General features: G+C 43.7%; 4 protein-coding genes across 11 annotated transcripts; 1 reads left to right on the forward strand and 3 right to left on the reverse strand.

The window, feature by feature from the left end:
- Positions 1-1,060: 1,060 nt before the first annotated feature.
- Positions 1,061-9,543, reverse strand: LOC106600845 (BEN domain-containing protein 6). 2 transcript variants are annotated; one of them, XM_014192556.3, is made up of 7 exons: positions 9,138-9,543; positions 8,912-9,010; positions 8,178-8,240; positions 7,977-8,082; positions 7,497-7,768; positions 6,259-6,445; positions 1,061-1,867 (listed from the first exon to the last, which is right to left on the reverse strand). In XM_014192556.3, exons 1-7 carry the CDS (start codon positions 9,252-9,254, stop codon positions 1,701-1,703), a joined length of 1,011 nt encoding a protein of 336 aa, XP_014048031.3. In that variant the 5' UTR covers positions 9,255-9,543; the 3' UTR covers positions 1,061-1,700. The 2 variants fall into 2 exon arrangements, with proteins under 2 accessions (XP_014048031.3, XP_014048032.3); XM_014192557.3 differs by having other exon boundaries at positions 8,178-8,237; positions 9,138-9,542.
- Positions 9,544-30,747: 21,204 nt separating this feature from the next.
- LOC106600844 (coatomer subunit zeta-1) lies at positions 30,748-40,408 on the reverse strand. Of its 5 annotated transcripts, none has more exons than XM_014192551.3 (10): positions 40,254-40,408; positions 38,623-38,691; positions 38,376-38,460; positions 37,451-37,545; positions 35,513-35,568; positions 34,714-34,791; positions 34,348-34,399; positions 33,378-33,416; positions 32,535-32,567; positions 30,748-31,592 (listed from the first exon to the last, which is right to left on the reverse strand). In XM_014192551.3, exons 1-10 carry the CDS (start codon positions 40,311-40,313, stop codon positions 31,545-31,547), a joined length of 615 nt encoding a protein of 204 aa, XP_014048026.1. In that variant the 5' UTR covers positions 40,314-40,408; the 3' UTR covers positions 30,748-31,544. The 5 variants fall into 5 exon arrangements, with proteins under 5 accessions (XP_014048026.1, XP_014048027.1, XP_014048028.1 ...); XM_014192552.3 differs by having other exon boundaries at positions 37,451-37,542; positions 40,254-40,381; XM_014192553.3 differs by lacking the exon at positions 32,535-32,567.
- A 205-nt stretch (positions 40,409-40,613) lies between these two features.
- LOC106600841 (endoplasmic reticulum membrane sensor NFE2L1) lies at positions 40,614-53,651 on the forward strand. Its single transcript, XM_014192547.3, has 6 exons — positions 40,614-41,118; positions 42,646-43,439; positions 49,113-49,274; positions 49,957-50,046; positions 50,149-50,304; positions 50,451-53,651. The coding sequence occupies exons 2-6, from the start codon at positions 42,894-42,896 to the stop codon at positions 51,759-51,761; spliced, it is 2,265 nt and encodes a 754-aa protein (XP_014048022.1). The 5' UTR covers positions 40,614-41,118; positions 42,646-42,893; the 3' UTR covers positions 51,762-53,651.
- A 99-nt stretch (positions 53,652-53,750) lies between these two features.
- LOC106600842 (chromobox protein homolog 1) lies at positions 53,751-76,697 on the reverse strand. 3 transcript variants are annotated; one of them, XM_014192550.3, is made up of 6 exons: positions 76,414-76,697; positions 74,148-74,306; positions 61,766-61,940; positions 58,162-58,345; positions 57,943-58,037; positions 53,751-57,833 (listed from the first exon to the last, which is right to left on the reverse strand). In XM_014192550.3, the coding sequence occupies exons 2-6, from the start codon at positions 74,254-74,256 to the stop codon at positions 57,689-57,691; spliced, it is 708 nt and encodes a 235-aa protein (XP_014048025.1). In that variant the 5' UTR covers positions 74,257-74,306; positions 76,414-76,697; the 3' UTR covers positions 53,751-57,688. The 3 variants fall into 3 exon arrangements, with proteins under 3 accessions (XP_014048025.1, XP_014048023.1, XP_082829756.1); XM_014192548.3 differs by having other exon boundaries at positions 76,513-76,681; XM_082973630.1 differs by lacking the exon at positions 76,414-76,697 and adding an exon at positions 76,088-76,386.
- Between the last annotated feature and the right edge of the window lie 67,482 nt (positions 76,698-144,179).

Here is a 144,179-nt window from a genome sequence, read left to right on the forward strand (position 1 = left end):
CAGTTTCATACTCTTCCTAAACGCTGCTGCTACTCTGCTTATCTCTCCTGATTGCCTAGACACTTTTACCCCTACCTACATGTCATATTACCTTAATTACCTCAACTACCTCCTACCCCCTGCACACTGAGTCAGTACCATGCTCCTCGTATATAGCCCCGTTATTGTTATTTTATTGTATTACCAATTCATTTTTTGCTAATAAAAATTCTAGAAATGTAACTGCATTGTTGGGAAAGGGCTTGTAAGTAAGCATTACCCGGTAAAGTCTACACCTGTTGTATTCGGTGCACGTGACAAATACAATTCGATTTGATGGCTGAGATAACTGATTGTCTAAAAAGACACACTCCCTTGTCCAACCCAGGTCTAAATAAACCCTGGTCCTACACAAACCATTGTCACACACTTATCTGCAGTGATATTGACACCTAAACGGATTAGCTTCATGCAGCACAGATAATGATGGAGCAGATTTGTGTTGCATACATACGTCTGTCAGAGTGTGTGTGGGTGTGGGATAAGAGAGATAAGACAGGGGTGTATTGATTATGGAGCATATGTGGTTCCCACGCCATCCTTTGTTCCCGGTGGGAGCCTCTCCGTTGTGGGTCTTTTGTGAGGAGCACAGCTGGTGAGTGAGGACCAGGCTGGGTTCCTCTGAGGACCCGGGGAAAACTCTTGTTCATCCTGGGGCTTCAGGAAGAACACAGGTCCTTTTGAAAGACAGCTGAATCTTATGGCCAATATCTGGTCAAGTTATTGGTCTCCAGTTGCATTGGCATAATTGTTAGGTAATAATTAGGGGTTCATTTTGATGCAGCATACAACGTAAAGAGTAATCATTAGAAAAGGGTCGGTTAGATCTCTTCATTTTAAAATCATTTCAATGTTATGTTTTATAAGATACCACAGATGTAAAAACTAAGACATTTCTAAAATGGCTTGAGGGTATTACTGCTATGATAACATGACGTGTAAGTATCAGTTCTAGTTTCGGTTAGTTCTGACAGAATAATGTTTAAAAAATGTTTTTAAAAAAGCCCAATGATGCTTTGGAGAAAGAAAATGTAATTTTTTATTCAGCAACATTGTAATTAATTCAATACTAAGGCTAGGTTCATTTCATGAGGTCAATGACAATACTGTAAATCAAACTGAAGTGACACAGAGTGCAGCGCAGCTTCGCTGACGGCTATGTTGTTCGGGGCTTCTGTTACGACTTCTCTACAGAGCACCGACTGACTGCTACCTCCTTCAAAGAAACAAGAGTACTAAACTTGGAAACAAATCACTTGCCATCTACTAGGCCTACTACTGCTGGCTGGCTGGCTGAGGCTTGAGAACGATGCCAGAGGACAGAGGAAGAATAAGCTACAGTATCATCTAACTTCACCTGAGCAGTAACTAGTCTCGATCAGACTGGAGTCAATAACACTTCCCCTGGAATGATCACGCTGTCAGACAAATAGACTCCTCCCTCACTAGCCTATTTCTCTCCCAGACCAGAGACATGGCTGGGAATGGACAGACAAACAGATAGACTAGACTGGTGTTGATAAGGCTGCTCCATTTTGGTTCCCTCTCACAGCAGTTATTATGTGAGACTCCCTCCCATAATTGCACTTTAGCCTGGAAAGGGGCGGGGCACTTCACTCCCTGGGTGGAACAGAGGGTGGGGCTCGGTGGGGCCACACCCCTTAGATGTAGAAAGTACACTCCGCCCCCTCCGAACCGGCCTCTGGCTCCACCTTCACGGCCAGATGAGGCTTCTTGCGGAGCCGCTTGGCTTCGTTCTGCAGCTTCTGGCGAATGTAGCCCTTGATCTCCGAGTCCGTCTTCCCTGGGAAGTAGTGCTGCACCGCCCCTGTGGGTGAGAGGTCAAAGATCAGAAACCTATAGAGATGGAAAGTTATCATTACTTGGAAATAACCAGTTTTTGCAAGGACATTGCCATTAAGGGGTTCCACCATTTTAAAGTAGTCAACTGCGTGGGGATTCCTATGGGTTGGGGGCGATCCGCCAATAATCAGAGCATTGTCAAATCAAATTAAATTGTATTTGTCACATGCGCCGAATACAACCGGTGTAGACATTACTGTGAAATGCTTACTTACAAGTCCTTAATCAACAATGCAGTTCAAGAAATAGAGTTAAGAAAATATTTACTAAATAAACTAGTAACACAAGAAAATGACATAACAATAACGAGGCTATATACAGGGGGTACCGGTACCGAGTAAATGCGCGGGGATATAGGTTAGTCAAGGTAATCTGTAAAGTGACTATGCATAGATAATAAACAACAAGTGGCAGCAGTGTAAAAACAGAGGTGGGATAGAAGCAGTTAAGGAGCCTTTTGGTCCTGCTCCGGTGCCGCTCGCCATGCGGTAGCAGAGAGAAAGGTCTATGACTTGGGTGACTGGAGTCTTTGCCAATTTTTTGGGGCCTTCCTCTGACACCGCCTAGTATATAGGTCCTGGATGGCAGGATGCTTGGCCCCAGTGATGTACTGGACCGTATGCACTACCCTCTACCAAGCAGTTGCCAGGCAGTGATGCAACCGGTCAGGATGCTCTCGATGGTGCAGCTGTAAAACTTTTTGTGGCTCTGGAGACCCATGCCAAATCCCATGCCAAATCTCCTGAGGGGGAAAGGTGTTGTCGTGCCCTCTTCACAACTGTTTTGGTGTGTTTGGACCACGATAGTTCGTTGGTGATGTGGACACCAAGAAACTTGAAACTCTCGACCCGCTCCACTTCAGCCCCGTCAATGTTTACGTATAGTCCACGATCAGCTCCTTTGTCTTGCTCACATTGAGGGAGAGGCTGTTGTCCTGGCACCACACTGCCAGGTCTCTGACCCCCTCCCTATAGGCTGTCTCATTGTTGTCGGTGATCAGGCCTACCACTGTTGTGTCGTCAGCAAACTTAATGATGGTGTTGGAGTTGTGCTTGGCCACGCAGTCATGGGTGAACAGGGAGTACAGGAGGGGACTGAGCACGCACCGCTGAGGGGCCCCAGTGTTGAGGAGCAGCGTGGCAGATGTGTTGTTGCCTACTCTCACCACCTGGGGGCGGCTCATCAGGAAGTCCAGGATCCAGTTACAGAGGGAGGTGTTTAGTCCCAGGGTCCTTAGCTTAGTGATGAGCTTTGTGGACAGATTGGTGTCTTCTTCTGCAAATTGTTTTGTCGAGCTTGTAAATGGCTTTAAGCTATATCACCGCCATCTAGTGGGCACAATAAATGAATGACAAGATTTGGTTCAAGACTCCAGAACCGCAGGTGTGGGTAAATCACCAATATTAGCTTTACGCTTTTCATCAAACATCAAACTCATCAAAATCTTTCAAATGGTGATAGCCTCAATGACGCTGCCCATGTTGTCAGATGCCATAATAGTACAGATACAAAGGTGAGCTCTCTATACATCTCTAAGCCTGTACCTAGAATACCGTGGTCTATAAACGGCAGTTCGGGTCCCAGACAATGGCAGATCTGAAGTCAAACGGAAATAACAACACTGTTACAGAAGTCATTAAGCAGACACTCTTGTCCAGATTGACTTACAGTCCCTGCATTCAACTAACTTTAATAGGAAAGTATGAAGTTGATGTGAAAAGTATTTCCATTGTAGTATGAGGTAAGTGCGGGAAGTGTGACATGTTCAACTGCCGTATGGGGATGTGACTAGCTGTGTTATGAGGGGATGTGTTTAGCTGTTATGAGGGGATGTGTTTAGCTGTTATGAGGGGGTGTGACTAGCTGTTATGAGGGGATGTGTTTAGCTGTTATGAGGGGATGTGTTTAGCTGTTATGATGGGATGTGACTAGCTGTTATGACGGGATGTGTTTAGCTGTTATGACGGGATGTGTTTAGCTGTTATGATGGGATGTGTTTAGCTGTTATGATGGGATGTGAGTAGCTGTTATGATGGGATGTGACTAGCTGTTATGAGGGGGTGTGACTAGCTGTTATGAGGGGATGTGTTTAGCTGTTATGAGGGGATGTGTTTAGCTGTTATGATGGGATGTGACTAGCTGTTATGAGGGGATGTGTTTAGCTGTTATGATGGGATGTGACTAGCTGTTATGATGGGATGTGACTAGCTGTTATGAGGGGATGTGTTTAGCTGTTATGATGGGATGTGACTAGCTGTTATGATGGGATGTGACTAGCTGTTATGATGGGATGTGACTAGCTGTTATGAGGGGATGTGTTTAGCTGTTATGAGGGGATGTGTTTAGCTGTTATGAGGGGATGTGACTAGCTGTTATGAGGGGATGTGTTTAGCTGTTATGAGGGGGTGTGACTAGCTGTTATGAGGGGATGTGACTAGCTGTTATGAGGGGATGTGTTTAGCTGTTATGAGGGGATGTGACTAGCTGTTATGAGGGATGTGTTTAGCTGTTATGATGGGATGTGACTAGCTGTTATGAGGGGATGTGTTTAGCTGTTATGAGGGGATGTGTTTAGCTGTTATGATGGGATGTGACTAGCTGTTATGATGGGATGTGACTAGCTGTTATGAGGGGATGTGTTTAGCTGTTATGATGGGATGTGAGTAGCTGTTATGATGGGATGTGACTAGCTGTTATGAGGGGATGTGTTTAGCTGTTATGATGGGATGTGACTAGCTGTTATGATGGGATGTGACTAGCTGTTATGAGGGGATGTGTTTAGCTGTTATGATGGGATGTGACTAGCTGTTATGATGGGATGTGACTAGCTGTTATGATGGGATGTGACTAGCTGTTATGAGGGGATGTGTTTAGCTGTTATGAGGGCATGTGACTAGCTGTTATGAGGGGATGTGTTTAGCTGTTATGAGGGGGTGTGACTAGCTGTTATGAGGGGATGTGACTAGCTGTTATGAGGGGATGTGTTTAGCTGTTATGAGGGGATGTGACTAGCTGTTATGAGGGATGTGTTTAGCTGTTATGATGGGATGTGACTAGCTGTTATGAGGGGATGTGTTTAGCTGTTATGATGGGATGTGACTAGCTGTTATGAGGGGATGTGTTTAGCTGTTATGAGGGGGTGTGTTTAGCAGTTATGAGGGGATGTGTTTAGCTGTTATGATGGGATGTGACTAGCTGTTATGAGGGGATGTGTTTAGCTGTTATGAGGGGATGTGACTAGCTGTTATGATGGGATGTGACTAGCTGTTATGAGGGGGTGTGACTAGCTGTTATGAGGGGATGTGTTTAGCTGTTATGATGGGATGTGACTAGCTGTTATGAGGGGATGTGACTAGCTGTTATGAGGGGATGTGTTTAGCTGTTATGAGGGGATGTGTTTAGCTGTTATGAGGGGATGTGTTTAGCTGTTATGAGGGGATGTGTTTAGCTGTTATGAGGGGATGTGACTAGCTGTTATGAGGGGATGTGTTTAGCTGTTATGAGGGGATGTGACTAGCTGTTATGAGGGGATGTGTTTAGCTGTTATGAGGGGATGTGTTTAGCTGTTATGAGGGGATGTGTTTAGCTGATATGAGGGGATGTGACTAGCTGTTATGAGGGGATGTGACTAGCTGTTATGAGGGGATGTGTTTAGCTGTTATGAGGGGATGTGTTTAGCTGTTATGAGGGGATGTGTTTAGCTGATATGAGGGGATGTGACTAGCTGTTATGAGGGGATGTGTTTAGCTGTTATGAGGGGATGTGTTTAGCTGTTATGAGGGGATGTGTTTAGCTGATATGAGGGGATGTGACTAGCTGTTATGAGGGGATGTGACTAGCTGTTATGAGGGGATGTGACTAGCTGTTATGAGGGGATGTGTTTAGCTGTTATGAGGGGATGTGACTAGCTGTTTTGAGGGGATGTGTTTAGCTGTTATGAGGGGATGTGTTTAGCTGTTATGAGGGGATGTGACTAGCTGTTATGAGGGGATGTGTTTAGCTGTTATGAGGGGATGTGTTTAGCTGTTATGAGGGGGTGTGACTAGCTGTTATGAGGGGATGTGTTTAGCTGTTATGAGGGGATGTGACCTGCTGTTATGAGGGGGTGTGACTAGCTGTTATGAGGGGATGTGTTTAGCTGTTATGAGGGGATGTGTTTAGTTGTTATGAGGGGATTTGTTTAGCTGTTATGAGGGGATGTGACTAGCTGTTATGAGGGGATGTGACTAGCTGTTATGAGGGGATGTGACTAGCTGTTATGAGGGGATGTGACTAGCTGTTATGAGGGGATGTGACTAGCTGTTATGGGGGGGATGTGACTAGCTGTTTCAGGCTGCAGTACAGACGAAACCTTACTCAGTATTGCCTGGATCTCGTCTGCAGGCAGGGCAGGCTTGGGTTGGCCCCTCTTGTTGTTGACGATGCCGGAGATGGAGTGAGAGGCCAGGCAGTCCCTCTCATAGAGGCCCCGGAGCAGGTCATTGGTCAGCTTCTGGGCAGTGGTCCCTGTGTTACAGCGGTCAAGCAGCTCCACAGTGATGAACTGGAGGGTGTAAGACATTAGGTTGGATCTTTGAAATTGTAGTGGCCCATCCCATTTTAGAGATACAGTGGGGTCCGTAATTATTACATTCTTGATAAAGATGAGCAAAAAAGACTGTAAAAAATATATATATATATACAAATACTGAGCTATATTGTATGCTAAACATTTTTGGCAATTATATTATTTTGTACTAATACAATTGCTCAGAGAAAGAGATAGGGGTCAAAATGATTTTGCTTCCACTGTTCCTGGGGCCCTTGTTATGGTCAACGGCATCATGAACTTTACCCAGTACCAGGACATTTTAGCCAAAAAACCTGGTTGACTCTACCAGAAGGCTGACACCTGGCCTTAAGTGGATCTTCCAGCAAGACAATAACCCCAAGCACTAATCAAAATCCACAAAGAAATGGTTAATTGACTACAAAATCAACATTTCGCAATGGCCATCTCAGTCTCTGGACTTGAACCTCATTGAAAACTTGTGGTTTTAACCGAAGAGGGCAGTCCATAAGCACAGACGAAGGACATCAAGGACCTGGAAAGATTCTGTATGGAGGAATGGTCTAAGATCCCTCCCAACGTGTTCTCCAACTCATAAAAACATTTTAGAAAAAGGCTCATTGTCGTTATCCTCACAAGGGGAGGGTGCTAGAGTATTGAAAACAGGGGTGGCAATAATTTTGACCCTTATATTTTATTTCATCACTTGTTAAACAAAATCTCTTTCTCTGAGCAATTGTATTAGTATAAAATAATTACATTTCCCAATTTTTTGGCATACAATATAGCTCAGTGTTTGTATTATTTATTTTATACAGTCTATTTGGCTCATCTTTATCAAGGGTGCCAATCATTATGGACCCGACTGTATATTGGCATTCTGCTATAAGACCAAGACCAAAGGCCAATTCAGTCAACTTCAAAGAATAGATATAATCTTGCATATTGCATGACATCAAAAAGGACTTCTAGTACAGTTTTTAACCTCTCCTGAAGACTTATGCTATATATTTTTGACGTCAAAGACATTTAAAGGGTTCATCACCTCCTGATAGAGGGGTGGTCCGTTGATCTGGGAACCCCCCTCATGAGACCCCGGAGGGTATCCATTCTGGTGGGGGTGGGGGGGCTCTAGTTTGGCCGCCCAGCACCCGTTCAGCACCCCTGGAGAGGCCAGCAGTGCCGACGTTGTCATGGCACCACTCCTCACCAGGATCTCAGGCATGCTGGGAGATGTAGTTCTCCGGTCCGTGCTGCTCGACCACACCTCCGTCCTCTCGATCAGGGCCTCCAGGTTACGTGCCAACTTTCCACATGCTAGCATACGATAGTATGGCAGTCATTAGTATGAATCCCACAAAAATCCAAGAGATTAAAGCATCTTGGGTTGTTCTTAGGCACAGATCTAGGAACAGCATTCCCTCCCTGACTCCTGACCTTAATCATTAGCAGGGAAAATAAAAAAAAATGAACTCAGATCAGTGTCTAGGGGCAACTTCCTCCTACTTCTCCTGCTGGCCCTCACCTGTGAGGCATCTGATTTGCTCCCTCAGGTTGTCCATCTCTCGCTGCATGCTCAGCACCATGGCAACCAGGTCAGCCTTTGAGCGTGACTGTAGGCCTCCAAGACCCTTGAGAGAAATTAAGAAGTCAAAAAGTCATACATAGAAAGTCTAAACCACACGCAAGCACTCACACACATGCACACTGCCGTCATCCAGTGTACCTCTGCCATGAAGTCGCCATCCTCGATGCGTTCGACACTGGGGTTGTCTGACACTAGTACCTGCTTGGAGATAAGAAATTAATCATACATGTTGTCTCACTTATATGTAATTGTGGGTCAGTCAGTGTTTTTACATTTGATGTATTATATGACATATTGTCAGCTATGGTCCGCTATGGTCAAAATCATAGCTAGATTGAAACATCAGAAAATCCCTGTGATGATGATAAAATATTATTCTTCATAAATTCTTATGTCTTGCCAAAAAATAAATAAAGTTTCATTGTAAAGCTATGATTCAGTATCCTTCCTTTATTTGGGAGTAGCAGCAACATGTTACTTGTTGCTGTTTTGGCTTGTCGTTCTTTTCACCGCCTCCCCTTGCCAAAGGTTTGTGCTCTCTCCTCTCCTCTCCTCTCCTCTCCATCATTGAGATCAATGGCTGCCCCCACCATGCCTCTCTCTCACATTAGCGCCATTATGACAAAACACCGCTGAGAGGTGAATGCTCTCTGTGTCACTACTACTACAGTCTTGTGGCTTCCAAGTTGTAAACCCTCAAGCGAGGAAGTGAGGTGCTATATTACTAACGTACAAATAGGATTTATTTATGTCGGTCGGTCGGTCAAGATGCGCATATGATGCCACCATAATGAGCAGACGCGTGTCAACCCCGACAGATAATAGAGAAAACTTTGTCCCAAAAATATTATATGATAATAGTCGAGCCAAACCCTCGTTTTCAACTTCTGGAGAGCGGTGTTGCATGGTGGATTCTCTTCTACGTTCTCTTTCACCGGGTGTGTGTGCTTTCTTCTCTTCTGAGCTCTGTGCTGTAATAGACAGTCCGGGTAGGGTAATTAGCGACATAAATCGTGAGCGACAAATACTCGCTCCTCACCGAATGGGCAGTTACTGTATAAAGACCAGACTACAAATAACCGTTAAACGTTTACGTACACATGGAGGCTGGCTGTGCGATGTCGTGATGTCAAAGTCTTCATATTTAGGTTCTTCCTCCTCCTCTTCTTCATATTCGAGGTCGAAAATGCGCTTTGCTATTGTTTTCCTTCTCATCTTTCTCCCATTATCCTTTTCCCCCGCTGAAACACTGGCTGCTTCTTGAACATGCTGGTCAATACACTGTGCTCGGCTCCCCGACTTTCGCGTCAATGCTGGGTAGGCACCCGCAGCAACCGTGGCGCGGGGAACAATATTTGTTACGGTTGTACTTATTGTACTTATTGCAGCTCATTTAGTAGAACTGTGTTCCACACACTTGATTTAAGCTATTTTTCGGTTAAATGTACCGTGGCATGACATGGCAAGACTGGACAAAGCCTGCTCAAGACGAAAGCAGCAGTTATAGCTTTGGGCATGATCATGACTTTCAAGTACATTTATTGTTTAATTATTTGAATGGGAGGGTTTATTCGAAGGGATAACTTACACTATGTGAATTTCAATTGCATCACTATGCTATAGGGTACTAGGGGGTAACTAGCCCTCCATAAGAACAATGTCTAATTCCCTAAAAACAATGTCTAATTGCTGACACAAAAAAAGCAAAGTTTGTGAAATGAAATGGTTTGTGGATGAATGCTTAGGCGCATAAACTATAAAGGGAAATAAATGGCAACAGTTTACACTTTTTTTGTTATTTCATTAAATTTTGTTTTTAGAAAAGGAGCTTTTTTTTAAGTACCGGGGTAACTCCTAGCAGCTTATGCTAACTAGATACCTGGCTAGCATTTACTGCTAGTGAAGTTGCTAGCATAAACTAGCCCTTACCGGGCTAGTCATTGTCAAAATGACAGGTAGAAACACATTAATAACCATAAAGGGGTACCTAGCCCCCAGGGGGCAGTTACCCCCTAGTAGAGGGAGGGGGGGTGGATCGAGTTGCCCACAACACACTCATCCAACATATTACTACTTTACTCAAAAAATATCTACATTTTTCTATCTAAACAAGTGGAATATTTATCTTAAGGCTTTCCTTCTTGTATATTTTAAAAATAGCCACCCTTAATGCATTGATGACAGCTTTGCACACTTGGCATTCTCTCAACCAGCTTCATGAGGTAGTCACCTGGAATGCATTTCAATTAACAGGTGTGCCTTGTTAAAAGTTAATTTGTGGATTTTCTTTCCTTCTTAATGCGTTTGAGCCAATAAGTTGTGTTGTGACAAGGTAGGGGTGGTATACAGAAGATAGCACTATTTGGTAAAATACCAAGTCCATATTATGGCAAGAACAGCTCAAATAAGCAAAGAGAAATGGCAGTCTGTCATTATTTTAAGACATGAAGGTCAGTCAATCCGGGAAAATCTCAAGAACTTTGAAGATTTCTTAAAGTGCAGTCGCAAAAACCTTCAAGCGCTATGATGAAACTGGCTCTCATGAGAACCGCCACAGGAAAGGAAGACCCAGAGTTACCTCTGCTGCTGAAGATAAGTTAATTAGAGATACCAGCCTCAGAAATTGCAGCCAAAATAAATGTTTTACAGAGTTCAAGTAACAGACATCTCAACTTCAACTGTTCAGAGGAGACTGCGTGAATGAGGCTTTCATGGTTGAATTGCTACAAAGAAACCACTACTAAAGGACACCAATAAGAAGAAGAGACTTACTTGGTCCAAGAAACACGAGCAATGGACATAAGACCGGTGGAAATCTGTCCTTTAAGATTTTTGGTGTCTTTGTGAGACGCAGAGTAGGTGAACAGATGATCTCTGCATGTGTGGTTCCCACCATGAAGCATGGAGGAGGAGGTGTGATGGTGTGGGGGGTGTTTTGCTGGTCAAATCAAATTGAATTTGTCACATGCGCCAAATACAACAGGTGTAGACCTTACTCCAGGATCCAGTTACAGAGGGAGGTGTTTAGTCCCAGGGTCCTTAGCTTAGTGATGAGCTTTGAGGGCACTATGGTGTTGAACGCTGAGCTGTAGTCAATTAATAGCATTCTCACATAGGTGTTCCTTTTGTCCAGGTGGGAAAGGGCAGTGTGGAGTGCAATGGAGATTGTGTCATATGTGGATCTGTTAGGACAGTATGCAAATGGAGGTTGGTCTAGGGTTTCTGGGATAATGGTGTTGATGTGAGCCATGACCAGCCTTTCAAAGCACTTCATGGCTACAGACGTTAGTGCTACGGGTCAGTAGTCATTTAGGCAGGTCACCTTAGTGTTGTTGGGCACAGGCACCATGGTGGTCTGCTTGAAACATGTTGGTATTACAGACTCAGACAGGGAGAGGTTGAAAATGTTAGTGAAGACACTTGCCAGTTGGTCAGAGCATGCTCGGAGTATGCCTCAAATTACCCTGCCTCCAAAATCACCGGACCTCAAACCAATTGAGATGGTTTGGGATAAGTTCGACCGCAGAGTGAAGTAAAAGCAGCCAACAAGTGCTCAGCATATGTGAGAACTTCTTCAAGACTGTTGGAGAAGCATTCCTCATGAAGCTGGTTGAGAGAATACCATAGGGGGCAAAGCTGGCATCAAGGGTGGCTACTTTGAAGAATCTAAAATCTAAAATACATTTTTCTTTGTTTAACACTTTTTTGGTTACTACATGATTCCACATGTGTTAATTCATAGTTTTGATGTCTTCACTTGTATTCTAAAATGTAGAAAATAGTAAAAATAAAGAAACACCCTTGAATGATTAGGTGTGTCCAAACTTTTGACTTGTACTGTATATAGATCTAACTTCATAGGAATATATATATATTTTTTTTTTTAAGAAATAAAAAAATGTTAGCAATTTACCACAAAATCGTTTTGTTGAAATATCTCCAAAAGTTGTGATGACACAGAGGAAATGTTCTGTTGAGCAGAGGCAGTGTCAGCCAGTGAGTGTTGGAAAAATTATTTGTTTGACATCTTTGACATAATTTGACATCTTGTGTTGTTATTGTGAATTACGGGGGGGGGGGGCTAGTTACCCTAGAGTTTAGGCTAGGCTACTGTCCCTTACAAAAAAACACATGATTTTGATGTGATCTTATGTGAAGTGATAACATGTAAAAGCAACATGTGATAACATGAAACTATACATGTGAAAACATGATTTCGTCAAATAAATTTGACAGCATGGGGATGCAAAATGTCAACATATGATAGCTTGAAACTACACGTGACAACATTTGAACATTTTTCATGTGAAAATGCAATTCCACATGTAAGAGTTCGATTTTCATGTGACATTTTTCCACATTTGAAAGTGAAAATTCCACATGTGAAAGCGCAACTGAAAATGTCACGTTTTTTAATCAATGAGAATATGATTACATTTGACATGATCACTTAGCGCTGACTATTCAATATGACCCCACCTAGGATTTAAACACATAACCTTTGGATTTGGGGTACGCTGATCTTTCTGCTGCGCTACAAAGTCTATATCATTTTCTGAAGTCCCCTACACATTCATTATCTATAATCTCTGCACTTGGCAAAAGTGTCATCTGCACTGCTGTTTTAGTTATCAGTTAATCTGGCTATTCTCTATTCATTGATTTCATTGAGTTATCTTAGCAATTCAAGGGTTTTCTGTATAGTTGTCTAGGGGCGTATTACTCCTGAATCACTATGATAAATATAATAGTTTTTCTTGAGAGTATTATCCAAAGCTGAGAATTACTTTGAAGTCTAAAGTGTAGGAATACAGGTGAAATCAGTCATTGACACAGACATGGTGGCAAAGCAGGAAGACTGGAATGCTGTGAACCAAGAGTATGTGAGTTCAAATCCCAGGTGAGGACATGTTGAATAATAATGCTTGTATAAATAAAGATACACAATATGTGTCAAGTAAGTGGGAAACACTGTGCTATTTTGTAATGTTCCAGGGACATCCTAACGACTAGTATTTGTTTGCAGGGCATCATGTGAAGATTTTAATCCACATGTGAAACTTCATGTGAAACATCATCACATGTAAAGTGTTCCAAAACGACATGGGTCATATGAGTAGTATTCTTCTCCTCTAATATTGCCGTTATAAAGGCCTAGTTCACTAATTTAGTTGGATTTTTAAAAATATATTTGTTTATCAGCGGGTGCTGTAGCATCCTCAGCACTACTTCTCGTGGCTATGTCCACCTGTATTGCAATTGTGTATTATATTTTACAGCATTTTATTGTATTTCTGTATTGTGGTGGTCCTGTACGGGGCTCAGCTCATAAGAGCATGGCACTAGCAACACCAGATTTGTGGGTTTGATTCTCACTGGGGTCACATACCAAGATGTGTGGACTGTTATCATTTGGTATGAAAGTGTCTGCTACGTAAATGGCAAGTATTACAGTACTGTGTTGGCCAATGCAATTTTAGGAGAAAAAAAAAAAAACGGCATCGACATCATTTTGGATACATGATTACTGAATAGGGGACGCATTTCTTTCTTATTCTGGACTTTCTGTTTTCATTAGTGTGGCTTGCGTAAGCAATTTGCGTATTGGTATTGTATTGTGTTGATATTGTATTACTGCACTGTAGGAGCTAGAAACACAAGCATTTCGCTATAGCTGCTGTAACATCTGCTAATCTGTGTGTGCGCCAAAGAAACTTTGATTTGATTTGTTACATACAATACATCTCTGGTCTTGTCAATATGTGATTTTTGTTTACTTACTGTGGAGTAAAATCATAATAGCCATCATCATAGTGGTACATTCAGTATATATCATACTTTATATGCATCTACTTCACAGAAATACATTTTCATTATGTACTGTACTGTAGTTCTCAAAATCTATAGTGGACATGTAAAATCTGTAGGTTACCAAACTATTAAGTGATCATCAATTAAGAGCCGTCGGATTAAGTAATAGTGAAATGTATTTTAACAAAAGAGAAGAGAATCATATTAAAAGTAATGTGACCGTCGCATTGTGAAAGGCAATTACTTTGTATGAACATGTATTGCAATGTGAAACATGGATTTCTAGATGAAAGTTTGGTGAAAAAGTGACTGGATGTGGAAACAGATTCAGGGATCCGAGAGGAGTGAGTGAGTGCGTGCGTGCGTTTGGCCCCATAATGTAGGTTCGCATATGAACTCTGTCCAGGTGTTTTAGGTACCTCTGATCTGATGCTTGCTATACAAATAGAAACTTTCTGGGATAAATTTGAAATGAAAAACAGATCACTACCAGTGACAAAAAGTAATCAACGTAAGAATTTGGTCTTTTTTTCACCCAACTTTTAACCTAAATCCAAAGGCATGGTGAATTATTTGTTGTTGATTTCAACATTTAATTCATGTTAGTTGACAACTCAACCAAATGTAAATCCAAACTAGACATTGAAATAACGTTTGTGCCCAGTGGGTAGTGACTCATAATAACCACTGAAGTAAACAATATGTCCCACAACTTGTCTCCTGATGTGCAATAGGAATCAATAGCCTTTTCATTAATGTACAGTTCATTCCTGATATCCTGATAGTTCCCCTTGTGCTCTTGTAATAAAATGTTTGCAGAACTTAATCTCATTGTGACCTAAAATGTCAGAACTTATATAAAGTGTGGCATTGAACTATGACATGGATATTGAATAAGTCTATCTAAGAAGTGTATAGTTTCACTCTAGCTCGACACAAAGGAGCTACATAAATGTAACAGTCCTTTTCCCAGGCAATTGTGTCACAGAGAGCACAGGGCAGCACCCCCTAGGAATAACCTATTGATTCATCCACTGCGTATTTTTCACACTTAAGTGGGTCTGACACTGAAAAAGGAGGAATATTGATAACGCATCGACGTCTATTGTTCTCTCCGAGGAGCATTCGCCTGCAGAGCACCAGCAAGCAATCTACTCGATACTCTGCCTCCTGTCTTTGATGGAGAACAAAAATAGAGAGAGCGAGAGAGAGAGAGAAAGAGAGCGAGAGCGAGAGAGCGAGAGCACACAAAACACACAAACCCAACCCCAGCTATAGCTTGTTGCTTCACCCCCCCTTCCTTCCCAAGCAATCATACTTCTTTTTAGAAGCCTATCTCTGCCAAGCCAGGTGACTGGCCCCTGCTCAGAGCTCTGACTGCCCCACTCAGGGGTGTCCCTATTGACAGCTGAGGAGCCAAACACAGATTATAGCAATATTAGAGGGGCCAGGGGTTCAAAGGAAAAAGTCATGTTTATCAGGCGGCGATAAGGTTACACACGGAACCTATCCTCCAGAGTGAAATTGAAACTGTGGCCCCATGCCCCTGGAGATAATTGAAAAACGAAGGTTCCATCCAACAGAAGCAGGACTTTTTCCCTCCCTCCCCGGCCTGGCCCCCCATTACAGATGGATAGAATGAATGGGGCTATAAAAAGAGAGGCTGGACTTTGGCATTGAGTGGGTTTTGATTGACCAGACGGGGGCATCAGGTTTGAACTTTAACCCCTTCCCCCAGCAGCCCTGTAGGGCTGTAAATGATTTCTGTGCTGATGAACAGAGCCAGTGGGGGCCGAGGTGGACACACACAAGCACTCTCATACAAACTGTCATCCACTCTCATACAAACACACACATATACAAACACACATTCACATGGGATCAGTGACCACTGCTGAGGCCTAGACACTCACACATGACACACACAAATAGAAACACACACACACACACACAATAACACATACGTTATACATGAATGAAAGAAGTCATGCTTATAGACATAACACAACCCAATATAGATGTATCTAATAATTTCCAACTCTCTTCCTGTATTTCTATCTAGCGTGTGATTGTGAATCAATGAAATGTGAGTCTGTTTGTTTCATTGTGCTGGGCATATGTGTCTGTGATCGTAGCTTATCTGTGTGGGCCTGGCTGCCTGTGCTTCTCTGAGTGTAGCATGAGTGAGTCTATGGCTACCTGCTGTGCTTCAAGTCCACAGGCCTACCGTTGATGGACAGGTTGAAGGCTAATGTTTAGAGAACGTTTCACGCTCTGTCTTTCAGATCTGGCCCCCGCCGCGCCGATTTTTCCTCTCCGCTGACACCGTTTTGTTCGCCCCTCATGAATATGCAGCGGCTGATTTCTGGGGAAAATGATGTTTTCTGGGAGAAGCATGCTCTGGCCATAACTAAGACTGACACATGGTGTTATGGGACAATGCTCTGGCATTCTGTGTCGCAGGCATGGCCAGGCTGTGAACAGTGAATGTCTCTTCCTGAGATACAAGTAGAGGGAAAGGCCTCCGACATGAGGAACCATTTGGAGAGCAGAAGCTCCAGCAGCTCAGCAACCCTTACCAAGATAGTGTTTTCTATTTCTCCAATGGGACTAATGGTTAAATGGTTGAAAATATATGGAGGTATTTTGGTTGAAAATCTACGGAGGTGGTTTGGTAGAAAATGTATGGAGGTAGTTTGGTTGAAAATATAGGGATGTGGTTTGGTTGGCCAAGGTGCATTATTGTGATAGTTGTGAGCACAGTCATGTACAAATACAATATGGCAATGTATGGCCTTGGTATAAATCTGAAGAGAATTTAAATTCATCTGCTGAATTGATTGATATTGAGACTGGATTGACCTCAAACGTGCAAGATACAGTACATTACTACAAATGTCTTAGAGAAGTTAGCCATTGTGTCTTCAAGTGTCTGACTAGTAGTATAGTTTTGGGTGCTTTAGTTGTCCAGATGCCATTCACCCAGCCAAAACCCTGTCAGCCAGCCTGTCACGTTTTATTTTAGCCATCTTAGCCTCTGTGTCAGCCATTTTAGCCTCTGTGTAAGCATCTTAGAGTCCTTTTTTTCCTCTCTCCTCAGTGATGTCACCGATGGGAGTTTCACCCGTTATATCATTTGGCGCAGGTCACCACAGAGTCTGGACAGCGGGCTTTTTGCATGTGCTATAATTCACAGTGTTACTTTGATGATAATAGCACTAATAGTGGTGTGACAGTGACGGATGGGGCAGAGCGGCTTTAGAGGCCTACAGACTGACCCCTGGTCCAATCAGAGCACTTCCAGGTTAAAAGGCTTCTACAGCCCACCAAAGGCCTTCCGCACTGTGAATGAATGAATGAGAGAGAGGGGGGGGGGGGGGGGGGGGGGGGGGGGGGATGCTGGGAGGTTCAATCAAGAACCCTTAGTCAGGACTATAGACAATAGACACACACACACCAATACCTTCAAACACCATCCATCCAAACATAAATGATTTTCCTATTCATTGGAAACCACCCCACCACCATTGCTAACCAAAACGCAAAGGCCAAAAAAATATCCCTAGGCCCGAACCAAACCACACGTCAAAATCCCTGAGAAAATCCTGTTTTGTTTACCGCTTGCCAAAGCGGTGGTCTACGACGCCTGGCTTTCGGTTGGTTCCACTCTTGATCAGAGAGGGCGTCTCTTCTGGAGCTCTGGTGGGAAAGTTGCGCCGGCCGACCGGGACCATGTGTTTGACATTAAGCCCAATCAGGCTGGGTCTCGTTTCTGGTGAGTGCCGAGAGATTGAGAGGAAGGCAGATCCAGCGGGTGATAGATGGCTGGGCCTACTTTCCAGTGGGCGGATGGAAATCAAACATCACGACAGAACCATGGAGGCTGTTTGCTTTATTTGCAAGGCCCGTCACGACCCTGAGATTTATTGTAAGCGCACGCGGGGTCCTGATTAGGAGAAACACGGCTCTGCGTCGAGTGAGAAGAAAGACCCACGGTGGGATGTGTGACCTGTGTCAGTCGTAGAGGTGTATTTTTATTCCGGTATGACGTAAACGAGCGTTCCAACCCATGGAGGTTGGATCCTTTACAGTGCGTAATTGTTTCATACGTGGAGAGCTGACGTGGGGGTAAGAGAAGACTAGAGACAGCTCCAGCCTCACACTGCTGGGTGCAATTAGCATCATTCCCATCATAAATCTCTCTCAGCCCTCCGCCAGTATGGCCTCACACACTGATACTAATGCCTGCTTGTACTTAGAAATAGGCACTACACTCTCGGAGGTCCATTGACTTGAGATGTGCCAGTAAGTTCAATCAAATCTTCCACTGACATCAGCATAGGCTACATATTATGCATCGATGCCAATAGAAGATTCACTTGACAGTTCGGGCTACTCCGTGACAATCAAGTCAGTCGCTTCCTTACGTGCGTTTACTATTACGAGCACGTCTGACATAAGTCAGGATTTTGCTCCTCCTTCGGGCGGGAATACGTCCTTGACTCTCACTCAGCCTCACACACTCCTTCATGTAACTGCCTGCCTGTGCTTTCCCCCATGGTTCTCCTCAGAGGTCTCAATACGTCAGCCTGCGCTCCAGGGCCTCCTGTCCCATCCCGTCCTGCTCATTGATCCTCGTCCCTCTACCCCGTAACGTCTTGCACATTAAATCCATTCTAATATCATAACAGGAGCCTGCCCTGCAATTAGTTCAATTAGAATCCTCCACCCCCACCCCCCCCCCCCCAACGGCCATTAAACACTGGACCGTCCTCTGCTCCTCTGCCACTCCCGACGCTCTTCCATTGATCCCCGTCCATCCTTCGGTCAGCCTTAATCACAGACCACGGTTCCCTCAACCATAAACACCATGCTAGACCGTGCCTTGTCAAAACCCTAGGAGGTGGCGAAATTGATCGGATCCTTAAAGGTAGGAGTTTGCACAGGGGAAGGAGAGGAAGCCAGCGGAGTGGACAACATGGCGGACACCTATGCGGGCTGCCTAGCGTGTTATAATTCAGCACCTAAGAGCCAGAGGCCCTGGGATGAAGTGTGGTTGGCGGATTGATTTAGTGTCACGGCAGGTCTCGCCCCCTTCATATGATTATGTGCCTTACTAAGTGATCCATTGAGCGTGACAGATTGAGGTTATTGAGGAGCACCCACTCACTCGCCCGTCTTTTTTTTTATCCACCATTGTATTGGCATTACCTTCCTTCTACCTTCAGTCACATCTGAGGTCTTCCTCTTTCTTTTCAGGGAGCAACATTGGTTAGTCGTTGTTCCATTTTGTGGCGGCCATTTTGGTCTCCAGCTTTCCAGTGTTAGCATGGCCTCAAGGGGACTTGGGAGGCAGGCTGCGTCAGGTCACATCACACCTGGAGGGTTTATTTTGCTGAGCTTGTACCTCTATATATAACACAAAAAGGGTCTTTGTTCCCCATTGGTGCAGCATGTGAGCCAATTGAAATCTTTAGTACTTAATCTCTTGTTCTTCAAGTGATTTTCAGATCCTTATGCTACCATATCAAGCGGTCTTTCTTTTTTTTACATTTCATTGAACAGTTTAGATGCAGTTAGTTAGAAGAAAAGGGAGACAAAGAAAGAAAAACTCGAACTCGAAGAAATACTCATCAAAGCCTCAGAGCGGGGAGAACTTTACTCTCTGTGGTGGATAATTCCTGGTACCCGCTAGCCACTCATGGCATCTGATTTCCTAGAAGAAGAGAGCAGTTCCATCCAGAGCGAGTCAGCTGAATCACCAGTTAGCAGAAACAGACAAAGCAAACAGTTTAAAGTATGTCATCCATTTTTTACATTGAGCATTACCGCACACCTCCAGGCAAAGCTGAGGTATCTTACGTGCTTTAGCGAAACATGTTCTTTGATGTTGTCTATATCTGGTACTGTTGTCCACGGAATGCAAAGAAATATCTAAGAATCTCTGAGTGTCTGAATTAGTGTGATGTCCTGTAATAGCCACAGTGTCTGCTGTGAACTCTTCTCAAACACTTACAGACAGACCATTGTCTTTACAATTTGCAGAACTAATAAAACATTTGATAACAGTGTCATGCTGTATATGTATGCTTCTCCAGACCGGTGGTTAATCTTACTCCAAGTTCACTATACTCCCAAGGGGGATCATGGGTCTCTATGTGGCCCTGCAACAATCTCCAAAAGTAGGTAACAGCTTGAACTACTGTACCCTCTGAATGAGGACATCTTCATTCAGCAGGTGTGTAACCTGGACGCTGTGTAAAACCTTTCTCTCTATCACTTTTGCTTTCCCTCTCAAGACTTTTTCTCTGTCGCTAACATCCCCCCCCCCCCACCCTTTCTCTTGCTAAGGCCTGCCACCAATTACATGTGTGTGTGATAGTCACTCCCATCGTCAGACATCACAACACTCCGACAGCCCTCCACCAATTTCTCCGGCCTATTTACCAAAGGAGAGAGCGAGAGAGACACAGACAGACAGACAGACAGACAGACAGACAGACAGACAGACAGACAGACAGACAGACAGACAGACAGACAGACAGACAGACAGACAGACAGACAGACAGACAGACAGACAGACAGACAGACAGACAGACAGACAGACAGACAGACAGACAGACAGACAAAGACAGAGAAATGTGTTTGTTTGTGCCTGTGTGAGCATTCTGACAAGCCTTTGTTGACTCTGTCGGCCTTTGTAAATCTGTCCAGTGACGGGGTACTGAGGCTACATCAGTCTCCCACACAACCAGCCTAACTGCCATGCTCTGTCAATCACAGCCAGCCACAGCCAAGCGAGAAGCCTTCACTTCCCAGTCACCGCCACTATTTGGTCCAGCTAAATAACTGCAGTTGAAGGCATGTGATGGCCATTGAAAGCGTTTGACGGCGGCAGCGTTTGAACGTTTGAATAAGCTTTGGTCCCCATCTGACCCGATCAGACTAGACCCATGGGTGTCAAACCCCAAAGTAACGTCATGGCAACATTTTAAGAACGCTGCATTCCACATATGCCTTCCTATTGACTTTATCATGTACAGGATGGGGGTGAGAGTGCTTGTTTACAAAACTCACACCATGACATTTTCATAAAACTCTGGCAATGGTTTGATATGCATTGTAAACCAATGGTTTGTAATTGTACTGGAAAGAACACATAAATACACAACATCTCTGTAAACTTCTACCATGTATGTTTACTTTGTATGTTTATCTTGTGTTTCCCACACTGTGTAGCTGTTTATGTTTTAATCCTCCTCCTTTGTCTTCAAACTGTCTCACGTTTGAAGTAAATATCTTTGTTTTGGGAAGATTCTTCTGGAATGACAGTGACCACATTTGCTATTGAAGACAGGTTTGATATGTCTGTGTTCATACTTTGAACTGAATGTAAGCCAATGTATGTAAGAAAGAAGCTCTAAATATGCATTCTCAGTCAAGGTGGATACCATCATTATATCTCATGATAAAGATATGAGCCCACGTTGGTTCCTTTTAGTGTCGTTTTTATGTAACACACGTCACCAGTTTCATTTTACGTTCAGATTGAGCGAGAGATGTGCGCTTGGCTTTTCTAAAGACCATTGTACTCTTCTGCCATCTACTGGTCAAAAGGAGGTACCACTTGTATGCCCATCATGTTTACGTAGCCTATCTATACACTGAGTATACAAATATTAGGAACATCTAAATATTGAGTGTCCTGTCATGGAAAGAGCAGGTGTTCTTAATGTTTGGTATGCTCAGTGTATAGGGAAAACAGCTCTTGTTTCTATGAGATACTACAAATTATTATTGTTCCCCAAAATCGAAAAATTATGAATAAGCCTATAAATATGTAAGTTTAATACATATTACTAATTGATTAAGGGTTACTTAGTTATAAACAAACAAATCATAGCGTACCAAACACTTAATTCATCTTTGTCAAACATGTGCGTTAGAGTGTATGCATTGAAGGAATAAAAACTCCATAATTAGCCCTCAATATTTTGCATGAGATGGACGTTGATGTGAGCTATTAAAAACATATAAGAATTTGGTAGGCAAAACAATTACAATGTCCAGATTTGGGGAAATATAGGCCCTTTTTCATTTCAATAGATTATCAAATGTAACTAATGCCTACATTTTTATTTTTCCATATACATTACCATATACATTACATAATTTGCATTACATAATTTGAATTAATTTGAAACGGAATTCAAAGTTTATGTGTAGGGTATAGCCCTAAAGCAGGGCTATATGCTATGTTATATATATAAGTTATATATATATATATATTATATATATATGTTATATATATATATATATATATATATATATATATATATATATATATATATATATATATGAAGCACATCAAATTATTGTGATATAGCCTAAATATAGAGGCTTATTGGACGCTCTGGGCCTTTTAGTGACAGCATGTGGCGTTTTGGAGACAGAGTGGCCAGGTCCAATATTGGAGAAATAGCCTACAAGCTTCGGCCTTATATGGGATTGAGCATCCCATTTTCATAACAAGGTAGTCTAGGTTAGCCTACTTTAGCCTTTAATTTCCAACATAAGTCTCGAATTTACTTTTGCTTGATTGACTTCCTGTTTATTATATTTTCTGTGAAACCTCTCAGCCCCGCCTGTCACCTCATATTTTCAGAAACCTGTCGCCTTGTTTACCTTTCAAGACGACAAATCGTTTTCTTTATTTCCTAATTCGGCTCCATTTTACGAAGATTGTGTGCGTCCGCGGTCTGAGATTGTGTGCGAGTTTATTTGTTTAAGAATGGGCCATCATTTATATCCCGCGCACTCTGTTTGGGCAGATGGCTGGCTTTGGTGCGCCAAACAGGGCTGTTTATTTGAAATGGAGCATGTGGCACGCTAGGGTAAAAAAAACGGCCCCAATGAGCATGTGGTCCTCCCGTCGCTGATTGAGAGACGAGAGTTTGGCAGCCTGGCTCGACTTTTGACAAGATGCAGGAGACAGGACTGGTGTTCTGTTGAAACAGACCCGACTGTTTCCACCGGGCAGGGCGCGCGGGGCACAGAGAAGGACTGGCCTCGAATACGGGCTGTTGGCTAGCCGTATTCTTTATTGCGTCGTTCGCAACCCGGTGTGGATGTGATAATTAATTTTATATGTCCAGCTGGAACTTCATATAAATGTAATTACATTTCAAGATGACATTAATTATGCCATTTCACAGACTAAAGCATTTGGCAATGGAAAAATATTGGAGAGTAAAAAATGTGCACATTTTAGGACATATTGTGCTTCCATAGCGCAGGTGAGAATATGAAATTAAACTTTCATATTCAACGAATTCAATCTTTGCAAGATAATTAGATTGGGAAGGGGGTTATTGATTGTTCAATTAAAACCAATGCACTCATTAAAACATAATAGATATATCAGTCAAATTATAGTTGCAAAAATGATTATGGTCTATACTCCACAGACCGTCAACAATAGACCCACAGGGTGGAAGGGCTCACATTAAAGTGTACAACAATAAGGCAGAGTCATTTGACAGTTATAGCCTAGAAAATACAGTGTAGTTCATGAAACTGTTACGATCTTATTTAAATTGTAATTGCAAAAAATATTTTAATTATCATAGGCTAGTTTATCAGTAAAGCACTTTCCATTTTAAATCTTTATTAACAAGATGTTAGCCTACAGATACAACCTATATGTAATCCCACAGTCTTATTTAAAGAAAACAAAAAATAGCATGTCTTTGACCACAGTTGATGATTGACAGTGTACCCCCTATTCCACCCCACCCTTCCCTGTCTCCATCCAGCTCAGCCCACTTTTACATCATCACTGGAATATCCAATCAGCTGGAGACCAATTTGTCAATGTCAGGTCACACACCAATCAGCAAAAGATATGGTAATACATTCCAGCCAATAAGAGTCAGCCTTTGCGCTTCATGGCATATATATATATATATATATACTGGACCTGGGCTGCATCTGTCACATAGACAGTTGGGAGCCAGCTGGATCATCTTATAGAACTAAATGAAACTGAGCAGAACAAACCTTGAGGCTGATGTTATAGGCGTATTGATGGAGACCAGGCATGGTTGATCTAACTAGATTACTTTTGTATTGGGATGTCGGCCTATTTTAGGGGAACAGAAAGGCAGAAAGAAAGGATATCCACACCTATTTATGTGGGTGTCCATTCTGCATTAGATTTTGTCAACACCAACTACTTAAGTAGCCTACATTAAGAACATTAAAAACGTTAATAACACATTAGTAACATTACACAACACAACAGACGGAAAACACTTTGAGAGTGGACAAGGGCAGGATTTATAGAATGACATAACCACATTCTATGTCTGTCTGTAACATTGTCCAGTGTTGTCTTAGCTAAGTGCTCCCTAGATAATCCTATGACCCAGCTTTGGGAGAATCTGACCCAACGGCCCAACTGCGATCCACGTATCTTAGGAATCCCAGCCCCAAATCCCCATTCCACTCCTGGACACCCCTCCTGAACCCCTCCCATTACCCATCATGGCCATGCACTGCCTCTGCCTGGCTTGTACAAATCACCCCCTGTCACTCTGTCAGATCTGTGTAACATAATTCACCCTATTTGACTTGGCTCTCTCACAAAGGGGGCTGAATGTGTGTAAGTGTGCGCTTCCCACCTCTACGTCCCACCTCTACGTCACACCTGCTTTGATGGAGGCCAGACCCCGTGGCTGCAGAGCCAGTGTGTGTGTGTGTGTGTGTGTGTGTGTGTGTGTGTGTGTGTGTGTGTGTGTGTGTGTGTGCATGTCTATTGTCCATGGTCTCTCTGTCTCCCATCACTGCTTTCCTCTCTCACTCCCTCTCAATTTCACTCCCTGTGTATTTTCGCTCTCACTCATTCCATTTCTCTCTATTTTTCTTCCTCACTCACTCTCTCTCTCATATTGTAGCCTATCCCTGTGTGAAACCCCCTTGTCAAACTCCCACTCCCACTTAGGCTTTGTCAGTGGGAGTCACTGGGATGGGGGCTAGGGAGGTTGTGTTGCCAGAGAGCCCTCCTCACTCTCTCCATCTTCCCCCCACCAGTCACTGGCAGCTTTTTGAGGGCACATTTTGACTGATGATATGGCCACTTCTCTGAACTCAAGCTGCTTAAAGATCATACAACCTAAATAAGCTGTTGTCTTTTTTAGGTATGTATGGCAAAGGGTGGCGTTGTGGATTTGTGGTTCTCAAATAAAGTTGGCCGTGAAAGGCATTTGTATTTTTTTTAATCTCTCTCTTTCTCTCTCTCTATATATATACACACTGTATATATATATATACACTTTTTTTAATTATTATTATTTTACTTTTTTTCTGATTAGCTCTGTGGCTGAAACCAATATGAATTCATGATTTTACTTGGTAAGCCTATATGCTAGGCCAAGGCCTATCGGTCTATCAAGCCATAAAAAAAACTATTAATATCTGATGTGTACTAAAGTGTCTGTTTTAATTTAATTATGGGGCTATTGTTAGCCTACAGTTGTTATTTTATTCTTCCTCTCGTGAAGTTGAACTATCGCTGACCTTTCAGCATTCTCTTCTGCCTCCGTCCAATATGAGATGACAGAACCACGTGTTTGTGTGTTTTATTGCCCATACAGTTCAGACAGTGGCGGGACGTGAACGCATTTGACAAAACGTCCGGAAAACAGATGTTATTTGGCTTTAAAAATTGATCTCATAAAAAGGCCAGCTGGGTTGCTTTTGAGTTCGCCGTGACAGATGGAGATGTATCGGATATCTATTAACACTCACGCCTCGCTTCTAAAAGGCCATAATGGATGTTGCGAGTTTCCTGAGGATGTGGCGCACGTGCGTCGCGGGCTCACAGTCAACTGGTGCGTTGATGACGATGGCTTGTGGTGAGTGCAGCGAAGGAAGAAGAGATATAGAGGATGTTTTGACTGACCCTTTCGCTCAGGAAATGTATCATCCCATGTAATTAACTCATTAATGCCATGTAATGCCACAGACTGGAATATATTCCGGGATTCCTCTGATAACATTGAGGAGGTTACCACATCAGTCACCGGCTCAATCAGTGCATCGACAACGTGACCATACAAAAATACCCCAACCAGAAGCTATGGATTACAGGTAACATACACACTGAGCTAAAGGATAGAGGTGCCGCTTTCAAGGAGAGGGACAGGCAAAGCGTCAATACAGGGTTAAGATCGAATCCTACTATGCCTGCTCTGACGCTCAACGAATGTGGTAGGGCTTTCAAACTATCCCGGATTACAAAGGGATACCCAGCCGCAAGCTTCCTAGCAAGGCCGCAGGGCTAGACAGAATACCAGGACGTGTACTTGCATGCGCTGACCAGCTGGCAAGTGTCTTCATTGACATTTTCAATCTATCCCTGACCTGGTCTATAATATCAACTTGTTTCAAGCAGACCACCATAGTCCCCATGCCCAAGAATGCCAAGCTAACCTGCCTAAATGACTACCGCCCAGTAGCACTCACATTTATAGCCATTCAATTCTTTGAAGGCTAGTCATGGCTCACATCACCCTGGACCCACTCCATTCGCATACCACCCCCACAGGTGACCAGCCTTTCAAAGCATTTCATGGCTATAAATGTGAGTGCTACAGGACGATAGTCATTTAGGCAGGTTAGTCCCCTTAAAGGTCATCACCAAGCTCAGGACTCTGGGACTGAACACCTCCCGCTACAACAGGATCGTGAACTTCCTGACGGGTCGCCCCCAAGCGGTGAGGGTAGGCAACAACACATCCGCCACGCTGACCATCAACACGAGGCCCCTCAGGGGTGAGCGCTGCTTAGTCCCCTCCTGTACTACCTGTTCAGCCATGACTCCATGGCCGAGCGCGACTCCAACACCATCATCAAGTTCCTCGGTGTCCACATCACTAAGGAATTAATATGCTCCACAAAACACCCACACAGTTGTGAAGAGTGCACGACAGCGCCTCTTCCCCCTCTGAAAAGATTTAGCATGGGCCCTCAGATCCTCATAAAGTTCTACAGCTGCACCATTGAGAGAGTTTTGACTGTCTGCATCACCGCTTGCTACGGCAACTGCAAAGCACCCAACCGCAAGGCGCTTACAAAGGATGGTGAGTTCGGATCAGTACATCACTGTGGCCGAGCTCCCTGCCATCCAGGACCTCTATACCAGTTGGTGTCGAAGACTCCAGCCACCCAAGCCATAGACTGTTCTCTCTGCTACCGCATAGTAAGCTGTACCAGTGCACCAAGTCTGGAACCAACAGGACCCTGAACAGCTTTTACCGTCAAGCCATAAGACTGCTAAACAAAATCCTAAATATCTAACGAAACAACTACCTGCATTGACCCTTTTTTGCACTAACTCTCTTGCACTGACTCCATGCACACACACTCACACATACTTAAACTGACACCGCAACACACACACACACACACACATATAAAATGCGCACACATGCATACTGATGACACACACGCTGCTGCTATCTGTCTATTATCTATCCTGTTGCCTAGTCACTTTACTCCTATCTATACATACATACACTGGCAAGAAAAAGTATGTAAACCCTTTGGAATTACCTGGATTTCTGCATAGATTGGTCATAAACTTTGATCTGATCTAAGTCACAACAATAGACAAACACAGTCTGCTTAAACTAATAACACACAAACCATTATATGTTTTCATGTCTTTATTGAACACACCGTGTAAATATTCACAGTGCAGGGTGGGAAAAGTATGTGAACCCTTGGATTTAATAACAGGTTGACCCTCCTTTGGCAGGAATAACCTCAACCAAATGTTTTCTGTAGTTGCAGATCAGACCTGCACAACGGTCAGGAGGAATTTTGGACCTTTCCTCTTTACAAACAGTTTCAGTTCAGCAATATTCTTGTTATGTCTGGTGTGATCTGGTCTCTTGAGGTCAGGCCACAGCATCTCAATCGGGTTGAGGTCAGGACTCTGACTGGGCCACTCCAGAAGGCGTATTATCTTCTGTTGAAGCCATTCTGTTGTTGATTTACTTCTGTGTTTTGGGTCGTTCTCCGATTGCATCACCAAACTTCTGTTGAGCTTAAATTGGCGGACAGCCTTACATTCTCCTGCAAAATGTCTTGATAAACTTAGAAATTCATTTTTCCGTTGATGATAGCAAGCTGTCCAGGCCCTGAGGCAGCAAAGCAGCCCCAATCCATGACGCTCCCTCCACCATACTTTACAGTTGGGATGAGGTTTTGATGTTGGTGTGCTGTGCCTTTTTTTCTCCACACATAGTGTTATGTGTTCTTACCAAACAACTCAACTGTAGTATCAGCTGTCCACAGAGCTACTGGAACATCCAGGTGCACTTTTGCGAACTTCAGACATGCAGCAATGTTTTTTTTGGACAGCAGTGGCTTCTTCCGTGGTGTCCTCCCATGAACACCATTGTTGTTTAGTGTTTTACGTATCGTAGACTCGTCAACAGAGATGTTAGCATGTTCCAGAGGTTTCTGTAAGTCTTTAGCTGACACTCTAGGTTCCCTCTTAACCTCATGGAGCATTCTGCACTGTGCTCTTGCAGTCATCTTTGCAGGACGGCCACTCCTAGGGAGAGTAGCAACAGTGCTGAACTTTCTCCATTTATAGAAAATGAACATTGATGAACATCAAGGCTTTTATAGATACTTTTGTAACCCTTTCCAGCTTTATGCAAGTCAGCAATTCTTAATCTTAGGTTTTCTGAGATCTCTTTTGTTCGAGGCATGGTTCACATCAGGCAATGCTTCTTGTGAATAGCAAACTCTCATTTTGTGAGTGTTTATTATAGGGCAGGGAAGCTCTAACCAATATATCCAATTGATTGGACTCTGGGTTAGGTGACTCCTGACTCCAATTAGCTTTTGAAGGAGTCATTATCCTAGGGGTTCACATACGTTTTCCAACCTACACTGTGAATGTTTAAATTATGTATTCAATATAGACAAGAAAAATACCATCGTTTGTGTGTTATTAATTTAAGCACACTATGTTTGTCTATTGTTGTGACTTAAATGAAGATCAGATCAAATTTTATGACCAATTTATGCAGAAATCCAGGTAATTCTAAAGGGTTCACATACTTTTTCTTGCCACTGTAGCTACTTCAATTACCTCGTACCCCCGCACATCGGCTCAGTACCGGTACTCCCTGTAAATAGCCATTTGATTTTGACTCTTTATTGTTATTTGTTATTCCCTGTGTCACTATTTCGATTTGATCTTTAAATTGTTTTGAAAAGGGACCTGTAGGTAAGCATTTCACTGTTAGTCTACATCTGTTGTTTACAAAGCATGTGACAAATAATATTTGATTTGAAATAAAAGCTTTGGCTATGGTACAGAGGATATGTGAACAATGCTATAAAAATGTTTCAATCTCTGTAGATAAATACAGACTACAATAGGCCTATTATTGAATTATAAAAGGTTTGGAAATAACCTAGGCCTATATGGTTTTTCAATTATTATTAGCCTATAAGCCTAATGGTAATGAAAAAAACATGATAGGCTATAAGCATAGGCCTACCGTATTACAAGGCACTAGTACTAGGCGATCCATGATGAGATGGAAATATTCTGGTAATATTCCCAACTATTTGATTGGGCTTGGTTATGAGATTGATTGTCATGGTAATTTGTCAATTCCGATACTATGTCAACGATATCCCTATCAGTGACTTTTCATTGGGGAGAGATGAAATTACTCCACATGAGATGCTGCAAGGCGGTGATAGGCCACTAGATGGCAGCAATGCCATGTTTGGGGAAACTAATCCTTGATGGGCAGAGTGTAGGCAGACAGGTTTTATCATCGGGACGATTATAATTATGAGCAGGCAATTTCATGCGTTCAATAAAAGATTAATTCGTTTTTGTTGTCGTTAAAACTAATGAATGGACCACTGTCGCCTAACACAATGTATAGCTTACATACCCTGTGTAGTGAACATGTTGCCTTTGTCTTCCCTATTACACATTTATTTCCATATAGGAACATTTAAAAACGCCAAATTGACTAGCGTGTGTAGCCTATAATAAAATATTTTATTTATAATGCAATTGTAATGCAATTCAAACGAAAATAGGCTAAACACGAATGGCAGTAAAATTGCATATAACATCGTAAACTAAAGATTTAGAGTTAAGATTTTTTTGAGGTGCAGGCTAAATAAAGAATTTCATCCGTTTCCGTTTATTCAAACCTTATATATGAACGTAGCAGGTGCTCCTTGTACATGTTGAACAATTATTCATTTTAAGAGACCTACATGCCCTCTTGCCATCAAATTCGTTCAACATTATCATTTCAAAATCGAAATAATTCTTAAACCTATAATGTTCTCCAATTATATAATATCGTACCAGTTCTACCAATTCCTAAATCTAAAGCATCGCAATGTAATCTAAAATCGGCCTACAAGCAACTTTTGTATGCTATTCAATTTCTTTACATATACTTTAACATTTACCACAGACCCATCTTCATTGTCTATGCTTAATTTCACCTAATTATGGCCTATACTGAACAATTAAAACGATATTTAGCAGAGTGATATGGAATATAGAAAGCTCCACCCTGCACCAGACACGTCCAATCACATTTTGAGATTTAACATTTGAAACGGTTCATTGGCTCTTGATATGAAGGCGGGGGATGTTGACGTAAGACCCTGACGTCCAATCAAAACAGACACCACACCCCATCTCTCATGACTATTAACAACTGAGATTACCATTGAAAATATTCATTTCAAAAGACACTGCACACAGGAACCCTTTTCGAAGAAACAAGAAAAAAACAGTGTCAAATTAGGTATGATATATATGGAACAAGAGCCATTTTGACAACAAAATATACATTTTAATTAGCTTGACAACAGGCAGACTAAATTTGAAAAAAAGCTGGCAATAGAAAAATCTTCTTCGTTGGCGTTAAAAATCGAAATATTAAAAGTATATTTGTCTAGTAACAAAATGTTATTCTTATAGTCCTAATGGTGTTCTCAGTGCTTTAGAAAAAAAAAAAAAAAAAAAAAAAAATAGGCCTACCTACCTATGCCAACTTCGTTTTAGTATGACCACAAAATAATTCTAAAATATAAATTAACATGGGGTAACCTGACTTTCAACTAGAAACAGGACTACTGTAACACTACACAGGCTATTGCCCTTTTCTGTTAAACTTACAAAGCTTTAAAAAAAATGTAGTATAACATAACTTCATATTTAAAGTTCTCTGTAACATAACTTCATAATTATTGATGCCTAAGCAACAGTTTCCCTAGTTGTGTAGGCCTGCACACATTACAACAAAATGCAGTTTTCTTGGTTTGGTTAAAACATTTCTTTACGGAGTATTTTGGTGGGTTAAGGGAAATTAACAAAATCATATGCTATAATCTAGCATAATATCTTCCGACTTATTGCAAATTAAATACATTAAATAGATTATTTCCAATATAATACATACAAATGTCAGCTTGCCTTCATATGAAAAATACCCATATTTGCCACTAATTACCATAAATATAGCCCATTTAAGCATAAAAGGCTAAATACACCCTTTAATATTTACACATAAATTCATACTGTCCATTCCACTGTAAGACAGTTGACCTTTGGACAGGCAGTGCAGATCATTTGAGTATTGACCACTTTATTTGTTCTTTGGCAGATTGCATTATCTGGAGAGAAAAAAAACAGAAATAACACTTTTTCAGATTGAGTGTGGAAAAACAACAGTATCACAGATCATATAGTAGTAGCCTATTATAGTATGCAGTGTGTTGTATTTATTGTTCATTGTGACACACTACAACCAGTAGGTGTCACTATTGTATTAATGTGAATGGAACTGCTCACACGTTCATCATTTACATGAAATATGAGCACCTTAAACTTGGCAAGTGTAACATCAAACGGTGTAAGTGTATTTTGTGTAGTAGACACAAAAAAGTGACAGTCAGCTTCTCTGAGCAGACTTAAATGTATTTTCATCTTGCTTGGAAACACAATTTAATTATATTCAACATCGGCAATGACCTGATGCAAGTGTGCCTCAGTGATTTATAAAATGTCACTCTTCCTGCTAAAATGAAATTCCACCAGAGAAACAAACTGCATTTCTGGGGCTGTTGAAACAGAGATGCATAGCATAAAACTACACACCAGGGGGCGCAAGGAACCCAGATAAAATTATGAACTTGTGTCTAGTGTTTACTGTCTACGTCTGGTCGTTTACGGTTTCGTTTAGTGCTAGAGTTTATTGTTTTAGGTTAATTGTCTAGGTCTAGTGTTTTTATGTAGGCACCATGACAATTCCATATATATTAGAGGGTCGAAAGGTATTGTCATTGACGTTTGGTTCCAACAAGGGAGAGAAACTGCCACAAGACAAATAGTTAATAGCTTTGGATATGAACCCTTCCTTGCAAGCAGGGTCTGACTCAGGATTACAGGGCAGTCTGAAAGTCACACATAGAGATGACCAGTATAGAACAGTCATGATGTGTCCATTCTATACGCTTCATATCTATCTGCAACATTCTGGACATTCTGGTCTTCTGAACAAGCCCCAAGAGACTCAAAATGTCCCATGTTGGAGGGTGAGGAATGAGAGGACTTACATTGGAGGTCATAGCCAATTTGTCCGTAATGTGCTGTGAGGGTTAAAGTAGAGGGTTAGGAGAAGCAGGAAAGAGGAAGTAACAGGCAGAACATTGCATGAAGGTAAGAGCAGCCATGTTGATCATGCAATGTGGCCCATTCCATAATTGACTATGCAGGTGTGAGCATGGCATCAAATCCAGATGCAGGTTAGTACATGCTGGCAAAGCTGGCAAATCTCCTAAATGATATTGAAACCATTCTGTATGAATGCAGTGCATTTGGCACGCAAAGAATACATGATTCAAATGGATGAATCTATGTCTGAATGCAGTGACTTTAGTCAAATGGAAACCCTATTGTAGTATGATGACATGTCATATAACTGGACCCTATCCTTTAATCAACCTTCAAACAATCAGGTACTATGAGTAGCAATATTTGATCATTTTCAAATTGAACAATACTGGGAGACAATTATCCATATATTGTGTAGTGTGGCTTTATTCTACAGAACATTTAGTATAGAAATGATGAAAATGGGTAACTGGAAAGACACAAATCAGGGTTGGGGTCAAACCCATTCCAATCAATTCAGGAAGTACACCAAATTCCAATTCCAAAGCATTGAAGATAATTGGAATTTTGGTGTACTTCCTGAATTGACTAAAATTAAAAATGGAACTGACCCCAACCATGATAAGAATCATGTTCTAGTTCATATGCAATTAATGTACTGTGTATGAGAGTAGAATAAGGTTATGTTGAAATTAATGGCTAAAGCTGTATCAATGGAAAAGATAATCATAGTCTATACCCGCAGTGACATTATTTTGTGTGTGTGTGCGTGTGTATGACCTCACCTGAGCCACGCTCTGCTCTGACAGTGGGTTCTCATCCGCCTGGAATAGATACAGTAAAAGAGAGGACATGACGTCATAGCAATCACACACACACACCATTAGGGGCTGTGTGTGTAAAGAGTCAAGCACATAAAGCAAGCAACAACTAAGATAAAATAATACCTTTACAACAGTCATTTGATGCCTTGCGTTGCTAATGTAAATGCACTCTGACACTGGTGAATATGTCAATGTCCACCGCAATCCAATCAAAATGGCTGCCTCACACAAGGCATGCATTGTGCAAGGGAGTACTACAAAGGACCCTGCTGCTCTTAAAGTGTACCAACACCTATGGTATTTCCTGGAACCCCATACGGACTCCTTGAAACACTCGGGGTAACTTCAGTCTAACCACTGACAAACCCAAGCAAGACAGACTTAGTGGACGGTTGTTCCAACGTTGTGAACCTAAAGTGGCATGCTCTCTCACCATGCAGTTACCTGCACTGGATCTCCCCCCCCCCCCCCCTCCCTCACTCGCCCTCTCTGGTTGTAGGGGCAGTCTGTTGCTATGCACACTGGCTTCTGTCCGTCTGTCCATCAATGTTACCAACGATGTAATCAAAGAGGTCGAAGCCGTAGGCTTGCTCTGAACCATCCAGCTGACAGTGTGAGGAGATGGGTGGGGTCGGGGGAGAGAGAGGACACATGTAAGAGGAAGATGGACATGGGTGTTGAGGGGATGGTGGGGATGGGGGGGGCTAAAGACTAGCATTTGATGTTGTGATATCAAATAAGTTAATTCATTTTCCTAAAACATACAAGTTATCAGATTCCACAACAATCCACTAAACACAATCCCTACCTCAGTCGGTCCGAAAATATCATAATTTCCTATAGTCATCTGTGTCTTCGAGTATTGTACCCATATCAGAATCTATGTATTCATCCATACAGTAGACACAGTCAGTGATTGTAGATGTCTTACCCTGTAATTGACCTTCTGGATGACCTGCTGGGGGTCGCTTTCCAAGATCACCCTGGTAACACAATGATAGGGTCAGTAACTCAGAGAACACAACAAGATATTGTACCAGTAACTCCCAAAGCCCACCTCCGTCCCCTGAATGATACCTCAAATCAAAGTTTATTGGTGGTGTACACAGTTTAGCAGATGTTATAGCAGGTGCAGTTAAATTATTATGTTAATAACTCCTAACAAGGCAGTAAAATGTTAAAGGACACAAATAATCCAAATTTTTTTCAAAACAAGAAATCAAGAAATGTGGGAAAGAATCCAATTATCAACACAAATAGAAATGTAACAGTAATCCAAATGCAATCTATACGCTACCCCCCGTCGATAATTTCGTCCACTACTAAGAAGACTCCGTCCATGTTGTCCAATAGACACCTTCTCTCCACATTTTTCCTGTAAGTAAGAAAACTTGATTGACTGACTTGAATTGTAGTTAGTACGTGGAGCCCAATATGTGATTGGGTCTCATATTATTGTCCTTGTGACCAGAAATGTAGGGAACACTACTGCTCATATCACCTTAGGCTATTCTGTACATTTCAAACACTGACTTAAATTAACTTCCTGTGGTGCCAGTTGTCAAGGTTTGAAATGATACTAAACAGTTGGCATGGAGAAAAACTGCATGAAATGAGTAGAGAGAGCAAATAGATGAATTCACTCTCTCCCTCCCTGCATTGCTACTGCATTGGTTTCTATGGTAACGGCTCCAGCCCCTGTCAAGCTGTTCCACTACACTGAGGGCTCCGGGTGTGTCACTGTCATCCTATCATAATTTAACCCAAAATAAACAATCACTAACTTACTGTTAGTTAGCATCAACTGTTTCGGTTCCCCATATTTTGAACGCATGAAGGAAACAATTACACCAGAGTTACTCAAATCAGAAATGAACTTTTCGAATTTTGTTGACCTGTCCCCATATTTACAAGAGTGAGGTTTTCACTAATTATTTACCAAAAAAAATGGAATAATCGTTTCTTGCGTTGCTGTTGACTTTGTGGCGTTTTTTTCACCTCAATGTTTCTACAATCGTTAGCCTCTAAAGGTTGACTGACCTCCTCACATTTTAAAAGTGAGGCTACTTCAACATAGACAACACTTGTACGCTTACCTTAGGATTTGACCGAGGGACTCAAACAGACAGTTCAGTACAGCCATGAGCATGAGCTACAGGAAGAGAGAGCAGTGCAGTGGAGGAGGGGAGGATGAAAGGAAAACAAGAGAATTGAGAGGTATAGATGGAAGCCAGGAGAAATAAACAGAGAAAGGGTGTGAGAAAGAGAGAGAACAAAAAGTCAGGTGTGGTTGAGTCACACTGCTTGTTGTATATAAATGCTGATATGCCATAAAGGGACTGGTCTTTCGCTAGCAATGTACATAGCAACAAGAAGTGCTAAAGAAAATCTAATTATCGGCCATTTATTCTCATGGGCATTTGCTATATATAGGGTCTACATTGATGACGTCATGCCGACAAATGACCAGTGGCGTGTATTCATGGATGCCAAGGGAAGTCAGGCTTCCCCCAAAAATGTACCAATATATACACAGTATATATTTTAAAATCTTTTGTCTCTCTGAGTTTCATCATTTTCATTCAATTTTCAAAAGAGGCTGAATGTATCTCACCGGAGAAAGCATCCGAGCGAGCGAAACAGCAGTCCTCTGTCTCTCTACATATAGGCCATCTATCTGATGCTGTCTGGTCCAAACTAGTATGACATTGTTGCCACCTGTAGCACTGAATGCAAAGGAAGTCAGTGAGCATTTGGCCTCCCTTGATTTAAAAAGTCTTTTTTTTAAATTGCCAATCAACGATGAGCTAAACTGAGCTCAACTGTGAATAGTCCTGGCGCACCAACAAAAAAAATGAAAAAAAGAAAAGGGAAGCCAGTGTGGATTTTCGCATCACTCCTATCAAATCACATTGTGAGCATACGTCATTGACAGAAACAACTTCAATTGTTGCATCTCATTGTATTGTCGTCCTCCGGTGCCTAGCTAGCTAGCTCAAATTGGCACTTTCCTAAATTAGCCATGGATGGAGATAGGGATTCGGACTTGTGGTTGTAATTAATTATCTGTACTGGCCAATGATTAAAAATGGAGATTCTGATCCAACCATTAATGAATACATTGTGCCCCTGGCCTGAGAGGATGGAAGTTCAATATGTAGCTAGGTGTAGTAGGCTAATGTTAACTAGCTAACGTTGCCTATGAAAGGAAGTTAGGCTAGCTAGCAAGCATTTTAGGTAGTCTTGGACAACAACAAAAAATAAGTGTGCACTGTATAACAGAGTGATAGACCGTTTTGTCAACATGAAAGAGAGGATGGCATTGGCGTTTCTCTACAAGTAGGATGAGTCAACATGTTTTCCTACTCGCACGAATGCGCACGCACACTCACACAGAAATCCGAACCATGGACAGCCACATCATATATAGCTTACGTTGATTGGACTAAATTGTTTTTGGTATCTTTTAGTTGTCACTGTATTAGACTAATCAGGGGTGACTTGATGACGTTGAAGTTGAAATGGTGCTGGAATAGTGGAGGCAGCGCTTTGTGGATTTCACCAGACAGAGGTCGCTCTCCGGTTGTGTGATAAAACAAAGGTGTGGTTGAATTTATTCTGCCACTGAGTCTTCTTATTGTCTCGGCTTTCAGGCATGTACACACACACACACACACACACACACACACACACACACACATCTATACACACATCTATATCACGGTCGCAAGACATTAATTAGCAGGTTAAAGATAAAACAAAGCAATTATCACAACACAGGTTGTAATGGGGACGGGGCTTCCCCAGTGATTTTTACCCATGCACCGCTACCGCAAATGACATGTTGCTTTCTGAGATCCGAATTCTAAATTGATATTCGAGGGCTTAACTCAGACTTTGTGTGAATTATGTGTTGAAGTCAATGCAAGATTAGTGCAAAAACTTCAGTTGCATGCTGGATCCAGGCCATAATGTAGTCTTTGAAGCACCAGTCTAGCCTTGTACTCCTTCTGCATCTGAAGCACATTACCTACCTCATTCTCCTGTGCACTGCCCACCACGTAGAAGAACAGGTCAATGCTGCACTTATACACGATCGTCATCCCCTCCACAAAGGCAATCTCATCTGCTTAGAGAGAATGAGAGAGCGAGAGAGATAGAGAGCGAGAGAGAGAGCGAGAGAGAGAGCAAGTCGCTGAGATTTCAAGCCACCAAGTGATCTTTATTGCAACGTTAAAGCACATCCACATCTTATTCACATATACAGACATACCCAAGTGAGAGGTTTCATAGATGTCGCCAATAATGGAGGCTTCCAATTTAAATGAGTGTTGTCATATAAAATGCTAATCTCCTATGTGTGTGGGGAAGAAGGGATGGAGAGGAAGGAGGGATATCGAGATAGAGAGTGGGCATCCTCCTTAGGGGCAGGTGGACCCGGGGTGTCAGATGACTGCTGTGAATTTCATTGGAACAAAAGAGCGCGAGAGCTGTCTGTCGCTGAACTGGTTCCCTCCCCTTTTGTTCACTGTAACGTGAGCTTGGGACTGAAGGACCCAGAGGAACCAATACTGTTTCTCAACTTTTAGACAAACTAACCAATGAGGGTTGAGCCACAGGCTAATACTATACAGCTAACACTGCCTCATGGTCTCCTATGGTGGAGGATACACAGAAGGTGTGTGTACAACGGGTCGTGACCTAATAATGCTTTACACACAGTTTCCTATTGACGAGAAGGCAAAGACGACTGGTACACAGATGCAATGATTTACATTATGATCCTGTTGATACTGATTTCACTGCCAGTGCACATCTTCTCAACTCTCACCACATTGCTAGAAGCTATTTATTTTTATTTTTTTAAAGCTTAGTGGTTCATTAAAACTATAATATGGAACAGAATATCAGGCCTCAAGCTCCACTATCCACTTCAATAGTCTCCTGGGTAAAACTTACTGTCAGCTTTGTGTGTCTTGTTGAAAACGTTCTTTTCAAAGTTCTTCTGCTCCTTCATGGAGGGGTAGAGCTCTTTGTCGTAGTACTAAAACACGAACAAAGACAGACATTCGAGTCATTAGTTATGATTAATACACCATCTACAACAAGTGCTCATTTGGGGCAGTTATTTGGGGCAGTTCTCACAATGTCGACTCCACAACAATAACCAATGCGGGTCGCTATTGGACAACTGTTATTAGCATACCTTTGATAGAAGTCTGTTGCCATCGTTATCCAAAATGAAGACCGCTTTCACTGTGTACAGTGAGGGTTCCTGAAAGACAGTATGACCACATGTTGACCAGAATCAAGGACAATTTGCATTTCCATAGGACCTAGGCATACTGAACACATTCCTAACAGTTATTACTAGAGCACTGATGATAATGAAGATGATATTGGGGATGATAATACAGTCAAGTTATTCAAAAACATGAGGAATATGACAATATCAGGAAGAGATGCGAGTGTAGATGACGATGGTCCCAGTTCCTTCAGTTATTTCCATCCCATGGTGTTTTGGTTGAACCGGGCCAAAGTTCTGTTATGCACTGACTACCACAGACTCAGAGCCTAAGTGTATCACAGAACTTGGGCCAGGAACGTCACATTCAGGACTTTAGAGTTGAACTGGAGGAAAAGTCCAAACCAGTCATCCAGATGTCTACGGCAATTAGAAACAGTCAATAGTGGAACTAATTCCTTGAACAGTTCAATGAGGTGCAGGTTTCAGGTAACCAGTCCTATGGTCCTCTGTGCAACATTACTTTATGCATTAAGAACAGTGAATATCAATATCAAGAGTGCATTACTTATTGAAGTCCACATCCAGTACTGTGCAGCCATGACGGCCAACTAACAGAAAACACTGCAATTTACGTAGAGCAATACATCGGTTAAACTGATATCAGTAAAAAAAAAAGTGTGTATATATACGAGAGAGAGAGATCTTTTGAGGCTGAGGAGGGTCAAGTACTGTACAACAGGTGTTAATCAACGAAAAGTAATTGCGGCCTTGTCCAGCGCTACTTGTATTATTCAAAGTTTAAATTAGTTTTTTTTTTTTTTAATACTTGTAAAGTCGAAACGTAAACTTAAATGTATCTTAGTACAATGATAATCTGTCTAGAGTTTAACTCAAAAGTGTAAAACGATTCTATACATATTCTGTTGAAAAAAACCCACCTGTGGATTCAAGTGTTTGGTAAGAGTAAAATGCTGCGCAACGCACCTCCTCGGGTTGAAACCAAATATCGTAGACGTGGCACACAATATAGTCAGTGTTCACCCTTCAATGTTTGGGCAGGGTGATGTCACAGTTATAGTAAAAGTATAACCGACACCTCATGCCATTCATTTAAGTGTAAATCAGAACAAATGTAGTTATAATATCAGATATGTGACATGGGGTAGCTTTTCACACAGTATGCCCCTCTCTCTGGGATAATTTGGCAACTGTTCGAGTTTGTACAACAGCAACTGCCCATTGACGAGGAAAAAGTGCAACACATGTTGCTACTGATTGTGGAATTTCAGTACGCTACACTCAAATAGCGCATAGACTACATTCAGATTACAACGATAGTCGTGCAGAATACAGTACCTCCTAATGTCTGCTATCGTACCTGAAAAGATTACATCCAGCCAGTCAGAGACCTCAAACAATCACTTCTTAGGCTGGCCATACTGCAAAAATACTGAATACAACATCTTACGCAGCAAAGGGCTATAATGAATGCTATTCAAGCAATGGCCGACGAGGCCTAATCATGAGTTTGCAAGGTAATGCTCGTTTAGAAATGTGTTTAAAGCGCCATATCCCTACCGATTGCTTACCAGAGACGCGATCTCCATAGTGGTTCTCTGGTGTTGACGTGGACAGGTTTGAGCTGTCATTCTACTATACCTCGCAAAATCCTCTGACTCATGGGTGGGCGGATCTTCCGCAGGCCTGAAGGAGGCTCCGCGAAACCAAGCCCTTCATTCGGCCATGTTGGCTCCCTGTAGTTCGTGAATGATGTTTGGTCCTTGTTCTCTAGGAACCACAATGGTGTCAGTTTCTTATAGCGGTGCTTTTTACGCGTTACTCCAAAATTACCACCGATTAGGTTTTTGGTGAGTTCACCTACTTCATATGACCAAGCAGTGCATTATGGGACATTATGCATATACATCCTATCAGTAGTATATTTAATCGCATGTGTTTAGTACATGTCATACATGAACTACTCTTGTTCCAAGTGATAGCCTACTTTATTCTAAAATATGTGATTCAATCCATGTTGCGAGGCTTGTCTGGATTACCCAGCGCGGATGTCATTATTTTCTAGTTCATTCTAGCACGGCAGATGGCAGCAATGCACATAGGGATGGATTGACAGACAGCACAGACAGTATGATATTCTACTTTGGAGCCTGCGCACGGCGTGGCTGTGTTTAGCCATTGATTTGGCAGGGTTGGGCGGTATAGTCTATAGAGGGGCATGGTTTTTGACGCCGCAGAGTTATAGAAAAAAGAAAAGTGAAACGGTAGGCTTTACGTCATGTAGGGAGGGACAGCGAACTGCGTGGTGAACTGAGCAGGGGTTAAAAGTCTTCACTCTCCGATTTAGAGTCAGAATAGAAAATCTTCCAAAAGGATTGGGTTTGCTGCTTTTCCACTGATGTGCCTATTGTTGACAACTTTTGTATCCATAGTCCGGTAAGAGAATCAAAACAAGACACTGACATTACCTACACTCGTTTGTATTATTTGGCGTTTATGTAGGCCTAATGTTGGTGTTATTAATGTAAATAAACATGTAAACGAGTTATACACATTGTAGACTTTAAATTGAGATGAAGTGGAGTTTATGGCACAGTTAATAAGAACAGTTTTACATGGGATATTCAGTTGCTGGACCCTATTTGCCAATCAAAGTGGGACATTTCTGAAGAATGGGGGGAAAAAATATTGTCAATAGTTTTTATATCCTTGACGTTCATACATCATTCCAGATATTTTGAAATGAACCTCTAATGATTTCGCGGGGTCGTTCAGTGCCCTTTGATGAAGTAGCCTACACGTTAAATTCTCAAGTTCATCCTGTCAGGCAGATTCATGTTCAGTCATTTAAACCATCTTTTGTTGAACTGTCTCATATGACATGATGTTTCATGCAGGGGTAACTGCAATAGACTTGCCTATTGAAAACATATAGCAGAATACCATTGGTCACTAGTTTATTTACATGGCATAATACATAACAAACAGTCTACAGTTGCCGAAGTAATGCTGAGGAAATGTCTTGTCAAGTTATTCATTGACCCATTGATTGGCAGAATATGCTTGTTATTTCCCGGGTAACAGTGTGATTACATCATGTGGTGTAACCTTCACCACTGTCTGTCTAGTATCCGCCCTGGCGCTATCTACCAAACAACTTCTAGAACGAATAGAAGGAAGTAGGTCGAAGTGAAGTCACTGGTATCTGTTGATAACAAGAACACTTCCCTGTTTGTCATCTTTAGGGAGAATGTTTCAAAATTCCCAATGTGTCATACTATTAAGTGTACAATAATCTTATATAGGGCAGAACTAAGCCTTTTGGGTGCCCAAAGAGAGATTTTGTTGGGGGGGCCCCCCACCTCGCTCAAAACATTTTAGTGGCCCCCCTTTTGACAGCGGAGAGAGAAATTAAAGTTTTAAAGTTTATTTCCTGCAACTCTACACATTTTGCCATGGGGCAGAGAAAAAAACATCTGTTTTACAGCAAATGTCCTGCAATTCTACACATTTTGCTATGAGGTGGAGAAATGTCTGCTGTTTTAAAGCACATTCATGCAATTCTACACATTTTGTAATGACTTATGCCATATAAATATAGAATCTGAGTGAGAATTACTAACAAAATCATTGGGGGCCCCATGGAGGTCAGGGCCCACGTGCCCAGTCGGTATTCGGCCATGATTACTAACTACTAACTACTAATCTAAAAATATTTTATTTTTGGGTTGTGGGCCCCCTAGCGTCCGGAGGCCCTAAGCGACCCTGATCTATGCCTGGAAGCGGCCCTGATATTATAGCATGGTGTTGAATTCAGCAGCCTCTGCTATTACATAAATTACGTTGGATTCACTACTTTTTATTTTATGAATGATCTTTTCAATGTGATATTCTTTTGAAATAACTCGTCAATTAATTGTATTATCTAACGTTATTTTTTTCATGTTGTGTTTGTCTGTATAGGATTTAACGATATTTGGAAGAGTGAAGAGGAGAGGATACACAACTTTTTATTTCACCATAATGTCTATTTTGGTGTATCCTAAATAGCCTTATTTTCCCTCTTTATTACATTGACTAGAAGCTATAGATAACCCATCATCAGACAATAAGTCTTCGGAGGCTTACACTTGGCATTTTGCCACCCACCACGTCTTCATTCCCTTTCCCCTCATTTCTTGCACTCACCCTGTAAACTCCGAAGACAAGACATGGTGTGTCTAAAGAAATATTTCACAGAGGGCTTGATCCAGGTAGCCATCCTGCTCAGTCTGGTTGGCGTCAGAGTAGATGTAGGCCCTTACCTGAACCCCTGGAACGAGATGATCCTGGGCCCCACCTCAGCCCTCACCCAGACTCAGTTCCACAACCTCCACAACCAGCTGGATGGCCAGGACCTCCACCCCAAGAGTGTAGACCTGGACGGCTTCTTCACAGCCCGGAGACTCCTGGGCTGGGTCCGCTCCCTGGACCGCCTCCGGGTGCCTAGCTCGGAGCTAGAAACCTGGCTGGTACGGCGCGAGCCTGATGTCCTGGTGGTGGGGGCTCCTGGTCAGCCAGCCCCCCTGGAGGGAGGGGCAGGTGGGTTGGAGGATCATGCGGGTGACCAGGTGGAGTCGGTCATGAGGTCAAGCGTGGTGGCAGGGTCGCAGGAGTCGGGTTACGGGCCAATCAGAGAGGACAGTCTGGACACCACGGCGCCACTTGTAAGAAGAAGCCATGAGGAGGAGGATGAGGATGAAGATCTCTATGAAGAGGTAAACTATGGTGAACTCTTCTACACTCTGTCAGTAAGACCAGTGGCAGCATAGAGTGGTGTTCAAGATAATTGGCTGTCAGAGCTTATTCAATGTTCAAATACAATGCAGTGCCTTAAACAAATGAATTCCATCCTTAGATATACAATAGTGAACTACATTACTGCAAACAAGTCCAAGACTCTGCCACTGGAGAAGTATGTTCAATTAGGCAACTATCAAACTGTTGATTTACAGAAGGCAAGTGATACATACGCCTGTCAAATATCATTAGGGATCAAGGGCAGGATTTACTGGAGGCTGAGATCACTCTATAAAAGGAGGCTTAACTGGGAGAGAAGAACACCCTTGTATGAAAACAGCCTTACAGTAAACAGAGTGGGGGTTCCCACCCTCCTTGGATTCAAGCAAGTGAAAGCTTCCTGGTTGTATTTGCTGTATCATGCTGTTAATTTCAAACCTGCATAACTAAGAGATTGCAAGATATTTACAAATCCCTTAATTTACAGCATTAGGGAATGCATCTAAGATTGCAAGTCAAGAATGAAGTGTAGGTTACTTTTCAGAATAAGTGACTGATAACTAATCCTAAAGGCCCATTCAGACTGTACGATTTTAGCCGTCTTACACCACAATTTCCACGTTGTGCGCAAATTCTTAGGTTGTAAACGATTGTCAGACGTCTTGGCTTATTCAGTGTGACTAGCAAATCAAATCAAACATAACTTAGCAGGTGTAAAAGACATGCCTGAAATTAGATCCCCTACCTACTGGTCTTGACGAGAAGGGAAAAAAATGTTGGGGGAGGTTCCATTCTGCACCGTTCAACCAATCTAGTAAATGTAGAGGACGAGTTAAGATGGAGTGTAGCCTTGTTAACATCCAAAAGAGGAAGTCGCGTCACAGGCTCTTTCCATTTCCCCTGAAAACCGGAACATCCGGTTGCTGTGTGACAGGGTCTAGGTCTGCCGATTTTAAGTACCACTATGTGTGGTCGTAGCCTCCGACAAAGTGTTGAGCCTTTATCGTGTAGTGTGGCTGGTGTTACAAGCCAATCCCAGTGACTGACCAATAGGAACACAGCCGGCACTGAGTATGCACACAATAATATGATTGAATAGTCAGATTAGTATTATAGTTTGATTTAAACGTTTACATGCTTTGCAAGAAGAACGATTTCTCTAATAATCGTTACATGACATCAGAAATCAGGCTACCTAATGGGATTTTGATAAATGCACAAAATCGCAAATCAAAATAAACGTTTTACCACAGTGACCATGTTATTTTTGGGAAGCATGTTTGATTCTGACGTATAAAGGTTGTATGTGAAAACAATTAATATACATAATTTCAGTGTTTCTGAACTCACTTCACTAGTGCATAAGCGTAGGAGGCTGGCACATGCGCTGATCAAATACACCGCTGCAGTTGGTCTAGCTTACGTCAGCTGACGTAACCTCCCAAGCCAATCGCAGAATGTGATGACAAAACTGAAGCAAATCATACAATCTGACCAGGTTGATAAAGATTTTGATTTGGTAACATCTAATAATCGTAAAAGACTGAATCCGACGTAAAGTGTGGGAAGGCCTGAAAGTGAAATATTTTTCATGTTATAACGTTTGTTTTATTCTAGTAAAAAAGTTCAGGGGATTGTATATTAGGCATGGTGTTTGGTGGGCTGACCTCTTCAGATTTCAATAGCAGAAGTATAATATCCAATATGACGAGGCAAATGATTTAGGTCATTAGTCAATGTTTATTCTCTGAAGACTTGCTGAACTTAAACAAGACAAATCTTTTTTATCCAGTTGTATCCAGTCTATTTTTGATAAGTGTGGATATCCAACAGTATTGCAACAGTTACATTTGTTTAATTGTCAGAAATGACAATTAACCCAAGTCACAACCCCATCATTATGTTTTAGCATTTGCTCACTTTTGTTCGAGCCTGTGTTTTGGCACCCAAAACACTCATTGAGCAACGGTTTTGGGCATTGAATGACAGAATCACGGGGAGTTAACGCAGCAGCATGCTAAAAGCTTGGCTGGACTTCCCCTTGTTTTTCAACAGATGAGGGAGAGCTGCTTGTTGATATGTTCCATTAACTGTGAGGGGTGCGCTGGCTGGGCCCAGGCTGCTGTGTGTCAGGGGAAAGTAGACCAGAGAGGGGTGTGTGACTGGAAACATGTCCCACTTTAGCCACTGGCTGTTCAGATTTGCCCCATACATACAGCTTTCCACGCCCATCGCAGCCCAGCTGATTTGGTGTAGGAATAAACTGGCTGGCATAGTCATCATAAGTACACATTCTGTGTAGGCTAATTGTATTTGTACACCAATCATGTTTAGAAGTGCAATCACAATAATACTTGAATTTCTTATGGAAATAAAAGTATCAGAAGATACCTAAAATATTACAGTTAAAACATGTATTTATTTATTGAATATTGCAAACACGGGGGACAGGTTTTTTTCTGCTCTAACTTAGACTTTGAAGGGGAATTCCCAAATCACTTTAATTTAGCACTGAGGTACGCTATTAGTCACTTTGGGAGTGTATGGAGTTTTCAGTCACTGTAGGGTCTAAATATATATCTGCTTGGCAACATGCCTGAGTTTGCACCCTACACTGGACTCATCAACACTCCATAATGAGCTTGTTTTGGATTTGGGAAAAGTATGGGGGTTGATTTTGTTTTAGTCCTCTGCGTGTCATTGCTATCTCCTGGCTTCTGGTCTTTTGGGCCATTTGACTGCGTACCCAGTCTCAGCCACAATGACTGCAGACATCCACAGACACCGGAGGCTTTAGTTTTAGCCTCCCAAATCAGCTGCCACTCTCAGGGCAGAGAAAGTGGTGGTATTCGGCCTGGCCAATGTCACAGTTGACCAAGTATGCAGTTCAGACTGGACGTGTAGCCCTTTTGGCTATTTCTGGACAGGTGGGCATGTTTTTTTGGCATTGCTAACTGGTACTCAGTTCAAAATGTACATGCCTCATGTTTTCCCACCAACCCCCCATGGATGTATTCCTGCTGAAAAATATTTTCTTTTGGAACATTAGTTATGCTCTTCCTTCCATCGACGGTTATGCTTTCTGGGTCAACCAAGATCCCAGTAACTGACATTGAACTGACCATCTGAGGCCAAGTTATGGGCTGCAATCGTGATGTAACAATTCAGACATACTGGTAATCTTAGTTCCCTCCAAGGAACGAAGCGTCCCTGATAATGACCTTCACCCAGACTAACTCATCCAGGAAGCAGCAACTGCACAGAGACAGCTGGGCTGTATTTTTTTTTTAAACTCCAGCTGCATCATATTATGGCAGCAATTTGTGGTACTGTCTGGGGCATGCCACCACATCTCCCCCCCCCTTATAGATGTTGTTATTGCTACAGGGCTAGACTGGACATGTCTAAAGTGCCAGACATCACCAGTCCTACAGTATTATGTTTGAGGAGAAAGGTCAACAAAGCTTCCTCTGCTCTGTGTGCATTCGTACAAAGAAGGGTCAAGGACCTCTCCTCAGGCCATGAGCTATAATTAAGCAATAAGGCTGGAGGGGGTGTGGTATATGGCTAATATACCACGGCTAAGGGCCAATATACCAAGGCTAAGGGCTGTTCTTAGGCCACAGCCCTTAGCCGTGGTATATTGGCCATCAGTGGGGCGGCATGTAGCCTAGTGGTTAGAGCGTTCGGCCAGTAACCGAAAGGTTGCTAGATCGAATCCCGGAGCTAGGTAAAAATCTGTCGTTCTGCCCCTGAACAAGGCAGTTCACCCACTGTTCCTAGGCCGTCATTGTAAATAAGAATTTGTTCTTAACTGACTTGCATAGTTAAAGGTTAAATAATAATATCACAAACCCCCAAGGTGTGTTATTGCTATTAAACTGGTTACCAACGTAATTAGAGCAGTAAAAATAAATGTTTAGTCATACCCGTGGTATACGGTCTGATATACCACAGCTTTCAGCCAATCAGCATTCAGGGCTCGAACCACTCAGTTTATAATTTGTCTTAACTTCCTGGACTTATTATTCAGTTCTATTACAACTAATCTCTGCTCTATTACCTTGACTTGCTTAATGAAACACTGAAGTGCTGCCAGGCTCATTTGTCTGAGCCTCTCAGGGCAGTAACATTGTGACATGTCAATATTGTGGAAGGTGGCAAACTGACAACGTCAGTGTTGACTCACCAGCTCGGCTGTAACTACAGATGTTTGTCATGGAAACTTGGACTCAGAGTGCTTTGTAGGTATCTTTCACTCAGAACATTGCCCCTGTGACCACAGCTTGTTTGCTATGTAACACGAGGTGGCATCATTCTAGCACACATTCATACCTTTGATTTCACAATGCTTGTTTACTAGCTGAGGCTAGTAGTATATCACCTCTTCAGACAGGCACATGTATATGTATAGCCCTATACCCAGAGCCCTCTGGACCCCATCCAATGCCCAAATCTGTCCAGAGCTGCCTTCTTTGGCCTCACCCCCACTTACCTAATAATTCTCATGTTGTGCTTATGCCTAAGGAAAACATGCTGTGCAATCCCTTCCAGTCATATTCAGGTACACATTGACCCAAACCCATAAGAGTGATTGCAGAGTAGCAGGACCACAGGCCTCAGGGAATGGTCAGAGGCAGAGGTTGGAACCGGTTCAGGGAACAGAACAGAAAAGCAGACAAAACAATTTTGAGGAAGGGAAACAGAACCAGGAACAAAAGTGATCTATATTCTTCCGGAACAGAACTGTTATTTTCTAACCTTGAGAGCCGGTTAAATGTTATTTTCCGTTACCAAAATATTCCTAATGTGTAGTATATAATTTTGGTTCCAACCCCTGGTCAGACCTCAAACATGTTGTCAAATACTGTTCAAGGGGTCACAAGATCAAACAGTCAGTGTAAACAGCCAAAGAGAGGCCAAAGACAGTCAGTTAGTTCGTTTCACTCAGGTCGCTGTACTGTAAGGTTAGAATCGGGGCATCACAAATGGCAACATCCCAAACTCCAATAGTCCCTTTCGGTGGAGGGCGAGAGGATCAGCTGCAAATTTAGAACTGGTTTAGGGACATGACTGGAACAGTTGGTATCACTAAGCTCCAACTTAAGGAAAAGGTTAAGTCTATTCATAGCCATCTCACTGTTTGTATGCTATGTCTACTAATGTATGGGCCTGTATGGAAAAAATAAACAGTAGATTAAATGCAAGGTGGCTGCAATCCCCTTTCTCTTTTTGTTCCTGGCCAGTGTCCTATCTAACAATACTGCCCTACCGAGCAAAAAGGAAGTAATTGCTCATAGTGTGGAACTAAGGAAAAAATGGCTTTTACTTACCTTGGTTTCACAGTAACCTTATGCAGTTACTGCTAATATGACCCCCATTTTCTCCAAAACACAAGAGGCAGGATACTTGTCCACATGATTAAGCATGTATTTAATGTAGCAAAAATGACTAACTCATTTTGGACCAAATGAGCAGTTACTGCCTTTTTGCTTGGTAGGGCAAAATAGTACAGCGAGAACTTAAATAAAACATACAAGGATACATAGGGCATTGTATGGATGATTGATTTTCATAGTTAATATGCTTAATAAGGAGGTGTAGATAACATCGCTACACCTAACATTTCAATTATTATCATGTGTTCACAGGATACAGATATGCTTTGGCGGGATCACTCTGATCTTGGACACCATCAGAGGCCTGAGGAGGAGGAGGAGCTGGTGGGGGACACCTGGAGAGAAATCTGGAGTGATGGTGGACGCTCTTACGACCATGCAAATGGAGAACTTGCACAGGATTTATCTGATCAGGTGGGACTCAGTCCTGAGGCTTATAAAATGTCCATATGTCATACATACCTGTACCCTTGGACTTGTTCTTAGACATCCTGGTTCAATTATGTTATAAAACACACATGTTGAAATGTAAGACATGGTGCACTTTGGGAAAGAGTAATGCTCCGGTTGCTTGAAACCAAATATGGGTTTTCTATCCTGGCTGTGCGTCGTGAAGCGGGATGGAGTGTTTGGGGTAGATGAGGTGGAGATAGGAAGCAGTCTTCCCACGTGTGTAAAATAAGAACATAACCCAGAAACCTGCAGTTTCTAACCCCAATCTCTTGCACTCCTATGGGTTAGAAGAGACCTGAAACTCTTGCTAATCCACTATACCTAATTTTGGGAACAGGGGCGGCCACATATCATTAAAAGGCATTTGCACTCCTCAGTGGTGTATAGCTAGAGCATGAGTTTCCTTGACCTAAGGATAAATACAGTATAGTGAAATGAAATTAACATTTGATACCACACTACAAAATGTTTCAGATAAAAGCCACGCTGTTCCAACTGTTTAGTTTTACCCTCTTGCCATAACATGTTCTGTAAAAGCCTAATAATTTCCACCGTCTGTGTCAGTTCAGCTCAGAAGAAAGGAACCATTGTCTTCATCCAGAACATCCAGGTAGCTCTCTGCTCACTCCTGTTCTCTTCTCAGATTGCCAGCTTGGAAGCACAGTCCTCAATGTCCTTCCAGGAATGCCTACGGCTCTTGGAAGACACCTTCCCTTTTGGAGAGGAGACAGAGGTACAGTACAGTTGTTTTATTTGATGGTACTAGGGTAAGAGATGACCATTGATAGGTTTGTTGACCATTGGATGACCATTGTGATGTTGTTTCTGTTTTAAGCTGTCAGACCCAGTTGGCGTTGATCAGAGGGAAGCCAGCGGAGAGGACCCAACCCCTGTCCGAGAGCTTCTTCTGTCCCCCCTGCTGTCCCACGAGGATCCCTCTCTGGACTTGGAGCAGCAGTGGCATGATATTCTCGCCACCATGGAGCCAGAAGTAAGTCCTGTGTGGTTTCTGATTTTTATCCCCTTCACAAAATCATAATTTATTTAGAATGTCAAAGTGTATAAACTTTGAAATACCCTTGCCCTGAAAGTAATTCAAAATAAAATGTAATCCAACTTCTTGTACTATTTTGGAAGGATATGGACCTTGGCAGAGATGTAATGCAATCTGGATCTATTCAGAGTTCCAGCTTGATGGACCCCGTTCACCAGGATGTCAGCCTTCATCAGGCAATCCTCCCCGGAAGCAGCCAGGATAGTTACCCCTTCAACTCCAGCTTTGGGGGCAGTGTTCCCCTGTTGGCCCCACTCCAGCCAGCCCTGCTCAGTCAGTCCTCTGACTTTGACCTTAACTTGACCTTTGGCCCATCTGACCTGACAGATACCACTCTTCCTTTGGCACCCCATGGCACTGTTGGCAACCCCATGGCTTCCATTCAGTCAAGCCTCTTTCTGGAGGAACCAGTCCTGCCTAGCCCACTTGGCTCCCTATTGGATGATGCCTTGCTGGATGAGATTAGTTTCCTGGACCTGGCTCTGGAGGAAGGCTTCAACCCAACACAGGCCTCCCAACTTGAGGAGTTAGACTCTGACTCTGGACTTTCTCTGAACTTCAGCCACAGCCCTGCATCCCCTAGCAGCTCGGAGGCATCCTATTCCTCTTCTTCATCCTCTTCATCATCTGACTCTTCTGTGTTTTCTGACGAAGGGGCTGTGGGCTACAGCTCTGACATGGAGGTTATTGTGAAGCGAGAGGAAGGTGCCGTGGGAGGCTACTCCCCAGAAGTCCGTAAGATGTGCAGCACAAGCTACCAGAAGCCTGGGCGTTTCAACAACCTCCCTTGGCTGGAACAAGTGGGCCACGACCATACCTACAACCAGCCAAGGGCCACCTCTCCCACGCAGGGAAAATCACGTTACAGCAAAACCTATGAGCATGACATTTCCGATAAGCTTTGGGGCCGTGATGAGCGCCGGGCTCTCGCCATGAAGATCCCCTTCTCCAACGATCTCATTGTCAACCTGCCCGTGGAGGAGTTCAACGAACTTCTGACCAAGCATTGTCTCAGTGAGGCCCAACTCAACCTGATCCGAGACATTCGCAGGCGGGGCAAAAACAAGATGGCCGCTCAGAACTGCCGCCGACGCAAGCTTGATGTCCTGTTTGAGCTCGAGGAGGGAGTAGAAGGATTATGCCGCCACAAGGCCCGTCTGTTGAAGCAAAAGGCAGAGAACCTTCGCTCTGTCCGGGAAATGAAGCAGCGGCTCAGTGGTCTTTACCAGGAGGTTTTTTCCCGCCTGCGGGATGAGCAAGGAAGACCCTTGCCTGCCACTGACTACACCCTCCAATTTGGTAATGATGGACAGGTCCTGCTTGCTACACGGAACGGTTCAGCCAGTGAGCAAAACCGCAAGCCCCACAAGAAACAGAAGAACAGAAAAAAGTGAACATTTGTTGGGTGTGCAGTTTGGTGTAGCACTCAAGGAGTCGATTGACAAGGGGATGGCTGTAAAGATTCAAGAATTTCTCACAATAAGAGGGAACTGAAAAGGAAAGATGTAAGAGGAAACCTAAATCAGTTTAATCTGCTCTGATAGTTTATTTGCTGGAAAGGACATGTAGCACATATGATCATGCAAGAATCTTGTGAGCATCTTGGAAAAACCTGTCTCGGGAGCAAAATAACTGTTGGGAGGACCATGTCAGCCTTCCAAAGAAATACAGTACATAAACACTAAGGTGACAAGGAGGAAGGGCTAGCCTATGGCCTTCAGCCAACAGACCGGGCTCTTTGCGCAGTGCGGGCACATTGCTGTCCCGGTCTTCCAGTGCCTATATGTTGAGAGGGTAGGCCTAGGTTCCTTGAAGTCATCACTCACCGGACAGTTTATTAGGTACACATCTAGTACCAGCTCAGAGCCCCCTTTGCCTCCAGAACAACCCGAACTCTTCGGGGCATGGATTCTACAATGTGTCGGAAACGTTTGTTGCTCAACTGGTATCAAGGAAAAACATTCCCCACACCAGTACACCAGCTTGTACCAGGCAGGATGGGTCCATGGACTCATTTCGTTTATACCAAGTCCTGACTCTGACGCAACAGGAACTGGGATTCAACAGACCAGGCAATGTTTTTCCAGTCCTCAATTGTCCATTGTTGGTGATGACATGCCCACTGGAGCCGCTTCTTGTTTTTAGTTAACAGGAGTGGAACCCGGTATGGTGTCTGCTGCATTAGTCCATCTGTGACAAGGATCAACAAGTTGTGGGTTCCGAGATGCCGTTCTGCACACCACTGTTGTACTGCAGCGTTATTTGTCTGTTTGTGGCCCACCTGTTAGCTTGCACGATTCTTGTAATTCTCCTTCGATCTCATCAACGAGCTGATTTCACCCACAGGACTGCCGCTGAGTGGATGTTTTTTTGTTTGTGGCACCATTCTCGGTAAACCCTAGACACTTGTGTGTGAAAAGCTCTGGAGGGTGGGAGTTTGAGATACTGGATCTGGTGAGCCTGGCACCGACGATCATACCACGCTCAGGTCACTCGTTGCCCATTCAATCACATAGTAACTGAATGCCTCGATGCCAATCTGCCAGCATTACAAAGCAAGCCTCAGCCACAAGACTCACTGTCTGTAGGAGTGATCCATTTTCATGAACAGGGTGGTGTACCTTTTATATATATATTGACCAGTGAGTGTATACCCAAGTAAAAAGGACAGGGGAGCCTGGTTGAGAACAAAAAAGATTTGCTCCAGTCTAAAGTGGACATAACAAGTTACCATTAACTGGCTGTCAGTGAAGGAGTTGGATAGTGCTTTTAGTAAAGCCTTAGTTACCCACACAGCCATCTGTGGTTCTCAGGGGATGTGACTACATGACATGATGCAGACAATGGTACAATGATATTCAGGAAATAGACTGGTTTAAAGTACCTGAATATAATATCTACTCAGGCCCAGTGCCAACAATATTGTGTTAATGATATGGTTGTGGACTTTTATTTGTAATAAGTTGAAATTTAATGCCTTATCACACTGGAATATAACTTAATGCTGCATATTCATAGATGTTAAAAAAGTCAAATGTATGAAATGCCACTACAAGTACTGTTATTGTGGATTCACACTACTTTTATGCTTTGTCAAGCACTTTCCAAGTGTCCAATATCATCAACAGAAAAGTATAAAAAAAGACACTGAATTGGGTGCTTTATGGTATTATTGGTTTGAAAAGAACAAGATTTTGTTTTAGGAGGTTCTCACCTCATACTTTTGAATACTTGCTGGCAACCAAGGGATATTGCTATTGGGTGAATAAAACATTTTCAACCTACATCTTTTTGATCCCTTGACGATTGAGTGATATTACTAAGAATACTTATACATAAAGAATTACAAGTTAACTTGTTTCATCAAATTATATGAAACACCGTTGTTAACAAAAAAGATTTATTGTCCAAAAACATTTAAACAAGTAAAAGTAACCACTGCAAATGGTGACATTGATTGAAAGCAAGAAACATGCAACGAGATGTATCTTCAGTAGACACGAGAAAGAGTCAAAGACAAAATAACTAAAAAGGTTACATATGAGCCACTTGTCTAGGATATACTGTATATATAGAAATCTTCCGGTCTAGTATATTAGAAAAGATATACAGCCCTCTTAGACTTGTAATGTTAAAATGAGCAGTAAAATGCCAGTGCAAAATCAATCCAAGGCAACAGGCTCTATACCAGGGTCTTCAGTACCTCAACATTTAAAATGTTAGTCACGATTAATCAGTTAACACTTTCATTCAAGCTATTGTTAGCTGTGATTAATCGATTAAATCAATTACTTAGGATTTTTTTTTTAAAAGAAGAGGAATATTCAGACGCAGTAGAGCAGTGAACAATTCTGCAATTAAGCCAGCGGTAGCAAAGCCCCACAAACCAAACTTGAATATAATCCACCCACGTCTGAGGGTGTCAGATCTTTAATTGGCAGCTCATTTTAATATAACATGTCCAGACTCGGCGAGTATTAACATCAGAGGTAAAGTCTGAAAGTAGAATTAGCTTAGTTGGAGAGGTCATCATGATCTGGTCTTGCGATTTCTTGGGCAGGAGGCCCATAATCTTTTTGTCAGTTGTGTGAGATGGACAAGTTGCTAGATTGATCTATATTCACATGGCTGTCAACACCTTGAATATATTTACTTTACACTATAAACAGATCACCATAAAACCGTTGTATTTACTTTGAATCACAATATAGACTATACCTAGGGACCAGTCTTTATTTAAAACAGGGGTTTAGTACAACAGAGGCATGTGCATAGACCAGGGCATTCCAACCCTGTTCCTGGAGAGCTACTCTCCAGTAGGTTCTCTTCAACCCCTGTTTTAATTTACCTGATTCAGCTTATCAACCAGCTAATTATTAGAATCAGGTGCGCTAGATTAGAGTTGGAGCAAAAACAAAGGTCTGTGGCTCTCCAGTTACAGGGTTGGAGAGCCCTGGCATAGGCACTACATTTACCTCTGTGTATACCTCTTGGGAGAGATTTGACACTTGAATTACTGGCTTATGTTGGTTGCATTGCAAGAAAACACTTTTTTTTGTCCATCCCTCATCTTCACAACCCCAGCCAACCATAGGCCTTGACTGAGCCCAACCCTTCCCACCCCCGTAATCCAAATCCACGTATTTACAGTGCAGTTTGACGGCAATACCAAACCTTCTAAAAGCCCCAATCACCTCAAGAAATCCTGTGAATGGTGAGCATGTACTGCACATGGGAAGAGCTCGTCAAGAAAGCGGGACAGACTATGTGGACGTTATAGTAAATGAAGCTTTCCATCAAAGATGAATCTAAGTGAAAGCCCATCTTTCGCATCTTCATCTGTAGCTTCTTACTTATTGCCGGTTTTCTGAGGGTATGTTATCTGACAGGAAAGTGGATCACACCAATCAAGTTTTATTAGCCATGGGTACGAGCCTACAAACAACTCAGGTTACATAGGTCATACTGGTGCTCTACAACAAAGTGAGTTGCTCCATACCAGGGTTTCTGTTGACTAGTAATAGCCAGTTTTTGGCCGATTTAAAAAAAAAAAATAAAAAATAAAAAGTGAAAAGTGAAAAGCCGATAAATAAAATTGCCGCCGGCCAATTGTCTGCGAGAAGGAAAAAAATCCCATTGAAAAATGCTTTTTAGCCTATTCATTGATGGAAATACCAGTCGATGCAAATACATATGACCGGTCAAGATTATTGGTCTATAGGTAAATTTGCATAATTTGGTGGAATTAAATTGCTGTTTGTGTATTTTCGTTAGTCTTTATGTATCTTATCACATGTACACAGCATACAGATGCAGCGCCTAATTTGAGCGGAAAATCTGTCAGAGAACGGAGGAGCTGCTGGTACAGCTTCTCAAACAGCGTGTTCCATGCTGCTGGAGTCAAACGTGCTTTTACAAGCCCAATCATTGCATAACTAAATGCAATCGTGTGTTAAAATAAGATGGCCACCATTAAAAATAGCTATTTTATTTCTTAACTGGAAATAGAAGCGTCTACCACTTAGCAATGAAATGGAGGCAGTATGCATTTAAAAAAAAAAATTCTTAATTGTTTGAAACCTGAATGTTTTACTTCATATTTTGAGGCATGTCTTCCCTTGCTTCAAAGTAGCCTAGCCAACATCCGACCGTAGAAATGTAAAAGCAATTGTTTTAGAGTTCCATGTGCCATTGAAACCAGTAGTCTATTTCTCTCATGTTCTATTGGTTTTCAAATCAACTTTCTTACATTGTCCAGTAGCCAAAGGCACAATCCTAGTCATATTAGCAACCCATGCTAGTTGTTGCATCTTTAGATTAAGAGGGGAGATCTAATGGATATTTTCATCTCATGACACCGCTCGCATGTGCAGTGCGCATTTCCCAACAGTGTTTTCTTGCTAATTGCATTACGGAACAAACATTCGCGCTTAGCCTACTGCCTTGTAAGCATTGCTACACTTATGTGAAGAGATAACAGTTTATCAACATTTTAAGCTAAACGTTCTAGATCGGTAGCATCAGCCACATTGCTTTAACGTTTTTGTTTTATGTAGCCTAGGGTTACTGATTGTATGAATTTGGGATCTGTTGTCCCACAACTGTCCCAGAGTCTGTTTTGAGTAGACCACTTTCTCGCACAGAACGACAAGCTGACCAATAAATAGGTCAAATGTTCCACTATGGGGGATAGTAGACTGACATAGGCAGGTGATTTTGCTGTTCGTTACTCGTCTTGTTGGCTGAGGAAAAGTACATGTGGACAGTTATTCTAACATCTTCAAAGTGTGCATTGGAATTCGGTAAGGACGCACGCCGTTGCATCCTCGATTTGCATGTTCTTTTTTTTTTGATGAATTACCATAATGTAAAAGTGATTTCTGTCATTCGGAGCACCATGGCTGTACGCCCTAATCGGGTTACGCACACAATGCATATGGGTCGAGAAAATGTCTCAAATGTCCGGGAAATTAAAATGCTGCCAGTCAAATGTCCAGCGCCACATTTTCCTAATGGAAACCCTGCTCCATACCATTGTTCACAACTCTATACACCTATGCGTAACACTTAAAGACCAGAATCTAGGTTAACTCCAGTCTGAACATCCAAAACACTCAACTAGAATCCTTCTTAGATCGCTCTCATAACCAAATAAAACCACAACTATTTACACATTATATGATAATGATATGGCAAGGGAAGGCAGGTGCCAACACTTAAAAAACAGAGTTTCTGAAAAAGTCGAAAGAGAAACAAAAAGCACCGCAAGTTGCTCGATGAGGGATGTGTAGGTACAAGATATATGTTCTGACTAGAAATCAACTTCAACATTTCACGCAGGAAAACTGGAAATTAAGATTGGCTATTTCAATTGAATTAGCTGAGAACTTTTGCTGGATCATGTTTTGGAACCTGACCCTTCCATTTTGTCAACTCAGCTGCTGTAGTGATACCTCGCTCACTCATCTCGACAAAAGCTTTTCTGAGGCGAAGCTTACAGTAAGAGGAGCTGGTGATTTTGAAGCAATTCAGTGCTCAGAAACTGAAAACTACATATCCCATGGTCCTAGCTGATAAGACCCAAAAGTGAGGCCTGATAAAGTAATCTTGAGACTTACGAGTTCTATTTACCCATGCCCCCCCAACCCACCTCCTTGACAAGTCTTCCCATCATCCCTACCCATCTGTCAACCTCTGTTTTAGTTTCAACAGTCCGGGTTTGCAGAACGAAGCTTTTGAAACAAATCAGCTTCTCTGTCCCTCCCCAACCACTCTAAACCCCACCCTCTGTACCCCCTTCCCCTTCATCCTGGACCTGTGGCTAGTTCTTATCATCCTTCTTCTCTTCCTCCTCGGTGGGGTAGGAGTGCCATGTCAGACGCTCCTCGTAGAAGGATATGACCACCTGTGGACATTTAATGTTGGCCTCCTTGGCCGGCACCAGGTCCGCCTCATCACTGTTCTTCCTGTGGAGACAGAATTTAAGGGTGAAGCCATTTAAACCAGTTTTATGTTCCACTCTCCCAGTAACATATAGCGAAAAGTGTCAAAATCCCAATGCTGCCCAGAACTCACCATTTCATGAGGAACATCAGCTCGCCACTGGAGTCTGTGGCTCCAATGATCCGTTCGGGGTCAAGTCCACGAGCAAAGCCTCTGGGCTTCTCCGCCTGAAAGAATGATGGATAAGGAAAGCGAAGGAGAGAAGGGGGAGAAGGTTCAGTACAGGACTAGGTTCACGATCTATAGTAGCAGACATGTTCTTTAACATTGAAGCCAAGTACAAGCTCTCACCTCATCTTTCCTCTTCTTGGGCCTGCCTTCTTCACCCCCTGCCTCTGTGTCAGACTCGCCAGCTTTCCTCTTGCCACCAGACTCTTTCTTGTAACTTTCTTTTTTGTTATGATGATTCTGCATGTACTCAGCAATCAGGTCTGGGCAATCCAGGTTGTCCTGCGGTTCCCATGTATTGTCCTCACTGTGGTAAACAAATAGTTTAAAAAGGTCAATTTATACCTGGGCAATAATCATCAGATTCCGTTCCAAACCCCCCCAGAACCAACTCATCGAAAATTCCCCAGCCCATGGCCCAACTAACAATTGAGGTCAGTCCGATGTTATAATAACGCATGAAAAAAGGGGCAGGGCCCAGGGTAGCAGGACTACCACAACACTGGAAGACGAAGTAGTAAAACAGACAGATGCCAAATATACAGCAGCTGAAGACCAACCTATTAAGTCCATCTCTGTGTCAACATGGACCAGAAAAAGATAGAAAGTGTTTGTGATGGCTATTGACTTTTTGTAGAACGATGAGAGCAACCAACAAGAGCAAAAACAACCAACCAAAAGGAAAGATTAGGTAGCAGGCTTTGGCTTATGCAGTGCCAAGCCCAAAGAGTAGGGCCCTATAAAATCTACAATATGGAGAACCCAGACAGATTCCAGACATTAAAATGGAATTCAACAACATTCAAACATGTATTGAACTTAGGACATCAACTAAATGTATTGTATTTATTAGAAAATGTATTTGCCCAAGATTATAATAAGACATGAACAAATAGCATAAGGGATAAGGGATTCATATTTTCCTTTAAACTTAGAAGAGGCAACGGTGCAGGAAAGCCCCTGAGTGTGCGCGATTGTCTACCACAAAGCTATTAGCGATGATGCGAATTACAACCGTCTTTGTGTGCTATAGGTCTCTTGCTGGTGCCAGACTGCACACTTGAATTTAAAAGGTATCTACACCCAAAAATGTAAATGTCTTAGATTTTTCCCAGACCTCAAAAGTGGTCTCCTGGTATGGTTTAAGCATTGTTGTGTACTTACAACATCCAATTTTGTTGATGTTCTAAATAAGAATTGTGATTTTTGGAGCGAAAAATTGAAAAACTGGGAAAATCTGGGGGGGGGAAATTAAATGGAATTAGGAAAAAATAAATAAAAATAAAGATTTTATAGGGCCCTATAGGAGCCTACGCAAACTTGTGTAGGGAGCTGGGTGATGTAGCCCAGTTCCATAATCTTTCACAGCTAGTGGAGTTGGTGCAAGCAAGACACTAATTTCAAGGACAGCATTTCTGCGATTCCTGGCAACTGGCGAGCGATAGCTATCCTAGTGTTTAAATGTTTGATGTTGATATTAGATTGTCATGATGCCTAAGAGACAACCATGAAGACAAGTAAAAACTAGCCAGCTGACTATGTATGCTCATTTGCTAGCCACACAAAACATGTAAACAATACGTTAGCTAGCTAGCTAACATTATTTAAAATGTTTCTTGCAGTTATATTTCAAATGTTTGGTGTTGGCTAGTGGGCATTACATAGCCAGCTGGCTTCATGGTTGTCTTTTTCTCACGATGCCCATATAATGTTCTGAGCTCTTAAATGCTAAATAAAACACAAGTGTATCTGTTAGCTGCAAACTTAACTAGCTAGCTGGGTTGACTTGTCTTGGTTTGTAACCCTTATTTGGTAATCAGTGTCTTTGTGCAGGTGGGACCTACTAGAGCCTGTCCTTCCAATTTTGTATTGGACATGCAACAGTCTCTAAAATCATTCCAAAGACTTGCAATGCCATTCATAAGGTGTTGAAAGACCAATATCTGAAGGTAAGTTTTGGCTGAGGGGAATTCTTGTGTAAATCATTATGCATGAGGTTGTACTCTTAATATTCTGTGATATAGTCCAGGGGACCCAAAAATGTTAACCCCTTTGATTCCCCAACTTTATTTACATAACTATTCAGACCCTTTGCTATGAAACTTAAATTGAGGTCAGGTGCATCCTGTTTCCATTTTTTCATCCTTGAGATGTTACTACAACTTGATTGGAGTCCACCGGTGGTAAATTCAATTGATTGGACATGATTTGGAAAGGCACACACCTGTCTATATAAAAAAGTCCCACAGTTGACAGTGCATGTCAGAGCAAAAACCAAGCCATGAGGTCGAAGGAATTGTGCTTAGAGCTTCGAGACAGGATTGTGTTGAGGCACAGATCTGGTGAAGGGTATCAACATTTTTTTGCAGCATTGAAGGTCCTCAAGAACACAGTGGCCTCCGTTATTCTTAAAATGGAAGAAGTTTGGAACCACAGACTCTTCCTAGAGATGGCTGCCCGGCCAAACTGAGCCATCGGGGGAGAAGGGCCTTGGTCAGGGAGGTGACCAAGAGAACCCGATGATCACTGACAGAGCTCTAGAGTTCCTCTGTGGAGATGGGAGAATTTTCCAGAAGGACAACCATCTCTGCAGCACTCCACCAATCAGACCTTTATGGTAGAGTGGCCAGACGGAAGCTACTCTGCAGTAAAAGGCACATGACAGCCAGCTTGGAGTTTGCCAAAAGGCAATTAAAGACTCTCAGACCATGAGAAACAAGATTCTCTGGTCTTATGAAACCAAGATTGAACTCTTTGGCCTGAATGTCAAGCGTCACATCTGGAGGAAACCTGGCACTATCCCTACGGTGAAGCATGGTGGTGGCAGCATCATGCTGTGGGGATGTTTTTCAGCGGCAGGGACTGGGAGACCTGTCAGGATCGAGGCAAAGACGAACGGAGCAAAGTACAGAGAAATTCTTGATGAAAACCTGCTACAGAGCGCTCAGGACCTCAGACTGGAGTGAAGGTTCACCTTCCAACAGGACAACAACCCTAAGCACACAGCGAAGACAACAAAGTAGTGGCTTTGGGACAAGTCTCTGAATGTCCTTGAGTTGCCCAGCAGGAGCTCGGACTTGAACTCAATCTAACATCTACAGAGAGATTTGAAAATAGCTATGCAGCAACGCTTACCATCCAACCTGACCGAGCTTGAGAGGATCTGCAGAGAGGAATGGGAGACACTCCCCAAATAAAGGTGTGCCAAACTTGTAGTGTCATACCCAAGAAGACTCAAGGCTGTAATTGCAGCCAAAGGTTATTCAACAAAGTACTAAGTAAAGGGTCTGAATACTTAAGTAAATGTGATATCCGTTTTTTATTTTGTATACATTTCTAAAAACGCATTTTTGCTTCGTCAATTTTAGAACAAGGCTGTAAAGTAACAAAACGTGGGAAAAGGGGTCTGAAAACATTCCGAACGCACTGTACTTGCCAACCGCTGACAAGTGTTCCACACGACCACTTGTCTCAAGCCAGAGACAGTGGAGACCATTGTTGACCTTGCACAACATGCTCTGTGAGGAAAACAGCAACCAATATGCCCGACCTGTTGAGGACCCAGGGGGTATGACAAATCCTGTTGCATGGTGACAAGACCCCCAGCTACACTACCCCATGGGTACCAATAAAGAGATGCACAATTATAAACGTATACAGGATTGTATGTAATGTATGCCAATATAATTTATGTGACTAGCATTAGAAGCATTAAATCTTCACTCACTCTGAGAAGCCTTTCCATTTGAGCAGAAACTCAACGCGTCCCTTTACCACCCGTCGGTCCAGCACCTTCTCCACCACATATTCCTCCTCCTCTTCCTCTACCACCTCCTCCACCTTCTTCTTGGTCTGCTTCTTGCCTGCTGTTGCCACCAACTTGACCTCTTCCTTGGGGGGCTCTGGTGAAGGGGTGGAGAGCAGAACAGTTTGGTTAGACTTCATAGACTTTGTTCACAGCTATAAGTCCCAATGATTATGGGCACACTTCACTATGGTCAGGTTGAGTCAGATTACACAGATGGGATTCATCCCAAAAACATTTGTTGGACTTGTTTTGCCAATCAAAATACAAATTGTGTATTTTCTGCAATTAAGCAGTAGTGCCAGCATGGCAACCACAGGGATGCAAACTGACGAGGGCCCAAAAAGGTAACACTTTTTTTGTTGTTGCATTGAAACAAAAAAATCCCTGCTATGGGGAAATGCAGGTTTTAACTAATTAAACAACAAAGAATATGATCTACATGATCAGTCTCTGTGCGTAAAATAAAGTGATTCATGTGAACCTAACTCACAGCTAAAAAAATGTAAAGAAAGCAATCCAATGTTATTTGTTGCCTAGACTTTACTGCAAATGACACGCAAATCTTGAGAAAAAAAACAATGCACACTAATATTGCAGTTAGCCATGACACCCTTTATAATTGAACGCTTGTAACCACACACCTAAATACTGCACTCTGGAAAAAAAACCATCTTAAAGTAGAAATAGAATGAAACAAACAGGCATTCTATTTTTGCTCTATTATAGTGGCCAATATAGACGTTGATCAGGTGCGCAAGGCTACATGTGTGCAAAAATAACATTCACGAAGTTAAAAATATATATAATCCCCCCTCACTCACGTGTTACTGTCAAGTTCAACAGAGCAAAAACAATATACACTGCTCAAAAAAATAAAGGGAACACTTAAACAACACAATGTAACTCCAAGTCAATCACACTTCTGTGAAATCAAACTGTCCACTTAGGAAGCAACACTGATTGACAATAACTTTCACATGCTGTTGTGCAAATGGAATAGACAACAGGTGGAAATTATAGGCAATTAGCAACACACCCCCAATAAAGGAGTGGTTCTGCAGGTGGGGACCACAGACCACTTCTCAGTTCCTATGCTTCCTGGCTGATGTTTTGGTCACTTTTGAATGCTGGCGGTGCTTTTACTCTAGTGGTAGCATGAGACGGAGTCTACAACCCACACAAGTGGCTCAGGTAGTGCAGCTCATCCAGGATGGCACATCAATGCGAGCTGTTGCAAGAAGGTTTGCTGTGTCAGTCAGCGTAGTGTCCAGAGCATGGAAGCGCTACCAGGAGACGTGGAGGAGGCCGTAGGAGGGCAACATCCAGCAGCAGGACCGCTACCTCCGCCTTTGTGCAAGGAGGAGCACTGCCAGAGCCCTGCAAAATGACCTCCAGCAGGCCACAAATGTGCATGTCTGCTCAAACGGACTACATGAGGGTGGTATGAGGGCCTGACGTCCACAGGTGGGGGTTGTGCTTACAGCCCAACACCGTGCAGGACGTTTGGCATTTGCCAGAGAACACCAAGATTGGCAAATTCGCCACTGTCGCCTTGTGCTCTTCACAGATGAAAGCAGGTTCACACTGAGCAAGTGACAGACGTGACAGAGTCTGGAGATGCCGTGGAGAACGTTCTGCTGCCTGCAACATCCTCCAGCATGACCGGTTTGGCGGTGGGTCAGTCATGGTGTGGGGTGGCATTTTTTGGGCCGGGCCGCACAGCCCTCCATGTGCTCGCCAGAGGTAGCCTGACTGCTATTATGTACCGAGATGAGATCCTCAGACCCCTTGAGACCATATGCTGGTGCGGTTGGCCCTGGGTTCCTCCTAATGCAAGACAATGCTAGACCTCATGTGGCTGGAGTGTGTCAGCAGTTCCTGCAAGAGGAAGGCATTGATGCTATGGACTGGCCCGCCCGTTCCCCAGACCTGAATCCAATTGAGCACATATGGGACATCACGTCTCGCTCCATCCACCAACGTCACGTTGCACCACAGACTGTCCAGGTGTTGGCGGATGCTTTAGTCCAGGTCTGGGAGGAGATCCCTCAGGAGACCATCTGCCACCTCATCAGGAGCATGCCCAGGCGTTGTAGGGAGGTGATACAGGCACGTGGAGGCCACACACACTACTGAGCCTCATTTTGACTTGTTTTAAGGACATTACATCAAAGTTGGATCAGCCTGTAGTGTGGTTTTCCACTTTAATTTTGAGTGTGACTCCAAATCCAGACCTCCATGGGTTGATAAATTGGATTTCCATTGATTATTTGTGTGTGATTTTGTTGTTATCACATTCAACTATGTAAAGAAAAAAAGTATTTAATAAGATTATTTCTTTCATTCAGATCTAGGATGTGTTGTTTAAGTGTTCCCTTTATTTTTTTGAGCAGTATATTTGGGCTACATTGCACATTATACACTTTCTGCAGGTGGACACCTGTCCTACAATGTGCCAGAAAAAGTGAGAAAGTGTGTGGCGTTCCTTTCATCTCTATAGTGGCATCCAGCTTAAACCAGGCCCAGCTCCAGCTACACTTGATCCCTGAATCCACTTGTTTAACAAGCAACGCCTCATTTTCACCTAATTCTCTCATTCTGAAAATTAACCACATACTGCAGAGGGAAAACATACGTTAACAGATAGTGGTTAGTTCGTTAGCTAGTTAACCTGTTAGGGCTAGGGGGCAGTATTGACACGGCCGGATAAAAAACGTACCCGATTTAATCTGGTTACTACTCCTGCCCAGTAACTAGAATATGCATATAATTATTGGCTTTGGATAGAAAACACCCTAAAGTTTCTAAAACTGTTTGAATGGTGTCTGAGTATAACAGAACTCAAATGGTAGGCCAAAACCTGAGAAGATTCCATGCAGGAAGTGGCCTGTCTGACAAGTTGTGTTTCATCTTGGCTCTTTTTATTGAAGACTGAGGATCTTTGCTCTAACGTGACACTTCCTACGGCTCCCATAGGCTCTCAGAGCCCGGGAAAAAGCTGAACGATATCGAGGCAGCCTCTGGCTGAAACACATTATCGCTTTTGGCAAGTGGCCGATCAGAGTACTATGGGCTTAGGCGTGTGCCCGAGTCGACCGAATGCTTTATTTTCTTTCGTCTGTTTACCTAAACGCAGATTCCCGGTCGGAATATTTTCGCTTTTTTATGAGAAAAATGGCATAAAAATTTATTTTAAACAGCGGTTGACATGCTTCGAAGTACGGTAATGGAATATTTAGAATTTTTTTGTCACAATTGCGCCATGCTCGTCACCCTTATTTACCCTTTCGGATAGTGTCTTGAACGCACGAACAAAACGCCGCTGTTTGGATATAACTATGGATTATTTTGAACCAAACCAACATTTGTTATTGAAGTAGAAGTCCTGGGAGTGCATTCTGACGAAGACAGCAAAGGTAATAAAATGTTTCTTATAGTAAATCTGACTTTGGTGAGTGCTAAACTTGCTGGGTGTCTAAATAGCTAGCCCTGTGATGCCGGGCTATCTACTGAGAATATTGCAAAATGTGCTTTCACAGAAAAGCTATTTTAAAAATCGGACATATCGAGTGCATAGAGGAGTTCTGTATCTATAATTCTTAAAATAATTGTTATGTTTTTTGTGAACGTTTATCGTGAGTAATTTAGTAAATTCACCGGCAGTGTTCGGTGGGAATGCTAGTCACATGCTAATGTAAAAAGCTGGTTTTTGATATAAATATGAACTTGATTGAACAAAACATGCATGTATTGTATAACATAATGTCCTAGGGTTGTCATCTGATGAAGATCATCAAAGGTTAGTGCTGCATTTAGCTGTGGTTTGGGTTTATGTGACATTATATGCTAGCTTGAAAAATGGGTGTCTGATTATTTCTGGCTGGGTACTCTGCTGACATAATCTAATGTTTTGCTTTCGTTGTAAAGCCTTTTTGAAATCGGACAGTGTGGTTAGATTAACGAGAGTCTTGTCTTTAAAATGGTGTAAAATAGTCATATGTTTGAAAAATTGAAGTTTTTGCATTTTTTTGGTTTTTGAATAACGCGCCACGGGATTACACTGGCTGTTACGTAGGTGGGACGATTTGGTGCCACCTACCCTAGAGAGGTTAACATTTCACAGATTACCAGGGTCCAGTAAGCAACGTTAGCACATTATAACTTGAGGAATGGCAAGGAGTCGTAAACCAGTTAATACTATAGCGAATTGGTTAGGTTACTAATGTTAGCTCATCTGATGTTGCTGACTTTATTAGCCAGCTAATTTTCACACATTAAACTCAATTATTTGATCAGTTAAGTTGGCTAATGTTGCTCAACATTTCTCCAGCTAGCAAGATACTTAATGCTAACAATACTTGTTCCACCCCACTTTCTCCCTCACCTCAAACTTTCCAAATGCCAGTTGTTTTTCGGTTAACTCACTCACTTTTGTACATCGCCTTGATCCGTACAATTTACCTTATTTTAGCGCCCCAAAAACGTAATACTTCCAGATCAACTGTAATGCCAATATCATTGTACAGCACAATTTCTGCCCTTTCCAACAAAATTAATGACATGACCTCCACGCTGCCCGTTTCTGCATAATTCAAGAAGGCAATGAGCTCCTTCGGGTCTTTTAAAAAATGGCAGGTGGGGTAGCGAAACTAATGCGTGATAGTGAGAAGGAGAGGAGATGTGTTGGAAAACGTGCTTTTTTTTCACTTGATCTGTCCAACTTATCACGTTATCGCCTCTAAAATGTAAATAAAACACTATAAAGAGTTTATATGTGTCATTACATACCTATTTGACGGTTTGTGTCGAATTTGAATCGGGTTTAGGGCGGTGCCAAAGTGATCTTCAGAAGTAAACAGCGGCTTTTAAAGGCATGATCGCTTACAGTGAAGACGCAAAAAATGACTAGGTATCCCCCCCTTACCCCCATCCCTGTCCATTTCTTGTTTTTAAACGATGAGAGAAGTGCTACACCTGGTGGAGAGAGATTAAGACAGAATTAGTTGCTTTATGCGTACTGTACGTTACGGAATGACACGTCACGATGTAAAGGAGGGTCCATTTTCTCGACTTTTCTCCAATACTATAGCGCCATTACCACGTCGATCAACGCTTGAATAGAAACGTAGTTCACACCCCAGATTTTGAAGTCAACACAGTCGCTACAGTCCCATTAGTTTTCTTTGTAGCCTCGTTTGAATGTCGCGGTTGCGCACATTTGTACGGAATGGGGTGAGTTTACGTTACAGCTCATGAAGTACGCTTCATCACCTTCTCGCCCCCGTCTCCGTGGTCAGGCTGCTCCCCTAACATTACCTCTTCGTTCGTTATCGTTCAGGGGACGAGCTGCTGTAACTGCCTTTCTACTCTATGCTGTCTTTCCAGATCACGCACTGATGATGTAACTAGCGAATTGGTTGTCTCTGCAGTCGCTTGCTGCGCTGCATTCTGTTATGTAAACCATTGGCTGAGCCTTTGACACAGCCAGGATTACTCCAAAACGCACATCACTCGTTCGCTTACAGCCAGTAGTGATCCAACCCCCACCTTTCGCCGAAAGGTGACTAGTTTGCGTCTCTGCAACCTTCGTACCTTTTTATTATCAACCCTGTTTGCCAACCCTTTCTTCATTACAGTTCATGGAATTGTAGAGGACTATGCTGAGACGGGCTCTCTGATGTAGGCTTCAGTGTGCCTCAAGATCTCTGGCTCTGAATCACTAACATCTGACTGATCCACTTTCAAATTGGGTTTTTGTAACTCTGTAAATATAACCAAACCATGGCAATGGGTTTCTGTATTCAAAGAGAGATCCTCCAACTGACCCTCGTGGATTTGTTTTTAGAGGGGGTTAAATTAGTTTGGTATGCTCCTGGGGTAGTTTTAAGGTGTCCGGTATGGGGACTTGACCCAAGGGTTGAACATTTGAAGCACATATAGATAGACACACAGGTTGGGCAAAGGATAAGAGGCGTCAAAGCCAATGAAAGGTTTCGGTCACACTTTATTTGGATAGAATCTGTTGATAAGCAACTGGATGCTAAGATTAGATTTAGAATAAGGGTAAAGGCTAGGGCAAGGGTTACGTTTAGAGTTAGGATAAAGGTTATGGTTAGGCTCAGCAGATAATTTGTTTAAAAGTTACTGATAGAGCATCTACAGATAGTCTGTAGTGTATCCCAAAAAAGAGTAACCAAAATTTCTGAAACTATGGTCCACCTCTAGCTCCACCATAACATTAAAGAGCTGGACTGCACCCTTGAAAAACTAAAGGGCACATCGTAAACTCAGCAAATAAAGAAACATTCCCTTTTCAGGACCCTGTCTTTCAAAGATAATTTGTAAAAATCCAAATAACTTCACAGATCTTCATTGTAAAGTGTTTAAACACTGTTTCCCATGTTTGTTCAATGAACCACAAACAATTAATGAATATGCACCTGTGGAACGGTCGTTAAGACACTAACAGCTTACAGACGGTAGGCAATTAAGGTCACAGTTATGAAAACTTAGGACACTAAAGCAGCCTTTCTACTGACTCTGAAAATCATCAAAAGAAAGATGCCCAGGGTCCCTCTTCATCCGTGTGAACGTGCCTTAGGCATGCTGCAAGGAGGCATGAGGACTGCAGATGTGGCCAGAGCAATAAATTGCAATGTCCGTACTGTGAGACGCCTAAGACAGCGCTACAGGGAGACAGGACGGACAGCTGATCATCCTCGCAGTGGCAGACCACGTGTAACACCTGCACAGGATCGGTACATCCGAACATCACACCTGCGGGACAGGTACAGGATTGCAACAACTGCCCGAGTTACACCAGGAATGCACAATCCATCCATCAGTGCTCAGACTGTCCGCAATAGGCTGAGAGAGGCTGGACTGAGGGCTTGTAGGCCTGTTGTAAAGGCAGGTCCTCACCAGACATCACCGGCAACAACATCGCCTATGGGCACAAACCCACCGCCGCTGGACCAGACAGGACTGGCAAAAAAAGTGCTCTTCACTGACGAGTCACAGTTTTGTCTTACCAGGGGTGATGGTCAGATTCGCGTTTATCGTCGAAGGAATGAGCGTTACACCGAGGCCTGTACTCTGGAGCGGGATTGAGGTGGAGGGTCCGTCATGGTCTGGGGCGGTGTCACAGGATCATCGGACTGAGCTTGTTGTCATTGCAGGTAATCGTAACGCTATGCGTTACAGGGAAGACATCCTCCTTCCTCATGTGGTACCCTTCCTGCAGGCTCATCCTGACATGACCCTCCAGCATGACAATGCCACCAGCCATACTGATCGTTCTGTGAGTGTTCTGCCATGGCCAGCGAAGAGCCCGGATCTCAATCCCATTGAGCACGTCTGGGACCTGTTGGATCGGACGGTGAGGGCTAGGGCCATCCCCCCAGAATGTCCAGGAACTTGCTGGTGCCTTGGTGGAAGAGTGGGGTAACATCTCACAGCAAGAACTGGCAAATCTGGTGCAGTCCACGAGGAGGAGATGCACTGCAGTACTTAATGCAGCTGGTGGCCACACCAGATACTGACTTACTTTTGATTTTGACCCCCCCTTTGTTCAGGGACATATTATTCCATTTCTGTTAGTCACATGTCTGTGGAACTTGTTCAGTTTATGTCTCAGTTGTTGAATCTTATGTTCATACAAATATTTACACATGTTAAGTTTGCTGAAAATAAACGCAGTCGACAGTGAGAGGATGTTTCTTTTTTTGCTGAGTTTATATGATTCATGGATATCTGAAATCTGAGGATAGACGAGATCGTGTAAAGGATGATGATCAAAGCAAACAGTAACAGATGAGTGCATTGTTGACGAATGTGTGTGGAGGGTGGACACAATGCAGTACATATTAGGCTTGGGCGCTATACCGTATACTGGGGTATTTGGAAAAAGCTACGGAATGGTTTTTCAATACCATTTAAGCTAGTGATGCACCAATATGACGTTTTTGGCCGATACCGATATCCAATATTTTTCTTGCCAAAAAAACTGATACCGATAACTGATATTTAAAATTTGTGGCCTTTTAAGCATTCTAGTAGAGTTAAATAGTTAACACACAGACGCAGTGGTCTAAGGCCCTGCATCACTACAGTCCCAGGTTCTAATCCAGGCTGTATCACATCAGGCCGTGATTGGGAGTTCCATAGTGCGGCGCACAATTGGCCTAGCGTCGTCCGGGTTTGGCCGTCATTGTAAATAAAAATTTGTTCTTAACTGACTTGCCTAGTTAAATAAAAGGTTACACACACACTGACCAAAAAGTTATTTTGTTGGCATTTACAGTAAAACAATCAAAACCTATTTATTTCACTTACTTGCTGTGCTGTTTTGTTCAGTCGTTTCATTCTCAACCAGGATTTCTATGGAACGCCGTTTGGGTCTTTGCATGCCAAAAAAGATACGTCAAATAACACTATTTGACGTGTCAAATAAGCTTGTTGACCAATCAGGACCTGAATATGACTGCATGTCACACAATAATTTAACACGTTCCTAATTTTTTAACGTAGTTATTACACTATCACTCGTATTTCATATGTCACAACGATTCATCGATACATATGCTATGATGCTGGTAAAGTTGTCTCGCGCATCTACTGTGCTGGTCATAAAAAAAGCTAGCTAGCTCACGAATGCAAACAATGTTCTTCCCCAAATACATATCAAAATGACACTGTTTCAGTAGCTATAGTTAGCTAGCTAACTATATAGCTAGGTGTCATCTAAAATAACCCTAATTTATAAGACAGTTCTTTTTTGATTAATGGTGGTCGGACCCATCTATGTGAAGCTAGCCACAATAAGCATTAGCCACAATAGTGGACTTTGCGGTTTGCCTTCAAAATAAAAGTGTGTTATTGACAGTGATGCAAATGCATACAAATAGTAGAATTATGCCAAAATTGAATAGATCATGCTAAACGAGGTTGGAATGTTGTTATATAAAAACAAAAGACAATTTGTTAATTGGACAAAAATCTGAACACTATTGTTCAATACACATAGGTTGACAAGAAATGTGGCTCAATTCACAGTTCTGCAATAAGAACTACGATGCTAATGCTCTCTCGGTGTCACTGAGTAGACTGATACCTCATGTTATTGATCCACAATCCATAGGTAAGGCTGTACAGTGAAATAAGTATGCCCCCAATGCCATTCTAAAGTATAATACATTGTGTGATTAACAGATTTGTCAAATTAACAAATTGTCTTTTGTTTTTATATAACATTCCAACCTCGTTTAGAAATACACCTATGTGTATTGAGCACTATTCCCGAGGTTAAACAATATTGTGTGGATGTCTTGGAGTCTGATAACTAAGGAGGACGTTGGGAAAAAATGTCTTGGGTATTGCGTAGCCGGTTACCCCATTTCATTGATCCCCAATCCTTAAGTAAAGCTGTACAGTATGAATGTCAATACACACAATAGGTTGACTGGGGAGGTGATTTTACACAGTCACAGTCACGCAATAAGAGTTACAATGCTAATATTTGCGTAAACTCTTCACAGTTGTGTTCTGTGGGTGTCAGCAAGTAGACTGATCACCCATTTCATTGCTTCACATTCCAACCTTGTTTAACATTATCTAGTCTAAATATGGCATGAATCCACCAACTGTAACCATCTGCATCACTTTCAAATAGGTACTTTTACTTTGAAGGCAAACTGCAAATTCCACTATTGTGCCTAATCCTTATTGTGGCTAACTTTACAACACATAACCCGGTCAGGTCGAGCCTCACTAGCCAGATGAAGCTAGCTGGCTGCTTATAACGTTAGCTTTGGGCAACAGGGTTAAGTAGCTGGCTAGCTATTATTTATTTTCATGAACTGAAGTTCAATTTAAATAAGCGAACAACAATACTTACTCACAAGGATACCGAAATCATTGCTAAGAATAGTGAAAATGACTGCAGTTTCTACTGTTCATTGTTTTCAGACTGGTTGTATTGGTGCTAGCTAGGTACCAAGCTAAAGCTAAGCTACCTCACTGCAGTCCCTGGTTCGAATCCAGGCTGTATCACATCCGGACGTGATTGGGAGTCCCATAGGGTGACGCACAATTGGCCCAGCGTCGTCCGGGTTTGGCCGGGGTAGGCCGTCATTGTAATTAATTATTTGTTCTTAACTGACTTGCCTAGTTAAATAAAGGTTACCATTTTTTATTATATATGAAAAATAAAATGTGCTAAATGCTCTGCAGTTGTGCAATTGGTTTGCTAATTCAGTAGCTAGTTAGCTATCTGGCTAAGTGGTTAGCTTCTTCCAAAATCAAGCATTCACTAGGTAACTGCAGAGAATCCCCTCCTGGATCAAGAACCTTGCTGGCTAATATTTGTTATTTGCGTGCAGCAAACTGTATCATTTGAGTTACTTGTCTAGTTTAGGTCAGAAGCTGTACAAAATGTTTTCAATGCGCTTGTTAGCATTTAGTTAGCATTCTCTATGGAATTTTAAATGTACTTGTTAGTATTGCTAACCTTCAGATTACAGAGTATCAGTGGGGTTTGAAAACAGCGCCCCTTGTGTTCAGTGCCGGTATTACCGAATATCCCAGTATGTCATACCTTCATACCGACCTTGTGCCAATCTGGATAGCACCCAAGCCTAGTACATATCACCCTAATCTTGTCAAGGTGGGCAGCCAAGTCAGAGAGAATACTCTGGATGCCCCACAAAAAAATATTGAGGTAATTCCTGTTCTAGAGCAGAAGAGCTAGTTTAGGTTCAACTTCTGAAGAATGACGCAGGCTACATTACATATTCAAGAATTGGAGGTGAGTAGGAATGCAGAGGGAAAGATCTCAATTGCGTAATCTTCGCGTCCTCCTTCCCAAAACCCATTGGACGAGAAAGCCAGTGGTCCCTCCCCTCTGACCTTATCCTCCAATGGGTTTTGCGAAGGAGACGAGAGGACGCAAGCATTATGCAATTGAGATCTTCCAAAGGTGATTTCCACATGGAGTGGAGAAACATCAACAAATATGGCACTGATAGCTGTCTGTGTAGCTAGCTAGCATGATAACCTTATCTAGCTAACCTTATCTAGCTAGCTAATGTTATCGGTTGTTGCTAGGTCTTTTTAACTATACCCTATTCAAAAGATTAGCCAGGTGGCTATGGCTGGTTCTGGATTTGTCCTAAGCATTTAGAGAAAACTTTGCCACAGATGGAAACCACCATCTTTGACTTCGCCATCTATTGTTGTCTCCAAAGTTCTGGGATTTTCCATAAAATTGTGACTGCTAATCCACCATAGAAAGTTTTAAGTTGAAGCTCCTTTAATATGGATAACTACGAAAGGTTTAGAGACATGTTTTCTACATTGTAATGGACACGGACAGTGCAATATTTGGTAGGTGGGCTGCAAACAGGCATTGGCTGAGTTACAGCCAAGCAAAATCAGCCCGTGCTCATGGTTCTCACAGAGGAAGTGAAATGAGACTTCAATGACTTTGCTCATGATGCACGACACAAATTAAATGCAACCACACCCTAAGCGCATCGGACACGAAACACCAATATAAATGTAACAGCAAAACAAAATATATAACAAGTTCCTTGAATTTTCTTTTGCGGGTGCCTTTTCATTATAGGATATTGTGGTTTCTAGCTGCACCAATCAAAGCAGTGGAGCGTTTTGTGAAGCAATGGGCAATTCTTCTTAGGACCAATGGAATGGTCGAAAAAGAGCAAACCCCACACACCTGGGGCACCGTGCCTTGCAAAACGAATTCACCCAAAAGTTTTGTGGTCAAAACCATTAATCTTGGGGCGACGGGGGAATCGGGGTTCCAAAATGTAATATTTTTTTACAGACTAGCTAAAACAATAAGTGAAACTTCACAAATTCTCCAATAGATTATGATAACTTGGTAAAAAAGTGGAGGTGCAAAAACACCTAACTTTGCAGGTTTTTCTTATTATTAAACAAGCTAGTTGATTGTAACATTCAAATAACACCCAGCCCAGAAATAAAAATGTAGACTGAAAAGTATTAGCACGTCATCTCATAGGGGAAAACACATGGCAATGACACGGAAAATAGTTACCACTTCGGATTTCCCACTTCAAGCCCAAATATATCATATATTGATTAAGGCGATCAACTTAAATCCTTGTGCAACATCATGGGTAAGCTATGGTCATCATCTTTTACTCCCCCCCCCCCCCCAAAAAAGTGAATTTCCGCTTGTGTGCGTTTAAGTTCTGCCAAAGCTGGCAAGTCCACCACCCAACCCTATGGCATTCATAAGACAGAAACAATGGATTACCGTTTGCATTAGTAGAAAGTTGATCTACACCTTCAGTGGTAACACCAGTAGTAACACTGGGGATCACGTCGCTAGGGGCTTCTGTAGCGGTAGCAGTAGGCTCACTCATTTTCAGGCTGGGAGAAGGCAGTGGAACCACTGGGTTCCTTGTCAACAGTGCTAAACAGGGTGAGAAGGGGGGGGGGGGGGGGGGGGGGGGTCATGGATCAGAGGCATAAGGGAGAAATCACAGAAGGAAGTAGAGAATGGCATTGGTAAGAAGAACACATGGTATCGTCTCTCACAGTCAATCGACTACTAACGTGTAATGCATGCATACCACTACAGCACAGATAGAACAATGAGACAGATGTTTCGTCGGATGTATAAATGTGAAGCATCCAGTTGGCATTTCAACTCACCACCAAATATGGTGATGAGATGGAAGACCAGTGGTCGGCAGTGGGAGAAGATGGAGCGAGATGGATTTTGGCCATCATCCTGATCATTTTCTCATCTATAAAACATTTGATCTCAATAGAGATGTGACCAAAACTACAATCTGTTACAAACTTTATCCTTTGCTAGGCTCTCCCTAACAGAAATATGCAAATATGTGCTAGAAAGCACCAATAAGATCTCGGTAGCTCGTGCTTGGCTCTACCAAACTCCTTTCTTGTTCTGCCTACTATGATTCATTTGCGCCTATTGGAAAACAGGCTGCGGTCTATCTTGGGTTAGTTATAAAAAATAATCTTTGACTAGAGTTCCTACTACGTGGTCAGTACTAAAACGCATGGAGCGGCGATATGTTTCTATTAAATGAGCTGGCATGCATTGATTGTACTGCAAGTCTGCAACTAATGCAAACAAATACACAGAAAAACACATTTGACGAGAATCACTCTACGTGCGTCATCACTATTTCCAGACATATTTATGACTACAGTCTAAATGACTGTTGGTGTGATTCCCAGAGGAGAGCCCTAGGGGTTGGTACCCGTCTCGAATACATGATCTAAGCAGGGGGTAGGGACTATACGAGTTCTTGAACATTCCATTGGGCTGTAGCCTTGATGTGGTGTAGACTAATGCACACCTGCCAATATCGTAGGAAAGTGTAAAAAATGTCAAAAGCACAATCCTTTCAATCAGACCAGCAATCATGCAGTCAAACGCATAACATTACATGAGATTCAGCAGGTGAAGGGGTCGAGCTTCGAAACTAGACATCAATGCCACATACAGTCAAATCAACTAAAGCACACAATCACTACAAACCACTGGCAGAAGACAACATGGTGAGAACAAGAATATCTGGAGGAAGAAAGGGGAGGGCACACACATCCTGGTTCTTACCCTTTAGAATACACAACACCAAGAAAACGCTTACCCCCACCCCCTCTTAACTGAACATTGGGGTAAGCTGGGGTAAAACATCACTATCATACATACACTGACAACGCAAATGTGTTAAAAACATAATTAAATAGGACATCGTTTTTCAGTGTCATCATATTTTATAGGCTAAACAGTGCCAGCTTTGATGTGCAATTCAGCAGTTTATTTAAAAATGTAAGTAATTTCAAGGTGATGATTTCTGATTCCATTGCCCTATTTGGGTAGAATTGAGTTTAGGTGCACGCTGCAGTTCGCTGGTGGCTATAACGTTCTTAACAGACAATGCTAATAAACGACGCAAATTTAGCCACTTGTAAATCGATGCAAATATATTTGTATCAAAAGCAGTCCTTTCTTTGCTACAGCACGTTTCCTCTCTTTTATGAGTAGCCAATTCGATGAGACACATTCCTGCCTGAAAGAAGGTCATGAAATGTAGCAACCTAATCCTTTTCCTACATCAATAATAACGGACAATCACGCAGTGCAACAAAATAACAACATGGTCAAATACACGGTAACTGTAAAGGGCTGCACACAATTGCAATTTATTAACCAACCCGTTCCCTATGACATCAAGCCGTTCCCGTTTCACATGGTGGTGCTAGGGTTTCTTCCCCCCAGAGCTCTCGAGACAGAATGACTTGTCGTCCATGTTGACCTGAATCGTAGCACGAGCAATCTACACGAACTCGCGCGAAAACAATGCAATTGAATAGTCAAAACAGAATCCGCATGCAACAATGTAGCAAGATGCACACTGCAGGGTGAATATATTGGCCTATTGAAATATGCTTATCACGCAATGTGCATAATAGAAGGTTAACGCTGGGGGGAGAAAACCGCTAAAGAGCAGAAGGCTATGGTGAAGTAACTAGCCACTTACCTTTTACAGAGAATTGACTCGAATGAATGAATGGTCGGAAATTTTGTTATTTTTATAAAATGGATACCAATGGTTTATCTAAACAATTTTAGTGCTTACCTTATATAAATATCAGCTTGTAAAATCTATTTTAAAAAATACTCTCTTCTCGTTTTTGCGTAAAGCTACAGACAAAAGCCATCCAGTGCCTCCTTCGTACCCGCCAACTCCGGCCGAGCGTGGCTACGCAGCGTGTTATTGTATGGCACCATGGGAGATGAAGTCTTTAAACATTTTATTTTTCTTTCTTTCTTTTCTCTATTATAAACATATTATTCAGAGATGTTTGATGATCTTTATTTTCAATGTTTAGTTATTGGTCCAGCATGTCAATGGGTAGAGCAATTACTTTACTTACAATGTCTTGTACTTGGTTCTATTCTCTAGAATTCCAGGATTGATTGATGAATTTACCATAAAAAAGTCAAATTTTAGAAAGCAGTAGTAATTCAATAACCTATGACACCAACAGTTGTGGAAGCCTGAACACGTCTCCCCCCACCTTGCTCTCCATGTTTCTCTCTCTATTCCTGTTGGCTGGTTAGCCATCGCTGACTTCAGCCAGTGAAAAGCGACTGGCAGACCTTCTCTTCTCCTTCTCTATTGACAGGTTAATTTTTAACTGACTGCACTTGCATGACTGCACCAACATTTATATCATACATATTCTGAAGGTATAGCATCTTCGATGTCCCGACTGACAAACTGCTGTATGTGAAAACACTCAGACCTCTGATGAAAATGTCACCCATGAGAGCTGCCATCTTCACCCTCTCTGTGTCCTTTGGGATATCATTAGAAGCCATCCTGTTAATTGTTTGATTAATTATAATACTTAACAGTCAATAGCCCAGACAACCAATGCTTCCAGAGATAGACAACAAAATGTGCATTCTTATTGTTGGCATGTAAATCAAAAGGAACAGATGAAAAAACACAGATTTAATGTGTAAATGATTTAGAGCTGGGCAGTGATGCATACTAACAAAATATCAGTAAAAAGCTTGCATTACCTGCACACGCACTAGTCAAGGTTTTGTTAAAAACAAGACCACTGCTGCAGAGCTTGGTCTTGCGGCTGACACTGTATCCAACGTGTGTGTGTGTGTGTGTGTGTGTATGATGATGATATGTGTGATCTTATTATTATTATTAGTAGTAGTATCTGGAATGCACAAACAAAAGCCATTAAACAGGATCTCTTCTGCATGCTCTTCCACATCTACAGTAAGTGATCTTGTCAACACACATAGGGTCATATCCTCTTTGTTCCTTTGACACAAAAAAAGAGCTGTACTTTTGGAATGGAAATGCAAATGCCTCTTCATTTCCCATGAAAACCATGAATTGAATCAATTGGATAGGCTTGAAATAGAGGAGAAGGAATTAACTCATAGGTCTATATGGACAGGTGGACAGTATAATGTATATTTGTTTATGTAGATCCCTAATTGATTTGACTGTGTGGCGAAGCGTTAAGGGTCAGGCAGGATGACAAGTGGTGTGATCATGTCCCCTGTCTCCTGAGGCTAGGTAACGCATGTGTTCTTCAAATACATGAATACATACCACAAACACACACACGCATGTATGCACATACACACGCATGCAAACACACCTATTCCCCCCTCCAAACACACACTGCACCCCTACCCCCTTTTGCATGTACACAAACACATGCACACATATGGTGTCTGCATTAGAAGTATGAGTAAGTGGGGAGAGGAAGGAAATGCGGAGGGGGAGAGGAGGGAGATGGGTAGGGGGAGGAGGACAAACAACACGTTCAGCTTCATTAGCCAATAGCAACCCCTTTTAACAGGAAGCTATTATTCACCCAGGACCCCAAGTCAATTACAAGTAGGAAGGAGGTGACTTTGGTGGGAACTTTCAACAAACCCTAACTCTCATGGTATATGAAGAAAAAAAACCTCATATGTATCGATTATATAGTGGCCAAAGAACTTCTCCGATTGTCTGGTCCATGTCCTTAGTCTATGTAGCTGATGATTGTGTTTTAATTAGTGTTGACAATTGTTATATTCAAATGTAAGTTGTACTCACAAATCAGCATGTTGCTGCCACTTGCCACAATGTTCTGTTGAAAAACAGTAAAAAACAAAAAACAGCAATCTCAGTTCACGAGGACAAGGAAAAGTTTGAGATCTTACTAAAAAAGGAGAGGATAACCGAGGTTGAGAGGGATGAAGTCTACCTCAGTAGGATGAAAGCGGGTATAGAGAGAGAACGGGTGAAGGGAGAGGTGAGGAAGGAGGGAGGGGGATAAGGGGTGATAGGGTCTCTCTCAGGTAATGTTGAGGAAATAAACCTGATTGGGTTTTAGCAGAGAACAAAAGAGGAGAGCACACAGAATTCATCTTGTGTCTCTGCAGCATGATAGGTCTAATTACCCCATTACTCACTAGGACCAGTGACCCTGTGTATGAGAGAGAGTGAGAGAGAGGGGTGGGGGGAAGTGAGAGACAGAGAGAGAGAGACAAAGAGGGGTATATATAGACAAACAGAGTAATTGAAAAAGAGAGGGTCCTGATGAAGAGAGAAAAATAAAGAGGGAGAAAGTAATGTGTTGTCGAAAAAAGTGTCTACAAATCTACATACAGCACGAGATAAACCTATCAAGAGATGATGTGCTACCATTGGAATGACTATTATAATTAAGCAATAATGCCCGAGGGGGTGTGACATATGGCCAATATACCACAGCTAAGGTCTTATGCGCTAAGTGGAGTGACTGGATACTTCAAGATAAGAAAAATATATAATTTTTAAATATAGAAATAGCAACACGAGGAATAAATACACAGTGAATAATGAATAACAATAATGAGTAAAAATAACATATAACATATAAAATAGCTAATACATGGTCTACCGAGTTGATGTGCAGGGGTATGAGGTAATTGAGGTAGCTACACCATACATGCATATTCGCAAATTAAACTTGAGAGCTTGCGAGTGTAAACTTTGAGCGACCACAACTGCATTTCTGCATGCAGTAAATTAATAACACAGCAGAGATTTTTGTTCGCCTGAAGAAATACCTACTTCATGTCAAGACTCAGAAAGGACTGCGTCCCTACACGGATGTCTTTTCTCCCTCTCACACCAATTTTCCAGTTTGCTCTCCAAATAAATGTTGCTTTCGCAACTGCTTACTATAATTTTATAACAGGGAAATTCTAGCCAATGAACATAGCCTGTAGCGGTCTACTGAAATGCTGGACCATAGAGATAAAAAAGGGTCAGTGAAAGGTGAATAATGGCTGACAATAATAAAGAGATAAATTCAATAGTTTTTCAATAGAGGTCCTAGCTAATCAACTATGATTTCAATATTGAAATTGAAGTAGTTATTTGGTCTTCTGTTATTAAAACAGGCTATTGATCAGGCAAGCTAGTTAAACGTCAGCTAGCTAGGAAGCTAACGTTAGCTAACTAATGTTAGCTAGCCTGTTAGGGCTAGGGGGCAGTATTGACACGGCCGGATAAAAAACGTACCCGATTTAATCTGGTTACTACTCCTGCCCAGTAACTAGAATATGCATATAATTATTGGCTTTGGATAGAAAACACCCTAAAGTTTCTAAAACTGTTTGAATGGTGTCTGTGAGTGTAACAGAACTCAAATGGCAGGCCAAAACCTGAGAAGATTCCATGCAGGAAGTGGCCTGTCTGACAAGTTGTGTTTCATCTGGGCTCTTTTTTTTGAAGACTGAGGATCTTTGCTCTAACGTGACACTTCCTACGGCTCCCATAGGCTCTCAGAGCCCGGGAAAAAGCTGAACGATATCGAGGCAGCCTCTGGCTGAAACACATTATCGCTTTTGGCAAGTGTCCGATCAGAGTACTATGTGCTTAGGCGCGTGCCCGAGTCGACCGAATGCTTTATTTAATTTTGTCTGTTTACCTAAACGCAGATTCCCGGTCGGAATATTATCGCTTTTTTATGAGAAAAATGGCATAAAAATTGATTTTAAACAGCGGTTGACATGCTTCGAAGTACGGTAATGGAATATTTAGATTTTTTTTGTCACAAATTGCGCCATGCTCGTCACCCTTATTTACCCTTTCGGATAGTGTCTTGAACGCACGACCAAAACGCCGCTGTTTGGATATAACTATGGATTATTTTGAACCAAACCAACATTTGTTATTGAAGTAGAAGTCCTGGGATTGCATTCTGACGAAGAACACCAAAGGTAATAACATTTTTCTTATAGTAAAGCTGACTTTGGTGAGTGCTAAACTTGCTGGGTGTCTACATAGCTAGCCCTGTGATGCCGGGCTATCTACTCAGAATATTGCAAAATGTGCTTTCACCGAAAAGCTATTTTAAAATCGGACATATCGAGTGCATAGAGGAGTTCTGTATCTATAATTCTTAAAATAATTGTTATGCTTTTTGTGAACGTTTATCGTGAGTAATTTAGTAAATTCACCGGCAGTGTTCGGTGGTAATGCTAGTCACATGCTAATGTAAAAAGCTGGTTTTTGATATAAATATGAACTTGATTGAACAAAACATGCATGTATTGTATAACATAATGTCCTAGGGTTGTCATCTGATGAAGATCATCAAAGGTTAGTGCTGCATTTAGCTGTGGTTTGGGTTTATGTGACATTTATATGCTAGCTTGAAAAATGGGTGTCTGATTATTTCTGGCTGGGTACTCTGCTGACATAATCTAATGTTTTGCTTTCGTTGTAAAGCCTTTTTGAAATCGGACAGTGTGGTTAGATTAACGAGAGTCTTGTCTTTAAAATGGTGTAAAATAGTCATATGTTTGAAAAATTGACGTTTTTGCATTTTTGAGGTTTTTGAATAACGCGCCACGGGATTACACTGGCTGTTACGTAGGTGGGACGATTTGGTGCCACCTACCCTAGAGAGGTTAGCTAACGTTTAACCATGTGGTTTAGTTTAATAGACCGTCTCTGGTTAAACTAAGTGCATTGTACCTAAATTGAGGAGGGGTTTAGTAAAAGAGGAGAACATGGAACACCAGCAAGACTGGGTGGCAGAAGAAGGGTGAGAGGCAGGGCGAGGTGAGGTGAGAACCGACAGGGGAAGAGGGCTCAAAACAAACCGAGAAAACTGACAGCCAAACAGTCCTGTCAGGTGGAAAACACTCAACAGAAACAATTCCCCCACAAAACCCCAACAGAAAAACAGGCACTTATGTGTGACTCCCAATCAGCAACAACACTTTACAGCTGTGCCTGATTGGAAGCCACACGGCCAAAATCAATTAACCAAACCAACATAGAAAAATGCACATAGAACGCCCACCCAATGTAACACCCTGGCCTAACCAAAATAAAGAACAAAAACCCCTCTCTATGGCCAGGGCGTTACATAACCACATAATTTGATCTACAATCTGATTGAAATAAAGATGAAAGATTTGTATAACTTTCACTCTGTCAGTTTTTGTGCAGTTACAGGAAATGAGAATGACCTTAAACCATTTATCTCACTCCATCCTTCTTTCCATGCAGGTCCACTGTCACCAAAATGTAGTGGTGAAGTTGTTCTTAGTTGACAGAGACAGGAGATATAGGAGTCCATTCTGTTCCAAGTAGGTTACCTTGACTGTCCTCTATGCACAGCACTCTGGAGACTTCCTGCAGGTAACCATGACATCCACCAATCACCCCCTTAACTTAGTCATCAGTGGTACTGTGACTTCCTCACATTTCTTTGATGCTGAATGAATGCATTGTGCATAGGACATTTGTCACGTAGAGGGGATGATGACCAGCTGCTGTCTATTGGTTAGAAAGATGGTTATATAATGAATGTAAGTGATAATCATTGCTAAACGATAGCTCTCCACAAGGTGGGTTGGGCATGAAATGGCAGCAGGCTGTTCAATACTGAGCCATGTTGACTGACAAGTGGTGTGGATTGGTACAAGGAAATTCCACAGTTACAGAGTATTTGTATTTGTATTTATTATGGACCCCAATCTTCCTGGGGTCCAGCAAAATTAAGGCAGTTTATAAAAATTTTAAAACATTACAATACATTTACAGATTTCACAACACACTGTGTGCCCTCAGGCCCCAACTCCACCACTACCACATACAGTGAGGGAAAAAAGTATTTGATCCCCTGCTGATTTTGTACGTTTGCCCACTGACAAAGAAATGATCAGTCTATAATTTTAATGGTAGGTTTATTTGAACAATGAGAGACAGAATAACAACAAAAAAATCCAGAAAACGCATGTCAAAAATGTTATAAATTGATTGGCATTTTAATGAGGGAAATAAGTATTTGACCCCCTCTCAATCAGAAAGATTTCTGGCTCCCAGGTGTCTTTTATACAGGTAACGAGCTGAGATTAGGAGCACACTCTTAAAGGGAGTGCTCCTAATCTCACCTTGTTACCTGTATAAAAGACATCTGGGAGCCAGAAGAAATCAATCAATCAGATTCCAAACTCTCCACCATGGCCAAGACCAAAGAGCTCTCCAAGGATGTCAGGGACAAGATTGTAGACCTACACAAGGCTGGAATGGGCTACAAGACCATCGCCAAGCAGCTTGGTGAGAAGGTGACAACAGTTGGTGCGATTATTCGCAAATGGAAGAAACACAAAAAAACTGTCAATCTCCCTCGGCCTGGGGCTCCATGCAAGATCTCACCTCGTGGAGTTGCAATGATCATGAGAACGGTGAGGAATCAGCCCAGAACTACACGGGAGGATCTTGTCATTGATCTCAAGGCAGCTGGGACCATAGTCACCAAGAAAACTATTGGTAACACACTACACCGTGAAGGACTGAAATCCTGCAGCACCCGCAAGGTCCCCCTGCTCAAGAAAGCACATATACATGCTCATCTGAAGTTTGCCAATGAACATCTGAATGATTCAGAGGACAACTGGGTGAAAGTGTTGTGGTCAGATGAGACCAAAATGGAGCTCTTTGGCATCAACTCAACTCGCCGTGTTTGGAGGAGGAGGAATGCTGCCTATGACCCCAAGAACACCATCCCCACCGTCAAACATGGAGGTGGAAACATTATGCTTTGGAGGTGTTTTTCTACTAAGGGGACAGGACAACTTCACCGCATCAAAGGGACGATGGATGGGGCCATGTACCGTCAAATCTTGGGTGAGAACCTCCTTCCCTCAGCCAGGGAATTTAAAATGGGTTGTGGATGGGTATTCCAGCATGACAATGACCCAAAACACACGGCCAATGCAACAAAGGAGTCGCTCAAGAAGAAGCACATTAAGGTCTTGGAGTGGCCTAGCCAGTCTCCAGTCCTTAATCCCATAGAAAATCTGTGGAGGGAGCTGAAGGTTCGAGTTGCCAAACGTCAGCCTCGAAACCATAATGACTTGGAGAAGATCTGCAAAGAGGAGTGGGACAAAATCCCTGCTGAGATGTGTGCAAACCTGGTGGCCAACTACAAGAAACGTCTGACCTCTGTGATTGCCACCAAGTACTAAGTCATGTTTTGCAGAAGGGTCAAATACTTATTTCCCTCATTAAAATGCAAATCAATTTATAACCTTTTTGGCATGTGTTTTTCTGGATTTTTTCGTTATTCTGTCTCTTACTGTTCAAAAAAACCTACCATTAAAATTATAGACCGATCATTTCTTTGTCAGTGGGCAAACGTACAAAATCAGCAGGGGATCAAATACTTTTTTCCCTCACTGTATCTACAGTACAAAATCCATGTTATCGTGTGTGTATGCATGTGTCTGTGCCTAGGTTTGTGTTACTTCACAGTCCCCGCTGCTCCATAAGTTTTAGGTTGTAGTTATTATAGGATTTTATAGGACTATTTCTCTCTATACCATTTGTATTTCATATACCTTTGACTATTGGATGTTCTTATCGGCACTTTAGTATTGCCAGCCTAATCTCAGGAGTTGATAGGCTTGAAGTCATAAACAGTGCTGTGCTTCAAGCATTGCGAAGAGCTGCTGGCAAATGCAGGAAAGTGCTGTTTGAATTCATTCTTATGAGCCTGCTGCTACCTACCACCTTTCAGTCAGACTGCTCTATCAAATATCAAATCAAAGACTTAATTATAATATAATAAACACACAGAAATACGAGCCTAAGGTCATTAATATGGTAAAATCCGGAAACTATCATTTCGAAAACAAAACATTTATTATTTCAGTGAAATACAGAACCATCAACCCTAAGTCTAAATATTGCTGTTACATTGCACAACCTTCAATGTTATGTCATAATTATGGAAAATTCATAATTATGGAAAACACAGTTCGCAACGAGCCAGGCGGCCCAAACTGTTGCATATACCCTGACTATGCTTGCACTGAACGCAAGAGAAGTGACACAATTTCCTTAGTTAATATTGCCTGCTAACATGCATTTATTTTAACTAAATATGCAGGTTTAGAAAAATATACTTCTGTGTATTGATTTTAAGAAAGGCATTGATGTTTATGGCTAGGTACATTTGTGTAACGAATGTGCTTTTTTCATGGATGTGCTTTTGTTAAATCATCACCCGTTTGGCAAAGTTGAATTAGGCTGTGATTCGATGATAAATTTACAGGCACCGCATTAATTATATGCAACACAGGACAAGCTAGTTAACCTAGTAATATCATCAATCATGTGTAGTTAACTACTGGTTATGTGAAGATTGATTGTTTTTTATAAGATAAGTTAAATGCTAGCTAGCAACTTACCTTGGCTCATTGCAACAACAGGGTCCTTTTGATGCTGCAATCGCGTAACAGGTGGTCAGCCTGCCACGCAGTTTCCTCATGGATTGCAATGTAATCGGCCATAATCGGCGTCCAAAAAGGCTGATTACCAATTGTTATGAAAACTTGAAATTGGCCCAAATTAATCGGCCATGCTCAAAGCCATGTCATTAGTAAAGATTGAAAAAAGTAATGGGCCTAGACAGCTGCCCTGGGGAATTCCTGTTTCTACCTGGATTATGTTGGATAGTAAGGAGGTAAGGCAATAAATAGGCCATAGTAGCGAAGTAATTACAATTTAGCAAATTAACACTGGTGATAGATGTGCAAGTAGAAATACTGGTGTGCAAAAGAGCAAAAAAGTAAATAAAAACAATATGGGGATAAGGTAGGTTGTTGGATGGGCTATTTACAGATGGGCTATGTACAGCTGCAGCGATCGGTAAGCTGCTCAGATAGCTGATGCTTAAAGTTAGTGAGGGAGATATAAGTCTGCCACCGACGCTGCCCGCTACCAAGTACTGTGGGCTCTCGTTCTCCGTGGCCGACGTGAGTAAGATGTTTAAGCGTGTTAAGCCTTTCTAGGCCGCCGACGCAGACGGCATCCCTAGCCACGTCCTCAGAGCATGCACAGACCAGCTGGCTGGAGTGTTTACGGACATATTCAATCTCTCCCTATCCCAGTCTGCTGTCCCCACTCGCTTCAAGGTGTCCACCATTGTTCCTCTGCCCAAGATAGCAAAGGTAACTGAACTAAATGACTATCGCCCCGTAGCACTCACTTCTGTCATCATGAAGTACTTTGAGAGGCTAGTTAAGGATCATATCACCTTTACTTTACCTGACACCCTAGATCCACTTCAATTTGCTTACCGCCTTAATAACAGATCCACAGACGATGCAATCGCATCACACTGGACACTGACCTATCTCATCTGGACAAGAGGAATACCTACGTAAGAATGCTTTTTATTGACTATAGCTCAGGCTTTAACTCCTCAGTAAGCTTGGGGCCCTGGGTCTGAACCCCACCCTGTGCAACTGGGTCCTGGACTTCCTGACGGGCCGCCCCCAAGGTGGTGAAGGTAGGAAACAACACCTCCACTTCGTTGATCCTCAACACGGGCCGCACAAGGGTGCATGCTCAGGCATCTATTATGCAGATGACACAGTGGTAGGCCTGATTACCAACATTGATGAGACAGCCTACAGGGAGGAGGTGAGGGCCCTGGTGGAGTGGTGCCAGGAAAACAACCTACCCCTCAACGTCAATAAAACAAATGAGCTGATCGTGGACTTCAGGAAACAGCAGAGGGAGTACGCCCCTATCCACATCGATGGGACCGCAGTGGAGAAGGTGGAAAGCTTCAAGTTCCTAGGCATACACATCACTGACAATCTGAAATGGTCCACCCACCCAGACAGTGTGGTGAAGGCGCAACAGCGCCTCTTCAAACTCGGGAGGCTGAAGGAAGAAATTCTGCTTGGAGCTAAGACCCTCACAAACTTTTACAGATGCACAATTGAGAGCATCCTGTCGGGCTGTATCACTGCCTGGTATGGCAACTGCACTATCCGCAACCGCAGGGCTTTCCAGAGGGTGGTGCAGTCTGCCCAACGCATCACTGGGGTCACACTGCCTGCCCTCCAGGACACCTAAAGCACCTGATGTCACAGGAAGGCCAAAAAGATCATCAAGGACATCAACCACCCGAGCCATGGCCTGTTCACCCCGCTAACATCCGGAAGGCGAGGTCAGTACAGGTGCATCAAAGCTTGGACCGAGAGACTGAAAAACAGCTTCTATCTCAAGGCCATCAGACTGTTAAATAGCCATCACTAGCTGGCTACCACCTGGTTACTCAACCCTGTACCTTAGAGGCTGCTGCCCTATAAACATAAACATGGAATCACTGGTCACTTTAATAATGGAACACTAGTCACTTTAATAATGTTTTCATACTGCTTTACTCATCTCATAGGTGTATACAGTATTCTGTTCTATTTTAGTCAATGCCACTCCGACATTGCTCATCCTAATATTTATTTATATATTTCTTAATTCCATTCTTTTACTTTTAGATTTGTGTGTATTGTTGTGTATTGTTAGATACTACTGCACTGTTGGAGCTAGGAACACAAGCATTTCGCTATACCTGTAATAACATCTGCTAAATATGTGTATGTGACCTGTACAATTTGATTTGATTTACACTGAACAAAAATATAAACGTAACATGTAACAATTTTACAGTTCATATAGGGAAATCAGTCAATTTAAATAAATTCCTTAGGCCCTAATCTATGGATTTCACATGACTGGGATTACAGTTATGCATCTGTTGGTCACAGATACCTTAAAAAAAAGTAGAGGCCTGGATCAGAAAACCAGTCAGTATTTGGTGTGACCACCATTTGCCTTATGCAGCGTGACACATCTCCTTCGCATAGAGTTGATCAGGCTGTTGACTGTGGCCTGTGGAATGTTGTCCCACTCCTCTTCAATGGCTGTGCAAAGTTTCTGGATATTGGCGGTAACTGCATACTGTCATACAAGTCGATCCAGAGCATCCTAAAAATTCTCAATGAAAGACATGCCTGGTGAGTATGCAGGCCATGGAAGAACTGGGACATTTTCAGCTTCCAGGAATTGTGTACAGATCCTTTCGACATGGGGCTGTGCATTATCATGCTGAAACATGAAGTGATGGTGGCGCATGAATGGGCCTTAGGATCTCATCACGGTATCTCTGTGCATTTAAATTGCCATCGATAAAATTCAATTGTGTTCATTGTCCATAGCTTATGCCTGCCCATATTATAACCCCACCACCACCACGGGGCACTCTGTTCACAGTGTTTTATTGTCAGCAAACCGCTCACACAGACAACGCTGTCTGCCAACTTCCTGGTACAGTTGAAACCGGGATTCATCCATAAAGAGCACACAATGAGCATTTGCCCATTGAAGTCGGTCACGACGCCAAACTGCAGTCAGGATGACGAGCATGCAGTTGATCTTCCCTGAGACGGTTTCTTATAGTTTGTGCAGAAATTCTTTGGTTGTGCAAACCCACAGTTTCATCAGCTGTCCTGGTGGCTGGTCTCAGAGGATCCCGCAGGTGAAGAAGCCGGATGTGGAGTTCCTGGGCTGGCGTGGTTACACATGGTCTACGGTTGTGAGGTCAGTTGGACGTACTACCAAATTCTCTAAAACGGCGTTAGAGACAGCTTATGGTAGAGAAATTAACATTAAATATCTGGCAACAGATCGGATGGACATTCCTGCAGTCAGCATGCCAATTGCACACTCCCTCAAAACTTGAGACATCTGTGTGTTGTGTGACAAAACAGCACATTTTAGTGTTCTTTTATTGTACCCATCACAAGGTGCACCTGTGTAATGATCATGCTGTTTAATCAGCTTCTTGATATGCCACACCTGTCAGGTGGATGGATTATTTTGGCAAAGGAGACATGCTCACTAACAGGGATGGAAATAAATGCGTGCACAAAATTTGAGAGAAATAAGCTTTTTGTGCATATCGAACATTTCTGGGATCTTTTATTTCAGCTCAATGTATCATGGGACCAACACTTTACATGTTGCGTTTATATTTTCTGCTGCCTAGCCCCACCACCACAGAAAGCACTGAGCTAGGCTGAAACACCTGCATTTTGGAGCTGCCTTTCTCAAAGCAAAAAAGAGACCATGTTTGTATGTGGCTTTATTAACACCGACCGAGCCAGTTCTCAGTGCATTTTTGCGTTCCAGTTGAACATTTACCTGCTCTGTCGCAGTCTACCATCGAAAAGTCGTGCTATTTGTAATTTAGCAATATGATTGGCCGTTCATTCAAGCACCACGACACTCCCGCGAGTCACTCACAACTTCTCGAGCACTGGAGTCGAGCAGTACAGAAGCTGATAGTACAGAAGTTGATAGCTTCGCTCACAGCACATGCAAGCGGTCCTGAACAAAAAGAAGCGCCCATCAATCTACTTGCTGAGCTTATTTATTTGAGGAACGTAATTTACTTTCATGAGATCAGGAAAAACTCCAGGCCCCGGAAAAGACACGTACAAATTTTGCCAAATCAATCAAATCAAATCAATTTATTTATATAGCCCTTCTTACATCAGCTGATATCTTAAAGTGCTGTACAGAAACCCAGCCTAAAATCCCAAACAGCAAGTAATGCAGGTGTAGAAGCACGATGGCTAGGAAAAACTCCCTAGAAATGCCAAAACCTAGGAAGAAACCTAGAGAGGAACCAGGCTATGAGGGGTGGCCAGTCCTCTTCTGGCTGTGCCGGGTGGAGATTATAACAGAACATGGCCAAGATGTTCAAATGTTCATAAATGACCAGCATGGTCAAATAATAATAATCACAGTAGTTGTCGAGGGTGCAACAAATCAGCACCTCAAGAGTAAATGTCAGTTGGCTTTTCATAGCCGATCATTGAGAGTATCTCTACCACTCCTGCTGTCTCTAGAGAGTTGAAAACAGCAGGTCTGGGACAGGTAGCACGTCCGGTGAACAGGTCAGGGTTCCATAGCCGCAGGCAGAACAGTTGAAACTGGAGCAGCAGCACGGCCAGGTGGACTGGGGCCAAACCACTTTGAACCTGTGGTGCCACCTCTGCCAAGCGGTGATGCAGCCAGTCAATATGCTCTCAATGGTGCAGCTGTAGAACTTGTTGATTATCTGAGTACTCTTTTCAGCCTCCTGCAGGGGAAGAGGCACTGTCAAGCCCCTTTCACAACTGTGTGTGTGAGGAACTTGAAGCTCTCGACCCACTCCACTACAGCCCCTCGTTTCCTGTAGTCCACAATCAGCTCCTTTGTCTTGCTGATGTAGAGGGGGAGGTTGTTGTCCTGGCACCACACTGCCAGATCTCTGACCTCCTCCCTATAGGCTGCCTCATTGTCGGTGATCAGTCCTACCACTGCCGTAATGCCAGAAAACTTGATGATGGTGTTGGACTCATGCACAGCTAGCACTTGTGGGTGAACAGGGAGTACAGGAGAGGACTAAGCACACACCTCTGAGGGGCCCCCGTGTTGATGGTCAGAGTGGCGGATGTGTTGTTGCCTACTCTCACTGCCTGGGGCGGCCTGTCAGGAAGTCCAGGATCCATTTGCAGAGGGAGGTGTTCAGTCCCAGGGTCCTGAGCTTAGTGACGAGCTTGGAGGGGACTATGGTGTTTAATGCTGAACTGTAGTCAATGAACAGCATTCTTACGTAGGTATTCCCTTTGTCCAGGTGGGTGAGGGCAGTGTGGAGTGCAATAGAGATTGTGTCATCTGTGGATCTGTTGGAGGTGTATGCAAATTGGAGAGGGTCCAGGGTGTCTGGGATGATGGTGTTGATGTGAGCCATGACCAGCCTTTCATGGCTATAAATGTGAGTGCTACAGGGTGATAGTAATTTCGGAAGGTTACCTTGGCGTTCCTAGGCATGGGGACTATGGTGGTCTGCTTGAAACAAGTTTGATATTACAGACCGGGTCAGGGAGAGGTTGAAAATGTCAGTGAAGACACTTGCCAGCTGGTCAGCGCATGCTCTGAGTATGCATCCTGGTATTCCGTCTGGCCCCACGGCCTTGCGAATGTTAACCTGTTTAAAGCATCTGGTAGGCTCGTGTCACTGGGCAGATCAGTACTGGGTTTCCCTTTATAATCCATTACAGTTTGCAAGCCCCGAAACATCTGTGAAGCGTCAGAGCCGGCTTAGTAGGATTTGATCTTAGCCCAGTATTGACACTTTGCCTGTTTGATGGCTCATCGGAGGTCATAGCAAGATTTCTTATAACCGTCCAGATTAGCAGTGGCGTGTATTCATGGATGCCAATGAAAGCCAAGCTTCCCCAAAAAATGTACCAAGAAATAAATATTAAAACATACAAAATAATGTATCTTTTGTTTCTCTGAGTTTCATACATTCAGCTTCTTGCGAATTTAAGGAAATGTATCTCGCTGGAGAAAGCATCCAAGCAAACAAAACAGCACGTGTGGTATGTGTAGCCAATCTATCTGATGCTATCTGGTCAAAAAGAGTATGCCATTGTTGTCGCCTGTAGCATTGAATGCAAGGGAAGCCAGCGAGCATTTGGCCTCACTTGATAAAAAAATCTAAATAATAAAAGCCAATCAGCATTGAGCTAAACTGAATAAGGTCAGCTGTGAATGGTCCTGGCGCACCCCAAAAAAGTGTCAAGGGAAGCCAGTTTGGATTTGGCTTCACACCAATCACATCACAACAGAAGCCAAATGTCATTGACAGAAAAAATTAATTAATTGTTGCATCTCGTTGTGTCATTGTCCTCCGGTGGCTAGCTAGCTAGCTAAAATTGTCCCTTTCCTTAATTAGCCATAGATGGAGATAGGGATTTGGACTTGTGGCTTTACTTAATTCTCCATACTGGCCAATGATTATAACGGCGATTCTAATCCAGCCATAAATTCATATACTGTGCCTGAGAGAATGGCAGTTCAACATGTAGCTAGATGTAGTGCACTAATGTTAACTAGTTGGCCTGGCGCAACATTGCCCATGAAAGGAAGTTAGGCTAGCTAGCAAGCATTTTAGCCAGGTAGCCAAGGACACCAAAAACTAAAAGTGTGTACTGTATGACAGCCATAGACCATTTAGGCAACATGACTAAATCGTTTTTGGTATCTTTTAGTTGTCACTGTATTAGATTAAGAACAGGTGATTAGATGATGTTGAAGTTGAAATGGTGGTGAATAGTGGAGGCAGTGCCTGTTTTCTTTGTGACTTGCAGTAACTCTCCGTGGTTCTAAATCAATAGTTGTTTAGTTGTCCGAAAATGTCGTAAACATTAACTTGCTTGACCATGCTATAGGTCATGTAACTGTTTGTTACATGCAATATGTTTTGTGGACTTTACTAAACAGATGTTGCTCTCCCGTGTTGTGATGAAACAAAGATTATTTTATTCTGCCACAGTATTTTCACAGTATTCCTCCCGGGGAAGGACTGCCCCTTCCATGATCTCGCCATCACGGTTGACAACTCCCTTGTGTCCTCCTCCCAGAGTGCTAAGAACCTTGGCGTGATCCTGGACAACACCCTGTCGTTCTCCACTAACATCAAGGCGGTGACCCGATCCTGTAGGTTCATGCTCTACAACATTCGCAGAGTACGACCCTGCCTCACACAGGAAGCGGCGCAGGTCCTAATCCAGGCACTTGTCATCTCCCGTCTGGATTACTGCAACTCGCTGTTGGCTGGGCTCCCTGCCTGTGCCATTAAACCCCTACAACTCATCCAGAACGCCGCAGCCCGTCTGGTGTTCAACCTTCCCAAGTTCTCTCACGTCACCCCGCTCCTCCGCTCTCTCCACTGGCTTCCAGTTGAAGCTCGCATCCGCTACAAGACCATGGTGATTGCCTACGGAGCTGTGAAGGGAACGGCACCTCCATACCTTCAGGCTCTGATCAGGCCCTACACCCAAACAAGGGCACTGCGTTCATCCACCACTGGCCTGCTGGCCCCCCTACCTCTGAGGAAGCACAGTTCCCGCTCAGCCCAGTCAAAACTGTTCGCTGCTCTGGCACCCCAATGGTGGAACAAGCTCCCTCACGACGCCAGGACAGCGGAGTCAATCACCACCTTCCGGAGACACCTGAAACCCCACCTCTTTAAGGAATACCTAGGATAGGATAAAGTAATCCTTCTAACCCCCCCCCCCCCCCCCCCCCCCCCTTAAAAGATTTAGATGCACTATTGTAAAGTGGTTGTTCCACTGGATATCATAAGGTGAATGCACCATTTTGTAAGTCGCTCTGGATAAGAGCGTCTGCTAAATGACTTAAATGTAATGTAATGTATTTTTATTGTCTCGTCAAGTCATATGAACTAACAGGTTATAGAACAAACGACGCAATTATCACAACACGTAGGTTGTAATATGGCTTTTTTTCTGGCTTTGCTTCCCCTGTGTTTTTACCCACACACCACTACTGTGGATTAGTGGCCCACTCCTTGAAAGCAGCAGCTTTAGCTCTGTGCAGATGTTGCCCGTAATCCATGGTTTCTGGTTGGGATATGTACAGTATGTACGCTCACTGTGATGGGGGCTGTGTCGTCGATGCACTTATTAATGAGGCCGGTGACTGATGTAATAAACTCTTCAATGTTATCGGATGAATCCCGGAACATATTCCAGTCTGTGCTAGCAAAACCGTCATCAGACCACTTCTGTATCGATACTGGTAAGTCCTGTTTGAGTTTTTGCTTGTAAGAAGGAAGCAGGAGGATATAATTATAGTCTGATTTTCCAAAGGGATGGTGAGGGAGGGCTTTGCATGAGTTTCTGTGTGTGGAATAAAGATGATCTAGAGTTTTTTCACATCTAAGTTGCACACGTCAAAATGAGGTAAAATGGATTTAATTTTCCCTGCATTAACATCACCGGCGAAGAGAAATGCCGCCTTTCAATGTGCATTTTCTTGTTTGCTCGCCAATGTAGTCTCGTCAGTCTTGCCTGCCTCTTTTTTGCCGCCTCTTTCGAGTCCTGGGGATTAGGGCCTGTTCCGGAGTAAACAGAACATCCAGAGCTGCCGACTCGTTGAAGTATACATTTTTGTCCAAATCAAGGTAAATGATGGCGGATACATTGGGTGTGTTCGTAAATTCACTCTGGGGTGCTGGAGTGCACTCAGAATGTGCTCTGAGCTTTCATAAATTCAGAGCGTTGTCGGACTGTCCGTTTGTAAATTGATCGTTTCGCTCTCGGAGCGTTCAGAGCGCACACTGGACGCTCTGGCCAAGGTGTAGGGTTGATCCGAGTGTTCTGACCTCACAACGGCAGTCAAGCACACAAGCTAACAGGCTAACATTGGCTAGCTACTTCCAGACACAAATGAGAGAACACCTCACTCTGACCATTTTACTCTCCCTAGCAGAGCTGGTTAGGCTGTTTTACATGTTAACCAGAGCATTGGTGACTGTAACTGTTCTGCTGGAAACAATTTAAGTATGTTTTTTTGCAGAGGTTTACTGACACCGGCTATATTCAACAGGTGTTGAGCGTAGATAAATTCATCAGTTATTCTACACTCGGAAAGGCTGGTCACGAGAGTGCTCTGAAATCGGAATAGATAGCCAGAGTGAATTTACGATCGTACCCATTATGTACAAAAAAAAAAGTCAAGATCAGTGTAAAAAAAACACACAAAAGAGCAGAATTGGTCTGGGGCTGTAAGACAGCTGCTATTCACTGCAGCCCCATCTAGCACCCAAACCACCCAGTTTATAATACTGTATAATGTAAATTATAAAAATGAAATGTATCTGAATATCATCATTCTGAATATAAGAGCTAGTAAATGAAAGGCACAAAACAGTTGTTACTGTAAAAATAACAGTTCTGTTTTATTGAATATGTACGTTTTTGTTAAATCTAAGATAGAGCTCTCGTGATGTGTGATTGTGGGACAGTGAGCAAAGGTCTCCATAGTGCTGGTCAGTGGGAATCATAGCCAAGTCACTGAAGCAGTGGAGGCTGAGAGTGAGGCTCATCTCCCTAAGGTCTTTTACAGGCCTGCTGAAAGCCAGGGGCGAGGGCCTTTTGATGGCACGCTCAACCTGGTCGAACTCTGAGGTCACTTCCTGGCTCTTTGGCCAATCAGTGGTCTTGACAGGATGGAGGTCCCAGACCGATGAGTTGTGCACTGAAGGCTCCTCCAGGGCCGAGCTCCACCACGTTCCACACAGGGACTTGTCAAAGGCAGAGAGAGGACTCCAAAGCTGATAGGACGTACATAAATCCATCCTTTGACACACGGAGGCACACACAACATTACCTGTCAGCTATGGTAGTTTACAGACTGGAGCTAGAGTTATGGTTTCCACAAAATTGCTGTGAGTGTTTTCTCTTTGGTAGCAAAGTAGAACTGTTGGATATCTGTAGAATGTAGTTTTTGGTCCACTCTTAGAATGTAGAATGTTTGGTTTTGGAATACGTTGTTTGTGACATCACGTTCTAGGATGATTTTAGTTTGAATTCAACTTCTATGTTTTCTTTTGATCACTGCATGTTGCCATGATGTTTGGGATACCTTTATGACATCACCACACTGTATCTGTTTTGTGCTCCAAAACCCTACTTTGTATGCATCAAGGGGCAAGAGGCACTGCAGGAAATGAGGAAAGTAACACATGAATTAGTATTGGAATACAGTGCACAGCTTCTTAACATTCCATTGCATTAGTGGCATCGATGCTACTCTCTGTGACCACTGCTACTCTCTGTTGTTATCATCTATGCATAACTCTACCTACATGTACATATTACCTCAATTACCTCGACTAACCTGTGCCCCCGCACATTGACCGGTACCCCCTGTATACAGTCTCACTAGTGTTATTTTACTGCTGCTCTTTAATTACTTGTTACTTTTATTTCTTATTCTTATTCGTTTATTTACAACACCTGTTGTATTCGGCGCATGTGACTAATAAAATTTGATTTGATTTGATTGTCCACACTGGTTAATGTGGAAGGATGAGTTCCAAAGGTTATTCAATGCTGCCACCGTGTGGATAAAAGGGTTGAGTGCTCTCTTTCAACAAATACTGAGAGTGGTCACTGACACAATACAATACACATGTAGAACAATTGCAATTAAAATTATACAGATTTTTTTGGCCTAACATTGTACTGAAGTAATGGGTTCTGGCACACTACAGCCCAAGGGAAGCCGTGGCACCATTGTCATAGGCAAAGCAGACTATAGGGTTTTCTGTCATCCCCCAGGGATGCTGGCTCATGTCGTCTCCATGCCTCCCACAGTTGTGTCAAGTTGGCTGGATGTCCTTTGGGTGGTGGACCATTCTTGATACACACGGGAAACTGTTGAGCATGGAAAAACCCAGCAGCGTTGCAGTTCTTGACACAAACCGGTGGCACCTACTACCATACCCTGTTCAAAGGCACTTCAATATTTTGTCTTGCCCATTCACCCTCTGAATGGTACACATACACAATCCATGTCTCAATTGTCTCGAGGCTTAAAAATCCTTATTTAACCTGTCTCCTCCCCTTCATCTTCACTGACTGAAGTGGATTTAACAAGTGACACCAATAAGTGATCATAGCCCGGGCTTCAACTGGTCAGTCGAGTTCATGGAAAGAGCAGGTGTTCCTAATGTTTTGTACACTCAGTGTGTGTAATCATGTATATCAATTGATATAAAGGGGTATTTCAATTGCATATCATGACTACTTGTGAGAACTGTTATCCCATGTTAATACGGAAGCTTTATGAGATTGGGTTCATGTAAGATGTTGCTGTAGCAATAGGTAGCATTGGATGATTTACTTGTGTCTTAGCGGCAGTTAAAGTACAAGTTGAAACAGATATAAACTGTCCTTTGGGTGAGATGTTAAAACGAGGTCCTGACTCTCTCACTACAGATCCCATGGAAAGGACATTTCCACATTTAACCCAACCCCTCTGAATCAGGCATTGGTCACAAGAGCAGTAATGGTGAATGAGAATGTGTCCACACACACAATCAATCAATTTACTGAATGTTTCTGCCCTCTTTGGGTATAGTTACAGCAATATTACTTAAACATTTCCCAAACATAACAATATTTACAAGCAGAGCTCTACCAGAGCAGAGTGCATACTCAGCCTATGTGCCCTTGGGAGTATATATCACTTTGTACCCCACTCCCCCTATCCTGTAGTATACTATCTAGTCTAGTGTGTCGAGGGCTTGCACTTTCGTACAGTGAAGAAGAAAAATCGATACATTATTATCTCAGCTGGCTTGTCTAAGCGATAAACCGAGCCACTACTTACAGCAGGCTTTAATACGAATCTCCCACCCCAGGCGTTAATGGCACCATAATATACCTCCTCTGTCCGATACTGATGCTTTACAGCTTTATGCTCTGCTGCTTTTGGCCACCAGGTGGTGCTTCAGAGCAAGGTTGATTAAAGCTGCATTGATACCGTAAGGCTGGGATCATCAACTATATGTGGATTCAGCTTCGGGCCGATTTTGTCTTGAGCTGATGGTCGGGGGGCCAGAACATAATTACAAATACTTTTATAGGCTGAAAATTGACCACAAGAAGCCCAAACAAATATAATATTTGACAGAAACATCATCATTTTAAACCATGCTCACGTTTGTATACGATCAAGTATACATTATGCGTGGGAATACTTGGGACAGATTGACAAAACTGTTATCAGTGTTTTTACAATATTTTATGTACAACAATTAAAAACGAATTTTCCCCATAAAACTTGTGGGGGGGGGGGGGGGGGGGGCAAATAAAATAAACAGACATGCAGACACACAGTAGCAGATCTAATCTCTCTCTCTCTCTCTCTCTCTCTCTCTCTCTCTCTCTCTCTCTCTCTCTCTCTCTCTCCCTCCCTCTCTCCTTCTACTCCAAATGCTGTAATGACTTGGTTCCCAGTTCTTTCAGGAGCTGTGTTTTACAAGTGGCGGCCATTCTGGTGGAGGGAGGGAGACACCCTCTGTCTAATGTTACCATGGTCACAGAGTTCTTTTGTCAGCTGCTAGGAGCCATGTCATCTACCCTGAAGCATTTCAGACAGTGCTGACTTTTAAGACGTGTGTAGCTAGAGCACATAGTCTCAAAACACAGTAATGTCAGCTTGTCCCCAACAATTTTTTGGACTCCACCACCCTTATGGGATAAGGTTAAGACTTAGGGAGGGAAAGCTGTTTCCCAATGTGTTCTATTTCTGCACATAGCTACAATCCCCAGCACCCCTATGCAGCAAACAGAACACGGACTATGGTTGTAATGACAGAGACATACATCAGAGGGCGCCCCAATTCTCACATCCCAAGCCATTGATCCTGCCCTTCTGTTCTGCTGGAGGGAAGGAGGAGAAGAGATGTAAGCAGGAGGATGGCTAATTAAACAAGTGCAGCCAAGAGAGGGACTGGTAGAGCAGAAAAGATGGTGAGCCACACACACACACACACACACACACACACCACACACACACACACACACACACACACACACACACACACACACACACACACACACACACACACACACACAGTCCCTTCTCTTTCCTTTTTTCCTACTCCATTCCCTTCTTTCCTCCTCGACTTCTCTCTTTCTCCTTCTCATATCCCCCCTCCTCCTCCACTCTCTCGCTCCCTCCATCTCTCCTGCGGCACCCGCTCTCCGCTCTCTCGCTCCCTCCATCTCTCCTGCAGCACCCGCTCTCTGCTGAGACAGGCGGTTGTAATATCTCCCCGGCCCATCTGTGCACGGCTCTCTCTACATTCCCCCACTGCTAGAGAAAAGGGCTTTCTGATGATCAACACGGCCTTTTTAATATGCTTCTTCATCACCAGCTGCACCGAGCCAATGCACCCAGGCACTGATGTATGCCCTCTCTCTCTCCCTCTCTCTTTTCTCGCTCCCTATTCCCCACTCTCCCTCCCTCTCGCTCCCTCACTCTCCCTTTCACCCTCGCCTGCTCTTTTTCACTGAGACCGAGAGAGTTCACGCAGAGTACATACATTGACAACGTTCGTTTGGGAGCATACGGTTTGCACTTCGTGACTACGAGTCACCCCCTCCCAATGCCCCCACACACACACTCTCCCCTGCTGCACTGAAAACTACTCCATCTGGCCCCTATGGTCCCTCACTTCCTCTTCTCTTCACCCGCCCCCCTTCTCCTCTTTCCCTATCCTCCATGTTAACCCCCCACTGTGTTCCAGCCCATTCCAGGGGGAGGACCTTGGCCCCATGCCTCATCCTAACCCATTACCCATCATCTCCGGGTGACGGAGGAGGAGGAGGGGTTCTAGGAATGTCAAGGGGGAGGTGGGGATGGCGTTAGGAAACAACACAACAAGAGGAGAAGGCAAGGAATAGTGGCGCATAGAGATGTTATGTCGTGTGTTAGAGGGTTAATCAAAGGGTTAATGTTCTGTGATGATGAATATGGCTGGAGTTCGAAGCTGGTAACAGTCAGAGGGAGCGAACCACTATAAATGAATGGAAATGGATGCATCATCTGAAGAGCAAGAAAATATAAACCTCCTTAGAAATTCCCTAACTTCTCTTTCTTTTAAGGGCTTCGGGCGAGGTTAAGCAAAAGTACGCTTTTGGATGAACTTTGGTTCATCTTCTTCATTCAAGCTTCATGTTGATTATGTAACTGAATTCTGACCTTGAACTCTTGACCTATAGGGCTGTATGGGGTATCAGTGAGGCTTTTGGGTTGAATGGGATTCTGGCTTTACGTACATTTTCTCTTTCTCTGGTGTTTCTCAAACTGAGCCGTATGGCTTAGCACAGCATAGCATGACAAGAATGGCTTTCAACTCAAACAGACTGACACACACTTGAGTACTCTCAACTACATTTACAGTGCCTTCCGAAAGTATTCAGACCCCTTTACTTTTTACATATTTTGTTAAATTACAGCCTTATTCTAAAATGGATTAAATAAAACATTTTCCTCAGCAATCTACACACAATACCACTTAATGACAAAGTGAAAACAGGTTCTTAGAAATACCTTATTTACATTAGTATTCAGACCCTTTTCTATGAGACTCGAAATTGAGCTCAGATGCATCCTGTTTCCATTGAATATCCTTGAGATGTTACTACAACTTGACTGAAATCCATCTTTGGTAAATTCAATTGATTGGACATGATTTGAAAAGGCACACACTTGTCTATATAAGATCCCACAGTTGACAGTGCATGTCAGAACAAAAACCAAGCCATGAGGTCGAAGAAATTGTCTGTAGAGCTCCAAGACAGGATTTTGTAGAGGTACAGATCTGGCGAAGGGTAGCAAAACATTTATGCAGCATTGAAGGTCCTAAAGAACACAGTGGCCTCCATCATTCTTAAATGGAAGAAGTTTGGAACCACCAAGACTCTTCCTAGAGCTGGCCGCCGGCCAAACTGAGCAATCGGGGGAGAAGCGCCTTGGTCAGGGAGGTGACCAAGAACCCGATGGTCACTCAGACAGAGCTCTAGAGTTCCTCTGTGGAGATGGGAGAACATTCCAGAAGGACAACCATCTCTGCAGCACTCCACCAATCAGGCCTTTATGGTAGAGTGGCCAGACGGAAGCCACTCCTCAGTAAAAGGAACATGACAGCCCTTTTGGAGTTTGCCAAAATGCACCTAAAGACATGCAGACCATGAGAAACAAGATTCTCTGGTCTGATGAAACCAAGATTGAACTCTTTGGCCTGAATACCAAGTGTCACATCTGGAGGAAACCTGGCACCATCCCTACGGTGAAGCATGGTGGTGGCAGCATCATGCTGTGGGGATGTTTTTCAGCGACAGGGACGTTGAGACTTGTCAGGATCGAGGCGAAGACGAACGTAGCAAAGTACAGAGAAATTCTTGATGAAAACCTGCTACAGAGTGATCAGGACCTCCGACTGGAGTGAAGGTTCACCTTCCAACAGGACAACAACCCTAAGCACACAGTGAAGACAACACAGGAGTGGCTTTGGGACAAGTCTCTGAATGTCCTTGAGTGGCCCAGCCAGATCCCGGACTTGAACCCAAACATCTCTGGAGGGACCTGAAAATAGCTGTGCAGCAACACTCCCCATCCAACCTGACAGAGCTTGAGAGGATCTGCAGTGAAGAATGGGAGAAACTCCCCAAATACAGGTGTGCCAAGCTTGTTGCGTCATAACAAAGAATACTCAAGGCTGTAATCCCTGCCAAAGGTGCTTCAACAAAGTACTGAGTAAACCGTCTGAATACTTATGTAAATGTGATATTTCAGTTTTTTATTTTTAGTACACTTGCTAAAATAAAAATAAAACCAGTTTTTGCTTTGTCATTATGGAGTATTGTGTGTAGATTGATAATCCATTTTAGAATAAAGTTGTAACGTAACAAAATGTGGAAAAAGTAAAGTGGTCTGACTAGTTTCTGAATGCACTGTATAAACAGTGTGCTATATATACGCAGATCATCATTACATACAGACAAACATACCCTTTATTACACACAGTCACACAATGTACCCATAAGCAACCAAATTCAAATCAATCTTAACATTCACTCCGTTCTCCCACTGAACCAACCCAGACTACAAAGGTCTTATTTCTGATGTGATCGAGACAGATCCATCCCATCAACCAGCCCTCACATCTCCCAGCACCATACATCAGGGTGAGAACCACTGCCATGGCATGTCAGACCGTGGCAAATCACCTCTCTCTCTCAGTGTAAATCAGGGTAAATATGTGGGAATCACAGTAAGTCTCCCCTATCCCCTATCCCCTATCCCCCCCTCCCCTCCCCCGCTATGGCAGAACACTCTCTCTTAGAACAGTGAGGGGCTCTCCATCTCCCAGACGCCACGGGAACCAACCCGTATCACTAGCGTGACTCCATTTTGGGGTGGATGGAGGGAGAGGGGGAAGGAGAGAGGGAGGGTAGTGGGGATGAAGAATGTGGAAGGGGGAAGAATGTATGGAGGAGATAAGAGGAGAATGAGAACAAGTGGAGCGAGGGGAGAGAGAGAGCAAGGGAGGGAGGTTGGGCATTCGTTTCATCAGCGGAGGGAGTAGAGAGCAGTGCAGCGCAGAACCACAAGGGCGCCTCATTTCTCTTGCCGACCTCGCAGCGACCCCACCCCTGATGGGGTGAAAGGCAGGTGGAAAGACAGGGAGAGATGGAATGGGATGTAGAAAGAGAGAAAGAGGGAAGGATCCATACATGTATCGAAGAAATCAAGGGATGGGTGGGGGGGCAGAAGGAGGGGGAGGTTTGGGGTACTGGTCGCCTAGACAACGCCTATCGTGGTGGACCTGTGATGTCATGTGTTTACCACCGAGGGGGTGCGTTCGCACTGGCAGTGTAAGCGCTGTAATTCGGTAACCAATGGTGTGTTGGTGTGTGTGTGAGGGTGAGGAGGTGGATGATGGTGAGGGATGATGTCACTTATCACAGGGCGACTGTCACCCTCCATCATTTCTCTCTAATGTCACCCATCTCTCTCATCTTTCTTTCTCTCTCCTTTCTTTTGCCTGTCTTTACTCAGTCCCTTCTGCCCTCATTCACCCTCATTTCCTTTCCTTTCGTCTTTTGTCCTGTTCTCTTGGCGTTCGCTACATTCAGCCTCTTCCCTCTCTCCTATCCTCCATCTTGTTCCATCTCGATCGTTTAGGCTGTTGTACGGTATGGGGGCTCGTTTGGTACCTCTGAACACTTATAAACACACACACACGCATACACACGGAGCAGTTGGTTGCTAACAGTAGCGCTGCGTTGCGTTGTCTGCCCCCAGGGCTGGGTTGTGATGGAGAATGGGAAGTCTGTCTTTGCCCTGCTGTTGAACCCACAGCCTGCATCTCTCCCTCCTTTTCCTCTCTTTCTCTCTCTCTCTCTCTCTCTCTCTCTCTCTCTCTCTCTCTCTCTCTCTCTCTCTTTCTCTCTCTCTCTCTCTCTCTCTCTCCCCTTCTCACTCTTTCTCACACACACACACACACACACACACACACACACACACACACACACACACACACACACACACACACACACACACACACACACACACACACACACACACACACACACACACACACACACACACATACTAGCTTGCTACCGGCTCTTATTTGCACAACATAACGAAATACATCCCTTTTTCATGCAAACTCAGTGAGACCTCTAAACATGATCCACGGCCACAATATCCTAACATCTAGGTTTTACAATATCTGTGTTTCCTCGGCTAGGTTGGGAGGTTGTGTGCTGTCCATGTGATGCTTTCACCTTTGACAACACACCTCAAATAGCTTTCTGGAGGGCTAATTTGATTTGGCACCCTCAACCTTGGTAAGCACACCAACTTTACTTCCCAAGGAAAACGACGGCGGCCATTTTGAAGCCTCTGTGCGACCGTCTGGTGACCTCTCCTCCGATGCCCCCTGAATGGAGGAGGGGTGAAGGCCGGGTCACGGCGCGTTGCCCAATTCTCTGAGGGGATAGCGCCCTCCGCTGGAGGAGTCTGATCATGATGAGGAACACTCAGGTCAGCAGGTTAGATGGAGACTGAGCCTAATGGCAGTCATGAATACAATGACAAAACATCACAGGAGAGGACACAGTAATGCCTCAACAAAAGCCTCCCTTTCCCACTCTCATTCTTCCTCCTCCCTCTGGGCATACCCACCCTCCTCTCTCTCCTGCCTACTGAGCAGGCATTACGGATGGCCCCTTAGCCATAATGGCCGTTTAAAGTGGACGTGAGTGCGCTGCCGAGTGTCTGTAATGATGTCTGTTTACGCTGCTCCCCCCGCCATTTGTAATGATTAGGCCCTGGATGGATGGGGCTGCATGCCTTCATGACTGACCAGCGCTTCAGGAAGGGAAGAGGAGGGGGAAGTGTACGGGGATGGGAAGGGTGGTGGGTACTATGTCCAGGAGGAGGGGGGGGGGGTTTGTTCGGATAATGAGACTCTGTAGTTGACCTGCAGGTGACCCCGGGCTGACCCGACCGGTGGAGGAGCTGACCGTTAGATGATCGCTGTCCCCAGGATGACCCCGCGACCTCAGACTGAAACCCCGTCACCATGGCCGATGGTTGACCCCTCAAAGTGGACGTTTGGAGTTGTGGTAGTCTACTAGGGGACACAAAGGCCACAGGGTGGGTCTCCACTGGACACGGAGATAGAGTAAGAGAAAGGCACAGAAAGAGAGAGTGAAGTTCGAGACAAAGGAGTCAGGCCAGAGGTGAAAGGTCAGAGCATGGTTTTTTACTCTGTCCATTCTTTGAGTCAGTGCGAGGGAGGGAGAGATGGGCTGACCTCCTGCTGGGCCATAAGTTGGGGTTGACCTCTGACCCCTGGACTTCCCCTGACTGAGGGTGTCTCATTGGCCAACATTGGCACAATAAGGTAGGCTCTTTCCTGTCAAGGCTATGGCTCCCGAGTGGTGCAGTGGACTAAGGCACTGCATCTCAGTGCTAGAGGTGTCACTACAGACCTTGGTTTGATTCCAGGCTGTATCACAACCGGCCGTGATTGGGAGTCCCATAGGGCGGCGCACAATCAGCCAAGCATCGTCCGGGTTAGGGTTTGGCCGGATTAGGCCGTCATTGTACATAAGAATTTGTTCTTACCTGACTTGCCTGGTTAAAATAAGAGTCTGTGTTTCGGAGGGCTTTTTGGAGGAGTGGGCACAAAGACTGGAGCCAGGAGTTTGAACCTCCTGAACCTAATCATGACACTGAAATGTGTGTGTGTGTGTCACACTTTGTGTCACGGTAAACTGATTAATGCCAATGCAATGCACACCATAATAATATCACCATGGAGTGTAGCCTCATATAAAATCAGCATACCATTACAGTGAAAGATCAGTGAGCAGCGCTGCATGCTATACATACTACTGCTGCTAAAACAGAGCCAGCATGATGCGCCATCAGGGAAAGGCATTGCGTGGCCACTGAAGAACGGTCAATGGCTGACAGGCTACAGTAGTGTTGCGTGATAATTGGAACAAAGAACAGTTACATAGCAACAAGGACATACCAGAGTGAAAGAGACACAAGTCAATGTGAGGTTTCCTGTCTTGTCATTTTGCATTCAGTCATGATGGGCTCAGTGTTCCTTTGCCCATTAGGACCATTTGACCTCACGAGGGGTCAGACTATGTATAAAGACCAGAGAAAATAATGACTAGCTGAAACGATGCAGTCACAGTTCAGATGAACCCACTTCTGTTTTCTAAAGGGCCTAGAGTATAAGCATGTAGCAATGGAAGGCAGTGCCTGGGTTTGGCCCCTAGGTGTCAGCAGTGACTGTTAGAGACAATGGAGGTTGGAGTGTTGTTCCAAACTCTCTTTCTCAGTACCACATATATGACTCACATAGAAGCCCACTTTCATTCACTCGCAATCTGATTTAATCCAACAATGATCCTCTCATACGCTTCCACAGGAACTTAGTCATTTCTCTACACTAATAATAATATAGACGGTTTTGAATTGTTTTGCTGTTGTTTTCTTCCAAAAGAGAAAGGAAATGATCAAAGCTTTTCTCAACATATTCTGTGTTTGTTGACCTTCACCGTAGTGGTCCCTAACCTCACCACCTCCATTTTGACTTCACCCTGCTGCAACCAACCAATGAGGAGTGGCCGGGGGCCTGGGCTCTGCCTGTGGCACCGTTGCCCGGGCAACCTGTCGCCGAGCGACCGAGGGGGCAGTTGGCCAGGCTTCTAATGAGCAGAGCAAGTTCCTGCCAGGAGAGCGCCAGAGAGATTTACTGTCTATTACACACCAGCTAGCACACAGCTAATATCTGCTGTTACACTCCCGGCTCACTTGTGGCAGCCATTTTAATCAGAATGTTCACCACACATCAGAGGTAGTGACTGGACAACAGAAAAGTCTAACCTTCATTCTTGATCAGTATCACATATGTCTATTCTGAAGATCACACTGACGTTAGGTGGGATCTTCAGAGCGGGTGTATATTTTAGTGTGCTGGTCTAGCCTCAGCCAGTACTCCAGCCAATATACACAGCTAAAAGACGGGATCTTCCCTACGGTAAATGCAGAGCAGTGTGAAATACACTGTAAAGGATGTGTGTATGTGGGGACTTCCAGGAACTGAGTTAAAGCCTGAGGGATCCAACATGGCAGCTTTATCTGGATCGATGGGCCTGATGGATCGACTCACAGGACAGCCACTGAAGGGACACCCAATCCTGCTGGGAGAGAGGAAGAAGAGAGGGAGGAGAGAGGGAGAAAAGAGGAAGGCATGGGGAGAAGAGAGGATTTAATGGCAACACAGCTTCTACCATGTCCCTTGAATGTGTATTTATCTGAAATTGGCGTATTCACCCAACGTTGGTAGCTTTCAAAATGGTGGTGGGGAGGGAGGGTGGGTAGAGAGAATAGAGGGGCCAACCAGGGAGCCGTTTCAGGGGGAAAGAAAGTCTTATGAGGACCTCTGTAAAATCTGCACCTGGGAAGGCCAAGATCCCTCCGCTCGTAAATCTGGCCCGTGGGAACGCTGGAATGCAGACTGTCGGTTGGCCTGCCCCTCTGAGGAGGAACCTTTCAGTCCCACATGCATAAATTAGAACCCTGACACCTTAGAGGTGCCAATGGCGTGGCAGGGGGAACTTGTGTATGAAAGAAGAGTTCTTCAGCTCCGCCTTCTTCAAGGAGGTGACCTGCCAGTCAAATGTGGAGCTACTGTAGATGCTCATTTGTGGAAAGAGAGGCTTGGCTTTTCTCACAGAATTCTGATTAGCTGGTGTGTTGTAGATCTGTGTATCTAGTGAATGTAATGTACTTTTAAAAGTTGTTACATTTCAATTGTACTGAGAAGGGACAACCTTTTTGTCAAATGTAACTTGAATTTATGACAGGGAGTCTACACACGTAAGACAACGTTCCCCTTCTATCCCATGGAGCCAGAGGAGATGAGAAGCTCTTCTACTTCACCACCTGAGAACTCACTCCTTACTTCTAATTAGAAATAGAAATCATAAACATCCCTCCTCCCCCTGCCCCCTCTCTCAAAATGTCAGAGGGAGGGTGAGGCAGGGGTGGCAGGGTTGCGGAGCGGGGCGGGCGTAAAGATGCCAGATGGATGGTGGCATTAGACACTATTTTATGTTTCACTGTGCTGGGTGCCAGAGGAGAGGGGGAGGAGGGTGGTGTGTGTGTGTGTGTGTGTGTGTGTGTGTGTGTGTGTGTGTGTGTGTGTGTGTGTGTGTGTGTGTGTGTGTGTGTGTGTGTGTGTGTGTGTGTGTGTGTGTGTGTGTGTGTGTGTGTGAGAGAATCGAGAGAGCATTGTGTGTGAGAGAGTGTGTGTTGTAGAGCGCGCGTGTGTGTGTGTGTGTGTGTGTGTGTGTGTGTGTGTGTGTGTGTGTGTGCGTGCGTGCGTGCGTGTGTGTGTGCGTGTTTGTGTGCATGCGTGCTGTAGCAGCGGTGTCTGCACGCAGCGTGAGATTAATTCAGCCAAATTAATTGGGCCGAGATTGAAAATGAGAACGAGTCGCAGCTGAGCCCCAGCATCCCTCCATCCCTCCCTCCCTCCCTCCCTCCCTCCCTTCATCCCTCCCCTCCCCTCCTTTTTACACTTATTTGCTCTGTTATTTATTTAGCTGTAAGGGAAAATCTCGCATGCGCTCTCATATGCACACAAAAACAATTATAGACATACTACACATACGTCAAGCATGCTTATGTACAGAGGAATGCCTCCCCCCACCACAGCTCAGTGCTGGAGCTGAATGACTTTTCTTTTATAAACGTGCTTCTGGAGGATTCTGTGCTGTTGCTGAGAGGGGAAGAGAACATGCCACCTGGAGAGAGAAAGGGAGAGACTGAGAGAAAGAGGGAGAGGTGGGAAGAGAGCAAGAGAAGCAGAGAAAGCGAGAGAAGGAGAGGGAGAGAAAGCGAGGGACGGGTGGGGAGAAAGGCAGGGAGAGAGGGAGAGAAATAGGAAATAGGAGGTAGGAATAAGTGACAGTCACTCCCACACACATCTCGGTGAACCTGCCTGTGAGATCTGACATGACTCGTCTTTAGCCACCTGCCAGCGGTGTAGCGACACAATTTTACCGTTGACAGTATCAGTGACCCAGCCGTCAGACGGTGTTTCAGTGGCAACACAATACTTACACGACACCACAGTAACGCTTAGTGACAGGACACTATTTCAGGGGAAGGTGGTAGGGTAGTATGCCTACTTATGTCAGGGCCGTATTTCAGTGATACAGGAGTGGCTTAGTCCTACTAAAAGTCTGGGGAGGAATAGGGGGGTAGTAATGGCAGTAAAGTATGTTGACAGGTACTCGGTTTGAGTGACGTGTGATTGAGTGTTTACTGTGATTGAGCAGGTCATGTGTTAGTGAGAAGACAGTTGCGTATGTGTGTGCGTGTCATTTTGTGTGTGAAAAGACAGGGCTTTAGAACCAAGACAGAAATAGAGTGACAGGGTGGGGTTTTAAAGCCATTACTGGACAATGGATAGGTGACAGTAAATCATGTTTACTGCATTTTACCCTAAGGGGGTACGCGCAATGGGTACGCCAAATAAAAATGTTATTCAGTGAAATAACAACACAATGTGAAATACAGGTAGCCTAGTCAAATAATTAACATCCAATCACATTAACCGTTACTCTCTTGTTGGAATTCCACTAACGGTCCGTATGTAGACAAACGTAGCTGCTGCTCATGTTGGTATCTGTACTGATGGCGCAAAAGCCATGACAGGGAGACATAGTGGAGTGGTAACGCACGTGCAAGCAGTTGCTCCCGATGCCACTTGGGTACACTGCAGCATCCACCAAGAGGCTCTTGCTGCCAAGGGAATGCCTGACAGCTTGAAAGACGTTTTGGACACTACAGTGAAAATAGTTAAGTTTGTTAATCTTACATCTAGATGTTCCGCTAGCAGAATGCCTCGCCAATATCCAATGATAGAGCGTGGAGCGAATTACAAACTCCTTAAAAATCCCAAAACTTCAATTTTTCAAACATATGACTATTTTACACAATTTTAAAGACAAGACTCTCCTTTATCTAACCACATTGTTCAATTTCAAAAAGGCTTTACAACGAAAGCAAAACATTAGATTATGTCAGGAGAGTACCCAGCCAGAAATAATCAGACACCCATTTTTCAAGCTAGCATATAATGTCACAAAAACCAAAACCACAGCTAAATGCAGCACTAACCTTTGATGATCTTCATCAGATGACACTCCTAGGACATTATGTTATACAATGCATGCATGTTTTGTTCAATCAAGTTCATATTTATATCAAAAACCAGCTTTTTACATTAGCATGTGACGTTCAGAACTAGCATACCCACCGAAACTTCCGGTGAATTTACTAAATTACTCACGATAAACGTTCACAAAAAACATAACAATTATTTTAAGAATTATAGATACAGAACTCCTTTATGCAATCGCGGTGTCCGATTTTAAAATAGCTTTTCGGTGAAAGCACATTTTGCAATATTCTGAGTAGATAGCCCGGCCATTATGGCTAGCTATTTTGACACACACCAAGTTTGGCACTCACCAAACTCAGATTTACTGTAAGAAAAATTGGATTGCCTTTGCTGTTCTTCATCAGAATGCACTCCCAGGACTTCTACTTCAACACCCAATGTTGTTTTGGTTCCAAATAATCCATAGTTATATCCAAATAGCGGCGTTTTGTTCTTGCGTTCAAAACACTATCCGAAGGGTGACGCGTCGGCACGTATCGTGACAAAAAATGTCAAAATATTCCATTACCGTACTTCGTAGCATGTCAAACGCTGTTTAAAATCAATTTTTATGTGATTTTTCTCGTAAAATAGTGCTAATATTCCGACCGGGAGACGTTGTTTTCGTTCAAAGACTGAAAGAAGAAAATGGTGTCTTCACGTGCACGCGCCCCCCGTGTCATTGTTCTCAGATCGACCACTATCCAAATCCCCTACTGTTTTCCGCCCAGGGACTGCAGAGTCGTCATTCCCCGTTCTGGCGCCTTCTGAGAGCCTATGGGAGCCTTAGAAAATGTCACGTTACAGCAGAGATCCTCTGTTTTCCATAAAGAGGCTATAGAAGGCCAAGAAATGGTCAGAGAGGGCGCTTCCTGTATGGAATCTTCTCAGGTTTTGGCCTGCCATATGAGTTCTGTTATACTCACAGACACCATTCAAACAGTTTTAGAAACTTTAGGGTGTTTTCTATCCAAATAAAATAATTATATGCATATTCTAGTTTCTGGGCAGGAGTAATAACCAGATTAAATCGGGTACGTTTTTTATCCGGCCGTGAAAATACTGCCCCCTATCCTAAACAGGTTAAAACAAGGCCCCTGAACTCTCGTGAATTTTCTGCATTATGCAATGGTATGGGCATCGATCATGTTACACTTTTACAACATACAGAAGTGCGTTGGTTATCAAGGGGCAAAGTATTGACATGTTTTTTTTAATTGAGATGCGAGCTTAAAGTTTTCTTTACTGACCATAATTTTCACTTGACTGACCGCTTGCATGACGACAAGTTTCTCACACGACTGGCCTCTGGGTGATGTTTTTTCTCACCTGAATGATCTGAATCTAGGATTACAGGGACTCTCCGCAACTATATTCAATGTGCGGGACAAAATTGAGGCTATGATTAAGAAGTTGGAGGTGTTCTCTGTCTGCATTAACAAGGACAACACACAGGCCTTTCCATCATTGTATGATTTTTTGTGTGCAAATGAACTCAAGCCTACGGACAATGTCAAATGTGATGTAGCGAAGCACCTGAGTGAGCTGGGTGCACAATTACGCAGGTACTTTCCCAAAACAGATGACACAAACAACTGGATTCGTTATCCCTTTCATGCCCTGCCTCCAGTCCACTTACCGATATCTGAACAAGAGAGCCTCATCGAAATTGCAACAAGTGGTTCTGTGAAAATTTAATTTAATCAGAAGTCTCTGCCAGATTTCTGGATTCTAGCATGAAAACTAAATACAGGCACAGACTGTGTGTGGGAAATGATTTAAGACTGAGACTCTCTCCAATACAACCCAATATTGCAGAGTTATGTGCATCTTTTCAAGCACACACTTCTCCTTAACCTGTGGTGAGTTATTCACAATTTTTGACGAACAAATAAGGTTTTATATGTAAGACGGTTAAATAAAGAGCAAAATTATTGATTATTATCATATTGTTATTTGTGATCTGGTCCTATATGAGCTCTTTGTCACTTCCCACGAGCCGGGTTGTGACAAAAACTCACACTCATTCTGATGTTTAATAAATGTATCGTACTGTGGCAGGCTTACAATGATGGCAAAAAACAACATTTGAGAGTGCGCTGACCCTGGTGCTAGAGGGGGTACGCAGCTGGAGGTTGAATGTTTGAAGGGGTACGGGACTATAAAAAGTTTGGGAACCACTGCCCTAAACAATATCTGGGACAGAATTTGACTCATGTTTGAGTGACATGGTTTAGGGTCTGCAATAAGTGACCAGACAACGTTTTACTGAGTATGTTCGGTCACATGGTCACTTCAGAGGAATGAGTAGGCAAATTGTAGAACTGTGCACTTCACAATATCTGTGTGTGTGTGTGAGAGCAGGAGAGAAAGAGAGAGAGAGAAAGACAGAGGGTGTGTGTGTGTGTGTTCATTGGAGGGTGCTTTCTGAGGGAGGGGGAGGGAGGAGATGAGTAGAGTTACGAGCTCTCTTTCTCTCATTCTCTGGTTCTGTACCTTTAGTACAAAGTGACACACTGGGTCTCGGTCTCGCCTGAGTGAGCAACTCAATTATCTCCTTTAATGCAGCTTTAGCCTCGTACACCGATCCCATTATGCCACAGCACTTCCCCGCCGGCGACCACACCGCGCCGTCTCTTAGCGACAAGTCACCAGACGACGCTCTCTCTCTCTCTTTCTTGTGTAGTTTCTCTTCAGAAGCATCGGGCGCAAAAACGAACGGGCCTCATAGGTGTGCTGTACATGTACGTACCATCTCAACAGGGGGAGGAAAATGCTGCGTTCCATTTTGCCTTTATTGGAAGGAAAATCTCTAGTCGGGGGTTTCACAGATTAGATCTAAGATTTTATTTAAAGTACATAAATGGAAACAAGAACACTTCAGATATACATGTTTAATGACCAAGCCAACGCCAAACAAAGGATATACATTTAAGTGATAATGCCTTCGAAGCCGGTGTGTGGAGGATATATTGGCACGGATGTTGTAAATATATCCTCCAAACACCGGCTTCGAGGGCATTATCACTTTTATACAACGGGTTAACAATATATTCAAATAATGATTGACATATTTTCATTAAAAACTTTATTAAAAACATACTATTTCATCTTTCCACAAGATACAGTCTGGACACAAATCTAGGGTTGCTACCCAAGCCGGCTGGTTGCTCGTTCTGTCAGATTGGTTGCCAGAGACGCGACCCAGTCGTTCAGTCTTTTGGTTCTTTATCTGTGGTCGTTCATTCTAAATGTTCCATTACTATACTGGCTGGCAATAGTCTTATCCCTTGCATGCTAGTTAGCCAACTACGGCTAACTTACAGTCATATCAAACAGTGGAGCCAGACTAACAGAATAGCTGCATTTGCTTATTTAACTAGGCAAATCATTTAAGAACAACGACAGCCTACCAGAGAACAGTGGGTTAAGACAGACGTTCCACTTTCTCAAACATATGACTATTTTACACCATTTTAAAGACAAGACTCTCGTTAATCTAACCACAATGTCCGATTTCAAAAAGGCTTTACAGCGAAAGCAAAACATTAGATTATGTCAGGAGAATACCCTGCCAAAAATAAATCACACAGACATTTTCAAAGCAAGCATATATGTCACAAAAACCAAAACCACAGCTAAATGCAGCACTAACCTTTGATGATCTTCATCAGATGACACTCCTAGGACATTATGTTATACAATACATGCATGTTTTGTTCAATCAAGTTCAAAAAACAGCTTTTTACATTAGCATGTGATGTTCAGAACTAGCATACCCACCGCAAACTTCCGGTGAATTTACTAAATTACTCACGATAAACGTTTACAAAAAACATAACAATTATTTTAAGAATTATAGATACAGAACTCCTTTATGCAATCGCGGTGTCAGATTTTAAAATAGCTTTTCGGCGAAAGTACATTTTGCAATATTCTGAGTAGATAGCTCGGCCATCACAGGCTAGCTAATTTGACACCCACCAAGTTTGGTGCTGACTAAACTCAGAATTACTATAAGAAAAATTGGATTACCTTTGCTGTTCTTCGTCAGAATGCACTCCCAGGACTTCTACTTCAACAACAACTGTTGTTTTGGTTCGAAATAATCCATAGTTATATTGAAATAGCTCCGTTTTGTTCGTGCGTTGGGGTCACTATCCGAAGGGTGACGCGCGGGCGCATTTCGTGACAAAAAATGTCAAAATATTCCATTACCGTACTTCGAAGCATGTCAAACGCTGTTTAAAATCAATTTTTATGCTATTTTTCTCGTAAAATAGCGATAATATTCCAACCGGGCGACGTTATATTCATTCAAATACTGAAAGAAAAACATGGAGTCGTCTCGTGGATGCGCACTCCAGTGTCACTGTTCTCAGCCGGACCACTCACAAAAACTCCTGCTGTTTTTCACCCAGAGACTGAAGAGACGTCATTCCACTTTCTGGCACCTTCTGAGAGCCAATGGAAGCCTTAGAAAATGTCACGTTACAGCAGAGATGCTGTATTTTTTATAGAGATGCCCTAGAAGGAAAACAAATTGTCAGACAGGGCACTTCCTGTATGGAATCTTCTCAGGTTTTGGCCTGCCATATGAGTTCTGTTATACTCACAGACACCATTCAAACAGTTTTAGAAACTTTAGAGTGTTTTCTATCCAAATCTACTAATTATATGCATATTCTAGTTTCTGGGCAGGAGTAGTAACCAGATTAAATCGGGTACAATTTTTTATCTGGCCGTGAAAATACTACCCCCTATCCCAAACAGGTTAACTGCCTTGTTCAGAGGCAGAACAACAGATTTTTACCTTGTTAGCTCAGGGATTCAATCCAGCAACCTTTCGGTTACTGGCCCAACGCTCTAACCACTAGGTGTCACGTCCCGACCAGTGAAAAGGGTCATTTGCCATAGTAGAATGGTCAGGGCATGGCAGGGGGGTTGTTTTGTGTGTTTTGGGGTTTGTTTGTTTCTAGGGGAATTTGTTCTAGTTTTCTATTTCTATGTTTCGTTTTCCACGTTTGGCCGAGTATGGTTTCCAATCAGAGGCAGGTGTCTTTCGTTGTCTCTGATTGGAAGCCATACTTAGGCAGCCTGTTTTCCTTTGGGTTTTGTGGGTGGTTATTTTCCATTTAGTTGTTATACCTGACGGAACTGTTGAGCGTTTGTTATTTTGTTGTTTGAAGTGCATTCATTAAAATCTAAGATGAGCACTATACACGCTGCGCCTTGGTCTCTTCACTACGACGCCTGTGACAGAACCACCCACCACAAGAAGACCAAGCAGCGTGTGAGGAAGAGCGGGACCGAGCCCTATGGATCAGAGTCATGGACCTGGGAGAAGATTCTAGATGGGGCAGGACCCTGGACAAGGCCGGGGGAGTATCATCGTCTGAAATGGGAAATAGAGGCAGCGTAGGTGGAACGGCGATACTGGGAGGAACGGCTGGGACGGCAAGAGGAGGCTGAGAGGCAGCCCCTCCAAAACTTTTGGGGGGGGCATACGGGTAGTTTGGCTAGGTCAGGGGGGAGCCCTGACCTAACTTCCCGGGTGTACAGGAGAGAGACGTGGAGCAAACCGGAGCCAGTAAAGGAGTCAAGCGCTGAGTTTGACGCAAAATTCCGGGAAATGGTACTGGCGGAAAGGGCACTGCGGATCGGGCGTGCAGAGGGGCGAGAAATGCATTACGGTGTGATGCGCACTCTCTCACCCATCCGCACGCACAGTCCGGTGCGGTCGGTACGGGCTGCGCAGCGTTGCCATGCGAGAGTTGGCCGGCAGCCAGGAAGAGGTGCGCCGGCTCAACGCATCTGGTCTCCAGTGCGTCTCCTCGGTCCAGTTTATCCTGCGCCTGCTCTATGCACGGCAGCCCTCATTCCCCAGCACAGCCCAGTTCACCCTGTGCCAGCGTTCCGCCCATGCCGGGCTACAGTGACCATCCAGCCAGGACGGGGTGTGCCAGCCCTGAGCTCCAGACCTCCGGTGCGCCTCCACGGCCCAGTGTGCCTTGTGCCTGCTCTGCGCACCCAGTCTCCTGTGCGTCTCCCCAGTCTGGTGAGACTGGTTCCAGCTCCCCGTAGGAAGCCTCCAGTGAAGATCAATGGTCCGAAGCCTCCAGTGATAATCCATGGCACGAAGCCTCCAGTGATGATCCATGGCCCAGAGCCTGTAGGGATGATCCATGGCACGAAGCCTCCAGTGATGATCCATGGCCCGGAGACTGTAGGGATGATCCATGGCACGAAGCCTTCAGTGATGATCCATGGCCCGGAGCCTGTAGGGATGATCCATGGCACGAAGCCTCCAGTGATGATCCATGGCCCGGAGCCTGTAGGGATGATCCATGGCACGAAGCCTCCAGTGATGATCCATGGCCCAGAGCCTGTAGGGATGATCCATGGCACGAAGCCTCCAGTGTTAATCCATGGCCCGGAGCCTCCAGTGATGATCCATGGCACAAAGCCTCCAGTGATGATCCATGGCACAGAACCAGTAGTGATGATCCATGGCATGGAGCCTCCAGCGACGCTCCTCAGCCTGGAGCCTCCAGCGACGCTCCTCAGTCCGGAGCCTCCAGCGACGCCTCTCAGCCCGGGGCCTCCAGTGTTGGTCTGCAGCCCGGGGCCTCCAGCGACGGTCTGCAGCCCAGGGCCTTCAGCGGCGGTCCGCAGCCCGGATCCTCCAGCGACGTTCCTCAGCCGGATCCTCCAGCGACGTTCCTCAGCCGGAGCCTCCAGCTACGCTCCTCAGCCCAGAGCCTCCAGCTACGCTCCTCAGCCCGGAGCCTCCAGCTACACTCCTCAGCCCGGAGCCTCCAGCGATGCTCCTCAGCCCGGAGCCTCCAGCGACGCCTCTCAGCCCGGGGCCTCCAGTGTTGGTCTGCAGCCCGGGGCCTCCAGCGACGGTCTGCAGCCCAGGTCCTTCAGCGGCGGTCCGCAGCCCGGATCCTCCAGCAGTGGTCGGCAGCGCAGAACGGGGGCTACGCCCAGAGCCGGAGCCACCTCCGTAGTTGGAGAATTGGTGGAAGGGCCTGGGTGTAGCACGGGAGCCGTCGTAGACGGTGGCCACCCTCCCTTCCCTCCCTTTATGTTAGTGGTTGTTTTTGTGGGGTTTTTGTTTGGGGTGCAGTCGGGGTCTGCACCTTCGGGGGGGGAGGGGTACTGTCACGTCCTGACCAGTGAAAAGGGTCATTTGCCATAGTAGAATAGTCAGGGCGTGGCAGGGGGGTTGTTTTGTGCGTTTTGGGGTTTGTTTGTTTCTAGGGGAATTTGTTCTAGTTTTCTATTTCTATGTTTTGTTTTCCATGTTTGGCCGAGTATGGTTTCCAATCAGAGGCAGGTGTCTTTCGTTGTCTCTGATTGGAAGCCATACTTAGGCAGCCTGTTTTCCTTTGGATTTTGTGGGTGGTTATTTTCCGTTTAGTTGTTATACCTGACAGAACTGTTGAGCGTCTGTTATTTTGTTGTTTGAAGTGCATTCATTAAAATCTAAGATGAGCACTATACACACTGCGCCTTGGTCTCTTCACTACGATGCCTGTGACACTAGGCCACCTAGCTGTTTTCTAGTGACATTTATTTGGACACATCCATAGCAATGAGTAAATGGGTCGCGATTTTGCCTGGCACGTGCTCTCTCGTCTGGACACTGTTGTTCAGAGCTAGACAACAACACAGCTAACACAATCACTTCAAACTGAAGCTAGAAAGACTGCAAACTACAGTAGCTGCACTTCGTTTGGTTTGACCTTTTTTCAATTGACATTTCTTTGTGTAAGTCCATAAAAATTATGGCAGCTGATTCATGATTTTGACTGGCTGAGAAATACTGCCTATCTGTCTGTCTGTCTTGTCCCAACGCCCAACACGTTCATTACTATGGGACAGCTGGAGATCCAATTTTAATATTGAAACAATGTTGCAAATGTCGTAGAGACCGACAGCAAGGTTTATACAAATCTCTGCTGTTGAAAACTAAATTTAGTCTAAAAGATAAGTGAGATAATGTCTAGATCCTTTTTATAGTGGAGATCAAGTTTATAACTTGCCTGGCTGGGCTGATGAGAAAGTGGATTGCGCAGTCAGATGGAACAGAGTAAATAGGCATTTTAACTTCATAGATTTTGCCGGTGGTAACTTGTGGAATAGACACAGGCTGGAATGCGGTTTAAACCAATTATCATTCAGGATTAGACCCACCTGTTGTATATTCTTTTATTATTATTCTTATTTCTTAGGGTCAACAATGACTTCTACCATGGTACCAATTACAGTGTCTTATGACACTTGGGGCGAGGGGGGGGGGGGGGGTAAATGCATATATAGTTTGTTGTGATTCTGTTATGATCTAAAACCAATATATAACAAGTATTTAAAAAAAGATGGAAGGTTTAATGAAAATCAGAGTTTTTTTTCTTAAAACACAAACCAATAAACTAACACAAGGTGGTAGTCTACCTCTACCTTGTGGTTGTGCAGTCCGAGATGCTGGGATGTGTGGAACAGCCTGGCTGGGTTGATCAGCTTCTGAGAGCCAACTGGTAAATCACCACAGGTTTACAGTCTCGCCCTTACCAGCCATGACACACTTGGGGATTTCCGTCTGATATTTTTCCATGGCTGCGGCTGACTTTGGACCGCCCCCCCCTTTCTCCTTCTCTTTCTTTCTGCTTATCAGAGGGCATATCACACTTTTTTTCTACCTGTGCCTGGTTGTCAGAGGACAGGTATCTGTCTAACCCCCCCTACCTCTCTTTCAGTCAGGCATCCGTCACTCACTCACTCTATTTATCTGTTTATCTGTTTATAGGACATAGCACTCCCCCTTTCAGGGCACTAATCTTTGACTCACTCTCCTTCAGTCCTTCTCTCTCTCCCAATCGCACTCTCTCCATCGACCTCTCTCTTTCACTTTCCATCTCCTCATGTTTTGCCTCCACCTCACCTCATCTCTCTGTCTCCCTCATCCCCCTCTCTCCCTGCGTCTTTCTCTACCCCCTCTCTACCTCCTTTACCTTTCTCTCTCTCTCTCTCTCGCTCTCTCTCAGTGTGTACCGGTACGCAGCGCTGTCACACAGAAAACAAATCAAAGTCCGTCAGTGAGGACAGATTGATGTGTCTCTCATCCCTGAGCCGACTGCACATAGCTCATCATTACTGTCTGCACTGCAGCTGAAGAGGAGAGGAGATATGGAGAGGAAGGGAGAGCCAATAAGGTGGGAGGAAGGGAGAGAGCAGGATATGTGGTGAGAGCAGCGGAAAAGAGGAGAGGATAAGGGAGGAGAGGGAAAAGAAGACGGGAGAGGGAGAAGGAGAAGAAATATGGAGAAAACAAGGAAAGGGACAAAGAAAGCATATGGGGAGAGACAGTCGAAAAGAGGAAGAGTCTGCACACTTCAACCAAACCATAAGGCCGTAGCCCAGCATGACTTCTCATGCATGTGTTTGCTTGCATAACTGCCATGTGTGCAAATGCCGGCCTACCTACGGAGTGCGCATAAATCAAACTAGGTTGAACATGTGTGCATATCTCTGTGACTGTGTGTGTGCGTACGTGTATGTGTGTTTCTGGGTACGCACATGTGAGCTGATGTGTTTCTATCCAAGACTCTTTACTTCATACTTGATAAGGGCCAACCGTTTGGCATGTGCCTGGCAACATCGACACGGTTTTACCTTATTGGAGGGTCAGGCTGCCAACTTCATCTGATAGGCTGTCCAATCATGTCAAACGGAGTCCTCTGCTTGTATAAAACCTGCCCCCTCAAAACAAAATGAAAGCTAGACAATAACATGAATGTAACTTTAATATTTCATGTTAGCAAGGTAGCTAGTCTCCAACCAGTGTGTGTGTCTGTCTGTGTGCGGGACGCTCCAAATTGGGCAATTCTCATAATGTCATGAAGATTTTTTTTCAATTTGATTTCATTTTTATTGGCAGGTGGATGAGCCAAACTCTGCGGGTCTGAGAAACAAATGACAATTACAGGAGCAGGACAGGAGAGTCTCCTGGTTGATTTACGTAGACAATAACTGCAAATGAAAGTGTTAGAATAAGAGAGGAGGAAGGAGAAATGTAGAGGGGGAAGAAAGGAGAGTATAATAGATGATAGAGGATGTACACTGAGCTGGCTATCATTCCTCTAAGGTTGTGTGTTTAATGGATAGTACAGTGTTCCGTGTCGGTTAATTATTTAAGTGCATAATTGTTGGTTGATCTTTGAGTGTCATGTTTCATTTTCATGACGCCTACTCAGAACTCTATGACGCAAACTCTATCCCTCTTTCTCTGTCATTTACTTACCAGTGGCTCGCTGGCTCGCTCCAGTTGCTCAGTCTGTCTGTCTACGCCGGTGGCAGACGATGCGACTGGGCCCCATGCCAGACAGAGTCGGAGCCAGAGCCCAGAGCTGGGAGCCACAGTTCCCCGGTACCTCGCCATCTTCCATCCCTGCACTTCAGTAAATGAACCCACAGCTAGACAGGAAGCTACAGGCTGAGCCATCGGCATTGATCCCTCTTCCTCTACTCCAGCCAATCATTGGAGGGTTAGGAGACAGTGGTGGAGGTGGCGTAGGTGGTGTGTCGGTTTGTATGTGTGTGTGTGGAAGGGGGGGGGGGGGTAGCCTACATTGTGGAGGCAAGCTTCTTAAGTGTCTTGGAGTCAGCCTGGCTAAGGTAAGAAAGAGGGAGTCTGTAAGGTTAGTCTACCATTATGTCTGAGTGTTCTTCTATACCACCAACCACCCAACATACCAGACTGATAAGTCTGCAGACAGCTGGGATTCCAGTGAACTGGCATTATTGACCTGTCTGGTATAATGGAGCAGTAATGTGTCAGGACTTTTAAAAATTTCACATGGATTCAAAATCTGTCTCCTGTTGGGTCATGTTCTCCACGTTTTCACCATCATTGTAAAGCCCTAGTTATTTTTTTGCTCTGACAGTCATTTCTGAAGATCCCTCATTTCTATAAAATATATATATATTTTAAGATTTCTTTCAAAATAAACATTGAATGGTCAAATCATATTCTAAAAGCAGGTAAGCTGGTTCTACTCTTTTTGGCCATTATCTTGTGTTTTGTGGTGTAAAACTGAAATCAAGATATCAACGCTGTTACGCGTAGATAGACAGGCTAGAAATGTTTTAATATGAATGATTTTGGTAAAACTTCAATTGCCCCTTCCTGTTGCACACAACAAGCTTTCATTCCCCCTGTCACAAGGGGATTTATGGCTGAGTGAAGATGAAATCGTCAACCATATTACGGTGTACACTGTTACTTTATTTGGCCCTTGCTATAGTCATTTTTTTAAATTGAACTTCTTTAGATTGGAATTTTTTTTTTTTTTATAAAGTTGATCATGTGCTCTTTATGACAGAATTTAAAAATTGGTGAAATCATTATTTTATTTTTTACCAAGTTACAATTCTCAAAAGGCACTGAAATGGTTGAACAACCTTTTTCTCCATATTCTATAGTTTGGCTAAGCTGCTGTCCGAAATGTTTCCCAACTAAATACTACACACACTTTCCTAGATGTCAGTGAACATTTTGGTTACGAGCGCATAATTCCATAGCGCCTAGATCAGAGTCTATGGATGTATCCCAAATGAACACCCTATTCCCTATAGTGTACTACTTCAAAAGTAATGCATACAGGATGCATCCATGGGCAGAGTGTGGCCTACCTGGGCCCTTTGTCAGGACAGGACAGGCAGCCGCTCCACAGGGTGCTCTGGCCAGGGGGCCTAGAGGCAGGGGCCTGACAAGGCATTGTGCCAGCGTGGCACTGAGAAGAGACATCGGGGTAATGGGGTGTGGTACCAAGCCTAGCGGGCCCAAAAAGGGGGAGAGAAAGGGGTAGAGGGAGAAAGGGAGAGAAAAAGAGAGAGAGAGAGAGAGAGAGAGAGAGAGTAAGAAAGAGAGAAAGAGGGAGAGAGAAGGAAAGATAGGGAATGAGAGAGAAAGAGAGAGAGATCAAAAGGTAGAAAAAGAGAGAGGAAGAAAGAGAGGGAGAGGGGTGCAGGGGAGTGAAAAAAAAAGAGAGAGAAAAAAGAGAGAAAACAGGATGGATGGAGCGCGGTATGAACTGTAGTGTACAGGGAAGCCCAGGATAGAGCTGACATCGTAGTCACATCGAACCAGCAGCATTCCTGCTGTGTCCTTCAGCTTTCTCAGCCTGGTGTTGTGTTGGTTTTAAAACAGTGGAGAGACACCCACCTTGAGAGAGAGGATGCTTGGGTCTGCTGTCTAAATGGGAGGTTCACACGCTATGGAGGGGGCGGCGGGGGAGGGAGGGGGCAAAGGGAGACGGTGTGTTCAGAAAAAACAACATCCGCAGTTTTACGACCTGGGAACCGGGTGACCCCACCACCGCCCCCTGCTGTAACTCTGCAGGTGAGAGTGAGGAAAGACCATCAGCCACAGCCCCTCCTACGGCCTTACTGTCTGCCTGCTCCACTTTCAGCATATGTGCCCAGTGTATGTGTGTGCATGTTGTTGTGATGATTAGAATTGTAGTGATTGTTGTGTGAGTGTAGGCGCACGGTGTGTTTGAATGCATACTGGTTTGTGTGCTCCTCTCGTGGGTACAATGATTATCCAGGAAGCGACCCCTCTGACGTGGCAAGGCAACCCCGGCGTTGACCCCAGTGCTCCTCTCATCCAATAAAAGCAGGAGGCGCTTGTCGGAAGGGCACTGGGAGACTTCCCCTCGGCCTGGGCCCCGACACGGCTGTCCATCTGCCAGGCTCTCCCTGAGAGCCCATTATCACTACGGGGAGCAGGGACCGAGCGGAAGGGAATGGAAACGCCACGGAATTCCAGACATTCCTCCCAGTCCCTCCAACTCCTCCAGCGTCTCTGTGAACGCTGGGAACGTTTCTGCACAAACAAATAATAATAACTGAAGATTCTAAGATTCTGGGAATGAGATAAGTGGAACAAAAGTAAGTGAAATAAAACAAACTGTATTCTTATTGGATCCCTATTATTGTAATTGTATAAAACTAATTGTTTGCCTATTCCACATGGGCATGGTATATCATATATTGGCTTTAGTATATTTCAATATATTAGTATATTGGCATGTACATCAGACATCATCATATGTCTGTGACCTCACTTCCTGTCCCAGTGGAGGACAGCTTCTGTTTCCTCTCAGACAGGAGAGAGAGCCGTTGTTTCCTCCCTCAGTGGCTTCCTACACCACACAAACTCTCTCACACACACGCATATCCACACACGTTAATATATACTCACACACACACATTTATATATACAGTACACGCAGAGCCACATTCTCACAAACCCTACTCAAATGCAAAAAGTAGCAGCATGTTAACACACAGCCATGACCACCGTAACCAACCAACCAACCCCATACACGTCCCCTTACATAGGGACACCAGTACAATCACACACTCACAGACACTCAGTAGAAAAGTTTCAGTGGATGTCAACACTCCCTCATAACCAAATGGACCCTGAGGACTCAGCGAGGGAATTAGCATCGATTCAGATACTTCTTCCACCAACCAGGCTTCAGGCCCCTGTCCTCCCCCACATGTCCCCCCTCTACTGACCCCCCCCCCCCACTCCTAATGCTACTCCCCCGCTGGCCAGCTCAGGGCGGACGAGGGCATGGGGGGTCCAAACGAGGGGGGAAGAGGAGCTGGTCCAGAATGTCTCTCCTCTAAATTACCCTCATTAATTGTCATCAGCTCCTCAGGATGTTGGAGTGGATTATCTTAATAGCAGCAACTAGAGCTTCTTCTTTACGAATGGAAAGAATAACAAAAAGTCATTAAAGGACAGAGGCTTTGTTTTTTTTTAGGGAAACTTTACATGATTCCGTCAGTCCGGTCTAACTGAGTTTTATGATGTCACTATTAAAAAGTTGTGTGGGTAAACAACAAGAGTATACAAAATACAGGACAGCGTCAATGTAGCATATTCTGCTAAGAGGTTTTTCCACAGGGGGGGCGATTCTCATGAAACCACTTTTAAACATGTCTGTAGCAAATTGAGTAACAAAACCATGATGCATCTGCAAAAATCAACTATCTGAAAAACTCCAAATTCTCATTACCGGGTCATTTTATACAATTTTACTTTAGAAAAAACAAATTTATTTGAATTAAACACAAAATATTTAGCTGTAATTTGTCCATAAATCATAAGAATTGTATACTAGTTGAAGTTCACATTAAGCTTTAATATGTATTATGTAAATGTCTCTTGTGGCTCAGTTGGTAGAGCATGGTGTTTGCAACGCCAGGGTTGTGGGTTCGATTCCCACGGGGGACCAGTACGGGGGAAAAATGTATGAAATGTATGCCTTCACTACTGTAAGTCGCTCTGGATAAGAGCATCTGCTAAATGACTAAAATGTAAAAAAAATTACCATAAAACATTTTCAGGTTCTTGTAAAAACTCCAGACAGTGTTTAAATAAAGTTTCATTCACCCATGATGTATCATCTGGAAGAGTAGTCCTTAGATGAACACAACTTAAGTTCATTTATTCGCTTATGCCTTCAGAATTAGATTCTCAAACATCCCCTTTACCCCACTTGGCCTTCTCATTACCAAAACGGCTATAAAGCTCAAATTGGGAAAGAGTCAGAGAACCATTATCTTACCAACACGGAGGCATGAATGGGCTTTAGTGATGGGCTCAAGTGTTTGCTGACTCATAATGTCCCCTATTATTTGCATATTGAGCTAAGGTCATCTTATTACGAAACACAAATGTCTCATTACCATGTACTTTTTAGGTCCGTTTCTGTAATGAGAACCTTAATTTCGGTAATGATAATAAGCTAATTATAATGTATAGTCAATTGCTGTGCTCTCCTGGTGACTTTATTTATTTACTAGGACCTATTGTATAGATGAACAGTTATTTGATTAAGTGGGGTTTGTCAAGAAATATGGGGTGTATAAACCTAATTTAACTTACTTTAGGCCACAATCAGCAGTTTCTGTTTCAGCAAAGAGCAACTCCACCACTTAAAATAGGATAACCCCCATTTTGACTTGTACCTGTTTTCACACTTGCCTATACTCTTGTTTGATATCCCAACACAGTTTTTGGTCCATATCTCACGTATTTTGATACTTTATAGGCATATTGTATTATGCTTTTTGCCCATTCAATCCAGAAATACATCTAAAATACATGACAAACACAAATTTCAACATCCTAATACACCAATGTTAAAGACCCTGTATAAAAAAAGCCACTTTGTCATGTTTAAGTCCACTTTTGACTTTTGAAAATACATGAATGTAATTACAGTGCTTATACTTATACTGAAATAAGGGGTATTTTAGTCCATTAATTAAGATCAGGGATTTTAGTATTATACAAGTCATTTGGGATTTACAAATGACACACTTTGAGGATTTGTTGGGTTCTTGAATCTTTGATAGAGACCAATACAATTTGTCAATGGCAAACAATGCATCCCTCATTACCGAAATATGCAGTCTCATCTCCGAAATAAATATTTAGGAAATATTATGAAAAGTCAAACGTATACTTTAGCAATTTTGGATTAATCTGATAGTGACTTCTGTACTTTATCCAAATATGTGTACATACATTAAATACAAGTGATTATGACCAAAAAAATCTAAAAAGGTTATGTTTAACCGTAACGAGTTAAATTACGAAATATGTTTTAATAATTGCATTTTAAATAGTTTTATTTTCAATGTTAGGCATTTTCATTAGGGGAGCAATGTAAAAAAAGAAAATATTAGAAATTGATTTGTTGATAACTTTTTTGGACTTTGAAAACTGTAGTGGTAATGAGAAGTACAGATCCTAATCTCAGTGATCCAAGAGAAAATGTTGTTTAAAATGACCCAAAATCTTGGTCAAATTCCAAAAATTTCAATGTTTTCCAGAAATCCTTTTTGGAGGATTCCGGGTTCCTGTCACGCCCTGACCGTAGAGAGCCCTTTTATTTCTCTATTTTGGTTAGGTCAGGGTGTGATTTGGGTGGGCATTCTAGATTTTCTATTTTTTTGTTGGCCGGGTATGATTCCCAATCAGAGGCAGCTGTCTATCTATCGTTGTCTCTGATTGGGGATCATACTATGGCATCCCTTTTCCCACCTGTGATTGTGGGATCTTGTTTTGGTACTGAGCTTATGCCCTGCTGAACGTTACGTTTTCGTTTTGTATTTATTTAGTTTTTTGTTTCGGTAAACAAATAAATATGATGTACACTTACCACGCTGCACCTTGGTCTCATTCTAACGACGAACGTGACAGAAGATCCCACCATCACAGGACCAAGCAGCGTGCCCGGGAGGAGATGGCATCCTGGTCTTTGGAGGAGGTTGAGGAGAGAAAAGCCTGGACTTGGGAGGAAGTATTGGAGAGATATGAAAGACTGCCGGGGAATCAGGTGGAAGCAGCGAGAGAGGAACGGCGATGAGATCGGGAGTCACGGCAAAGCCCGAGAGGCAGCTCCCCCAAAAAATGTTTTGGGGGGGGGGCACACGGGGAGATTGGCAGAGTCAGGGTTTAGACCTGAGCCAACTCCCCGTGCTTACCGTGGGGAGCGTGTGACCAGTCAGGCACTGTGTTATGCGGTGATGCGCACTGTGTCTCCAATGCGCATTCACAGCACGGTGCGCTCGTTGCCTGCGCCCCGCATTTGACGTGCTAGAGTGGGCATTCAGCCAGAACGGGTTGTGCCGGCTCAGTGCTCCTGGTCTCCAGTACGCCTCATCGGTCCAGGATATCCTACGCTGGCTCTACGCACTGTGTCCCCAGTGCGCCTTCACAGCCCAGTGTGTCCTGTGCCAGCGCCCCACACTTGCCGGGCTAAAGTGAGCATCCAGCCAGGACGGGTTGTGTCAGCCCTACGCTCCAGACATCCAGTGCGCCTCCACGGCCCAGTATATCCTGTGCCTGCTCTACGCACCCGGCCTCCAGTGCGTCTCTCCAGCCTGGTAAGCCCTGTGCCTGCTCCACGCACCAGGTTTCCAGTGCATCTTTCCAGTCCGGTGAGACCTGTTCCGGCTCCACGTACCAGGCCTCCAGTGTGTCTCCCCAGCCTGGTAAGCCCTGTGGTAGTTCCACGCACCAGACTGCCAGTACGTCTCCTCAGTCCGGTGAGACCTGTTCCGGCTCCATGTATGAAGCCTCCAGTGATGATCCATGGCACGAAGCCTCCAGTGATGATCCATGGCACGAAGCCTCCAGTGATGATCCATGGCCCGGAGCCTGTAGTGATGATCCATTGCCCAGAGCCTGTAGTGATGATCCATGGCACGAAGCCTCCAGTGATAATCCATGGCCCGGAGACTCCAGTGATAATCCATGGCACGAAGCCTCCAGTGATGATCCATGGCCCGGAGCCTGTAGTGATGATCCATGGCACGAAGCCTCCAGTGATACTCCATGGCCCGGAGCCTCCAGTGATAATCCAGGGCACGAAGCCTCCAGTGATGATCCATGGCCCGGAGCCTGTAGTGATGATCCATGGCACGAAGCCTCCAGTGATAATCCATGGCCCGGAGCCTGTAGTGATGATCCATGGCACGGAGCCTGCAGCGAGGGTCCCCTGTCTGGAGCCTGCTGCGACAGTTCCCAGTCCGGAGCCTCCAGCGACGGTCCCCAGTCCGGAGCCTCCAGCGAAGGTTCCCAGTCCGGAGCCTCAGAGACGGTCCGCAGTCCGGAGCCTCCAGCGACGGTCCGCAGTCCGGAGTCTCCAGCGACGGTCCTCAGTCCGGAGTCTCCAGCGACGGTCCGCAGTCCGGAGTCTCCAGCGACGGTCCGCAGTCCGGAGTCTCCAGCGACGGTCCGCAGTCCGGAGTCTCCAGCGACGGTCCGCAGTCCGGAGTCTCCAGCGACGGTCCGCAGTCCGGAGACTCCAGCGGCGGTCCGCAGTCCGGAGTCTTCAGCGGCGGTCCGCAGTCCGGAGTCTCCAGCGGCGGTCGGCAGTCCGGAGTCTCCAGCGGCGGTCGGCAGTTCGGAGCCTCCAGTGGGGGTTCCCAGTTCAGAGCCTCCGGTGACAATCCACGGTCCGGTTCCTCCGGCGATGATCCACGGTCCAGAGTTTTCGGCAAAGACTCCCGAAAGAGTCGCCACCGAGGATGGCGGATCCTAAAGCAGAGCAGGGTCTACATCCCACACCGGAGCCGCCACCGAGGCTAGATGCACACCTGGACCCTCCCCTATTGAATCTGGTTTTGCGGCCGGAGTCCGCACCTTTGGGGGTGGGGGTACTGTCACGCCCTGACTGTAGAGAGCCCTTTTATTTCTCTATTTTTGTTAGGCCAGGGTGTGATTTGGGTGGGCATTCTAGATTTTCTATTTCTTTGTTGGCCGGGTATGATTCCCAATCAGAGGCAGCTGTCTATCGTTGTCTCTGATTGGGGATCATACTTAGGCAGCCCTTTTCCCACCTGTGATTGTGGGATCTTGTTTTGGTACTGAGCTTATGCCCTGCTGAACGATACGTTTTTGTTTCGTATTTATTTTGGTTTTTGTTTCGGTGTTCATCAAATAAATATGATGTATGCTTACCACGCTGCACCTTGGTCTCATTCTAATGACGAACATTCCTTTCCGATTCTTGGAATCTTCCAACCAGGATTTCCAGAAAAAACCTGGACATTTTGGGAAAGTTTGGGGAAAATGTTTCAACCCTATCCACAGGTAAGCAGTGTAAAGAGAAGAGGGATAATGATGAAAAGCACCAGTCAAAAGTTCTGCCCTCCTGTCCTGAAAAGTGGAAGTTAGCACTTTATCGTTAGCTAGACTCTCCATTCAATCATTCAACACAGCTCCAGTAGGTCTCACAGCACGTGCTCGTAGTACAGTTCAAACATTACGGTAAGCATAGAGACCTTAGTTAAATCATCAGCGATGGGATGTCAGTCTGTCCAAAGGTGGTGGTGGAAGGGACTGAGGCGCTAGTCCCTGCCTGCCTGTCTGTCGCTAGCATTGGTTTATGGGCTCAGGGAATTCAGGCAATTTGCTGTATCGATCGCTAGCTAATTAGCCTCAGATTAAGAGGCGCAAACGAATTTGTGCCAAACAAACATGAGTGGCGAGCTCTATAGCATTGATTTCCTGTAATGTCCTAATGATTGGCTCAGTCAGCAGGGCCTTTATTTCCCACGCACAACTCAGAGACACTTGGCGCTAGCGTAAATCTAACATGGGTCAATTCAACTGAGGGCTTGAGCTTTACTTACTCTCTCAGAGTCATTTGGGGTTGTTCATAGAAACATAGTGCCCCACCAAATTGTCTGCCTTGGTTTGTGGCCTTTTTAAGTCATCACTCAAGGTTTTCATCCGCTGTTCGTTGATGCTGTTGAGTGCTCTGTCTATGGGACTGATAGGCTGAGGGTCTCAGGCAGATACTCTGACAACAGAGACCTTTGATGACCCCAGAGCTGACACAGATACCACACTGCCTGTTCCCACCATCCATCTAGAAGAACGTAATCGCAGCCCAATACTCCCCATAATGCACCCTTTCATACTTACTGGAATGGACGATATAATAATATTTTTTTTTAAATATAACCACAGCTGTGGCACTTCTTCCTCTACCTCCATCTCGCTCCTCCTTTTCTCTCTCTCTCTCCCTTTCTCCTTCTCCCTCTCTCTTCCTCCCTCTCTCTACCGCTACATTTCCCTCCCGTGAAGTTTCAAAGTCACTATAAAAGGCGCTAGCATCTTTTAATGGAGATTCATCACACTGTCATTTCTGTTTTCTCCCCGTAGCGAGAGCAAAGTGTTTGTGTGAGGGTAGGAACGGCCGTTTGTTCGGCTCCTCATTTAGCCCAGCGCAGGATGAGAAGCCCCGTCATTATCTCAGGAGATGGACCAGAGAGAGGTAGCAACGTCTCTCTCTCTCTCTCTCTCTCTCTCTCTCTGTCTCTACCTCGCTCTCCCTCTCTCGCTCTCCATCTTCCGGAGATACAGCGCCAGGTAGTCTTATTGAGGTGTCATAGAAAATCTTCCGTATATTGGTTTTGGAAACCTTCCAACTGTGTTAGGTAGTGTAGGGGTGTAGGGTTTTCCAAACTCACTGATGGGAATGCCATAGATAGTTACAATGTAGTCTGATTATATCATGGCAGTAACTGGATGGTTGGTGGGGCTAGATGTCAGTAAAAGCATTTGAAGCTAAAATCATCGTACACAATATTTTTAAAAGCCCAGTACAGTCAAAAGCATGATTATCCTTGTTTAATATACACTCAATGGCCAGGTTACTAGGTACACTATCTAGTACCGGTCGGACCCCCCTTTGCCTCCAGAACATCTGGAATTCTTCGGGGTGTGCAAACGTTGCTCAATTGGTACCAAGGGACCGAATGTGTAACAGGAAAACATTCTCCACACCATTACACCACTGCCACCAGCCTGTACAGTTGACACCAGACAGGATGGGGCCATGGACTCATGCTGCTTACGCCAAATCCTGACAAGAACCAGGATTTGTCATATCAGGCATTGTTTTTCCACTCCTCAATTGTCCAGTGTTGTTGATCGCGTGCCCACTGGAGCCGCTTCTTCATGTTTTTAGCTAACAGGTGTGGTCGTCTGCTGCAATAGTCCATTCGTGACAAGGACCGACGAGTTGTGTGTTCCGAGACGTCGATCTGCACACCACTGTTGTACTGCGCCATTTTTTTGCCTGTTTGGGGCCCGCCTGTTAGCTTGCACGATTTTTTCCATTCTACTTCAACCTCTCATCAACGAGCTGTTTTCACCCACAGGACTACTGCTGACTTGATGTTTTTTGTTTGTTGCACCATTCTCGGTAAACCCTAGACACTGTCATGCTTGAAAAGCCCAGGAAGCTGGCCGTTTCCGAGATATTGGAACCGGCACGCCTGGCACCAACGATCATACCACACTCAAAGTCGCTAGGTCACTTGCCTATTCTAACGTTCAATTAAACAGTAGCTGAATGTTTAAATTCCTGTCTGCCTACTTCCTGTCTGTCTACTTCCTGTCTGCCTACTTAGCAAGTAGCAAACCACGGCCATGTGACTTACTGTCTGTAGGAGCTAACCATTTTCGTGAACGGGGTGGTGTACCTAATAAACTGGCCCACCTAGTGTACAAAAGATTAAGGACACCTGCTCTTTCCAAGACATATACTGACCAGGTGAATCCAGATGAAAGCTATGAACCCGTATTGATGTCACTTATTAAATCAGTGTAGATGAAGGGGAGGAGACAGGTTAAAGAAGTACTTTTAAGCCTTGAGACAATTGAGACATGGATTTTGTGTGTGTGCCATTCAGAGGTTGAATGGGCAAGACAAAAGATTTAAGTGGGGGGGGGGGGGTCCAACTCAATATTAGGAAAGTGTACTTAATATTTTGTACACTCAGTGTATATTTCCACATTATGAGGTTGGAATAATACTGTGAAAATATGAAAATTATGATAATGCCCTTTTAGTGTAAGAGCTGTTCAAAAAGTCCGCCTTAAATTTCAGCCTGTTTGGATGCGATGGACCTTTGGCCTGCCTGGTGAAATCACTAGGCAGTAAATGAGTTAATAGAACAATAAGAAAGAGGGTTCCAAACCTCTCTGCCATTAACAATTTCAGTTTTTCCCAACCAACTCAGACCACTCCCAGCAGGGCTGGTTAGAGGCATAAGCGACGTAAGTGGTCGCTCAGGGCCCCCGGGGCCCTGACTCTCAGACAGTCCTATCAAAATTAATACAATTCCTACTCTACAGCTACACATGGATTTTGGCCTCATTTTTTAAACCTGTCTTTCAGGTCCAATTCATTACTGTCTTAATTTGGTCCAATTCAGCAGTAAGGAATCAACACCGGTGTCCTAACATGAATCTGTATGCTGCTGGGGTCATTAATCCATTTCCAGAATTTGCTGTGTGTGGCTAGGTGTGGAACAAAACAATGTTCTACCTCACTTGGTGCTGAGTGGAGCGAAATCGCAATTGAAAATAAGTTTCAATGCCCTGAAACAAATGTTGTGACAGCAGGAAGTTCGTAAGTTGACCAGGTGTACAAGATGACGTCTCATCATGAGATAAACAGAGCATGAGGTTGGCTTTACATGGAGCAGACGCTGTCTCAGATGTTTTCTTTCCCCACCCCTACATTCTCAGCAAAGTACAATCCAAGTAAGCTCAGCAGGACACCATGTATTACCCTGTATAAGGCACGGTGCTATGCAAACAAACAGATGAACGAATGTGTGACGCAGGGCGACGTAACAAGCGTAGTGTGACAGCGGTATTAGAGTTATATCATGACAAGATGGGTGGGACCCGGACAACAAGCCAGGATGGCAGACCTCAGGGATAGGAGAATGGTAGAAGTAGTGGTGGTGGTGCGGAGGTGGAGGGGTGTGGGTGTACAGGTTGATTGTTTCAATGAAGCAATTTGATTCAATTTTCCACTCAATAAAATTACCCATCAGTGCTGGCGCCTTTTGGCTGTCCAGACTCGCTCATTTTCAGATCCCCCTCTTAACGAGTTTATGTACTTGTCTCACTGAAATTGGAAAAATTTATCACCTGGAAAATGTTACATATTTCTCCCTCCCGGCTGTGCATGCCATGTTTTTCCCCCTGCTAACTTCATCAGAATGATGAGCGCCTATGAAATTAATTTGTTTGCATTTGCGTACGAGAGGAAATGTTCTTATTTGCACAGGCAGGAGGGAAGGAGGGAGGGCTGGAGTGAGTAGGTGAAGGAAATATATATATTTTTTATTTGAGATGAAGTTTTCTGTCTCTGTCCTCTATACAGTATGTCCTCTGGATTCCTGAGGAGTTATAATAATAGAGATGACCTGAATACCAGGATGTATTTCCTCTCAATCGTACTCTGAATGGACTCAAAACTGCTACCAAAAAAACCCCCCATCCGATTCCCAAATCCATTTTGTGCTAAATATTTGAGGTTTACTATTTTGCAAACCAATTGCATGTAAGCTCATTTTCTCTCTCTCTCTGAAAAACACTGATTAAACAGTAGAGTCGGCTGAACGCCCGGTTAAACTGCCTAGCGCTGCGTTGAGTAGGACGGTGTAGCTCAATGGAGCAAGGATGGGCATGCTGGAAGCTCGTTAATCTAGCCATCTCACCACGCACCATATGCTCAACCCACAGAAGGCCCAGCTGAGCTATGGTCTTTTCTTCTCTGTTGTTCGGGAAAATCCACTGAATTAACTCGGGTTCGCTATAAGACCCAGTGGAATTTCAGTACATTAAATGTGAAGAGAAATACTGTTGAGTAAGTGTTTACTATCGGTATGGTATGTTAATCTGAGAGAGAGACAAGAGGGACAGAGAGAGACAGAGAGAGAGCGAGCGAGAGAAAGAAAACGGGACACCTGACGACACCTTGGAACAACATGCCGGCTGCACTTGCTAGTTCTAATAAGGCAAATGACCATTGATCAACCCTCCAACATAGGCATTGACATGACTGAGTGGATTTGAATGACTGAGTGACTGTGTGAGAGAGAGATAGATGAATGAGAAAATGGCCTCTGATTTGCCATCTGCGGTCAGGGTCTTTTTCCTGTGCCCCATTTGGCCCAATGTGGAGCCCTGGCCTAAGCGGGCTGCGACACTCCTCTGCCTCTTGACAGAGGAACTGTAACCCATAATGTTCCGCATAGTGTCCTCACATTGCCAATGCATGACACTATTGTTATTACTGTGACATCATTTCTGAGCAAGACCATCGAGGCCAGTCATACACAAATTCATAGCAATGATATACTGTGTAACTTAACAATGTGTGTGTGTATGTGGGTGTGTGTGTGTGTGTGTGTGCCACCTGTCAGTGATACCTTGAGAGGGATGGAAAAGGTGCTGCTGGTGTTGAATTGGACAGAACACACTGCCTGTCCTGTCCTATGGCACCGCGACAAGCTGTAGAACAGGACAGGGATAGTAACGGACAGGCACCTCCGGGGCTGCCAAAATAAAATGAGCAGCAATCACCGGGGGTGACGGTGCACATGCTACATTAAGCCAGCCAATTGAGCATTAATGCCAATGAATATGACTGTCACTGCCGGAGAACGTAGGATCAACTTGAAGAAACAACTCAAACGGCTACCTGAGCATGATGATGCAGCCTATCGGCATGAAAACGATGAATCCTTAAAAGTGTATCTATACCCAAGGTATCTAACTGTAAAACAGAGCTGAGTAAACTATTTATTTACATGTTTAATAATTTTTTAAATATGTGTTAACTTTTTGAGGTATCTGATAAACACGTCTAAAAATCTATCTTACAGGTCTGAAATCTAGACAAACATTTAGATAATGTGAGTAATTTGGTAATCTAAATCTATTTAACTATGATTCATCATCCGTCTACCATGGCCATGTTGATCGGATGCATAATGAGAGGCTTTTACGCCATGCTTTGTGATTTCGTTTTTTTCCGTCTGGATGGTACTGGGACACATGGCGTCGATGGAGCGTGGCATTGATTGTGGGAGACTGGAGTGCAGAGACAAAAGGTATCGGGTCACCAGCCACACCGCCACCACTGTTACAGCTGGATCGATAGAGTCGAGGAAAGAAAGAGGGAGAGTTGCATTTCCAGTAAGGGATGGGGGAGGGATGGAGCGATGGTGTGGGTGGCTAAACAGGGGGGATTTATATAGTATTAGCTACTCATTGTGTTAGGTAGCATGCCCATTGGCAGCGTATGCAAAACACTCACCTTGGTCAAACAATTGCCATAATTTGGAACAATTACAATGATTAGATTACATTGATATAGAATGTCTTAAGCATACAATGACAAATCTAAACTAGAAGCTATTTTACCTCAACAAAAAGGACAGCTTTTAAATAGCCCATTAGAAACATGTGACTCTGTTAACCATTTGTTTGATGACCCTCACAGCTACTATTATCTCTATATCTATGATCTCCAAATATCTCTGATCATGCTCCTATAGCATAATAGTTGAAAATGATAGCAATTACCAGAACATTATAGGAACACCTTTAATCCACAGGCTTAAGAACAATAGGCATATTGGGTCATCAAATTACCCTGATTAAGTGAAGACACCTCTAGCAATCTAACTCTATATGCTGAAAATAGAGGAGCCTGTTGGCTTAATTTAGAGCTAATGACTGGTCTGACTGTGTCATTATCATCATTTGAGAGATGGCTAATGTGCCATCGCCACGACAACACCAATTGTGGGATAAGCGATGGGCTCCCGCCGTGCCAGTCCGTAACCCGATGCCAGCCTCGAAGGGGCATCAACAAACATCATCAGTACCCATGGTGCACTGTGATCCCTGTCAAACCCCAATCACGTGGGTTAATGTGAGTCCAAGCAACACCACCAGACATGTACCATTTGCAAAAGAGATTGGTGAATACAGGATTCCAATGGCGTCTGAAAGAATTGGAATTATTCATGTGAAATAACTTGGATTTTAAGTTATGTAAACTTAGAAACATCTTTATTATGGGTGCTCTGTAAAATTAGCAAAGAAAGGACACAAAATGGCAATAAGCATAGTCCAAAAGTTAAACGCATAAAAAATATTTGCTGTGCAGGTTGTGTGTACATACAAAATATCTTGTTTGTTCAGTCAGTTTTGTTTGACAACTCCAGGACGAGGATTGCGAACCACAAACAAAGTTCATTGAAACCATTCATTTCCAACTGTCATCTCCGAAGAAGTGAACTGGTCTTAAACAGTAAAGCGAGGCCAGCCTGTAAAGCATATCCACCATTGTGATAACGTGTCCCAATAAATCCTTCAATACTACCTTATTGTAGCTTTGTAATGACTCAGGGTTTAGCTGGACCTTTATCTATTTGACTTTGAAGCCTATTGGCGGCAGGCCTTCCACTACATTCCCCACGTAATACTGTCAGATCTACAATGGCCATGTTTAATCAGTCCCAGTTCATACTGGTGTCCAACTCGGATTTCCAAAAACAAACACACACTCTTTGGCTGGATAAGCCTTTGTTGTGTTGGACATGATGACCTCAATGGGCAGCCATTGCCACACATTAATAGACATTTGTTGACAAAACAAGTATTTTCCTGTGTCATGTGTTGGTAGATGTAAACAAAGAGGAGAATGGGAGATTTTTGGCAAAAGGAAGGATTGTAATGAGCAAAATGAGTTCCAACTAGACAATGCTACATTCATTTGAATCTAATGATTCGGACATCCTCAACTGTCAAGACTGCAACTTTTCAACTATCTCATCTCAGCCCTTCAGGAATTCAAACCAGTCTGAGCAGACGATCAGAACACTGTGCAAGCCTGGCAGCTTCTACTAGGAAGTGCAGGACGACCTAATGGTTAATTATTAATGGCTGTGTTTTTCCTCTTAGGCAATAAATAATGGTCTCACGCAATGAATAATAGACCAGTTTTGGCTTGATTCAGCAGTGGCGGGGGGTCAACCGCCACATATCCTTTTGGTAAGCCATTAACGTTTTAGCTCTGGAAGGAAGCTAGGAAGCTAGCCGCTTGTAAAGCCATTAGCCATTTGACGGAAGGGGGAAGGAGCCAGTGAACCGGACAGATTCACTCGAGGGGCTTTGCTAGCTTTGTAGGCTAACTCTACCACCACAGGGGGTACACATTCGTGGCTGGACTGGAACAGCAAGGTTAGTGCAAGTCCTTGGATTCGCTAATGTATAAAGTTATATGACAAGGCGTGAGGTCTTTCTCTTGAGATTCAAGCTTTTCTCCTGGAGGGCTGAAGGGTCTACTGGACTTCACTGGGCCTCAGCAAATTCGCGTGGCGGTCATTTACAGTCGGAATGAAAGACCTCACTTCACTTGGTATCCCCTTACCTTGATGAAATGCTGATTGCAAGGTTGCCACGCAGCAGTACGCCCTGTAGATACCCAGGATGAGGTGTGTGGAAACATGAATCATGCACCACTCAAACATACATGAAATGTGCGCTCTTTCACACATACAGATATAGGATCTTAATTTGATCACCTTGTTGCAGGAGAATTGTTCTGCAACTTGTAGTGTATTTTAAGTTTAAAAAGGCTTCTGAAGTTTGTAATTTCCACTTTGAAATTTCAGATTAGATTATCCCTTACAAAAAATGCATCAACCCCTACAAAAATGTCCATTAATTATAATCCATATAATAATTCACATTTCCTGTCGCTGCAAGATAATTTTCCTGCTGTAGAAAACTGGCTCAGATTGATATCCTACATCTGTACGCACACACACACGCAGATACACAGACAGATCATCAGGGATTTCACAGGGAGTTTCACACATGATTGCGTCTACTACTCAGCTCAATGTTTGCGTGTCACTTTATCTTCTATGAGAGCCCATTGCTCAGTCAGAGAGCATGCAGACTCACCATGTTGCTTAGATTGATCTGTAAAACAATGCAATACCTTAGCACGGACCTTCTCGTAGAAAGATAAATGTTAGAGTGTGTATGTATTGGAAAGAGAGAGAGAGAGAGAGAGAGAGAGAGAGAGAGAGAGAGAGATTGTGTAACGTGTGAGCGCACAGCTTTGCTTTTGTATGAGAGTGGGTATGTACGCATGTGTGACTGTGTATACATGATATGTGCATATTCCACACAGGCACCAATCGGACTTAACTTATGTAGGCGTACCCATCCGCATATATATGCAAGTGCACGCTCACATCATACACATTATTCAGAAGTCACAGGGAAGGGAAAACCATGTCTACCACAAACCTTCTTCCCTTCCTTCCCTGCTGGCATGCATAATACATTAGGAGCCTGCTGTTGGAGAACACCTGAATGTTTCACATGGAGTTTTATTTAGATGCTGCAGCGTTCTGCGGGCCCCGCTGGGGCACTGGAGCAATTGGGACCACGTGCCTTCATCAGTATGCATGCTGGAGTGGAATTAGCCCGCAGGGGGAACGGGTGGGCGAAGGCGACACACATCGCTACCCCGCTTTAATTTCTTTCCATTTGAGAACATTAGTTGAGCTTGGGAGGGGCTGGGGGGAAGCCATATCCCTGAGCAAAGTGAGAAGGAGGGTGGGAGGGAAGGAGGGAGTGAGTGAGGAAAAAGAGTATGGAGGAGGAGGGAGGGAGGAAAAGAGAGAGAGGTGGTGTAAAGGAGGTGAGAGAGAGAAGAGAGTCAGAGGGATAGAAAGAGAGAGTAGGGGAGAGAGGCATAGAGAGGGATGAAATTGGGTTTAAGAGAGAGAGAGAGATGTAAGGTAGGAGAGAAAGCATACCTCTGAAGAGGATTCAAAGTAGTCTTGTCTTGGAGGCAGAACTGAGCGATTTCCCCATAGATAGGTCAGCTGCAAAGTGCTTTTTGGTCTTAATTTAAGGTTAGGATCAGGCAGTAGGGTTAGCAGTTGTGGTTAAGTTTAAGGTTAGGTTTAAAATCAGATTTTATGACTTTGTGGCTTTGCCAGCTAGTGACTACTCTGCAGAGCTGCCTCCAGAACAAGATTCATGACAAAAAAATGCTAAGCTGCTACTGTATGTATGCAAATCACTATAAAATGTAACACAAACTTGCCAAACACCTTCAACATATCCCATGTAAAATATCTCAATGCGTACATATGCAGCTCATTTCAGATGCAGTCACATCTGCAAAAAGTAAGAATAAATCAAAGACCCACCAATGACAATGTTCAACATTTTTGTTTGGATCTTGTCCAGAGTTGAACCTCTCCAGTTGGGGGGGAAGTAGCTCTCCACGGCTTTCTTTTGAAGGCATGGGCGTTAAGTCTTTTTATGTAAGAGCTCAGTGCCAATGACGTGTTAACACAAATAACAATGAGTAGACCCCAGTTGAATAGGAATCTTTCCTCAGACAACACAGAGCCTGATAATGGAGGTCAAAGTCATACTGAAAGACAGCCACTCATCCGGCACCATCAAACACATGGAAACAACCATTGCAACTCAAGCCCACCCCAAGACAGACATCCTTCCTCCTTACCTCTTCCACCTATAGACACACAGGCGAGAAAACAAAACAGGTGTTGATCTGTATGTCACCCGAGCAGACCGTAACGGCGACACAGCCTCCCTTACGGCCTGGAGAATGCTCTAGAAATGAAGGCCACACTAATTTGGGGATGGTTTGAGAGGGGTTTGTTTTGGTGAAGAAACAATCCTCCACTCCTCACCCTGCTGTCTGGGACTTTGTGTTTTATGGGGGCTGTGTGTCAACACCTATTGTCCAGGGGAAGCATTGAGTGTCCTGTGAGGTAGGTAGGGTCTCCAGTGGCCTGTTGGAAGAGGCAAGGCTAGGGACAGAGTTAGTGGCCAATATGTTATTGACTGCAGCTCAAGCGTAGCCAGGTGGTGTTTGCTATGCCTCAGGAATCTGTCTCTCACAGAACAGTATTCTCTTTGTCATCCCTCTTAACGTTATAGTTATTTAGCAGACACTGTTATCCAGAGCAACTTACAGGAGCAATTAGGGTTAAGTGCCTTGCTCAAGGGCACATCAACAGATTTTTCACTTAGTTGGCTCAGGGATTTGAACCAACGACCATTCCGTTACTGGCCCAAAGCTCTTAACCACTAGGCTACCTGCTGCCTCTTGACTCTTATGTCTCTTTTCTGTTCTTCTGTCCCCTTTGTTTTCTCACTTTTCTCCTCCGACACACATCTGAATGTCCTCATTTAAACTACCACAATTACTATGACTTCTTTATGACTTCTTTGTTTTTCCCTTGTTGTCAGGCTTGGGGTCCATTCTATCTAAGTTCCAGTCAATTCAGAAATGGCATTCATATTGAGAAATTCCATGTCCAATGAAACTGACAGGTAGATAATTGTAAGTGGATATTTCTGGAAGATGACAGTGGAGCAGTCTTTGCGTAAATAAACAGTACTGTAGGTGCTGTAATGATGTCATGTCATGATGACATCATAAAGTGGGACCCTGGGGGTTTGTGGGAAAATGACAATTTTTTTAAGTTGAAGGATTCTATACAAATATTAAGCAGATAGCTAATGAGGTCAAATGACCTTGGTTATGTCATTGTCCCTACCTCAAAATGCATGCACGCACACACACTCACTCTTACCCTACGAAGTCCAGAGCCTGCTGTTTTTCTGTTCTACCTGATAATTAATTCCACCCACCTGGTGTCCCACGTTTAAATCAGTCCCTTAGTTAGAGGGGAACAATGAAAGAAAGCAGTGGAAGTGGCTTCGAGGTCCAGAGCTGAGTTTGAGTGCCCTAGGCTCTACCTGACCATAGAATTCCCCTCTCCTCACTGGACATGACTTCTGCCCTCTGCTCTCTCATCTTTTCTCTGATCTCAGCTCTGACCTTTGACCTACAGCTAAAAGCCCCTAGGGCCGGCACAAACTCCATCATCACTACCACTGATAATACTTTGTAGTAAACTAGTGACTAGAGTCACAGTGATCTAAGGTCACCTCACGGCTCAGTGAATTATGTTAGCCCTGAAGTAGTGCTTCGGTTCAAAGGTTTGATTGAACCCGAGCCAAGGTTGAGGAGCAGGTGCACTAGAGAACCTTTAACAAAAATAAACAAGTGGTTAGATAGCATTGAATTAATGACGTAGAGGGACCTATCAGCTTAAATACTGAGCAAATATAGCTTAAGGACAGGTGCATAGGCTAATGGGCGGGGCGGATGAAAAGTTAAACATCCATGGTAAATTGGGTCAGCAGGTAAATCATTCAATGCAAGGTCATGTGAAGTGCTTAGACACTTTAGATGGAGAAAAAGGGTGAAGGGAGATAAATTGGGTGCAAGTGGGATGGTCTAGCCACATGTAGATGGATGTTTGTGAATGAGTTAAGGAGAGTTCAAGGTACCCCCCACCACCAGCCATTGACATTGACTTTACAGTTGAGTGACACGGGTAAACCTCAACTATACTTCACCCCCATGTCCTACCTAACTAACCCTCACACACACATTCATGCACACACACACTCACTCACACACACCACTCCCCCACACCACTCCCACAGTCCTCATCTCTCATCGGGGCTACAGTCTTTGAGGTTGAGGAAACCAGGTGGACCCCTTCTCTTGGGAGGTGGATGTACACCCATCCACTAACACTTCGAACCTCGTCTCACACACTCCCCTTCTCGCCCCTCGCTTTCAGATCACAGAGAGAGCGGCATGCAAATGTCTCCCTCTACAAAGGCTACCATTACTGTGCTGACAGCACCACTGACAAAGAGAGACACCTCTGTACTCCTGGCCTTTCACCCAATTGATCCTGGGGGCAGCCAGGCATAAGCGACATAAGCGTTCGCTTAGGGCCCCAGGCCGCTAGGGGGCCTCCAACCCGACTGAGTTTTTAGGAACTCAATCTACTGTTGAGAGTTAGAATAGTAGAATACACAAGGTGGAAGTTCAGAACCAAATCTCGCTTAGAGCCTAGTTAAATAAAGGTTAAATAAATAAAATTAAAAAAAATTGGGCCCCCAAAAGGCTAGAACCGGCCCTGGGGGCAGTGGAGGCAGTGGAGTAGGAGGGAGATAGAGAGTGATGGTAAATACAGAGATAAGGGGAGGGGTGTCGGGGCCGAAGGGCTGGCTACATCATGCTTCACACCTTACTGTACAAAGATAAATTCCAAATAAACTTTTTAACATAACAGATGGCGATTTCCACAGGATGGCTTAAAACTTCACTATTTGAGGAGATGGTCTACAAAGTCTCAGGTTCTTAGATAAAGTAAAAGATACTGAAAAGGGTTTGACTGTAAAGGACCAATGGAAAATTCCTCAACACACATGCCTTCAGCTAAAGCTAGCAGAGTGCAGTCACATACTCCCAGACCCTGTCCAGGATTAATGAGAGGGGTTGTGAGGTGTGCGTAGGGGTGCTATGGAGACTGATGAATGTATGAAGGGGGGAAGTGGGAGGGAACGAGAGGGGAGGGAGCTGTGTCAGCTCACGGGCAGGCCCTGGTTTACTTGAACTCCATCTAGGGGCCAACCAAAGGTCAAAGTTCAGGGTTTAATGTGGCAGATTACATATGCTCGGAGGGAACGCATGACGGGAAGGTGAGAGAGGGCGAGAAAAACAGGGTCAGAGTGAAATAAACACTGCAGATAGCTAGGTAGATAAAAAGATAACAGAGAATCTGAGAGGGAAGTTTTTTGGTGGGAAACACAGGTAACAAATGTTTTTTTTAATCTCTTGCTGTGCAGAATTAATACATTTTCTCACACACATTTCCTTTACTTTTCCAAGGAAAGAGCTCTAGGGGGTTAAAAATCAAAATTTTCTCCATGTCAAGAGAACATTTTAATTGTTTTGCTCATCTTGAGATCATTAAACAAATCAATAGAAATGACTTGCCCTCAGTCTCTTTCTTAGGTCAAACATGTCCTACCTATATTTGTTCACTCAACCAAGAAAATAGATATCTCATCAGGATAAGCGATTGGCTGGACATTCAACATATTTTAGTGTCATTGTCAGTTCTGTATAATTGGCCTGGGTTAAAATGTTGAACTTGCAATTCTCTCCCGACTCAAATGCTTGCAGAGGTCGAATCTAAACAACAAATCATGACAGAATTCCACCCCCACACAGTGGGTTAAACTTACCATTCCAAGCATATAATTCAAATATATTCTAATTATACCGTTTATCTCATACATCGGCAGCATTGAATTTGTTTTGCCACCATGCCATCTTGACCACCAATAAAATCAATTCATGGCTGTCATAATGTACCTTTTGGATCAGGACTCAAGAAGGAGAGGAAACCTGGGGAAGGAGCTAACTATGACTATTGTGGCAGTATAACATATCAAACGTTATTTGTCACATGCTTTGTAAACAACAGGTGTAGACTAACAGTGAATGCTTACTTACGGATCCTTTTTCAACAATGCAGAGTTAAAGATAAAAGTATTATAATAGTGACACAAGGAAGAAATACACAGCGAATAACGAATAACAATAATGAGTAAAAATAACTAATACAGAGAGTACCAGTACTGAGCCGATGTGCCGCATACAGGCCCCTACAGTATCTTATCTATGAGCTTTGCTCCTCTTCCTCTCTCCTACCTCATCTATCTCTGGATCTCTCCCAGTTCTCTGCCTGCTGGCACAATGCAGCCAGGCAGCATGAAATGGATGCTCACTCACACAGCTTTACACAGCCCTGCTGCGTATCCATTATGGCTTCTATTGAGTTTGTTGAAACTATGTGATTAAAAGATGTGACTATAAGTCTGTAAAGTCCTATGGATATTGTCATCAAGCAGAAAAGATACAATGACATGATGGACCTGAGAGATGAGGGATTCATGTATTTTCCCATACCATTGATACGGCAAATGTAAATATATTGCATTATGTATGAGCAAAAGTGTATTCTATGTGTTTGCCACAGAAGGCTGCCTTCTGCATTGTGTATTGGATTAATATCTGTCATAACTCGTAATGTGTATAATTATTTTAAACTATAGCTAGGTTTCCATCCAATTGGCGACAGATTTTCATGTGAATATTCAAAAATCTGCATAAAGAAAAGGTGTATTTTCCCACCAGTGGTGTGTTTCCACCAAACTGACTTGTTGCAGATAAAAATCAGTGTGTGATGATGTAGTGCACACAAAATGTACTTTTTCGTTTAAGTTTTCATGTACTGAATAAAAATCTAAAGCTCAATGTGTTCCATCACAATTTCAACTCTACCGATACTTTTGTCACAAAAACTGTTGCGTTAAATAGAAAATGGTTTTGGCACATAAAGGTGTTTCCTCCACCATTTCTCACAAAATTGATTTTACAAAAAGATCCCACCATGTCAAATGAAGGAATTATCTGTCGGCATTTATAAAATTGTACAGAAACATCCTGTTTCCATCACAGCTGTCATGGGTTTCTTTTATATGGTATGACTTTACTCGCATAAAAACTGTGGATAGAAACGTGGTTACTGTCTCCATTTGCTCTCTTTCCCCTCAAATCAATTTTTATGGCATCTGAGTTTTATGGCACTCATCAGGTCATTTGGAGACACAGACTGTTTGATGCTGGAGGAAAGAGCTCTGAAATGAGAGATATAAATATGAATGTTTCCCCATAGCCTCGAGGCTGCTACATCTGCCATGCCAGGATGCCTGTGTGTGTGTGTGTGTGTGTGTGTGTGTGTGTGTGTGTGTGTGTGTGTGTGTGTGTGTGTGTGTGTGTGTGTGTGTGTGTGTGTGTGTGTGTGTGTGTGTGTGTGTGTGTGTGTGCGTGCGTGTGCACATGCGCAAGGAAGAAAGGAAGAAAGAGACAGAAGGAGATGGATGGTTTTAAGAAGCATATACAGGCGTCCTGATACTTACACTGACACCATGGCCTCACCACAACCGCAACCGCACCCAACCTCTAGCAGGTCATCCCTGGCCATGACAAAAAAGGATGGGAAATTCGCCAGCTCAGATCCACTCCCTACAGACACTTTCCCTCTCCACCAGCACTGATGACTGCATTTATCAAACCTTTCTCAGTAGGTCTCATTGCACTTTCGATTGTAATGGGGAAACTCATACAATGCTCATACAATGCCACATCACTCATCACTGCCACGTCACTGCACTTGCCGGTCCCAACTTCCATCGACCCTATTTCCCTTCAGAGATGCCAACACTGCCATAACCTGTACAGTAACAGTATGGTAGTAGACAAGAACCATCCCTCTGAAAGCACTGGGCCCTTACATTATCCTTATCCCCCTCTCCATAGATGGACCATAAAGCAAGGCCCCCTCTTAGCAGCAGCGATAAGAGCGGCCTGAAGTTAAGCCTGATGAATGGTTGGATTTGTCCACTATAAACACTCCATCTCACCATCAAAGCTTACGTGTGAGTGGACCACAAAGAGCTTTCTCTGAGGGCCACGGGCGGCCTGTTTGAAGTGGAGGGTTTAAGGAGTTAGCATTTGTAAATATTAACACCTGGGCTAACCCAAATATGGGTTCATTTGGAGGGCATGGCGCAACCCCGGGTTAACCTCAGTGGTTTGCGCTACTGTGATGAGGCTGCGGACCAAAACAACAATCCAAAGGATTTGCAGAGGGGATGGATGGTTAAGGAGGAAATGGGAGAGTGTTTTCGTAATCTATCGATATAGATGTGGCTTCATTCTGAGTGCACCTGTGGTACCTCTTCTTGAAGGCAGATCAGGGCACAAAGATACTTTTTATTTCACTT

Source organism: Salmo salar, chromosome 03, assembly GCF_965601325.2.
Source record: "Salmo salar chromosome 03, fSalSal1, whole genome shotgun sequence".
Lineage (NCBI taxonomy): Eukaryota > Metazoa > Chordata > Actinopteri > Salmoniformes > Salmonidae > Salmo > Salmo salar.

Bases quoted from the DNA above. Each gene is read 5' to 3' on its own strand.
- LOC106600845 (XM_014192556.3), bottom strand. From the start codon at position 9,254: ATGAGAAGGAAAACAATAGCAAAGCGCATTTTCGACCTCGAATATGAA. The intron at 6,446-7,496 runs GTGATGAACCCT...TACACCCTCCAG, and splicing joins GACCACCCCTCTATCAGGAG to TTCATCACTGTGGAGCTGCT. The intron at 1,868-6,258 runs GTAAGGTTTCGT...TCTCACCCACAG, and splicing joins CGAGATCCAGGCAATACTGA to GGGCGGTGCAGCACTACTTC.
- LOC106600844 (XM_014192551.3), bottom strand. From the start codon at position 40,313: ATGACAGCTCAAACCTGTCCACGTCAACACCAGAGAACCACTATGGAG. The intron at 33,417-34,347 runs GTAAGACATCTA...TATCTATTCCAG, and splicing joins TCCAGAAGGTCAATTACAGG to GCGGATGAGAACCCACTGTC. The intron at 31,593-32,534 runs GTAAGTCCTCTC...TTTTCTCTCCAG, and splicing joins AATTGGCTATGACCTCCAAT to ATAATGCAATCTGCCAAAGA.
- LOC106600841 (XM_014192547.3), top strand. From the start codon at position 42,894: ATGGTGTGTCTAAAGAAATATTTCACAGAGGGCTTGATCCAGGTAGCC. The intron at 43,440-49,112 runs GTAAACTATGGT...ATGTGTTCACAG, and splicing joins ATGAAGATCTCTATGAAGAG to GATACAGATATGCTTTGGCG. The intron at 49,275-49,956 runs GTGGGACTCAGT...TTCTCTTCTCAG, and splicing joins CACAGGATTTATCTGATCAG to ATTGCCAGCTTGGAAGCACA.
- LOC106600842 (XM_014192550.3), bottom strand. From the start codon at position 74,256: ATGAGTGAGCCTACTGCTACCGCTACAGAAGCCCCTAGCGACGTGATC. The intron at 58,346-61,765 runs GTGAGTGAAGAT...TGTTTACCACAG, and splicing joins AAATGGAAAGGCTTCTCAGA to TGAGGACAATACATGGGAAC. The intron at 58,038-58,161 runs GTGAGAGCTTGT...TCATTCTTTCAG, and splicing joins CCAAGAAGAGGAAAGATGAG to GCGGAGAAGCCCAGAGGCTT.